This window comes from Peromyscus eremicus, chromosome 7 (genome assembly GCF_949786415.1).
Source record: "Peromyscus eremicus chromosome 7, PerEre_H2_v1, whole genome shotgun sequence".
Taxonomy (NCBI): Eukaryota; Metazoa; Chordata; class Mammalia; order Rodentia; family Cricetidae; genus Peromyscus; species Peromyscus eremicus.
The window spans coordinates 28,366,849-28,511,027 of record NC_081422.1 but is presented as its reverse complement, the minus strand read 5'-3'; the positions used below and the strand labels follow the sequence as shown (position 1 = coordinate 28,511,027).

The window sequence follows — 144,179 nt, the reverse complement described above, 5'->3', positions numbered from 1 at the left end:
TTTTAAAAGTTAGATCAAGAAAATGTGATGTGTATTTAATGGAATACTATACAGCCAGAAAATACATGGAATTCTGGCATTTGCAGCAACACAGATGGAAATGGACATTATGTTAAACATAAAGGCAAGATATAAAGACAAATACAGCATGTTCTTACTTATATGTGAAAGTTTAATATTTCATCTTCAAGAAGGAAATAGAATAATGGTTATCAGAGTCTTCAAAGGGAGAGATAAAGAGATGAACTTTACTAATACAGGGGTACAATGGGATATGAGAAATAATTTCTAGTATTTTACACCATAAAATAACTGTGGTAGGTAATAGTTAATTATTTAAAACAGCTCATAGAGAGGAGTTTTGAGAGTTCACAGTACAATGATAGATCTCTGAACTGATGGGCCAGTTACCCTGATCTGATTCTCATATGCTGCTCACATGTATTATTGAACCACTTCATCATACTTCATAAACTGTATATTTTATATTTAAAATAGATGAGGTCTTTTAAAATAAAAAAGCCTCTTCCTAATTGGTTTAGAGATAATAACTATTTACATAAATCAAATATTTCACAGAATTTAGAATATTTTACTAGAAAATTAAAAGACTAGAGCTAATATTTTTAATATATTTATAAGTGAATAAAGAGTCCTATTTGTCACAACTGCCATCATAGAAGAATTTTTATGTTAAAGTTCAAGTTTACATAATTAAAGTGAGTCTTTAAGTAGGTCAAACTGATTTAGTTATTTTGCTTGAAGATAACCTATAAAATTCCCCTTATTTTAATACTACCAAGAAGAGTTCAAGGATGTATCTTATTTTCATAAGATCTTAGTATGTCCTGAATTTATTCTATTGACTTACTCATCAAATCAGCTAATATTACTCCCATGAAATCACTAAGTGTAAAAAACTTTAAAAGTGGATTTGATTAAGTATAAATTTAACAAAATTTTAATATAAATATATTAATTATAAATATAATGTTTCAGGCCAAGATCCATACTTAACATGAGAGTAACCTAATTAATTAATTAGTAGTCTTAAGATGTCTGTATAATACTAAAACAATGATCACAATACGTGTGTGTGTGTGTGTGTGTGTGTGTGTGTGTGTGTGTTCTTTTGTTTCATATTTTACATGCCATGAAATAAATAATACTTCCAAGTCAGGTGAATAAACGTGTTTGTTCTTCCCAGATTAGAAAGATATAAGAGGGTTTGTGCTGACTAGTTTTATTTCACTTTGACCCAACATGGAATCACTTGGGAAGAGGGATCCTTAATTGACAAAATACCCCTACCAGACTGGCCTGTGGGCAAGCCTATGGTGAATTTTCTTGATTGATGATTGATATAGGAGGGCCCAGCTCATTGTGGATGGAGCCATCCCTGGACTGGTGGTCCTGGGTTCAGTAAGCAAGCAGGCTAAGCAAGGCATAAGAAGCAAGCCAGTATGCAACACAGTCCCTCATGGCCTCCATAACTAAGACAGTGTTGTGTTATTATAGTAGGCAGTGGTGTGTGTGTGTGTGTGTGTGTGTGTGTGTGATGTCCTTGCAAGTTTATTAAAATGTTATGCATGAGCAATTATCAATTAGTTCCCAGTTTGTCCTATGAATGTCAAAGTTGGTTAATTTTGTCGCTAATTATAGTTGCTATGGATGATTAATGCTATACTGGCACACACAGTGACTAGTTTCTGAAATATGCTGTGTTTAGTTCAATGTTTTACCATCAGTCTGAATAATAGGCTGTCAAGGTATTTGAATATGCAAGAATTCTCCAAAGAATCAACAGGATATGGTATGTATATCTACATATACATACAAATTTGTTTTATGTTTTCTTATCATACAAACATCAGAATGGACTCAGTATATGGCTCAGTGGGTAGAACTGCTTGTTGTGCAAGCATGAAGATCTGAGACCAAATCCCCAAAACCCACATAAAAATCCAGATGCATAGTGTGGGCATCTGCAACCTCAGCTCTCCCATGGAGAGATGAAAGATAGAGACAAAAGAATTCCTGGAAGCCTGAAGGCCAGCTACCCCAACCTATGTATCAGATAGGAGGGAAAATCCCTCTCTCAAACAAAGTATGAGTGAGGGACAAATTTGCCTTCTGAGTTCCACATGCAGACCACAGTATACAATATGTGTGTGTGCCCCCATTCATGTGCATGAATGCACACACACACACACAACCAAAATCCATGAAAATTTTTTTTCTAAGCTAAGTTCACTTGCTTTTCCAGAATATGACAGAGGATAGTGAAAGGAAACCCTAGAAGTATAATAGGAACTGATATACTGACAAAGTTGTAAAGAATTCTAAAAAGTTAATTTTGTGAATCTTGTTTTAAAATATTGCAAATTTCAATCTGACAAATGTATAAAATATTTTAAAACTTTAATGAAGTTTGCCATGTTGCTAGGTATGTTCATAAAACAATTGTTAAAGGCTGAATGTATCAAATATTGGGCCACAGAAAAACTAGACTTTGGCTTTTACCATTAAATCGTGATTGATTTTGAAGGACTATGTAGCTGGAAGTTTTCCTATGTCCTGCCTGGTCTTGCAGCTGCTCAAACCCAAGTAAACACACAGAGGCTTATATAAATTATGAACTGGATGGCCTATGGCTCAAGCTTCTTGCAAGCTAGCTCTTATATCTTAAATTAACCCATTTCTATTAATCTATGTATCACCACATGTTCCATAGTTTTACCTTAGTCCCATTACATGTTGTTCCTTGGGCACCTTGGCTCACCTCTTCCCTTCTGCCTTTCTTCTTCCTGTCTATCTGCTTGTATTCCCTGCCTGCCTCTAAGTTGCCTTGCCATAGGCCAATATAGCTTTATTTATCAACCAATCAGAGCAACACATACTCACAGCATACAGAAAGACATCCCACAGCAGGACTTAGTTGCCTCTTAACAGTGGTTAGCAAATATTTGTTTGGTTGTTTGGTTGTTTGTTTGTTTGTTTGGTTGGTTGATTGGTTGATTGGTTTTTAACCACCTAAGAAATCTACTCAGAGAGCAGGAACACAATAGTCCTTATAATTGTTCCTTCCTCTATGTTTATTAAAAACTTTACCATTATGGCCAAGCCTGAGCCGGTAGAGGACACATATGGCTCCCCCCATACCTCATGGTCTGGGGAGGGGAGCACAATAAACCAGGAGCCACTCAGCACTTTCTAGGGCTGAGCTGGCAGTTGAACACCATCATGCTATGCACTGCCAGTGGTTTCTAGGCCTGGCATATGAGAAAAGAAAAGCAATATCTCTGTGCCATGCCTTGTAACTGGGGCAGAGAAGACTCAGCCAAGTGCCACCTGTGACTCAACCAGGAATCCTGGCACCAAGTGGTTGGGCACCATTATGGTGAGCAAGTACAGGGTGGGGAAATGGAAGAGAGAGAGAACAGTTTATGAGCTGGGGATAAAGGCAGATCTGGAGAGGTGAGGGTGGAGAGGAATGGCTGATGTGAATGGCCTGCTAGCCACCTGAGTCCAAGGTGAGATCCAGGTCTAGCCTATTGCCAAGGGCCAGGTCTTGGTCCAAGGGCCAGAAGAAGCCAAGGGCACCTGTGTTGATGTCTGTGGCTCCTGTCAACACTGAGAGTCCTGCTGAGGCCAGTAATATTGGTTGCCACCTGGGGCCATGTTGCTGTCCAAGGGTCACACTGTCTTGGGGACCATGCCGATCCAGGTGGCCTGCGCTACAACCTGGGGCTATTGTGACATCTGGGCCTGGGTCATGACCATGTCTAGGTCCTTGGTCCTGCCACAACTGGGGGCTGTGTTGATGTCTTTGGCCTATTATGCCACCAAAGGCCACATGATACCTAGGGTCTGGGTGACCATGTTGGTGTCTGAGGGCTGTACTGCCACCAGAATTAAGTTAATTTGAGTGGCCAACACTGTCTTCTGAGGTCATGATATCATTTGGGCCAGGGCTGCTGCCAAGAGCCATGTCTGGGTCCATGACCCTATCATAGCCAGGGTCTATGTATGTAGCTCCTGATACCATCTAAAGACACACTGATGCTGATGCTAGGGGTCTGGGCTGGCACCTGGGGCCATTTTGGTGTCCAAGTGCCACACTGCCACAAGGGCCATGCCAACCTATGGCCACGAGGGAAAGCTAGCAGGCCGACCAGACTAGCTACCACCCAGGCACAGAACCAAGGCTATGTGTGCTGATACTTTATTTGTGCTGAAATGTGATATTTTATTTGTATGTTAATAAATAAAGTTTACCTGGAGATCAGAGGTCAGCAAGCCATAAACAGAAGTCAGGCAGTGGTAGCTCATGCCCTTAATCTGATCACATGGCAGACAGAGTCTCTATGTGGTCAAGGACACAGCCAAGCGTGGTGACATGAGCCTTTAATCCCAGTACCAACCATAGAGACCTGGAGGTCTGTATAGACAGGCAGTGACGAGGAAGTCATGTGGCTGGGTTTAGAGCCAATGAGAAGGCAGAACAGGAAGTCAACAAAAGCACAGGTCAGACAGGAAGAAACTCTCTTTGTGGAAGCTACTGCTGGTGGCTATTGCTCTGATATCTTCGGCTATTAACTCTGTATTTGGCTCTGTGTTTCTTATTTAATAAGACTGTTTAGAAATTCATCTACAACTATGAGTTGGTCCACCCCAACATCCCCCTCATCTATGAACTGTTGGAGTACATGAAGGGGACTAACCTACAAGTCCAAAACTGCAGGATCTCCATAGCACAGGATAACAACAGGCTTGCCAAGGGGAGCCCCAGTGAGAGCCCATTACCAGGGGTGTAGCAGAAGCCCGAAGCCTTGAGGCAGACCAGTGACTGTGGCAATGGTCACTTGCAAGCAAAGATGGATGGACTAAAGAGTAAATTGTGTGACTCAACAGGCCACACTACAGCTTCCATGACAAGATTCTTCTTCCTTTTTTTTATTTATTTGTTTTGGTTTTGTTTTTTCTTTTAAATTTTGTTTCATTTGGGGGAGGTTGCAAGGGCAGAGGGCATATGTGAGGAGTCGGGGAGAAAACTGGGGTTGGAATACATGATATGAAATCCATAAAGAATCAATAAAAATTATTTTAAAAAACTTTATCATTATGCTGAATGATAAGCAGTCAGGTTAAAAAGCAACAGAGGGTGTATGCAGAGAACACTTCACATTCCACAATTTTCCATGTGATCCTGGAGGCTGCAATCTCCACTTGGCAGGCTAGGCAGGCAATCTGGAGACTCAGGAAGAACTCAATCTTTTGGTCAGACTTTCCCTGAGTGGATGTGACCCTGGCTCATTGTGGTGAGCAACTGATTTATGCAAAAAGTCCTCATCCAAAACACCCTCAAAAATGTCCAGGATTATGCTTGACCAAATATCTACGTAGTGTGAGCCAGACAATTGATCTGTGTATTCAGCCATTCGTTGCTTTAGGGCATTTATGGACTTGATCTACTCCGAAGATTTTGAATTTGTTTTCTGATATCATACCCCAAATTTGAGAGGGCTAAAAGTTATACCAAAACTATGTGAGATTTCCCAAAAAGCTGTAGGCAATTTCGAAGACTTTTCTTTCACTTTATAAAAATTAAAAAATATTAGAAGTTAATGAGTGTGTTTGTTATTGGCTGTGCTTAATTAGTGGTATTTTGAGAGCTGCATGTAAGGAGCTGTGAAATAAAATGGTAATTGTACATAGGGGAAATGTCATTAAAATAAGTGTTGAAGTTGGATGTGGTGGTACACACCTATAATCCCAGCATTAGGAAAGCGGAGACAGGAGGACCAGGAGCTTGAAGCCAGCCTGGCATACACAGCTAGATGCTGTCTCAAAACAAACCAATAAATACATACTCAGAGACTTTTATGGTCCTTTTATGGACAAGAGATTCCTGGAGATGTCCAGGTATCTTAACTTTCAGCTATACATTCTTGCCTCAGCAGAAATTCCAGGCAGACCCTCAGAAAATTGTTATGTATTATCCCCAATAGAGAATTTTATCTCCTCTGTTTGATGTCATTGGTAACTTTAATAAATTAGCTGCACAGTCTACAGCTAATTCAGTCTTGTCTGCAAATGTTTTCCTCTTTCCAGGGCTGCTTACTAGAAAGCTTGGAGCCCTTCTTGTCCTTAAGAAAGGGCTGTCTCAGGAGTTTCAGGTAAGGACTGAAGCAGCACTTTTAACTGTTGATATGGGAAGTAGACACCCAGAAACGCTGGCTTTACAACACAGCAATCACAAAACTTAGTTGTGAGCCTACCATGGGGCTGGGTGGGGATTTCCAGGAATTGCCTTAGTTCCAAAGCAGATAATTTCATGAGCACAGACTTTATATCCAACAGTACAGGAAGTGATTACATGGACAGAATGAACTGGTACAGACGATTTTCTTGTGACTATTTCATATGCAACTTAACTTTTAATAGTCAATATTTTGCTGAAAGTAAGAGGAAGACCTTTTTACTCTTCTTTTTACTCCAAGTTTCAATTTAGTAAACTATGTTTCTGCAAGCTGAAATTGAACATATAAATGGTAGCAGAATCACAGTGACCACTCAGAAATGTCTCTCAGGCTTGGCAGACCACTTGGTCTCTGTCAAAAGCTTGGTCAGCTCTGATAAATGAACACCCAGGCTGAGCATCTCCAAGTTCAAAACAACAAAATCTGAAATTTTTGAATCTAGAATTTGGGGGAGGTATGGCTTGTACGTGACACCATAAATAGAAAATTGAACACTTTTAAATGTTGTTGAGTGCCCTCAGTTATTCTAAATATTGTGTAAAATCATCTTCAGGTAAGTATATATGGTGTTCATGGAACATAATTAATTTTGTGTTTAGATTTGAGGCCCATCCTCAAGACATTTTATTAAGCATAATCTAAATCTGAAAAGTATGAAATCTGAAATACTTTCAAGTATTTTAGATGGCTGATACCAAACCTGTGGCTAAGTAAATGTACTGGTGAGTATATCAAACTGTGAAAGTAGCTATAGATCATATGCCAATGGATGGCCATGGCTTTGTTTCAATAAAACTTCATTTATAAAAAGAAGTGACAAGCCCGATTTGACCTAGTTGGTCAGTTTGTCAACACCTAACCCAAAGCATCCTGAAGTTTCTCTAACTATTGCCCTGGGATCTTAATTATTCTAGAAGCAACTTTATCTCCAAGCCTAATTGATATCAGGCATACACTTTTTAAAATAATATTTAAGGATCTTTCAAGAGGTGCAGCATTTCTTCTTTCTGTCTAATTGGATGTTTTATCTCCAGCAAACACCAGCCATCTTCCACCCAAGTTAGAATTAATTACCAGAGAACATAGGAGCCAGACAGGTGGGATCAAAATGTCAGTGTTATTACAGATAGACTCTTCTGTGGGGAGGGAGTGCAGCTGTTTGTAGCCAAGCGGGCTTGCTAATACTTCATTTTGAATTAGGCAGGCCTGCTCATCCAGTCACAGGCACATCTGGACACAGGCTTCACCATGTGGAGCTCTGTCTACAAAAGACAGAGTGCAAGGTACAAGAATATGTGTGTTCTGTGGGACTGTCTCGGGAAAGGAGGAAGGAGGAGCTGACTCATGAACAGCCAGGCCTGTTTCCCAAGTTATCAATCAGAGAAAAAGCATTCCTCTTTCCCTTGGGAGTTTTGAGGTGGGCAACAAAGGGACCGAGAGTGTTTCTGCGTTCAATATTTGTCCATGATGAAATAGAAACCAGGAAAAATAGGAAAGGTTTTCCCTCCACATCGACATCCCTCTGGTCTTACAACCTTCTGATCAAAATGGTCAGTGATCTCTCATCCCTCAAAAGGCCGATTCTGATATCTCAGTCCAGCATGAAGAATGCTTTCCTGTTCTGTCTGGATCTAACCTGCTTCTCCCTCTGCCAATTCTTCCTCCATGGCCAAGAGAGTCACTCAAGTTGCTGCCTCCTTGTCTTTTTGCCCCTGCCGTTACTTCCACGTAAAAGGCGCTTCTTAGTTTTCTTGTTTAATTCATATCTACCATTTAGGGTGTGGTCCCATCCCTGGTAAAACTCTGATCACTCTGGTTCTCAAGATCTTTGTTCTTAGACTCCCAAGACATTTAGGGTCTGACCCTCTTACTAGGCATTTACAGTTTGTGTTGCTAATTAATTTTCACAATTATATTCTACCCACAGATTTAGAAAATTGTTTTGTTAATTCTGTGAGGCTTAGAAATATTTACTATTATTCTCTTTTTTAATATTTTTATTTTATAATTAACTTAATTTCACACAGCAGCCACAGATTCCCCCGTCCTCCCTCCTCCCATCCCCCAGCGCTCCCCCCCAATCCACCCCCCATTCCCACCTCCTCCAAGGTCTCCCCTGGGGAGTCAGCCCAGCCTGGTAGACTCAGCCAAGGCAGGTCCAGTCCCCTCCTCCCTACACCAAGGCTGAGCGAAGTGTCCCAGCATAGGCCCCAGGCTCCAAAAAGCCAGCCCATGCACCAAGGACAGGTCCCGGCTCCACTGCCTGGGGGCCTCCCAAACAGTTCAAGCTAATCAACTGTCTCACTTATCCACAGGGCCTGGTCTAGTTCCATGGGGGCTCCTCAGCTATTGGTTCACAGTTCATGCATTTCTACTAGTTTGGCTATTTGTCCCTGTGCTTTTTGCAATCATGGTCTCAATATCTCTCTCTCATACAATCCCTCCTCTCTCTCGCCAACTGGACTCCCAGAGCTCCACCTGGGGCTCAGCTGTGGATCTCTGCATCCACTTCCATCAGACACTGGATGAGAGTTCTATCTTGACAGCCAGGGTGTTCAGCCATCTGATTACCAGAGCAGGTCAGCTCAGGCACTCTCTTGACCATTGCCAGTAGTCTACAGTGGAGGTATCTTTGTGGATTTCTGGGGACCTCTCTAGCACTCTGCTTCTTCCTATTCCTCTGGGGTCTTCATTCATCATGGTATCTTCCTCCCCATTCTCCCACTCTGCTCCTGATCCAGCTGGGACCTCCCGCTCCCCTAAGCTCTCTTTCCCCCAACCCTTGCCCTCCATTACTCCCCAATCCCCAGTTTGCTCATGTAGATCTCATTCATTTCTCTGTCATTGGGCGATCCCTGTGTCTTCCTTAGGGTCCTCTTTACTAGGTAGCCTCCTTGGAGTTGAGTTACAGTCTGGTTATCCTTTGCTTTACATCTAGTGTCCACTTGTGAGTGAGTATATACCATGTTTGTCTTTCTGAGTCTGGGTTACCTCACTCAGTATGATTTTTTTTTTCTAGTTCCATCTATTTGCCTGCAAACCTCATGATGTCATTGTTTTTTTCTGCTGAGTAGTACTCCATTGTGTATATGTACCACATTTTCTTTATCCATTCTTCAGCTGAAGGGCATCTAGGTTGTTTCCAGGTTCTGGCTATTACAAATAATGCTGCTATGAACATAGTTGAGCGTGTGTCTTTGTGGTATGATTGAGCATTCCTTGGGTATATGCCCAAGAGTGGTATAGCTAGGTCTTGAGGGAGGTTGATTCCCAATTTTCTAAGAAAGCGCCATATTGATTTCCAAAGTGGCTGTACAAGTTTGCATTCCCACCAACAGTGTAGGAGTATTCCCCTTGCTCCACATCCTCTCTAACATATTACTCATAACATAAGTGCTCAAACATTTGCCCTTCCATTATTCTTGAAAATAAAGCTACTAATTGCAAATGTGAAGCAATAAGGATTTCTCATTAGTACAGACTATGTCCATCAGTGAAAATTAACAAGGGTTGGCTCCATTCAGAACTGCTCTCCTGGAAATGTCACGAAATTGGATTTTAGATGGGTTATTCCTCATCCTGTTGAAATGCAGGTGTGCTGGCTTTCCCTTCACATCTTCTTGTAGCAGCTCTAACTTCCAGGTTACTCACTTGCAGAAATAGAGTTGCAGTGCTCAGAGGGCCTGCCTCCCATCCGCCAGTCTACTGACTCTTCGTTTAGAATGCCAACGGCATCCAGAAGTGTTAGAACTCCTTTGCAGACAGCATAGATCACCTCAAATTATGTGACTCCATAAAAGGCTAATGTCAGTTACTCAGAACTATTTTTTATTTTTCTCTTTACATCAGGAGTTGGGTGCAGATGTGACACCACTCTGGCAAAAGAGCTTTGTGAATTTGAGAAGAATCTGACATTGTCACAGTATGAAGCTGCATCTACTGTCATTTCTGTAATGGCCAAGAATGTTGAGTGCCCTGTCATGCACAGGAGGATCCCAGGCAATGAGGCATTACCTTCCTCAGCAAGTGCTTATGCATGTTTGTCCAGACATTCTTGTGGATAAAAACTTAAATTATTTGACCTCCAGACTTAATTCCATTTACATAAAAACACCTAGAACATGATTTTTGTATGTTGTACAGTTTTGGGCAGTTGGAATTTTCTAAGTATGACTGCTAGGTAAATTATGGGAAGGGTATATTTGCCTTGAATGGAAATTTCAGTACTGCATTAATCATCCTGAAAAATTATACTGTCAATGGCAGTACCATTTTAATAGCCATTGCAACATATCCATTGGCTGTGGACTTGTAACCTCAAGTGATTCTTCTGTGAAGCATGTTCAAGGAACTTCTTTCCTTTAGCTGGGTTGAAGTCAATCTTCCTCCCTATTCTTGTAAACAGGAGGACAATCCAGTCACACTTGTCATTTTTTCAATTATGTGCATCTACAATTTTAGATTATATGTCCATTTCTCAGCTTTTAAACTGTGAACAACTTCTGAACTAGGATTGTACCTTGCTCAAGTTATACTTTAAGAATCTTGAGAGTCTATTGGACAACCCTTATCAACAACTCCAAAGAGGGCTTCTCACACCTGATATTGGAGGCTTTGTTACATGGTCTATGGCTCTTGTGGGGAGCATTGTGAACCTAGATGGGAAAATGTCACTTAAATTCTAAGTTCACAAGGACTCAACTCTACACAAGAGCACTACTGGCAAGTAAGGAAGGTTGAGAGTGGGCAAAACAGTCCTCCTCAGGGAGTAATCCATCAATTGGTTGTCCAATACCAAATGGTCAGCTCTGAAAACATACTTTTGAGAAACCTGTAGTTCTGGCAAGAAAAAAAAAGCTGGAGCCATGAAGATGACAGGATCAGAATTACCAAAATCTCATCCGGTGCTTCCAATGCACAACCAAAGTTGAAACCCTGTCATAAGACAGACGCAAAACCAAGGACATTGTTCTCCTGTTGTTCCCTCGAGAGAAGGCAATAGATTGGATTAGTGTACATGTGCATGAATGGTGTGAATGAATGGATTCATGAATAAAGGAGTGCATTAGAGAAAGAATGGGTAAAAATAGACCTCAAGTAAAGGCTTAGGACCTATGGCGAGACCACCTTATACCTGATGACAGTTCCACCACTTACTTACTAGATGGGTGGCTGATGACATTATGTCATCTCGTTGAGCCTCGGACTCTCTTCATTTGCAAAACAGAGCTAAGCAAAACCCGCCCAGCCGTGTGCTAGAGGAACTAACGTGGTAACTGCCCTGAGCATTTAGTGTCAGGCTGGGCAACTGAAAGATACTTGGTAAATATCAAATGCTGGTCTTATGGTTGAAAGGATCATGCCCTGGGCACTGCACTATCTCTTGTACTATGTTATTATTCCCCTTATTATCCCAGAAGCAAGCTCCATTTTAATCCCAGCCCTGTTCTGTGGCCAGGACTGTGCTCATGTGGTAGCGATTAAGCCAAAGCTCAAGCTGGGACCAGATACCGTTCATTTTTTTTCTTGGCTTGCCATCGATCCTCCTCAGGTCTGCCTGATGCTGTCATCTTGGCTTCAGCTCATCTGGGGGAGGACAGGGAGAGGCCAGACAGCCGTGAATCTTGCTGTCTGCTCACACATGTTCACAGTCTAGGGAAGACTAGGCAGAGCTCTCGTGGGGGTGGAGAATGTATGCTCAGTAGCCCAGCCTGGTGTACTCAGGCTCTCCCTCTGCAGACAGTAAAGCCTGGGCTTTTCCGGCAGAATCCTGTGAAACTTCTAGGTGAGAACACAAAGGAAAAGGAGGGTGTTGAAGCCAAGGCCAGGGCTGTGTATGTCCTGGAAAGCAAGGGAGAGTGCAGTTCTCAAGCGGGAAATGACCTTGTGTTGTGATTGGGGGTGGGGGACATATTGTCTAAATTGAATTCTATATTTTAAGAATGTCTATAAAGAGGACAGAATAGTAACGTGCCTGAGTGGTGATAGGGCTTGTCCTTGAGTGGTGAAATGAGAACGTCACGTGTATCAGGAGATTCTCCCACATTCATAATGAATCAGTGAGCTGCTCACTGCTCTCTAGAACGCTACACTCCAGTTCTAGAGAACCGATCCCAATTTACTCCACTTAGAAACACACACACACTACATGTCCCTAACAACTTCCTGAACTTGCCCTCTTGCCTTTTTTGTTTCTGTCAGCTCTTGCCCATTGAGATTCCCCACACCTACGCCTTCGGACATTCTTCCTGTGATATAAGAGATGAGTTGAATCTTAAGAAAATCACTCAGCAGCGCAGCCTCTGCCATGCCATTTAGCTCAAGTTCATCATCAGTACAGTGAAGAAGAAGGTGGGGTAGCAGAGCCCCTTATTGGGGCTCTATTCAAAGACTGAAAATGTGTGCCTAAAACCACAGGTAGTACTGAAACCCACATGCAAGCCCTACAATACTTTGAGAGTCTGATAACCATGATGGCTAGTCAGTAACAGGCTAGTAGCATATACAGCATGGATACACTGACCAAAGGAAAATTTATGACCCAGGGCAGGAGGCAAATAGGGAGGGGTAATGCTACTTAGAATGGTGTGCTCTCTAAATTTTATTTGTTTCAGGAATTGTCCACTTAATATTTTTGGATCATAGGTAACTGAAACTGTGGAAAACAGAACATTGGATGGAAGGGCCTCCTGAATGTCTAGCATAGATGTGTTGTAACAATTAAGTGAGATACTACATGCAAAGTACTTAGCACACCTCTAAACACAAGGGCTATTTGAAAAACTGTTCTGATTCTGGTGTGTCCAGTCACCATGCACTTGGTGTTAACTGAAATCCCTGAACTCTGGGTTTTGCCTGATGAAAAATAAAAAGATGAAATGAAAATTGAGCTAAATATTAAAACAGACGCAGCTGGTCTTGTTGGATTTGCCTTGGTGCCATGGGCATGTCAGGACTCTAATTGAACTGCTGATGGCTGTAAGCAGGGCTCTGATGCCAGCCATCAGCCTGCCCTTCTCGCCTATGTGCAGCTGTGTGACTAGAGGAGGATCCTCGCTGAGGGCTTCTCATCTGTCACTGGGTGGCAACATAGGACATACACAGCTGACATGCAGATAGATAGCAATCCACAAATCACACAACACATGCCCAAGAACAGTCATGGGATCCACTCCCCACTCTTCCCAGGGGCCAACTAGACACAACCTCTGGCCATTCTGTGTAAAGCAGAAGCTCTTCTCCACCCCTCAGACAAGCACACCTGCTCTCTCTGACCTCCCTGTCCACCTCTGGCCATTCTATGTAAGGCAGAAGCTCTTCTCCACCCCTCAGACAAGCACACCTGCTCTCTCTGACCTCCATGTCCACTTTTCTCCATCTTCCTCATGTGCCGGGAGTAGCACTGGTGCTTTCAGTGTTTTGCCTGTCCTCAGGACTGACACCCCAGAAAAGACAGGTGGGTTGCGGGTATTCTCACTGCTCTGTTCACACCTGACATGCACAGGCACCCCAAAGACTTGGATATGAACAAATAAAAAACAACTGGATTCATTAATTAGCATTTCAAGGGAAACATAGTTATTGGGAGACACGAATAGATTGATGCTACAGTTACACACAGAGAGATGATCTAAGGCTGGTCTCTGTCAATTCCTCCCGAATATAACATCAGCTGATAATTTTCTTTCTGAGCTGGTTTTTCTGTCTCTAAAATGGAAAGAAAATCCTCTACCAAGTTTCCCTGAAATCGCTACTTGATGGGCAGCTTTTAAACTCGAAGCATATTTGCTTCCAGGATTATAAATCACTGTGCAAAGATGAAATGTTGCCATTGCCTTTTAAATAACAGTGTTTTATTACCTGGGTCACACCCTGAGAGGAAAAAACGTGCACACGAAAGCAGGGTATTTCTTTGGGGATCAACAGCTGGGTTTAAAACTTGCTGTTTTGTCCTGCCCTGCCCAGCAGAGCTCTCAAAGCTACCCAGGATGCTGAGTGTGGCTCTAACTTCCCAGTCCACCCTCTCAAGCAGGACATCCTGGCATAACCAGCCTGGACCTAGCCCAGACTGAGTAATGAGATACAGAGCCTGTCGCCGGGTGAAGCAGCATTTGCGTCAGGAGTTGTCACTTTCTGGCTGTTGCCTGGTGACCCTCATGGAAAATGAGCTGTGGCAGACCATACCACAGAAACCACTCCCTCAGCTGGCCAGCTTGTTGGAAAGCCAAGTGCCATGGGAGGAAGGGATGCCCCTAGAAAAGATGTCCCCGAGGCACCCTTTAGTATGTAGGTGGGGGAAGGGAGGGGAAGGAAGAGAAGTGTGGGGAACATGGGCTGTTCACGAAGGCAGGGTGGGCCCAGCTCCATAATTAATGCTTACCCCCAGCCTCAGTCTTAGGAAACACAGCACACACTCCACCAGTAGATTGTAACCCATAGCTCCAAACACACATGAGGATGTGTCAAAAATTGTTTGACTTGCTGTCCCAGGCTGCTTCCAGTAACGGCAGTTGTCACAGAGAGGAAAGGCAGGGGTGAAAACACTTGCCCAGTGGAAGGAGACATGCCTGAGACTGGAAGATTTTTCTGGCAGTGTGGCTGTAGGAAAGAACACTAGCAAACAGTGTGACCGTGGTGGATTGGGAAAATGGATAGAAAGCCTTGTCAATGGAAAAACAAACCATGCCGTGTATTTCAAAGAAATGCAGCAGCAGGCACAAGCTGAAATGTTAGATGATCAAAAGTGTGAAGAGGCGCCGTGGGCTAGACAAGCTGTTATGGCTCTCCCATCCTGTCTCACTTAATCCCAAGATCATTAGAATAATGGCGGCAGGTTGTCAATGCACTTCCTCCAGAGATGAAGGCATTCATACTCAGAGAGACTAAACAACTTGTCTGAAATCACACAGCTACCCCGAGTCAAGACTAAATGCTAGTCTTGTGGTTTTGGGTCCAAGGACCCTTCCACTCACATCCTTGGAGGAAGACTTGTCCACCACCACACACACCTTCTGTCTCTCTTCTGCTCTTCACCTACACCACACACATTGTCTTCCACTTTACATACCTTCCTTCTCTATTCTACTGCTTACCTGTACTGCACATAGTGTAGGCTTCCTACAACTCTGATGAGTCCGGAGCTAATTTCACTGACTGATTTGTGTGAGTATTTATTCATCCAGTGCCCACTTTCTGAGTACCTACAGAATCCCCACCATCAAGCTAGGTGCTGAAGAAAATGAACAGGGAGATTTACCCCACTCTTCAAGGAAGGTGGGACTATTTAATTCTGGAAAAGAAATCTGTGGACTTATGTAACTGCATAGCAAATAAGGTATCCCAAATACCTACCCTTTAAAGAGAGTCTCCATTAAGGCTCCTGCTGTACTTAGAAGAAACATGGCCTCCTTGTTCTTCCTTTCTGCTCCATTCAAATGCCTGCCTGAGTAGTATGTCAGTAATCTTTCCAATCCCATCAGTGATGAGGGTCTGTCCAAGTAAATTATGAGGTTACAAAAATTAATGAAGTAACACTGTGCTAATTTGTATGTAGATGTGGCTAATATAAACTTCTGATGCCAATATTTCAGTGGGATTGTAACTAGCACTTACGTAAAGACCCACAAGCACTGACGAGGTGGAGATCACAACTGAGGTGGATAATATTCAGGGGAGGGGCAGAGAGGGTCTGGCAGAGCTTAGCCTTCCCTGTCTACCTCCAGGCCCCAGATCTGGAGCAGCCTTCGGGCTTCTGGGTGCTTCGTTTCACTTGTACTTGGCTGAAGCCAGTTTCCTGTTTCTAAGAAAAGACTGCTTGGATGTCTCAGGAGGTCCCTTGGACAGCAGATCCTGCTGGCCTCAGAGAAGCCTGATTTGGGGGAAGGGCAAGTAGCCATCTGGGGAGGATTTGTCCTCATTAACCCTCTCCAGCCCAAAGAGTTCCTGAGGCTCACACTATGAAGCGTTTACAAATATTTGTGAGGTTGGATGAAAAATGAAGTTTACATCTGGACCGAAGAGGCCTGAGCTATTTGAAGAACATCTGGATTTGCTAAGCCTAAGTAAAAGGCTGATAGGCTAAGGAGCACAGAAAGGGACCCCCGTGTACAGTCCCCTGGACCCTGCACAGAGACTCAGCCAGGGTGCTACACGCAGCTCTCTCCAGCTCTGCCTTCCTGCTTCCAGTCCTAATTCTCACCAACCGTTTTTCCAGTGGTATCACAGGGTGTTGCCATGGAGACAGCTGTTGTGGCAAACAGAACTGTCCCATCTTTGCCCTATGGCTTGCAAACTGTGGCAGAATGTGGACAGAAGCCATGGCAAGGCCACAGGCCTCAGTGAGACACTCTGGGGAGACACTCGATGGGAATGGAAAACCCCAAAGAAGAGTGGAACACAGCCTCCTGAGGCAGCCAGCCCCAGCCAGGACTTCAAGCCTAGGGCAAGGACCAGCTGCCTAGCACCCGCTGGCTGGAAACCAGGCTCCACCCGTGGTGGAGTCCTCTGTGGCCCCACTCACTGGTGAACCGCCATTACCAGCATTCCTTGCCGTGGCTTACAACAGTTTGGGGTGGAAAGAACACAAGTTCTGTGAGCTGAACTCCAGCTTTGGAATCTCAGCCCGCGTTCAAACGCTGGTTCCTACCTCACCGCATTCTGATTTTGCATAAAAGCCCTCAGACTCCCTAAAATCCCAGTGTCCTCATTAAGAACTCCTCTTGTTTTATCCTATGAGCTATTGTAGGTAGGATCTCATCTCTACTCCTGCCTGACTCAATTTTTCTCCACCAGTGGCCAAAGTGTCATTTTTTAAAGAGAAATCCATCACTACTTCCTGGTTGAAGCCCCCCAGTGACTCTCCACTCACCGGGAATGAGATCTACCCACACCATCTGGTGGCCCTGGCACCCTCAGCCATTCACAGATCTCCCCTACTAGTCCACCAAGGCCTTTGTGACCTTACCTTTCCACCTTGTCACCCCTACAGGAGTTGTGACCTCTTCTATGTCATAAAAATGACCTTCTCAGAAGAGAGCCCTCCAGCTGAAGCTTCTCCCTTCCCCTCACAATGCCCGATTCTGTCTTTCTGTGTATTTATTGACGTCTGAAGGCATCTTCGTTATTTTCACGCTTTTTCTCTTTCTCCCCTGGAGGAAGTAGGCCCATGTTTGTTTATAGAGAGTTCCTACAGCAGCTTCCGACACACAGTAGGCACTGTGTTTATGTATTTATATTGATACAGCTGTATGCTTTATTAAGGTATTTAATTCATGTACCTGTTAAATAAATATTAGTTGTTATATTATTAAATAAACACGTACTGCATTTGTTTGACCATAATAATCCTCATCTTTTATCTTAGAATACTTCACTGCATTTCACATGCATCGACATGTATGACCTTACTTGAGTCTTATAGCTGGTATATAAAATGGCAAGCACTATTTTTTTTTTAAGATTTATTTATTATGTATACAGAAGAGGGTGCTAGATCTCATTACAGATGGTTGTGAGCCACCATGTGGTTGCTGGGAATTGAACTCAGGACCTCTGGAAGAGCAGTCAGTGCTCTTAACCTCTGAGCCATCTCTCCAGCCCGAAAGCACTATTTTTTTAAGTGCGTGTGTGTGTGTGTGTGTGTGTGTGTGTGTGTGTGTGTGTGTATGTGTGTGTGTGTTTCCATGTGTGCACATTGAGAAGGGGTATATGTAGCAGACAGAGGGCCATGCTGTGTGTCTTCCTCCTTCCTTCTCTACCTTATTATTTTTTTGAGGCAGAGTCTCTCTTTGGACCAAGAGCTCAGCATCTGGCTAGGATGGCTGGCCGACATGTTCCGTCAAGCTGCCTGTCTCTGCTTCCACAGTGCTGGAATTACAAGTGAACCACAGTGCCTAGCTTTGGCACTCTTATTTTTGATTGGGACGTGAGGGTCTTGGCAACTTGCTGAACTATGAACCAGGCCTTTGAACGAGACCAGTGCTCTGTATGACTCTACTTCAGGGCACATGGAGTTTCCAAGCGGAAAACAAACATTCCTGTCCACTTTAGGAACCCCTTGAAGAGTATAGTAAGTGGGGTCCTACCCAAGCGTTGTGGCCCACAGGGGAAGCAGAGCCACTCAGTCCCTCGGGAAGGCTCTGTAGCTTTGTGCAGTACTGTTTCTGCCTGCTGTCGTCTTGGCTGAGGCATCTTCCAGTACTGTAGGAGGCACAGATTCCCTCCCCTAAGCTGCTACCCCTCATACATACAGGTTCCCCATCCCCTGGCCAGAATTTTGCTGGAAGTTGTAAAGAAGATATGCAAACCACATCTTTCCCTGAAATTCAGAGCTTGCCTAATGCCCACCGCTGTGGTGAGAGGGTTCAGAATGTACTCACACACTCATGTTCCTGTCTTCCTTCCCAAGATTCAACGAGGACTCTTCCTGCAAAGGTGGAGCGTGGTATATGGCCCAGATGGGTCACTTCTGCAGCCCTGAAGCAACTTTCCATGTCCACAGCACACAGTTCAAATACAATGGAGAATGTCAGGCCCCTGAAAATGGGTTGTCCCCTAGGAGTCATCTTGTCGGGTTCTCAGCATATGGGGACAGGATCCAGACCCCTCTAGCTGAGTGGTATAGTTCTAGCATATACTCTTCAATTGCCTTGGAGAATTTACCACTGTCCTCAGCCATGCTTACCTTGATGATCTCTCCGTCATATGTGTCCAAGTGGGTGGGACAGTGGAAGAGATGGAATCGGCAGTCCTCTCCTCTCCCTGCTCTCGATTTGCTCAGAGGTCATATCCTGACAATCTTGAGAATATTCGTTCTCTTTCAGACATTTCTGCTGGGCAACAGTATTCAGGTTCACCCTTTTCTTCTCCAACCCACATCCAGCCACAGACATGGGATTAACATGCTGTTACCAGTAGCCTTTCTTGGGATGATGAAAGAAAGTTACAAAGTGCCCAGTTCCTGGAGAACTGCCCACTCTGGACTCCAAGCAGCAACTGTGCTTCCTAGTTCTAGTAGCAAGGAGGTACCAAGTGTTACTCCAAGGAGACCGGAGGCTGTGTTAACTTACATCTTAAGGATGTCTCTAGAGAAGCAAGAAACGCATGGGATGAGAATAGACTGCAGTCAGTCAGTCTAGATACGAGTAAACTCAGCCACAGTGGTGTGGATTTGAACAGGTTGTTTAGCTGGCTCCCTTGCCTCACATGCAAAGTGGGGGTAATAAAAGCACATCCCTCTTCGAAGAGTCTCTTGAGAATTAAATGACACAGTTAGTCCAGGCCATCAGGGCAGTGCCTAGCACACAGCAAGTCTTCCACATTAGATATTATTAGATATTATTGTTACTGTTATTTTCATTGTTATCCCTCAGTCGATTTGATAATAGAACTGGATCCAAAGGTTGTGCATCTCTGTTGAATCCATGATCAATATCATCCCAAAATTCAATTTGCATTGGATCTCTGGAGTGCTTGATACAACTCTCCTAAAGAAAACTACTGCCAGGTACAATAAGTTGTCCTAATAACAAAGTTTTACTTCATAAAAAGCTTAGGGGAAATTCTTTGACATTATCATAATTTGAATCAATTCCCTCTTAACAGAAATCTTAACTTTTGTCCATAGCAAGGAGGATGGAGGCTGTCTGTTCCATTCTGCTTGGACACACAGCTGTCTTTATACCTCCTTCAGACTCTGCCATCAAGCATTGCCCTCTACATCTGACTCTGTCAGTATATATCCAAAGCATTCTCACAGTTTTTGCACAGACAAATTTATTCTTCAGGTTAAATGGAAGTTTGAGGAGGCTGGCAAGATGGTTCAGCAAGTAAAGGTACTTGCCACCAAACCTGTTGACTTGAATTGAATGCCCAGAATCCACACGGTAGAAGGAGAGAATGGACTCCCACAAATTGACCTCTGACTTCCACATATGCCACCTGGCATCACCTTGGTGTGTGTGTGTGTGTGTGTGTGTGTGTGTGTGTGTGTGTGTGTGTGTGTCTCAAATGCAGGCCCCCCCACACACACACATGCACAAATATTTTAAATGGACGATTTAGAATAAACACAGAGAGGAGGAGGTCCTGCCTCAGAATCCAGAGACATGTAGAGAAGACACTTGCAAAATGGGAAGCTGGAATCCTGGCTTGTCAAGATGGGTCTCCATTTCAAATAATCTGCTATTCTCATAAACTTCCACCATTTTCTGAAAACCACATTTCCCAGGATGTTGGACATGACACAGAAATCCTTTCCATATCATGTGAGTCTCAAAGTTGATCTGTTAAATTGTGCAAAGGATTCATGGAAATATCCCTAGACTCAAAATCAGTTCTGCTCTCATAGTAGGACTTAAATGGGCCAAGAAACACAGCTCATACTCAAAGCCAAGCCCTACACCTCAAAGGCTTACCCAACATGATTCCAACTGCCCAGAAAAACCAGCAAGTTCCAGTAAAAGAAACTCTCCCAAGAACGATCAAGTCCACGAGAGTCACTATTTCCCCTAACAACTGTCACCATAAAGTCCACTGAATCCCAGCACAGTGTCCCTTGAGTTATAAAGTCTGGTGATACAAGAGCTGAGTGCTAAGCAAGCTATGAAAGGCTGTGGCATCTGTGAGCTCAGGCTCTCTGCTAACTCTACCAATGCTAACAGATTCATGTGTAGTTTCCGCTGCCTATGGACCCACACCTCTTACTCTGGCTGTCCCTGAATGCAGGACACCAAAGTAGCATGGTTAAATAGAAAGCGGCTTACACAAAAGGAGACATTGTTACTGAAAGAAATCAGTTTTACCACTAACCCCACCAGAGCCATCTAAAAGATGGCATTTCCTAACACTTAATTTTTATGGTCTTACAGCCTCCCTCGCCTAGCACAGCTCCAGTGTGGCCACAACTGCCAAGTCTTTTGGGCGTCTGCTCCCAGACCCTGTTTACTTTCATGTGAGGTCTGTGGGTGGCAAGTGCAGAGGAGGAGCCTTGGGCCTGATCTGGGCTCTGCACAGACTTTCTCATGGAGGGACTGTCTTTAGTGGGCCTGGACAGAGGAACATGGAGAGATCTGCCAAGCTCAGACACTTGACTTCTATCAAGAGCCACGGGGAAGGCTCTGAGCCAGCACCTTGGCACAGAGGGATGAACACACACACACACACACACACACACACACACGCACGCACGCACGCACGCACGCACACACGCACACGCACATGCACATACTTATTCCCCCACACCCTCATCCCCGCCAGCTCCCCACACATTACATAGAGCTATCCCAAGCTGGGCTTGCCTTCTTAGCCCTCACTAGCCTCTGCTAGACTTGGCTTTCCCAGTGAAAAATGAGCCCTAAAGCCCTAGAGCCTTCCCCGTGATTTACTGAGAACGTTGTTTCCACATGGTTTTCCTGCTGCAGCCAGCCCCAAGAGTCAGAGGGAGGAAGAAGAAGAAAATCATAAATGGATTGTCAGATGGGAAACAGATGTTCCGAGCCTCCGCTGGAAGGGAACTCTCTCCATGAGATTAGATGCCGGGGGCCCCAAGGAGCAGTCCCTGGCCCTACCTGCATTCCACCACCCCCAACTCTTACTCCACCTGTGTCCTCCTGGCACCTTGCCATGTAGGTGTCTACCTGGCTGGCTCTTTTGTTTCCGATTTTACCAAGATACATGAATGCTAGGTACTCTCCCACAGGCACGTTAGACACAGCTACCCCTGTCTAGGTGGAGGAAAGAAAGACCTAAGTGGCACGAAGACATGTCTATTCAAGGACTGAAGTCGGGTGCTTTGGCCTATAGCAGCCCCAAAGGTCAGGAGCACGTGATGGAATAAAGCTTCTTTCCATAATCAGGAACAAAAGAGAGAGGAAGAAGCCCCGATGCACGATGCCTTTGAGGGCACACCTGTAACGCCCGAAGACCTTCTTCTGCCTGCCCAGCTCCTAAGGATCACACAACCTTTGTGTAGTGTATACTTGGGGGTTATCATCATTAATAATACGTGGGCCTCTAGGACATTCAAAATTTGAACTATGACAATGTGTTTTCTAAAAGGCATTAAAAGCTAGGCATAGTGGCTCACCACATAATCCCAACACTCAAGAAGCTGAGGCAGGAGGATCACTGAAAGTTTAAGACCAGCCTAGGCAATAAGAGGGAGAAAGACCTTATCTCAAAAAAATTTTTTTAATAATTAAATAAGTTTTTTGTTTGTTTTTGTTTTTGTTTTTTGTTTTTTGCTTAATGCGTATTAAACAAAGTTTAGGACTCTCTGGGTACTCAAACACTATTTTTTATCAAAATTTATAACCACTGTGGTTAGCAATGATTCTCAAAATACAGTGTCTTAGGTGTTAAAGCAGGCATATGGACCACAGGGCACTTCATCTTTTCCATACTTTCAGATGCCCAAACTGTAATCTTAGACTCCACGTGGGCCCTCCAACCTCGCTTGTTCCTTGCCTCCACACCGAACACTACATCTTACAAGTTTGACTGCTCTAGGATCCAGTGGGCCTCTCTATTTGTGCCTCAACCGGTCACTTCTCACATAGACTAACCACAGCCTACACTGGGCCTCCAACTTCCCCACGCTCCAAAAGCCAGCTTCTTACTGCTCGCTACATCACTTATTTGGCACTCAATTTTTGAAAAGTTTCAGTTCATTGTACTGTGGAAAAGTAAAAATTCTTAACATCACAGAGCTTTCAGTGTTCTGATTCTTATTTGCCTGTCCAGTTCCAGTTCCAGGTTTTCTCAGAGAAGACATAATCTAAGAAAATCACATACTCCATCTGCTAGGCCAGGGACAGTTCCTCTGCGCTGCCCACTAGCACACTTCTATTTCTTTACTAACAGTGTGTGTGTGTGTGTGTGTGTGTGTGTGTGTGTGTGTGTGTGTTGTTTTATTTTTCAAACAGAGACTCTTGTATCTCTGGCGGGTCTCAAACTACTCACCATATATCTGAGAATGACCCTCGTCTTCAGGTCCTCTGCCTCTACCTCCTGAGTGCTAGGATTCTAGTTGGGTGACACTACACATGGCTGGTTTGGTGCTGGGAATCAAACTCGGGGCTTTGTCCTTCCCAGGCAAGCACTGTACCAAATCAGCTAGATCCTGAACCTCTACTAAGAGCACTCATATTGCCTTTTCTGTGAATCTTCTCAGTCTCCCCCTTTCAGTCATTAGACTACTTCACCTATCACCGTGGAGAACAGGAAAAAGGTTTCCAGGAACCACACCTTAGTACCACCTCTTCCCACCTGACCTCTTAAAAGCAGACCAAAAATTAAAGCAGATGGGAATATCAAAACATTAACCTTAGAACAGATAAAAACTTGTCTACTCACAATGAGTTTAGACTGATGTGGACCCAGACAAGGGAACTCCCTCATGGTGGCACAGAATTAGGCTAGCATCCTTGTCAGGCAGAATCAGATAGACAGTATCATATCCCCGACTCGGGGCTCTGCACCAACGTGTAATTCAGAGTGTGGACAGAAAGGATCATGAATCCATCTCAGCAGGACTCATCTCCTCCTGCAACACTCGCTGCTGTTATTCCTTAGAGCATAGCCAAAAGGTAGCAGAGAGCGGCTGGGGGTGTTCCACCACTGGAGCCCTTCCTCCTTAACACCGAGAGGAAAGAAAATCACCTCTTCTTTCCCCTAGGGTCACGTCCATACTATCACTTTTAGTTCTGCTATATAGCCTTTTCCTTGATGTTCATGAGAATAAAAGCATCCTACAAGTAAAAGTGATACTTTTTCATTCTGTCTTATCATCCAACCCAAGTATAGCCAAATAATGTACATGTGATACAAGGCAGGGATTCATGCTCTTTGCTCAGGGATGAAGAGCGAAGAACTGAGGTCTGTTTGCTTGGTAAGGAACTAATACATCAAAAGTAGTAAAAGAAAAGGAAAAATCTAGGTAAAGGAATATACAGGAAAAGGTATGCTTGAGCCAGGTGTTAGCACAGGAACAGACTCTGACCGTACAGTAGACCCTGGCTCCGCCATGCTCACACACATGAGAAGGAGACTATGTCTATAGTTTAGGCCGGTGGTGACAGCAGTTTCAGAAACCGGGAGGCCTGAGACTGTGCAGCAAGTCCCTGGATAAAGGGACTTCTTCATGAAAGGAATACACCACGTGAGGGAAGAGACAGAATGAGCCCAGTGCCTTTTTTCTACCCAGAATACTTAATAAAAATATCAGAAAGTCAGTCAGCCCAAAGAGGGACTCTCCTTGAGTTTGATGTTTTCCTTGAGTTTACTGTATTAGTGCTGTAGGGATGATATTCCAAGCTATCAGGAAGCCTCTTGAGGCCCATGTGCTCACTCTTCACAGCCCTAAAACAGTTATCATGAAGAACATTCAAACTCATATCAGGAGAGACACTAGGAGCTGCTGTCACTAAGGCAACAGGGACCTGGAGTCCAAAAGCCTGGACATCAGGGGAATCCCAAGCTGCCTGCCTGGATGGTGGAGAATTAGATTCTGGGGAGGCAGCACAATTTTCCATTCAGAGGCAAGTCGAGAAAGTGGAACACTTCCTTTCTCATCTGTTATATTTTCATTTTCAGCTTTTTTTATATTAAAGTAAAATGAAAAGTTCAACACAAAATGATGCCTTATTTCCCAAGAAAAATCTTGGTTAAATCTAACGTTCACCAAAAAGTACTAAATCCATTCCAAATACTGATTCTTAGTAACATTTGTGTTTCTTTCTGTGATGTTTTGGTTGCTTGTGTCAGGGCCAGGGACAGAATTTTTCTCCTAAAACCTCGTTTTTTTTTTGTTTTTTTTTTTTTAGAACAACACTATCCATACAGAGGAGCCCGTAGCTATTCATAGTTCCTATTTCTGCTTTGGTCATTCCTAAGTGGTCCAGAGAAGGAATCTGTCCCACTGAAACAATTTGGAATTAGAGATAAGAGGATGTTAGTGGAGTAAATATGAGATCTAAACTTGAGTTGTGGAACTCCCATCTGTTGTCTTCTTCTGGAACAAACAGCAGAAATAGACAGAGGACCAAGAGGGGGAATGGATACCTATGGACAAGACGGAAAACCTCCAGAAGGGATCAGAGCAAGCAAGGGAGGGGAGCATCCAAGATGGTGTCTCAACATTCGGGCTATAATCATCGTAAGAACTGTGCTTCTGAGACTGAAGAGTTCACAGGCCCTAGTGGAGAACCTATGACTACTGCCATTTTCCTAAACCAATGTAATTTCTAACTGTATTTTGAATACTTATACCCACAGAAAATTGATATCTCATCCCTCATCAAAGAAGCTTCCTTTTGCCACCGATGGAGACTATTACAGAGATCCATGACTGTTCAAAACGTCAAAATGACAATGGGATGCCTAACTCCAATTGGTATGTCTACAATACAATCCCTACACCCAAGTTCAGAGATCATGATGGAAGTGGGGGTAGGAAGAAAGATGGTAAGAGCCAGAGGGCCAGTATAACTGGTTCAAGGTAGTATCTTCTAGACATGACGGGAGAGTCACATCCATGAAATCTCAACAATGCGGTTGCCCAAACAAGATCTACACAATGACAAGGCCAGCTGACATGCAAACACAGATGATAGAAACTTCACAAGGTTCTACTGCTAGATGAAGAGCTACAGACTATCAATGGCTGCTCAGAGAAGGAGAATAAGTTTTCTCTGAGGATGAGCTCCCCAAGCCATTCATTCCCAAGTGGTTAGCCCTAAATACATGTATACACAAGCAACACTAAATAGAGTCAGTAGGGTGTATGTGTGTGTGTTCATAACATTAGTAATTTAAAAATAAGTCATGAATGTGAAAGGGACTTGTTAGGGGACAGGATGACTTGGAATGGCAGAGGGGTAGAAACAATTGATATAAATACGTGTTCAGGCATGAAATTCTAACAAAAAGGAATTCTGCTACTGTCTTAGTTAGGGTCTATTGCTGTGATAAAACAACATGACCCATGCAACTTGCGGGGGGTGGGTATTTCACCTTTCAGCTTACAACAAGTCCATCACTGTGAGAACTCAGGGCAGGAACCTGGAGGCAGGAACTGGAGCAGAAGCCGTGGTGGAGGGATGTTACTGGCTTGTTCCCCATGGTTTGTTCAACCCGTTTCCTTATACAACTCAGGATCACCTACATCTATCACCCACCACCACTCCCTGCTCAGTGAGCTTTGCCCTCCCACATCAATCATCTCTCAAGACAATACCCCACAGGCTTACCCACAGCCTGGTCTGGGGGCAGGAGGAAGGGGAGATTTTCTCAATCAAGGTTTCCTTTTCCTGAATGACTCTAGCTTGGGTCAAGCTGACATGAAACTAGGCAGAACAGCCACTGACACACAGAAGTTAGGAAAGGGATACTAATTTGGGAAATTATTATTTAAAAAATTATTTTAAAAAATTATTATATAAAAAATATATATTAAAAAAATGCTTATGAAAGGGTTCTCAGCCTGAGAGGTGAGGGCAGCTGGTACAGTCTGAGGTCCCCAGAACTAGGACAAAGCAGTCACTCCTGTAAAAAGAGCAGGGTGGGGGAGGGGACAGAGTTAAGGATGTAGTGTTCTACTTTAGGAAGTAGAAGACACAACATTAATTCTCCTCCAATATTTTATTAACCTAAATTAAATATTACTCTAGAAAGACTTGGACCAAACAAAACAGGTTGGAATGAAGTTAGTTTATTTGGTAACATCTGCTCACATATACCCTGGGTGGAAATGGAGAACATTTGGGAATAAAGCACACACAGCAAGGAGCATTAAAAGTGTCATGTGCATGAACTTTGACCTAGTAGAGCAGTTAGTTCCGGGAGTTGCCTCTGCTCTGAACACTGCCTTCCCACTCAGGAGAGAAGCCTGCAGGCCTTGGGAGTGGATGTCTCTCTCACAGACACAGCTGCATGGTCTGGAGTAGGAACGGCGACCTTTCCTATGGGACTTTTAAACTGCCACCAAAGGAGGGAGAGTCATCCCCTTGCTATGCGGCTGTACCCATGATGCATGAATTGGGACTGCCCTGAGGCCACTTAGCCTGTCATCTGTAACAAGAACAACATTGGAAGTTTGCCTGCAGAGAGAAGGAAGAAGGTGACAGAGTCTCAGAGGGAGACACGAAAAGTGGAAAGGACGGTCCCATGGCTCTCCAGTCCCTAGGTCTAGAACTTTCACAGAGCAGCTGCCTTCTGGAACATTACAGGAGCCAGTTCCTCACCCCTGGAGCCCAAAACTCCTCTTTTACTCTAGAAGAATGCAAATTATTTCCTGCTATTTGCAGCTAAGTAAATCTCGATGTTAATCCCTCTTTTATGATTTAGCACCAGGAAGAAGATACTTGCAGACATTCACAGTTATGTATGTAAAGAAAATAGAACGTGGAATTGTGATAAGCAGCCAGCAGGTCAAATGAGAGCTACCAGTGTAAATTTAGTAAGGATAGACCCCGGCAGCACTAACAGGTTACTGCTAGCAAATTTTTACTTAATATTTAATTTGTACTGAGATGGTCTTACGCCTTACCCACTTTATTTGTATAACCCTCATGGACCCACACTATGGGTGCTATAACTTTAAAATGATCATGTCAGGGTTGGGCACAGTGCCTCTCAAATAGCAGAAACTAAAAACAAAAATCCTAACTATCACTATTTTGATTTTTTAATCAGAGCCATGTTTTACAGACAAAAATTTCAAGAGAGTTACTCAATGAGTGTAGTTTGAGACATCTAACGTTGGGAAACTGAGACAATCAGACCACTTACATACCCTTTCCTCATTGCTCTTCTTGACAAAAAAAAATCAGACAAGAACAGCTAGATCAGGTTTAGGAATTAATGGTTATTTATAACACAAGAACCTAAGGGAAAATAATTTTCAATGAATTCTGCTTAAGTTATAGCACAAATTAGGTACAGATAATCCACGGGCACAAGCATGCAAACTTATGTTTCCATAAATAACAGCACATGGCCACAGATAGCTTCAGCAGTTGCTACCAAGCTTCCCTTCTTGACCAATTCTGATCCCTTTCTTCCTCTGCTTCTGCTGTATCCCTGTCCAGTGATGATCATTACCAGCCAGCGTTAAGACGATCATTTCTCAGACTGAGTCCTTACTACTTGTAGGTTTTAGGCGAGGACCCAAAGGCAAGGTAGATTTTTTTATTCTCATAAGCTAGTGTGCAAATCTGAGTAAATGCTGGCACACAGTAACACTTCCCGCAGAACTAAGTACACAGCCTGTGACTGTGTATCTACTTTGTGAAAGCTGCAACTCAGTTAGAGGTGTGCGGGTTTTTTTTATTTTTCTAGACTCCAATAGTGTGTAAGGTATTCCTCATTTACCTCAAAATTGCTACTCAGTTCCTATTATTTATTATAAAACCTACATGGCCACCAGAAGCCAGATTTCTAAAACAGCATACTTATTGATTCCTTGGGACTTTTTGTTTCTTATTTTTCCACTTAAGAGGGTTACACAAAGATACTTTTGAACTCATAAAATAATATGCAAATGAGATGTTAATGCTCCATTATTTTAAGCAAGTAAAAGTCGTGTTTTTCTATTACCGCATTAAATACTTTCATTTCCTTTCATTACTAGGTGACTTTTGTCACTTTTTTTTTTAACGGTGTATTGAATCATGGTAAGATCATCACTAAGAGTCTACCTCAGTCTTAGTTATACAGGCCATATCCAAAAATGATCACGGCCTTATCTACAGTAAGGAAAGGAGAGAGAGAGAGTGGAGAAATAAGACATGGTTGTAGAGGTATAACAGTCTCTGTGAGTTCGAGGCTGGCCTGGCCTACAGAGCGAGTTCCAAGACAGCCAAGATGGTATGTATTTTATGACAAGAAACTCAGAGAATGTTCTTAGAACTAAGGAATTAGTTGGCTGTAGGATATCAGGTCTCCATCTAAAAATTAACTTTGTGCTTATATGCTATCTGTGAATAAAAAGCAAAATGTTCCAAACTTCTACTTACAGTGTTGTCACAAAATAGAAAGTACATAATAATAAAGACAGCAAAAGCCCAGGAATCCTACAACTGAAAGGAATAAAATATTCCTCAGAAAAATTCACAGTGAAGAATAAAGGGTAAGGTAAACCATGCTTGTGGGTAGAAAGACTAAATATCGTGATGATCATAACTCTATATACACAATGGAATACTACTCAGCAGAGAAAAACAATGACATCATGAAGTTTGCAGGCAAATGGATGGATCTAGAAAAAATCATCCTGAGTGAGGTAACCCAGACTCAGAAAGACAAACATGGTATGTACTCACTCATAGGAGGATACTAGATGTGGAACAAGGATGACTGGACTGCTACTCACAACTCCAGGGAGGCTACCTGGAAAACAGGACCCCAAGAAAGACACAGGGATCGCCCAATGACTGAGAAATATATGAGATCTACATGAACAGCCTGGGCATGAATGGGGGAAATGAAGGGCGAGGGTCGAGGGAAAGAGAGCTTGGGGGAGCGGGAGATCCCAGCTGGATCAAGAACAGAGAGGAAAAACAAGGAATAGGAGACCATGGTAAATGAAGACCACATGAGAATAGGAAGAAGCAAAGTGCTAGAGAGGCCCACAGAAATCCACAAAGATACCCCCACAATAGACTGCTGGCAATGGTCAAGAGACAGCCCGAACTGACCTACTCTGGTGATGGGATGGCCAACACCCTAATTGTCGTGCTAGAAACCCCATCCAATGACTGAGGGATCTGGATGCAGAGATCCACGACTAGGCCCCAGGTGGAGCTCTGGGAGTCCAATTAGCGAGAAAGAGGAGGGTTTATATGAGCAAGAATTGTTGAGACCAAGGTTGGATAAAGCACAGGGACAAATAGCCAAACGAATGGAAACACATGAACTATGAACCAATGGCTGAAGGGTCCCCAACTGGATCAGGCCCTCTGAATGGGTGAGACAGTTGATTGGCTTGATCTGTTTGGGAGGCATCCAGGCAGTGGGACCCGGTCCTGTGCTCATTGCATGAGTTGGCTGTTTGAAACCTGGGTCTTATGCAGGGTCGCTTGGCTTGGCCTGGGAGGAGGGGACTGGACCTGCCTGGACTGAGTCTACCAGGTTGATCTCAGTCCTCGGGGTAGGCTTTGCCCTGGAGGAGGTGGGAAGGGGAGGTAGGCTGGGGGGGGAAGGGGAGGGGAGCAGGAAGCGGGGAGAACAAGGGAATCTGTGGCTGATATGTAGAACTGAATTCTATTGTAAAATAACATAAAAAAATAGACTTATCTGTAGATCTAATGCAATGTTCATATAAATCCCACTGGGCTCTCCTATTAAAATTCCTACGCAATCTAAAGTTAGCACAAATGAAAAGGAATAAAGCAGTTTTCATTTTAAAAGAAACAGTGCACAGAAAGGTAAGGCTTATCCTGGCTATTTGCAAGGCATTCTTGAGGATAATGGTAAACAGTGTGTTTTGGAGCTGGCGACAAGTCTTTCAGAGGGTCATGTAGATAAACGGATTAGAGTAAAAGTGAGGATTCAGAAATAGAAACATGTTTTTCCAATTGTCATTTGACAAGTATGCTAAAATAATATTGTGAGGAATTCTTCTCAACAAATAATAGTACAACTATCAAACATAACTGTGCAAAAAGTAAAGTTTGGACAATGTCAGGCAAGACACGGAACTCAAAGTAATCACAGACCTGAATGGAAAATGGAACAGTATCAAATTTATGTTAGTAAACATAGGGTAAGATCTTTGGGGTAGGGAAGATTTCTAACACAACACCAAAAACCTAAGCCATATAAGGGAGAAAAGTAGTTACTCCCCATCAAAAGGAAAGATCTGTTCTTCAAAAGATACCATTGTGAAAATGAAAAGCAGCCTGGTACAGTACTGTATGTCTGCAGTTCCCATTTGAGGCAAGAGGATATAGATTTTAAGGCCACCCTGGGTTACCATAGTGAAACTGATTGTGTATGCGTGTGTACGTGTGTGTGTGTGTGTGTGTGTGTGTGTGTGTGTGTGTGTGAGAGAGAGAGAGAGAGAGAGAGAGAGAGAGAATTCAGTTCAGACTATAAAGAATATATTCAAACTCATATATTTGACCAATATGATCAAACAAAAACTCAAACAACAACAAAACAACTCTTTTTATCCAAAATACCTCAAAGGCTTTAAAACAAGAGGAAGAGAAACACAGTAAGAAGATGGTGGAAGACTCGGGCACTGTGTTAGCCAGCCTTGTGTTACTACAATGAAATTCCTAAAGCATTTAACATGTGAAGAGAAAAGATTTGTTTAGCTCATGCTTCTGCGAGTCCAAGATTAGGCAATCCCACTGCTTCGGTCATCTGGTGAGGCAACACCTCCTAGCAGGAGCCTGGGATGGAGCTGTTTCTAAGTTGGGAAGCAGAATGGGATGAAAAGGAATTGGGAAACCACAGTGCCCTTTGACAGCATGCCTGCCTCCAGAGACCTCTCACAAGCTCCACCTCCTAGAAATTCCATCACCTCCCATTAGTACCACCCTGGGTACCAAGCCTTTAATACAGGGACCTTTTGAGGACACTCAATCCTAACCATAGCAGATTGAAGAATACTTACAAATCTCCCACCAGCTTCCAAAGAAATGTCAGCTAGCATTAGTCATTAGGGAAATGCAACTTAAAACCACAGGGCTGTCTCATTATATTCACTAGGGTGTCTACATGAAAGAAAGTCTTATCAGTGTTGGCAATGAGAAGGGACAACTGGAGCTCTCAAACACTGCTGATCACAAGGCAGCTTAGACTTCCCACAGAAAAGTGAATAATGCTTCTTAAAAGACAACTGCATGTTCCCAATAGTGTCTAACCAATGTGTTTGTGACAAAAATATCAGACAAATCTCAATAGAGAAACATCCTAGTCAAATGACGCCCCTCAAAAGAGTCACCGTCATCACAAACAAGAAAACCAGCTGGTTCCACAGGCAAAAGTGCTTGCTACCAAGCCTGATAACTTAAGATCGAGCCCCAAGAAGGAGAGAACCAACTGCTCCAAATTGTCCTTTGACCTCTATTCACCCACTGTGGTACACATACACACACACACACACACACACACACACACACACACACACACACAAATAAACTTGTAAGAATTTAAAAGGAGAAAACCTAAGCAATCACCACAGCTACAGGGAGCTAGGAAAACAGGCAATGAAATGACCTAGCTAGGAACCTGAAACAAAAAGGACATTGAATAAAAAGGCAATGTGAGGAAAATATCTCAGGTCCTAAGAATCAGTACTGGTTCACTAACTGTAGAACACATCATAAGATAGTAATAACTTTTAAAAAGAAAAAAACATGTCTGGGATGTTAGTACTATCTTTCAGCTTTCCTATAAAATTCAAAAATATTCCAAAAATGAAAACACAATGTGAAAATAAAAGCTGAACACCCATCCCCCTCACTACTTAGGCATTTTATTCCCATGTGTTAACCCCAGGGAAACAAACACACAGGTTTATAAAAAGACATTTTTGTGAGTTTTTAAAGCACCTTTCATTTGTAATGAGAAATTGGGGGCAAATTAGAAATAGCCCACAAAACTCACGGATTTAAAAATCATGGTACTGCCAGGCGGTGGTGGCACATGTCTTTAATCCCAGCACTCTGGAGGCAGAGCCAGGCAGATCTCTTTGATTTCGAGGCCAGCCTGGTCTCTAAAGCGAGTTCCAGGAAAGGCACAAAGCTACATAGAGAAACCCTGTCTCAAAAAAAAAAAAAAACAAACAAACAAAAAAAAAAAACAAAAAACAACAACAACAACAAAAAAAAAAATCATGGTATGACTTAGTAAAGAGGTGAAGATAGCTTGCTGCATAGGCCTGTGGACCTGAATTTAAATCCCCAGGAAGACAAAGTAAACACTCCACTGTAATCCAAGTGCTGTAGGGAGCTGGAGACAAGAGGGTCACTGAAGCTTGCTGCCTGCCAGCCTAGCTCCAGGCTCCTGTCTCAAAGGAGTAAGGTAGAAGGGTAGAGCAGGACACCCAGTGTCCCCCTCGGGACTCGGCATACTTGTGCTTAGGTGCACATACCTGTATATACACATGCACATAAACCGCTCTCATACTTACACAAAAATAAGTAAGTAAACGTGAACAATCGCCATGTAGCCACACAGTAGAATGTCTTGTTAATAAATAAAAAGAACAGATTGTTGACAGGATAGAAAGAGTTATTCTAACACAAGTGCACCTCAGATCATTACTCGAAGGGAAAAGATCCAAACAGAATACTATGAGTTTCAAGGTTCGCTCATACAAATTCCTAGAACACTCAAGGCGACCCCCTGTCGGAAGCTGATGAGAACAGGTGATGAGGAGAATCTGGGGCATGGGATGGGAAGTGTCTACTTACATAAGGTTTGAGCAAACGTTGGGGTTGTGTATTCCTCAGCTTTGGTATAGTTTCATAGTTTACATGGTGTCAGACCCTCTCGAAGGGTAATTGTATTTTGTAGAAGGGTAATTGTAATTTGTATAGTGGATTACATGTTAATTATACTTCAGTGCAATGCTTTGATTTTTATTTAAAAGGAACAAAAGGAAAAAGAGCTATCTAGATGCAAAAGATGACATGAAGATGTGAGTGCTTGCTTGCGTGACAGCGATCCATTCTTATTCTTCATATGTCATTAGTAAGTCTAGACCAGTGAAAGACAAAGTGAAATTCAGAATTAAGTAGGATCATTTAGAAACCATTTTTTAAACAAGGTGGGGAAATTCGTGCTCTCCGTTGTAAAGCGAGGATCTGCTAAGATCCGCTGTGTGTAAACAGTTTACTTTAAGCAATTACTTTTTCCTTGTAGTGGTTATGGGTTTCCTGGCCATTCACATTCTAATTCCAGGACCTCAAAACCCAGGAATACAGGGCTGTGTTTTGTTGCTACTGGAAACAGAGAAGTTTGTGGCCTAGGAATGACTCAGGCTCATGGTCTCGACCTTGTTAGCACGGGACATCAACCAATTGAGCTCATCTGCCACTGGAAATGTGATGAAGGAGCTGTACCGAGGCCCAGCTCAGGTACACTCAGCTGCACCCATGTGAAATGCACAAGTGGACCAGCTTTCGTGAATGTATAGGGCTAACCCTTCGCCACCAAGACAAACATTTAGTCAACTGCAAAAGCTTCCTCGTGCCCCTTTGTCACCCTTACCTCCTTCGTGGTCTTTAAAATTTTTATTTATTATTATTGTGTTGTGCATGGGAAGAGGGTGAAAGGGATACTTGCCATGACACAGGTGTGGAGGTCAGATGACAACTTCATGGAGTCATCACTCTCCTTCCGCCCGTACATGGGTTGGAGGGACTGAACTCAGGCCTCCGCCTGTACATGGGTCGGACGGACTGAACTCAGGCCTCCGCCCGTACATGGGTCGGACGGACTGAACTCAGGCCTCCGCCCGTACATGGGTCGGAGGGACTGAACTCAGGCCTCCGCCCGTACATGGGTCGGAGGGACTGAACTCAGGCCTCCGCCCGTACATGGGTCGGAGGGACTGAACTCAGGCCTCCGCCCGTACATGGGTCGGAGGGACTGAACTCAGGCCTCCGCCCGTACATGGGTTGGAGGGACTGAACTCAGGCCGTCCGTCTCGTCCTGCGTGCGTTTCACCCACTAAGCCGTCTTGCTATTGAGTTTTTATTTTTAAGCAATCTACTATCATTCACTTTGGTTTGAGGAGTTGAAATCACTTTGTGTTTAATGTGGTCCTGTATGTAGCCGGTTTTTAAAGGTCTTCTGTTTGTTCCATCTGTTATTTGTTCCCCATCCTGTCTCTTTGTGTTTCCTTTTTAATCACAGTTTTCATAAAGTCATACCACTGGCACATGCTATCAAACCGGACATCAGCCTCCACCTGGTCGTGACACTTGAACTTTGTCCTCCTGTTTCCATACACTTTATTCGGCCCGTGTAATAAGCCTGTAGTACCTGCTCTCCTGTTTCCATACACTTTATTCGGCCCGTGTAATAAGCCTGTAGTACCTGCTCTCCTGTTTCCGTACACTTTATTCAGCCCATGTAATAAGCCTGTAGTACCTGCCCTCCTGTTCCCGTATACTTTATTCGGCCCGTGTAATAAGCCTGTAGTACCTGCTCTCCTGTTCCCATACACTTTATTTGGCCCGTGTAATAAGCCTGTAGTACCTGCTCTCCTGTTTCCATATACTTTATTCGGCCCGTGTAATAAGCCTGTAGTACCTGCTCTCCTGTTTCCATACACTTTATTCGGCCCATGTAATAAATCTGTAGTACCTGCCCTCCTGTTCCCATACACTTTATTCGGCCCGTGTAATAAGCCTGTAGTACCTGCCCTCCTGTTTCCATACACTTTATTCGGCCCGTGTAATAAGTCTGTAGTACCTACTCTCCTGTTTCCATACACTTTATTCGGCCCGTGTAATAAGTCTGTAGTACCTGCCCTCCTGTTTCCATACACTTTATTCGGCCCGTGTAATAAGCCTGTAGTACCTGCTCTCCTGTTTCCATACACTTTATTCGGCCCGTGTAATAAGTCTGTAGTACCTGCTCTCCTGTTCCCATACACTTTATTCGGCCCGTGTAATAAGCCTGTAGTACCTGCCCTCCTGTTTCCATACACTTTATTCGGCCCGTGTAATAAGCCTGTAGTACCTGCTCTCCTGTTCCCATATACTTTATTCGGCCTGTGTAATAAGCCTGTAGTACCTGCCCTCCTGTTTCCATACACTTTATTCGGCCCGTGTAATAAGCCTGTAGTACCTGCCCTCCTGTTTCCATACACTTTATTCGGCCCGTGTAATAAGCCTGTAGTACCTGCCCTCCTGTTCCCATACACTTTATTCGGCCCGTGTAATAAGCCTGTAGTACCTGCTCTCCTGTTCCCATACACTTTATTCGGCCCGTGTAATAAGCCTGTAGTACCTGCTGTCCTGTTCCCATACACTTTATTCGGCCCATGTAATAAGTCTGTAGTACCTGCCCTCCTGTTTCCATACACTTTATTCGGCCCGTGTAATAAGCCTGTAGTACCTGCCCTCCTGTTTCCATACACTTTATTCGGCCCGTGTAATAAGTCTGTAGTACCTGCTCTCCTGTTCCCATATACTTTATTCGGCCTGTGTAATAAGCCTGTAGTACCTGCCCTCCTGTTTCCATACACTTTATTCGGCCCGTGTAATAAGCCTGTAGTACCTGCTCTCCTGTTCCCATACACTTTATTCGGCCCGTGTAATAAGCCTGTAGTACCTGCTGTCCTGTTCCCATACACTTTATTCGGCCCGTGTAATAAGTCTGTAGTACCTGCCCTCCTGTTTCCATACACTTTATTCGGCCCGTGTAATAAGCCTGTAGTACCTGCTCTCCTGTTTCCATACACTTTATTCGGCCCGTGTAATAAGCCTGTAGTACCTGCTCTCCTGTTCCCATATACTTTATTCGGCCTGTGTAATAAGCCTGTAGTACCTGCCCTCCTGTTTCCATACACTTTATTCGGCCCGTGTAATAAGCCTGTAGTACCTGCCCTCCTGTTTCCATACACTTTATTCGGCCCGTGTAATAAGCCTGTAGTACCTGCCCTCCTGTTTCCATACACTTTATTCGGCCCATGTAATAAGCCTGTAGTACCTGCTCTCCTGTTCCCATACACTTTATTCGGCCCGTGTAATAAGCCTGTATGTAGTACCTGCTCTCCTGTTCCCATACACTTCATTCGGCCCGTGTAATAAGCCTGTAGTACCTGCCCTCCTGTTTCCATACACTTTATTCGGCCCGTGTAATAAGCCTGTAGTACCTGCCCTCCTGTTTCCATACACTTTATTCGGCCCGTGTAATAAGCCTGTATGTAGTACCTGCTCTCCTGTTCCCATACACTTCATTCGGCCCGTGTAATAAGCCTGTAGTACCTGCTCTCCTGTTTCCATACACTTTATTCGGCCCGTGTAATAAGTCTGTAGTACCTGCTCTCCTGTTCCCATACACTTTATTCGGCCCGTGTAATAAGCCTGTAGTACCTGCTCTCCTGTTTGCTTTAAACCGTCAGTTGTCTTTTAAAGGGATTTAAATGAAAAGAAAAATGTTTACTTATGTAATCACTGTTTCCAAGGCTCTTAATTATATCATGTACATCCTTATTTCCATCTGCTGTCGCTCTTTGGCTAAAGGACAGCCTTTACCATTTCCTATTGTGCCGGGCTACCAATGCCAAGATCTTTCAATAAACGCCACCTGAAGGAGCCTTTTCTTTGAAAGATATTTTTCACAGGATACAGAACTCCAGGTTGAATGTTTTTTTCGTTATTTTTGTGCACTATTTTCCTAGTGCCTTGTTTCTGGTGAGAAATTGTTTTCTTACCCTCTGTATGGGATGTACCCTCTTCTCTGGCTACGTGTCTTCTCACGCAGGCCCGCCGCAGTGCCTCTGCGGAGTTCAGAGTTTTGCTTTGTAAGGCTGGTTCTCTCCACTCTCCCGTGGATCCTGAGGATCAAGCTTAGGCTCTCAGGCTTACAGAGCAAGTGCCTGTACCCTCTGAGCCAGTGGTTCTCCACCTTCCTAAGGCTGCAACCTTTAATACAGTTCCTCATGCTGTGGTGACCCCCCCAACCATAAAATTATTTTCCTTGCTCCTTTATAACTGTAGTTTTGCAACTGAGTGGTATTTCAGTTCCTAAGACCATAGGACATACCTGGTTTTCTGATGGTCATGACCCACAGGCTAAGAACCGGTGTAGTCTGAGCCATCTCAATGGCCCCTCTAGATACTTGTTTTAAGAGTTATTTATTCTGGGGGGTGGGAGGCGGCGTACAAGTGCTTCAGTATACATGCAGGCGTCAGAGGACAGCCTGTAGCTGCTTTTTTCTTCCTTCTACCGCGAGTCCTGGGACTCAAACTCGACTTGTTCGTCTTGAGAGGAAGCACCCTCGTCCGCTGAGCCATCCTGCTGGCCTCTCTCTGGCTACTTGTGAGAGCTGTGTTTTCCTTTCAGTGTGGAGCCATTTGATTTCCATGCTCCTTGGTATAATTATCTCAAGCTTCTTACGCTTCAGATTTACTGGACCTGTGGGCTGACAGTTTTAAACAAATTTGAGTAATTGAAGCCATTAGCAATTCTTCAATTTTTTTTTGAGTCACACTCCCTACTATTTCACAAACTCCATTTTCATATCTCCAAACACTTCAACTTGCCCTACAGATCCAAGACACTCCATACTTCTGGTTCTGCTTCGCAGTCTCTCTTCTATATATGATTATTCAGGGCATTTTCTGTTGCTACATCTTCAAATTCACTAATTTTTTCCAGTATAGAGCCTGTCGTCAGCAATCCCACTTACTGCCTTTCATCTCGTATACAGTGCTCTCTCTCTAGAGTTTTTACTTAGATTCCTTCTGCTTCTCACACATTCAGTCTTCCCCTGGCTTCTTAAACACGTGAAGCTACTGTTTCAGCACCTATATTGTTAATGCTTCATCTGTGGCATTTCTCAGAAACTTCTGGGTAAATGATTTTTCTTCTCTAGTGTGGCTCATATTTTCCTGCTTCTGTGTATGCCTGGTATTTTCTTTATTGGAGGTCACACCATGTAGGCTTTCTGGATATTTTTGTACTCCTAAAAATATTCTTGAGCTCACTCAGGGATAGTGTGGCTTTTCTGGATCCTGTTTTGAAGCTTTAGGGCAAGGGTGGACCAACAGTGGTCGAGGGCTAATTGGATCCATTACTGATGCAGAACCTTTCCCACACTTTCTCCAGTGATGTGTGACTTCGGCAGTTCATACACAGGCAAAACAAACCTTGGAGAACAGCACTCACAGCACTGTCGGACTGTAGGAGGTAGATATGGGGACTCTCTGGAGTGTACCTTATATAAACATATTCGTCAAAACACATCAAGTTGGTGGACCTGCTGCTTTTAGGTCTCTTTGATGGTAAAGAGATCTCATCTTGGTAGACATCATGTGAAAGCAGAGCCACTCACCTTCTGGCTGGCAAGCAAGGTGAAGAGATAGGATGAAACCAAGGTCCCACAATCCCTCTTGGTGGTCTACCCCAGTGTCCTAAAGACTCCTCACTGAGAGCCACCCACTAGTGGGTATACCACCTTCCAGTGGTGCCATATGGGAATGTGGGCCTTTGGGAAATACTTATGATCCAAACTGTAGTAACTCTTTCCTTAATTGCACATATATTTAATGAAACGACTTTGGGATGCTCTATCTGATAGACTGGATGTAAAAAATAGAACTAATATTTAATGATCATTTGCCATGATCCAGACCCTTAAAGGTTACTTTATTACTTATCTCATTTGGCAATATTTGCTCTGTGAAGTTAAGTATGACCTCCTCATTTGCAAGGTGAAAATGGTAGGCACTATGTGTCCAAGCTTCCCAGGTTGGTCTTAGGTCTGAGCCTTCTAAAGTCATTTTCTTGATTTTAAAGAGACCTAAGCCCCCAAGGATGGAGTTTTTTTTTGGACTCAGAAGCTAAAGAATGCTTGGCAGGATGGCAGAGACATTGGTACTATTGAACTGGATATTGGATTCTTCAAACAGCAGAGCAAATGGTCCTAACACCCATGCCACACACCACACAGAGTTCATCTGAGCTTCAAGGAAGTCTCAGATGAGACAAGCAAAGTGGTTCAGATCAAATGAAAAAACCCTGCATGGCAACTGTAATAAGAGGAAGGAATGTGTCACTACTTGCTTGTGCCCTGTAGGTAGGTTGTAAAAACAAGGGCCACTTTGTCCTCAAACACGGGAACAACCAGGGAGGCCAGGGTCAAGACTGTCAGGTTACGGAATGGAGTGTCTTACCTCTATCAGCAAATCCAGTTCGGGCAAGCCTGACTCACAGGTTGGTCACCTGTCTGGTATAGACTGTGAAGAACACAACAGTGAGGTCATCCAGAGAGCAATGGGCCAGTACTGTTTCCCTGAATTGTGCTCAGATCATATCCTCTAGCCACAACAGCTCACAGTCACCTTTGCTGGAGGCTGCTCCTGTGTGAGTGAATCTTCTGTAATTATCCATAACATGCTCCTCATGCAGTAACAGCCCCACTTACCTTCTCTCGCCTCACCGGGTGCAGAACTGGAAGTGAAACATTCGCTATCCAGTAACTTGGAAAGTTTCTCTGGACCCCAAAGAGCAACCTAAGGACTATCCAAAAGGGGAGAGTGGCACTAAGATTAAGACTTCAGGCTAAGGCTGTGTTTAAAATGAAGGGATTAGAGAGTAAACTCTTGCCCTACCCTACCCTACCCTACCCTGCCCTACCCAACCCCTAGGTGCAAACTGGTCCTGGTTAGTACATGACTTTCATCAGCTAATATAAATCGTTGCTTGAGCAACAATGTGGACAAGAGGTGGTAGGAATGGAGGTTGTGTTTCTTGTGCTTAGACAGGGTCATCATCCTCAACTCGTATCACTGTGTGTGGAATAAAGGCCAGAGGAAAAATATCAGACGAATTGAAGTCTACGCTACTTGACCCCCAGCCCCATATACATAATGCCTTTCTTTTTCTAAGAAGAAAGGGAGAGATGAAGGAAAAGAGTAGAGAAGTGGGGAGTAGAGGGAAGAGGAAGGGAGGAGAGAGTGACAAAAAGGGAAGGAAGGGAAGGAGAAAGACAGGAAGGGGAAATGGAAAGGGAGAAGAGAGGGAGGGGAAGGGAAGGCTGTCTGAACTGGGCTCTGGACTAAAACCAGGGTGTAACCATTTATTGCAGACTTGTTATGAAGTCTCCAAGAAGATCTACCCAACATGTTTTTTTTTTGCTTGTGTGAGCACACGCGCCCCCAACACACACACACACACACACACACACACACACACACACACACACACACACACTCCACCTTTCAACCTTTCATTGTAGGGCCAAGAACAGCCTAGCAATGTTGTGAATCAGCACAGGCTCACATTTCTCAGCCTAAGAGGCACAGCTGGATTTTGTAGGAAATGCACTCCCATCTCAAGCACATGATCATTCCCAGCATCTCCGCAGGAGCCTCTGATCCTCCTTGACAGACCTATGAGTTTTGTGTGTCATTGTCCTTTGGAGGAAATTGAGGCTCACAGAAGTTAGCTCTCAAAACCCACATATTAAACTGAGTATGCAAACTCTACTTGGGTAGAAGAGTTGGAATCGAGTTCTGATCTTTTCAGGGTTGGATGTGGTAGGCTGTTCCCAACACAACCAGAAATCTTCAGGGTCTCCAACAACTACTCAAATGTTTTTCCCAGCAACTGTAATTGCTTTCCATCACTATGACAACATATTTTGTGTGTATAAAGTATGAGTGTGTGGGAGGAAAGGTTTATTGGGACCCATGGTTTCGGAGTCCTCAGCCCATCAGGGTGGGAGAGCAAGGCAGATAGGACAGCTCCCATCACAGCAGCTAGAAGAGCAGGAAGGCAAGAAAGTGAAGAGAAGGAGGGAGGGAAAGGGGACATGCTCCTGTGCTCTAAGCTCCCTCCTTTATCCCCTTCTATTCCACCAGCGCCCCTGGCCTATGGGATGGTACCAACCACATTGAGAGCAACCCAGCCACCTCCCCCAGCCCCCCCCCCTTCACAGACATACCAAGAGCTGTGCTTACTAAACTTCTAGGCATCTGTCAACCCTATCAGGTTGGCAATTAAGACTGATCACCACAGCAGTCATCTCCAGATGTCTCTGACAATATTTTTCCTTTGGTAAATCTCTTTAAGTGCTATCTCCAATGCACATACATTATTATCTACTTACAATTTACATGTACCAATCAATGTCAAATAGCATTACCAACACACACCCTGGAGTATCAGTCATCAGTAATGATAATGGATATCGTGGTGGTAAGAACAAGAATGGCCCCCATAGGCTCATATCTTTGAATGTTTGGCCATCAAGGAGTAGCACTACTTGTGAGGGATTAGGTGTGGCTTTTTGGGAAGAATCGTGTCATGTTGGGGATTTCAAAAGCCCAAGCCAGTCCCAGTGTCTTCCTCTTCCTGTGACTGCAGATCTGGATGTAGAACTCTCAGCTACTTCTCCAGCACCATGTCTGCCTGTGTGCTGCCGTGCACCCTGTAGTGCTGACAATGGGCTGGACCTCTGAAACTGTAAGCCAGTCCCAATTAAATGTTTTCCTTTATAAACATTGCCGTGGTCATGATGTCTCTTCACAGAAATAAAACACTGGCTGAGACAGCCAAGAATCACAGATAGGGAAGTTCTGACAATTTGGAAAAGTTTGGGGCTAAATCTTGTCAATGTAATTAAATCATTGTTAATTGACTTACAATACATTGATGATAATTTGCTTGAGGGCAGAAAAGGCACTAGAACTCTTTCCTCATCTTATTGTGTCTGAATTGTATGTAGTGTCTACACTCTATGCTTTCATTTGCTGGAGGCATGTAAGCCCTGTGTCCATTTCCTGAAGATTATCTGGGTAAAGTTACCTCATCTGGTTTGTAAATCGCCTATAGAAACCTAAGAACATTGTAATATGCTGAGAAGAGAAACAAGGGTACCGGTGTGGGCCCCCACCCACACACTCATGATTCCCACTTTCCCTCAGGACACTTTGTATATATGCAAATGACCCAGAAAGCCAGACTAAGGGAGAAGTGATATGTGTTTTCAATATGAGTAAAGAAAGGGTCTTTTCTGGTATTACATTAGAATTGAATTTAAATAGAGGTTCTACTGGTTTCCTCCATGATGGTTGGAGTGAACACTTCCCCCTTTGGTGACCCTTGCCCTGCAAGATGGTTGTGTTATTCCCAAAAGAGACCCTATCTGGACACAGGGCACCATGTGTAAAATGAGAAGAGCAAGCCAGCAAAGACTTGGAGGGGCAGCAGGCAAGCAGGTGAAGAAGACAGGAAGATACTCCCCCCACTGCCACCACTGCTGCCACTGCCACCCAGGAGGTCACAGTGTGCTCTCAGTCCTGGACAAGAAGCAAGACTTGACAGATCCAGACCACATCATGCGGGGACTGTGCAGTCTCTACAGGTCCCCAGCCTGGGTCTTGGGGCTTCAATCCTTTTCAGTCCTGGTCTTTCTGAGGCTGCCCTCCTAAATTCTTAAGTCCCAGGATAAATGAAAACACTCCCCAGACCACAAGGAGCCCTTACGGTTTGTTTTCCAAGATGTAAGAGAAAGGCATTTCAGCCCTTCCGCAGATAAAAATAACTTGTCGTTGATTTTGAAATCCCTTTCATTTGTCTCCCACAGCCCAATGTCATACAATGGCACTTTGTGTGTGAGCCTTCTGAGTGGGCCAGCTGCCCCCTTCCCTCCGCTTGCCAACGGCAGGAGGCCATCAGGGACCTTGGAGCCCTGTGCCATAGTGGGAGAGGACTTTGGGCTGCCCAACGTTGCTGTTGGACAAAATTCAGAAGGCCTGGCTGGGCGGGGGAGCCTAGAGAAGAAAACAGAGGAGGGAGTAGTGGAAAATGCTGAGTCCCAGAGTTGGCAAGCGCAGTGTTGGGAGCTGCCCACCTGCAGCTGCAATGACCTGCTGAAGGTCTGGGTGCTTGTGGCCACGCCCAAGGGCTGGAAGGAGGGGCAGAACCTCCTCTCTCTGCAGAGAGACCTTCTAGAGTCCCCATCCCGTTAGTTCAGAGAAAACAGGGCTCCCCGAAGGGAGGGAAGGCTTCCTAATAGCTTCTGCTACACCGAGCCACTTCCTTGTAGATAGCTCTCACTCCATGTCCAGAGCCGACACGGACCAGCTGGCAACCACTATATCACTCCTGTGAGGTCATTATCATCAGTCCTGTTTCAGAGATGAAGAAACAGAGGCACAGAGAACATAAGCAGCTTGTCTGGTCTCACAGCTCACAAAGGACATGGCCTAGAGTTAAAACCATGGGGTCCAGCTTCAGAGTACATAGCCTTCCATGTGACTGTCTCCTTTTTTTTTTTGGACTTCTCAAACTTTCTCTCTAGAAATGCAAGGTGTAAGACACGAGGAGAGAAAAAGCAAGATGGAGAATAACAGAATGGATTTAAAAGAGAGAGTGAAAATTACCAAAGACTAGAATACTACAGTCTCTAAAAGCAGGAGGATGTTAGCACAGAGGAAGGACTGTGAGAGGAAGTACAAAGATGGCAAACATTCTGGTTTTGAGGGGACTCAGAGACACCTGACCTGGCCTCAGTGCTGCTCAGAGACACCTGCTCTTCCTCATGTCCCCAGTAGGATTCTGGGAATATGCTCGGGTTCACTTGCCAAACATGGCTGGGCAGCTCCCTGTGTGGCTGGAGGAGCAGAAGTTGAAGCTGAGAAGTGAATCTCCACCTTCTCCTGTTCTTCCAATTGCAGCCTGGGTGGAGGAGGCACCAGGGCTGGGGCAGGGTGGTAGCACCCTTATGAGAAGAAACAGCCCATTCTGAGAGGAGGAAAGAAGGGAGTCGGTTCTTTGTTGGGTACAATTGAATGGACAAGTTTCCAACCTTTGCTAAATCCACAGGATGACTTTGGAACCAGCTCTTTGGCCAGCCACCAGTAAGCAATATGACTAAAGTCTCCTAGACTTTTAGACTGATTTCTATGGATTGGTCATTTACCCCTAATGTTCTTTCCAGATCTAAAATCCTTATTCTGATGATAGTGGGACCCAAGGAGAGGGATGGCATTGCCATCTTTACATGCCTCTCGTGGCCAGAGTTCTACCACAGTGCTCACCATCTCCACACCAACCCATCACCAGGGCATGCACCTCCACCTCAGTGGCATTCTGGCGTGCCCACCTCTCTTCTGATGAGCCAGCTAGGTTTCCAGCCCAACTCCCTCCTGCAGCCTGTCCCCTCTGATCTGCCGTTTAGAGTCAGAGTGACTTTTCTAGGCACAGGGCAGGACATGTGGCTAAGGCAGCAGGAAGAGAGCCAACACTCTACCTTGTGCTTCACTGGGTCCATCACACAAGATCAGCTCCTGCCTGTCTCTTCTGAACTCAAACCTCTGCCTCTGCAATATCTGTTATGTCCTTCTAACTTCTGGTTTCTCTCTCAGGTTGTCTGTTTTCTCTCTGCTTCAATCTCTTCCACGCCCACCGACCTGGATTCTTCTTTACACCCATTCAGACCATTCAGGTTCCTTTTCTTGGTGTCAAACCATAATGCTAATCTCATTGGAGAGAAATTCTTCCTTGTGCCTAACCCTTAATTTACAAAAATAGACTAAATGAATAAGGCATGTTTACTTTCTTCTTATGGCCTCCCCAAGCACAAGCCAATGTCAGCCACAGAGCAGACAATCAATGAGTTTTGACTGTAGGAATACATAGTCACATTATTGCAAAGGATGGCTTCTAGCTGCAACATCTGACAGACCCATGAACTGAGACCTCAGAGTCCCTGCAGCTTTACTTTCTGCACACAGAGATATAGACGGTCTTCCCTCCACCCAGAGATCCACCTCTCTCAGTTTCTCATTCCTTAGGTAAACCTCAGCATTTAGCAGAGTATTGAATCCAACAGATTTAATACAAATAATTAACAGGATTGACACTAAATCCTCTAGGGATGAGCTTAAGCCAGGATACATTACCTGGAAATTGGATGAGAGTCAACAATTGTGAGAATAAGGACATGGGAGAAATCGGCTTTGCATTCTAGTACAGTTCCGTCACTAATGGGGTGATTGTTGGGGGACACAAGTCATGTGTCCTCCCTGCACTCTTAAATCATGCATGCCTTATTGAAGAGATTGTGTAATGTCAGTTTAAGGTCCCTTTGAACTCTAAACTGTAGAATCTTAGAAGCAATTGCTTCTCAACCCATCATCCCTCTAGGAGTGTCAAACTTGGGGACTGTGATCTGCGTGTACCCTAGAATAACTATGAATGTGCCCTATTCCAAAAATCATTAGTTTAAAACATTCTGAAATTTGGGGGGATTTTTTTGTAAATTGATTTTTCTTTTTTGTAACTTGATTGACCATGAGCTTTGTATATAACAAGGTTGTGATTTAAAAAAAAAAAAAAGTCAGAAGGCTGGACACACCTACACGGCTTAACCATTGCTGAGTTTACCAAGGAGACCTTGCAAATTACTGTGGAAGAGAAAGGAGCTGCCAGAAGCAGCCACCCAGGATGATGCCAGGACACTGGGATGATCCCACATTTCCTAAATCATGTAATAGTCCTTTGGTTTTAATTTTGTCCTTGTTGGCTAGGCTTCAGAACTTGGGTCATCACTTACAGTAACAAAGAGAAGACTATTTGGAATCCGTAGTCAGAGTTCTGATGTGGGATTTCAAGGAGGCTACACACACTGGTTCCTAGAGCAATGAACATGTGCCACCATCATCACGTAGTTGACACACTTGAATTCTCCAGTGCTCTATGATAAAAAAACAAAACAAAAGCTCTTTCACTTCCCCTTCCCCCTCCCCAATAAACCTCTTGTGCTAACTGGGTTTGCACGTGGCATGTTTGCTTAGTACCCACTTCACCTTTTATCATTACGGGTGGTGGTGGTGGTGGTGGTGGTCATGGTGGTGTTCTTCTGGTGGGGTTGTGTGGTGGTTTGAATAAAAATGGCCTCCATGAGCCCATAGGGAGTGGCACTATTGGGAGGTGTGGCCTTATTGGAGTGGGTGTGGTTTTGTTGGAGGAGGTATGTCACTAGCAGGTAGGCTTTGAGGTCTCAGAAGCTCAAAGCAATTCTCTTCCTGCTGTCTGCCAATCCAGATGTAGAACTCTCAGCTCCTTCTCCAGCACCATGTTTGTCTACACACCGCCATGCTTCCTGCCATGACGATAATAGACTAAACCTCTGAAACTGTAAGCCAGGCCCCCAGTGAAATGTTTTCCTTTATAAGAACTGCCATGGTCATGGTGTCTCTTCACAGCAATAGAAACCCTAACCAAGTCAGCCTGTAATGCCAGAATTCAGAAGCCATAGAGTCAGTCACCTGTACCAAACCAGCCTGGCTACCTAGTAAAATCTTTCTTAAAATATTTAAAAAATACACAAAAGGCACACGAGATCAGAAGGCAGGGGTGGAGGGTGCTTGAAATTCCCCTCACAGGCTGCAGGAGCAGGTAGGATGTTCAGAGGCCAGAATGAAGGAGACCTACTTTAAATCCCTTGGGCACCAGGGCACAGATATACATCACTGTCTTGAAAATTTGGCTATAAAGCAGATATCTGCATAAATATCTATTGCTCCAAACACCAGTCATTGTCTATCATCTTATCTACCTAAGATGCATATATACTAGTATACAAAATATATACAGATGTGTCTATACGTCCCCAATTGAAGAACTGTCTTCATTTGTGTATTGTGCACTGGATTTTTGAACCTTCTATTTCCATGGAAGTCAGAAAACTTGGAACAAGACTGATCTAAATGACAGCTTGGAAGACAGATGGGATCTCAACTCAGTCATTGTTAGGAACAGGTTTGGGGTTGGACTGTACAGTTTCCTTTCTTCCTTCCTCCCTTTCTTCACTTAGTCTGGACCTTGTACATGGTAGACAAGTGCTCTATCACTGAGCTACATCCCCGGCCCTGTGTTGACCTTGCAGTCTCAGAGATCTGGGAGGCCAGCTGCCCCTTCTTAGGAATACTGCACAAGTTCCCACCAAAGTATATAGAAAGTTCCAGTGCCATCTATCCTCTGTAGTTTGGAGGAGTCTTGCCTCAACAAGGCAATCTCAGAGGAAGCCAATAGGTGCCATTGGTGTCGTGGGCCTGTGAATTCTGGTCCCACTTCAAGTATCTCTGCTCTCTTGTCATATCCAGATATATCTTGGGAACAGATCCTCAAGAGTCGGCTGCAGTTTCCCATTTGCTTATACAAAGGTCACAGGGGTCTGCACTGGCTCAGATCCAACGGCTCAAGCTGATAGTGTCAAGCAGGGGACACAGAAGAGACACTGGCCATCTCTTGACCTTAGTAATTGCCACAAGTGGCTGCTGAAAATTCCCTTGCCTCTCAACGCCGTATCACAGGGAGTGACCAGAGCCAACTCAACTTCAAAGTTCTGTGAAATGCTGTGGCCAAGAGTATCAGAGCCTGAAGGACAGTGATGAGAGATTAGAGACAGGTCTGTAAACTCCCTGCAGGCTTTGGGAATTGGGAAACATGTCACAAGACCTGGCCATTGTAGGTTTCCTCTTGTTGCTGTGGGCAGATGGTCATGGCTATCATTACTTTGGACGTCAGCACATAGAGATAGGCCAGGCGATTGAAAAGAGTGGTTCTCCCAGGACAGATGGATTTGCCAGGAAAATGGAAACAAAGGAGGGGACTGGGACATTCAGTAAAACAGGAAATGACATTGACCCAAAGTCAGAGGCCTGGTCCACTTTATCCCCTAACCTGGGTTCTGAGCTCTCAATCAATGGGTGTGACTCCCAGTTTAGCCTTGTGATTTCTCACCAGTCGCTCAAAAAGTGCTGTGATTAGACCCCTGGAGTAACTGTCTCATTACAACAGGCCCCAATAAAGTAGTCTTTATCGTGTTATTCATTGCTTTGAGGACCATGTGGATTCTTATAACAAGGAGGGATCCCTTTGGGAGGTTAGCAACCAACAGTAAGCTCAGCCAAAATGGGACCAAGGAGCTAGGGCTGGTCCTAGAGCCAGCTTCCAGGTGAGTCAAGTATCCTCTCCATCTGAAACAGAGAAGAGACTGTACAAGCAGACCACATTGCAAACCACCTCCAGGGCGGACTCTGCAGAAAGGGAGAGGTCAGGGAGGATGCTGAAGGGTGAGAATCAACCTTACTGAAAGGAGACTTTGTCCTCTTCCATGGTTAGAGGATGAAGTGTACCTCTTAGTTCCAGGACTATGGCTCCCACAGATGGTGAGCCGTCACCCCGTGTCCTCAAAAGAAGCCTTTCAAGTTCTATGGCAACCACATGGCATAATGGAAAGAAGCACTTAGAGGTCAGACGGCTCTCTGATGACCCGAATGACCTTCTGCACTCTCTTCCACTAGTTTCTTGAATTCAATAAGTTTCGTGTCAGATAAACACAGACTGAGGATAGAAACATAAGAGCCATAAATTCACATTCTACCGGGAATAGGCAAGCATGTAGATGCAGAGGGCTGGCCCACTGGGGATAAAATAGGAGATTCCCATTCATCCAAAGGAGATGGCTTATTCAGTGCCCATGCCGAGCTCCTCCTACCTACGTCAGGAGGATACTCACTTGGGTTGTGCGAGTGGGTTCCACACTTTGAAGGACAAATGAACCATCTCAGTCATGGGATGCTGTTACGGCATCACTAGCTTATAAATTCTCCCTTATTTTGCCCCAAACACAAATCACAATCTCTTTTCAGGTGAAAACAGTTATACTGCGCTGGAAAACTCTTGTTATGGCTTGGATATAGTTTGAATCTGTCTGAAAAAGACTCATGGGCTAGAGGTTTAATCCTCAGTGTGGTGGTGGAACTTTAAGAGATGAGGTCTAGTGGAAAGTGGTTAGGTCCGGAGGGCATGGCCCTCAGAAGGGATTCATGCTGGTCGTGAAAAATTAGTTAGTTCTGATGATTTATTGTGAAAATAGCAATCCTGCCTCTGGATCCTTGTGACACTCTATATCATCAGATACGGTCTCCCTGCCTATGCCGTCCCAACATGATGCCACCCACCATCAGGTCCTCCCCAGAGGTCAAATACAGAAGGCCACTAATCTTGGACTTTGCTTTCTAAAACTATGAACTAAAGAAAACTTGTTTCTCTACCTCTTACCTCAGTTATTCTGTTAGACTACAGAAAACAGATTAACTGATATCTGTTGATCAATTCAGAAAAAGGAAGCATGTTCAGAGCTTTGTTTTGGTAATTTGCTATACTGCCGAGACAATAAGGCTTCAAAACACTTGGCACATTATTTCTGGCCACCTTCTGAGAGCATGTCAAGTCTGTGTCTTGCCACCTTCTTTGAAATGACTCCTCTTCCTCCATTTCCCTTTACCTTACCTGGTCCCATCCCTCACAATCCTGCCATTGTGACTGTCTTGTTGCCATTTCCATGCACAATGGCTTCAATACAGAGTCTCACTGGTGGCATTAAGAGAACACCAGGGTTCAATTGCCTGAGAATTCCCCTTTGGAAATGTGACTTCTAGCTGTAGAGAGAAAGGATTAAGCTGACTTCATTCACGTGTGCCTTATACTGTTCACTGTGGTCAGCATGTAGTCAGATACGCTGAGAAATAATGTCAACTTGGAACACTTTTCGCCCAAAGCCTTGACTGAAGCTGGAATCCGTTCTCTGTGAACTATTTATTCAGGGACAGAAGATCTCAGATGTGGCTTCAGGTTGGCTTGGAAGTAGTGCCTTTGCCCAGGTTTGCAGCTTTTCAGCACAAAATTTGAGGACCTCAAAACCCCCTCCAAAAAAAAAAAAAATCCATCCATTTGTGGTAGCTTCACCAGGCTCGCAAGACCAAAGCCATTCTCCTGGCCAGCTGGGCTCCCTGACCACTAGACCACACAGTCCGTGTTTAACGTGTGCTCAGCAAACCTCAAGTTCCAGGACTGAAGAAACAGATTTTCCAAAAACAGAGTTCTCTTTGTGAACAATTCAGCAAAAATTCTCCTTCCAGCTGTGAGTTTGGATTCATGTTGCAAATGTTGGTGTTAATTAAAAACATCCACCTTCTTCAGTTTCAACAAGAAAGAGCAGCATGTAGAATGCAGCCCTAAGCATTCTTCTCCCAGAAACACTTGCAAGTACATATTCTACTCAAAGTATAGCTTGGAGGGGTCCTAAGAGACATTATAATTCTTGATTCCCAGCTCCAGTGGAAGGGTTCAGGCCAAAGAGATGGATAAGATAAGTCTAAATTGCCAAGGAGCACAGCTACCATCAGAAGGAACCAAAACATTGCTGTCTGTCTATATTAACGTCAGGAACTGTATCTAGCTGGACTCCAAAGGCTACCTGTTAAAACACTGTTGTCTGTCTATATTAACATCAGGAACTGTATCTAGCTGGACTCCAAAGGCTACCTGTTGAAACACTGTCGTCTGTCTATATTAACATCAGGAACTGTATCTAGCTAGACTCCAAAGGCTACCTGCTAAGTCATTACAATTTTTCTTCACACGGCTCTTAGTCCTTCAGAAATGAATAAATGAGGTTTGACTAAGCAGAGTGCATCTACAAAGGATGAAATAAACAATAAAGGTAATCACTGAGATGCTAAGACTGTGTCCCTATATCTCTAACCTTTTATTAGTCAGTCTTTATCTAAAATGATTCCAAGCTACAGGATCTGAGGAACTAAACTGTATTTCTTTCGTGTTTTTCTCTGTTTGGTTAATTTATCCTAATTTTCCCATGATGTAGACAGGAAAGAATCAAGCCAGAGCCACCTCATTATGAATGAATTTCTTTGTTTCTTTAATTTCACACAGTTTAAAATACAATATGAAATCAGGCTACAGTATATAAAAAACTTTCCAGCAAAATGATGTGCCAGCATCAGCTACTAAAAGAAACAAACAAAAAATTCCCCCATAAGAATTTTTTTTTTGCATTTGTTTAAAAAAAAAACCATATAAGACACTCACACCACTACATCTCTAAGCTACCTCAGTTCTGATTGTTAAAAAGCACCTGCTTTTCCTTTTTAAATCTTGCTTTTAAATTTTCAGCATTTAAAAAATATAAATTATATGAAAATACAAGTTGGAAAATAGTCAAACACAATATAACATCTTTTTCACCCCAATAATTCTCATCTTAAAAAAAAGTATTCTTAAAAAAATTCAATAACTGAGGCAGTATTCCTGATAGAGATAATTTCATTTTAACATATATACTTCATATATGTATTTGTATACATATATTTGTGGTTCCTTGAAACTTCTTTGGAATGTACGTAAGAGTTCAACAAATTTATATAGACCCCAACAGAGAAAGCAGCATGCACAGCATGACTAGAAGAGAGAAGGTATGATTTCACCATGAAGGTTAATGCTTTAAAACCCAGAGTGTTGGTCTCCAAAGTGAGGAAGAGCACCTCTGATCTGGAAATGCTTCCACCAGTCTCCATAGCCACAAAACCAGAGCTCCATGGACAGAGTCCCCTCCTCCTGGACTCTGAGCCAAAAAGCCACACGCAGGTTAAAGCATCTCTCTGGGAACACAAGAGTGTCACCCAGCTAGATCAGATTTGTTCATCCTTCCTCTGAAGTTAACGTGTTTTTAAAGAGCATCAATGCAACAATGCTGCTACATTTCCAGTGTATAAACCACCCATCACTCTTCCTGGATGGTCTCTGGCCTTTGGACAAAAGGACAAAAAGCATCTGGCCAGATGGATAACAAAGCTGTCTGACTAATATACTATCTACAATCCTGAAAATGGTGGACCTAGGGAGAAGAGACATCTTGGCAAGTAAGTCAGCAAGCTGAGGAGTGCAAGGAGGCACTTTCTCACATCTCATCTGCCATAGGGACTGCAGGCATCAGACTCACAGAAGGAGAGTTCTCAGCATGAACTGAATAGGAGAGGAAGATTATTTGGGAAAACGACTGTTTAAAGCCCTGTTGCAAACAGCAAGCAATGATATCAGCCCTGGCTGTACTCTTTCACCATGACAGAAATGTGGACAGACTTAAGTAGAAAATTCAGTATTATTTCAGCTGCAGTTTTACACAAGTGCATACACACACACACACACACACACACACACACACACACACACACACACACACACTGCCAGTGCCCAACAAAGATCACATAATATAAAACAACATAATCCAAATGATCCCACCTAATACTCCCTGAGCAGCTCCTAAATATTTTGAGAGCTTCATTAAGGCACCTGCATCTGTAAAATCAAAATATATAGCTGGGATGTTTTGCCTTTGCTTCCCTGTGTGGAGGATGCTCCAGTCAATCAGTACAGAACATCCACGGACAAGAGTTATGTTCTTAATAATTCAGAGTCTGCAAGAGAATCTGGGAGTCAGCCATCAACTCTCAGGAAGATGATACAAGGTAGTTACAACGTTCATTTTCATAGCGGAATCCCCCAAAGAGCCAGCCTGGAGATGCCCATCTCAATCAATTACCTCTTTTCTCTCACGGACATCCACTATCATTGTCTTAATCAGGCAAGTGTACAGTGGAAGGGATTCTAATGCTACCAGGCATGTTTCCGTGTTTGTTTTTTTACCCCCAACACCTTCTTTTCAGGTCTCCCCTCCCAAGGGGAGGAAGATGGTTGCCTCAATTGACTCTTTGTATTTAAGCTTTGAGGGAACTAAAAACATATTTAAACATCATGGACCACTTTCTTTTCCTCACCAAGCTCCTTCCCTTGTATCTTCTCCTTTAAGTCACTCTTCTTATCTGCAGTTAACCTTCCCTTGTCTTCTGCCAAGGCACCAGGTCAAGCTCCAGCTTCCAGCACTCTCTACCACTTCCTTTACATGCAGCCTCACCTGAAGTCCTACCTGACAAGCTCCCACTCTTCAAAGGAAAGCCTCTTCCCAAAGGAGGCCAAGTCACGTGCCACTGAAATACTCTCTGAATTTCCATGGCTTCTGAACCTAGCAAGTCTGTACTCTTGGATTCATGTCGTGATGTCTGAAATTACACTTTTACTCACCTATCAGAAAGCATTGCATTCCACTCTACTGACCAATGAGGTTGGGGGCGGGAGGGGGTAACAATGTGGGATACCAGGAAAATAAGACGTAGAGGAGAAACTGTAGAGTGTTCATTTGAAATGGCATGCATTCGGGCCTTACTTAAGACCTGACGGGTAATGCCCATTTGAACAGCTTTTATTCTGAGTCATCTATGTTTCAGGTAGAGATTTAATCAAAAACCAGGTTAATCTTCCTCCTTCAATTTCCTTTCCAAGACTTTAACAGTGTTCCTATGTTGACAACAGTCCCCAATCAGAGCTGCAAAATACATTCAGTGCAAAGACTTAATGCCCCTTAACTACACTAAGTCCAAAGCCTGACAGTCCTCTAAATGACAAGGGACGTGAAAATTTTGTACAAACTGCAGGTATAATTCACATGCACGGTTCCCCTGCTCCCAAATCAGCATTCATTTCCTTCAGCTAAGTCAGGTGAGTCTGGGGTCTCTGATCTCAGTACAGAGCTTTGATTTTCCGATGGGGTCTATATAAATGGTTGCCTTTCACTGTGACAGAATCCTCAGCCGCCAAAAAAGAACAAACTCACAATACTGCAATACTGAGACCATCTTAGAGCTTAAGACATTTTTTTTAAGAAAAAAAAATACTGGCACAAAATTTAATAAAATAAACTTTAACATAAAAACAGTTTTGGACCCCCTCCATTGAAGTCCATCTTTGTTTCAAAAAGTAGAAAGGTTAATAATTCTTGTTTTTAGTAATCCCCTGAAGAAAATGTTTTTATCCCACCCTCCAAATGTATTGACTTTAGTCAATCCCATTACTCATGATGTGACAAGTCCTCCTGCTATTAAATCCATAACTGAAGATGGACTTTTTTTCTTAGACTTGTTTTAATGATTGGACACATTAGTCTCTTCCTCCTGCAAACCAGGTCCATCAAACTTCTAAGAAGACCTTTTTCTCTCTCCTGAAAAATCTGCTCAGGAGCTTCTTGCCCCACCCACCCCAGAGGTCCTGACTTTCTCTTTCCAGCCTCACCAATGGCCAATGGAATACAGCTGCAGCTCCCTTAGCTCCCACCCCTGAATGTGAAAATGAGTTCTGGAAAATAAAACATAGAATAACAACTAAAAATTAAGAGTCCAGCCAACGCGGTTGTTTTCTGAAATGTCTCAGCAGGGTTCCCCCAGTCCCTTCTGTGTCCATCACTCGTCAGCATCTGGCTTCACATCCAGCATGGCGTGCAGTTCCTCGGGAGTGTATCCCAGCAGACTCTGCAGGTCACAGACGAAGCGGTACACGTAGCGCTTACCCGCCGTCTTGTGGATGATATTTTTGTCGTAGTAGTAGCGAAGGCCACGGCTCAGTTTCTCGTAATTCATCTTAGGTTTGTTTTTCCTCTTTCCCCATCTCCTGGCCACCTGAAATAAAATTAAATAGAAGTAAGTAAAAGTCTGTAGGGTAATACTAGAATACAGTGAATACACCTCTACACATCCATCATGACTCATGACTGTCAAATAAAAATGCTCAGAAATTTGTGTGTGTACACAGTTCTGAGCTAGTCCCTCTGAATTCCATTTTTATTCTTAAGAATATTTTTGCATTCTTCACAGTAACTGTACGTCACTGTGAATGTACACTACGAAGCCATGGAAATTCAGAGAATATTTCAGCAAAATGTGGACATTAAAACGCCACCTTTTAATATGCCTATGCATTGTGTAACGATCAGATCGGGTTACATGGCATGCCTTTAACCTCAAGACATGTACTATTACTTTCCGGGGACCATTCAAAATAACTCCCATGTGCTCCCTTGAAATAGCTGATGACTGTTCCACAGCCACCCAACAATACCACAGAAGCTCTAAAGTTCTCTCTTCCCGTAACAGCATCCTTGGTTCAGCAGCCTCTGTCCCCTTCCCCTCCTCTCGCTCATGCTCTGATAATCATTATTTTATTCCCTACTTCTATGGGACCCGTGATTCAGTTTCTAAACCTAAGTGAGAATATGTGCTGCCTCTCTGAGCCCAGCATATTCCTCTTAATAGAATGCTGGCCCCTTCCATACACATTGCTGCAACAGAATTTCTAAGTTCTAGTTTCCAAGTGTTGCACTCGATTTAATTATTTAAACTGATGAAATCATTAAACTATTGATTTTGAAGGAAAAAGAAGAGCCACAGGACAGACATCCCTCTAGCCCACAGCATAAACAGGTGTCCTTAATTTGAAAGCACAAAACTGGACAGGACAGTGTGGAAGGGGTGGGAGAGCTGCCAGTCCTGCATTCACCACCAGGAAGCATCCTTTCTGTCCCAGGGTGCAAACACTTTCTCATGTCTGCCAGAAGAAAGATCTCCTCTCTCCTATCCATTCATCTCTGGCACTGGAATCAGGTGCAGCACAGATGAATCACTTAGTAAGCACTCTGAGACAAAAGGATGGAAAAGTGAATGAAGTACATTCACCTTGCAAGGCCTCTCAAATTCACAGAGCCAGCCACTAGGAAGAGGGTGAGTCACAGAAGGTGTGTCTACTGACGAAGGGCCAACTGTGTACCAGGAATTTATATATGTATCAGTTCGTCCCAGAAAGCCAATAGACAGTGTACCCACTCTCTGTTCTGCCAACAAGGGAACTGAAGCCCAGGCAGGCTGCATCGGCAGTTCTTGGGTACACAATCAGCGAGGCGGTGCAGAGCTTGCAATCCAGGCCCACAGGATCACAATCCCAGGGTTTTCTCTCACCCTTCCTCAGCCTGGGACTCCCAAGTCACTCTTTTCTTACCTCATCGGGGTCAGAAAGCTTGAATTCCCAGCCATCTCCTGTCCAGCTGATGAAAGACTGGCAAGACTTATCAGTGAGTAATTCCAGAAGAAACTGCCACAGCTGGATCGGGCCGCTGCCTGGAAGCACAAGGCACGGTGGATCATTAACAACGTGTATTCAAGGCTCACAGCGGCCAGCCCCACTGTGCAGCAGCCCCACTGTGCAGGAGCCCCACATCCCTCCTCTCAGCCTGTCTAGACAGGAGAAAACTGAGTGAGGTCCGCCTCAGCACAAACACTGGAGCAAGTACTCTGAGCTCAAAGAAAGTGAAGAGCTTCCTTCCAGAAGAAACAAGAAAAGTCACAGGACATACTCTATCACTTGCTTGTTCTTTATTAATTTCAGGGTCACCTCTTTTAATTGCTATGCAAACTCTGGAAAAAAATACAGTCCGTCTTTGGAGATGTTCTAAGGAAGTATCCTCTTTGCTGCTTGTTTATTTGGTTTGAGAGAAGTACTCACTATGTAGCCCTGGCTGGCCTAGAACTTGTTATATAGACCAGGCTGGCCTCAAATTCAGAGATCCACCTGCCTCTGCCTCCTTAGTGCTGGGATTAAAGACGTGTGCCACCACATTCGGCAGTGAGTATTTTATGTGCCTTTAAACACTAAGTCATTACATTTGCCTTAGAAGAAAGGAAAGTCTTTGCCAGGTCCAGGCAGAACTCAAAGTCCAGAAGCATTTTCCACAGCAGGGGCTTCCGGCCCTGACCTGTGATGAAGAAGGCTCTGTCTCTGTTCTCGCATCCTCTCATGAGGAACAGGCACTTGATGCCCTTCAGTTGCAATGGTTTTCTCTACCATGGCTCCACTCCCGGCACGTTTGTGGGAGCCCATTTTCAGGTTTCCTCGTGGCTTTACCCAGCAGGTCTACATAGAGAAGATGACCTCTCTATGGACCATGGGCCCGAGTGCAGGTGTCTGAGATGGTCTGCACTTGGCTGTGCTGGGGGGAGGTCTTTTGCTCCACCCCTTGGCATTTCTACAAAAACCCTGGGGTAGAGACAGTCAGGGCCCGTTGGAATAGGTTCTAGGCCCTCTTGAGGCTATCCTGTATTTTCTATCTTTATCTTCCCCCTCTAATTCTTCTATCTAATATTTCCTGCTGCTCCTACTCAAGAGCACTCTGGGGAAATGTGGGGGTGGTGGGTAGTCCCCTACACAAATGTTCAAGCCAGAACTAAGAAAGGAACACATTGCCACTATGTGAGGAATCAGCTTGCTACCCAAGGGATCCTCAGAGGTCAGATGAGGACTGCCCTGCATTGTATTCACAGGGTTAGATTCACAGGGTTAGTTCTCATTATACCTACCCCCTCTGTCTCTGTCTCGTGTGTGTGTGTGTGTGTGTGTGTGTGTGTGTGTGTGTGTGTGTGCACGTGCATTCCTGTCTCTCCTCCTATCTATATGTACAAGAACGTAACTCTAGAAAGTCTAGTGTGCCCCAACAGCCAAATCTCCAATTCTAAAGGATTTAATCTACAAGTCTTCCTTGCAGGTTATCTTCCTTTTATGAAATGACCAGAAATCAATCCTATCTAATCTATGGGTGTGGGTAGATAGAAAGTTATCGGTTCACCTGTCAGCACCTCTTGCTAAATGTCTACACTGCACCTTATGACATTAATATTCTCATACCTAAACGTAAAATTTTTAAATGTGTCTGCTCCAAAGTAAACTCAGAATCAACAGCAAACAGGTTTTAGAATTGTCTCCATCAAAAGGGATGTTCTTTATGCACACCTCTCACTCTATCTTACACCCCTTCAAGGTATGCTAAGAGTGGGACTCAGGCAGCCCTATTCTTTCTAAGCTACTGGTACTCAGAAAAGTAAAGTGACTTTGCTCCAAAGTCAGACTTAAAATACCAGGGAAGCCTTTCTCAACACCACAGGAGAAAGCATGTAGGGCCAGATACCACTCTGTGCAGCTGAAGGAGCTCAGTCTCTCCTTGGCACACACATGCTGCATATGGTAAATGAACGAGCTCTTCCTCACCACACTGAGAATGTACCTTTGGCTCTGTGGAGCCATCTTGCAAGATATATAGCTAAGAATAAAAGCAAATGCCTTCCAAGCCAATGAATAAACTGAAGAAACAACCCAGAGCACCGTAAAGCCTTCACTCACTCCATATATATCTGTTTGTAAGAAACCACTTAGTATACAACTCAGATACATGTTCAGAGTTCTTTGGAGTCGAATTAAGTCTGCAGCCACAGGAAGCTAAACATGGCAAATTAGAGAACCACTGAGAAGTCTTTCTCAGTGACCTAGGAGCTAAGAAAGCAAACTGCCCTTGAGAAATGAACTGCGATAGCCCCAATATCAATTATAAGTTTCCCAGTGATGCTCAGAAATCTTATACAACCAGCAGTATCCCCGAAACAGATACAGAAAAGCTGACATCAGAGTTCTTTGATTACTCTGTATCAATACTGCAGACCTCATAAATAAGAAAACCCCTAAGAAAATGGGAGCCACAGTTCACTGAGGCCTTTACAACATGAGACACATCTATGCCTTACTGTCTGCTTCTGAATTCTCAGTGACCCTATGGGATAGATAATCTATTGGTTTCTACCGTTTCTCAGCAGAAAGAAAACGTAATGCACAGGATGGGTATCTAACTTGGGTAGAGCCATTCAGATGAGAAATAGAATACCTAGGTCAATACCTCAGATTCTTCAATACATTGTTCAAACCAAAAGCCATGGACCTAACTAAACTGACTGCCTGGTTTCAGTGACCCAAGTGCTAAATGGATCTAGCTTTCAGGAGTCACCTTCCTTGTCTCTTCCAGGACTCTTGAGAGACATATCACCTACTAATTTAGGTACCCATCCCAACAAGGGACACTGCCAGCCTAGTCAGGCCCCTGCAGTGGCTAAGTTTTACAGTAGTAGAACCTCTCTCAAACTGTCTTAAAAAATCTCTCTCAGAGAGAGACTGAATATCAAGCTGAGGAGAGGGATGGAAAGATGGTAAGACCCAGGCAGGTCCTAGTCAGTGATCAGTATAGCAAGCATACTGGCAGGTCCTAGAAAGGAAGGCTCAAGAGGATAGCACAGCCCCTCCCCTTGAGGCTGGGACAGAAAGAGGGACTTCAAATCATATCATCAGTACCAGCTCTGGGGACAGAAGTGATTTTCCTACAATGTTACCTAAGTTTCAATACCAAAGAACTCCCTAATACAGCCTATGAGCATCTGCCCACTGATGTCTGAATACAACTGGGGACAGGTGAATCCTTGCTGGAGACGATTTTTTTCCTCACTGTGAGTTTTATTATGTTCAGAGGGAACATAAAAAAAAAAAATGTCAATTCTGGGCACTGGTAACCCAAGTCCTAGGATCATCTACTCTTGAAGTCTTTTATTCCACATCCACTAAAAAGAAGAAAGGATGTAAACAGGGAGAGCAGGTGCCCAAGGAGAGGCACTTGAATGGGAAGAAATGTCTCTGATTCGATTTCCAAGACAGTTGAGAGAGGAGCCATGTCAGCGCAAGCCTCTTCCTGGGATTCTTACAGAAGACGCAGGTTAGCTGATGCATGCCTTCGGACAGCCCACAGGCATTCGGGTGTGCTAGCATACACCTGTGTGTGATCCCAGCACTCGGGAGGCAGAATCAGGAGAAGTGAGAGTCCAAGGCCAGCCTGGTCTACCTAGCTGGACTCCTCCTCTACCCTCCAAAAAGAGGAGGATAAGACCCTACACTGTTGTACCCAATGAGACAATTCCATGGTTCCTCTTAAAAGTCACTTCCCCGCTGATGCCGTTTCACTGACTTGTACACATTTCCCTCCTGCTGGAGAGAGCAACAGCAAGAGGAAGGGTACAGAACTGTGGCTTCCAGGTTATCTCATTCCTCAATGGTGTCACAAGGACCTTGTTCCCACAGCAACCTATCAGCCACACTCACTCACTTCCGGAGGGAAAACTGGGTCCACATGGAGGCAAAGCGTAGAGGCAGCCCTGGGGCTGCAATGCTTACCGGCTTTGCCTATCCGCCAGCCGCATCCAAGTCCACGCCCCAGACGCATGAAGGAGACTTGCAGTCCCTGTTGCAGGTCTCCTGAGGACATTTCTGGACTGCTTAGCATAGATCTGTTCACACCCTCAGGCTCCAGCCTCCTTCCTTTGCCCTTGCTCCAACATGCTCTGACATTTCAAAGCTTCCTCCACTCTCCCTCCACCTTCCCCTCTCCGATCCTACCTCCCCCATCCACCTACCCAAATGGGTTTATAGTCCCAGAAAACCTCTGTTCCCCCCCCCCCCCCCCCGAGCAGAAACTGGTACTAAGAATAGTGCCAGTCATGGGAAAGGGGAGCTCACATGTTAAATGTGACTCACAATGGCAGGCCTGTCTGGGGCCCCAAGGCAGTCAACGGCACCCTTCACCATGCTGCCTTGCGGTGTCACACATCAGGAATCCAGTGGCATCACTGGGAAAGTATGCTGCTCCAGTGGAGCTCGGAGCCACAACAACAGAGGGGTCCCTGTTAGAAGGAGGTTCCAAGGCGGGGCATGAAGGAGCACAGCGCACACACCCCCACAGCCCTGCTCCCATCTTGCTGCCATCGCCTGAGTCAACTTCATATCCCCTGCTCTGCCCTCTTCCAGCCACCCAAGTTAGGGAATTTCCTCTGCCTGCTTTTCCTTCTCAGCCTCTAGATGAGAGGAAAGTTCTTATACAATGCAGGCAGGCCTAGTGTGCAAAGCGTGATCCAGACTTGGAAGAAGCACATGGAGGGGCCTGGGCAAGTGGACAAAGAACACCAAGCACACTGTCCTCCAGGGAACCCCAGAGAGACCACAAAGCAGAGGCAGCCTCACATACATTCTTGTTGACTCTGGTCCCTCGTCTTTTATCTAGAAAGGGCAAGGCCTACCACCGATGTCAATGAGGACTGGTTACTGATGTCTCCTGCTTTTTGGTCACTGACTCTGAGACTAAAAATCGCAGTAAGCTAGAAATATAGAAATATACTTTTACTAAAGCGTGTGCCTGTGCATGTGTGTGTGCCATGTGTCTAGCTCGTTTGGCTAAGATTTGCTGTTTGTCTTCAGTTATTGTTGTTTACGGAATCGGAGACTAAACCTAGGATCCTGCACATGCCAGGCAAGTGTTCTAAGACTGAGCCACCACGCCCTCCGCTATGTACTTACTCATCTGTTTATGTATGTATGCACGGATTTTGAGACAGGCTCTCACTGAAGTTGCTCAGGCTGGCCTAAAAACTTGCAATCTTCTTGTCTCATCCCCCTAGTAGTTGAGTGTCACCGACATTCCTTTTGTTCTCTAGGTCTGCAGACCACCTGCCCATGGCAGTGACCTCACAGCTGGCCAAGGGGAGCGAGGATTAGACTTCAGGTTCCGCCACTCCGTCCTCATTTCCCCTCAACCATAGTTCCCATCTATCACCTGTGCCCTAGTAAGAGGCTAACACAAGACAGCTGAGTTCATACAGATGGAGTCAACATTAGACAGCTGTTGTCCTGGCAGACTGCTCATATTTTCACTATGGTTTCCTTTTAAACACTGTGTATGTGTGTGTGAAGGGTACTGCACATGTGTGTGTGCACACATATGTGGAGTATAGGCAACAACCTCAGGTATCACACTTAGAAAATCCGCCCACCCTCTTTGAGACAGGGTCTGCACTGGTCTAGAGCTCACCAATTAGGCTAGACTAGCTGGCCAGAGAGCTCCATGGGTCTTCCTGTCTTCTCCCCAGCCCTGGGATGTCAGATGTGCGTCACCATGGCATGCTTTTTAAGTAGGTGTTAGAGATCTGGAGATCAAACTCAGTTTCTCATGTTTAGGAAGCGAGCACCACCTGAGGCATCTGCCCATCTCCCCAGCCTCTTTCACTATGGTTTCTAACACCAAGTCTTTGTGGTTTGCTCAAAGTCCATCTCTCTCTCATCATGGGACTATATGCTCCCAGGAAAGTCCCTGTTCTCATTCCTGAAGTCTAAGACAACACCTCACCAGCACACATCTCCCAGCCATCAACTCTAGCAATGTGCTTTGTTGAATGCTTCTGGTTTTGTCTCCTTATGTCTGTGGTACCTGGCATGGTACTTCAACATTTAATGGATGGTTTTACCAAAACCATCATCCTAAAAAAAAAGAAAGAAAGAAAGAAACAGAGAGAGAGAGAGAGAGAGAGAGAGAGAGAGAACCCACACAGGTTTGAAAGGTAACTAAAGGCCTCTCTCTATTAAATTATATTTGGGACCAAAATATGGGTGACACCCAGGCTATGTTGCATCAACACACTCCCAAAATAAAACAACCGCACCTCTTGTCCTTAGGGGGTTCATGCTGCTCTAAGAAGTTGAAGTCCTTTAGTTCTACTCTGAAATTCAAATTGAATACCTCAGTGTGGGTAGGACAGCATATTTATTTTAACCTATGAAACTCTCATGGTTGATCAGCCTTGCAATGGGGCTGACTCTGTCCTGAGAGCACACATCTGGCAGGTGGCCCTAAAACAGCGAATAAGCCTGGCTGGCCCCTCCCTTCCAGCCAGGTGTCTCTGCCCACAGCCAACGGTGACAGCAAAAACAGAACACCGGAGTCCGGAAATGACCCGTCTGCTCGGCGTACCCTCCCTTTTTATACCCCCCAAGGAGCACCTGTCTCCGAGGTGGGGTGGGTGACTTCAGAGTCTCATACACCCTTCTAAGTCACAGACAGCTCCAGAATCTTACTGTTTCCATTAAGTCATGGTGTTGAGGGGCCAATTAAATAGAAATCATCCAACAGTTTCTCGCCGAGAGTCGGACGGAAGCTGCACAAGACTGTTTCAGGACGGCATTGCTCTGGGGTTTGGCACTCTAGGCCTGGGAAGAACTTTGAAAGGAAAGAGCAAAGATGATTTGATATGCCAACTCTGTTTTACGCCTAGAGCTGTCACCTGTTCCTTCTGAGTTACCCTACACTTTTCTGGTGCCATTCTTCTGTCCCATCTCACCTCTAACAAGACCCAAATATGGTGTGTTCTACAGCCTACCCCAAATGCCTTGGTTAATTAAGTCCCTGCTATCGTATGCTCTATAAATATGTTCCTGTGTTGATGCCTAGGAACTCAAGAGTAGTGAACAGAATATGAGGTCTACCAAGAGACCATTAAAGCTGTATTTGATAAGCACAATGATGAAAAAATAATCCAGAAACCTGCATCCATTTATTGCTGAGATAACCAGCATCTAACAATGGAAAGGAGTTGGAAAACAGATCTCAAATAGATTAAAAACAGCTTCTGAGTGTCCAGTTCAGGTCCATCGTATGTCTGCCCCCCCTCCCCCTGCCATACACACACACTGCCACTCCAATAGGGGGAGTAATTCAAAACACTTAAAAAAAATGTTATATGGCAGGCAGGCAATGAAGGACCGAGAAGTGACAGCATCCTAGAAAATCTCACACACACACACACACACACACACACACACACACACACACACACACACCACCCATAAGGAAGCCTCCACAGGGAGTGACCCCTACAGATCTTTGATTTTACTTCTTCCTAGTTCAAATGAAATATGATGCAACTCCAACTCCCTGGGCTTTGTTTAGCCCTGTTCTTAAAATGGAAATAGTAATTCCTGCTTGTCTTTCATTTGCAGATGTATAAATTAGGCGTTTATTAGAGAAACCCTGGGAAGTAAGGAAGAGAGCGAACACTACAGAATCAACCCTCAGAGTGGAGCCAACTGGGCACAACAATAAACAGCACTGGAATCATACAGAAAAGTGTCAGACGGCAGGAAAAGTAACTGCAAAAACAGAATTTTCAAAGAAATAACTGTAAACTCCCTAGATAAAATGTAATAATGCTTCCAAGAATGAAATGAACCTTTCAAATGGCAACTTTGAAAAAGCAGAAACTCCAAGATTTTTTTAAGCCAATCATAGAAATATAATTTTAAAAAATATTTTAACAGAATAACCCCTGAAGTTTTTTTTTTTAAGTTCAGGATGAGAATGAAACCCTTCCTCTAATTAAAAATTGGTAGACACCAGAAGAGGCAGCAGAGCGAACCGCTTTGCAAGTGAAAGCATCACAAACCATGCTGGCTTGGGGAAACCTGGGTCACAGACAGAATAAGGTCCTCTTTCCCACACTGCTTTTTCCCTAATCATTCATGCTCTGTCCCAAGCCTCTGCCACCTTACCCAATGTCCCCACAAACATGGTCCACCAACACTAACTGAGAAGTGGAGTGCCCTGTCTAGCCACCAAGGCCTAGGCAAGCTGGCCACCAAGTGCAGAGGGCAGCAACTGACCAGCAGGGCCACCCCACCTGGCACAGATTTCAGTGAGACTCGCTGGGCTAGTCTGACTTGGGTTGGAGAAGGCAGTTACACATTTTTAATGGGTGATGAAAGACCTTTGTTGTTGTTGTTTTTTTTTTTTCTGAGGCTCTGCACACCTGCAGGTGTGCAAGTGTCCACACGTGGGGGCATCAGGGGGCGAAACGAGACTGCTCCGTTCTCTTAAAGGAGCTGCCTCCATTTAGATCAGTGGTTCTCAACCTTGCTAATGTTGTTTAATACATTTAAACAGCCTAATACGGTTCCTCGTGTTGTGGTGACCCCGAAACCATAAAATTATTCCATTGCTACTTCATAGCTGTAAATGTGTTACTGCTGTGAATCATAAGGTGGATAGATACCTGATATGCGACCCCTGTGGGGGTCACGTCCCACTGGCTGAAAACTGCAGATTTCCAGGCAGCCACCTCTTTCCTCTAAGCCCACCCCAGACGGCGTCACACCACGTGCAGCCTAACTTGCATGTGAACTTGAGCAGTCAGACAGTGAGCCTCAAGTCAGGAAGTGGGTTTTTTACAGACTTTTCCTCCTGGTGTTTTCTAGGGAACAGACCTTTGAAGAAGTTACCAGAGAGGGCTCAGGCTGGGGTCAGGGCTAGGGAGAGAATTGTTCTAAAACAACCGACTATTGTTTTTCTAACCGGTGTAAATACCTTAAAGGGAACACCTTGCTCTGGTACCTAAGCAAGCAAAGGAAGAAAGATGGTTGACTGCTTAGAGAGATGAGCCTAGGCCTCCAGACTCAGAAAAGTAAGTCTGGAAGTCCATCTCTAGGACTGATTTAACTTTGGAGGAGAGGTTGCCTGGCATCTTACAAATGAAGAACATTGCTAGTCTGGCCCACTGTAACTCTTGGGAAGGCATTCTGTTCTATGTGAGCATTAGTGTGTGCTAGCTCTTACAAGCCCTTAGGCAGCAACTGATTTCTGAACATCCTTCAAGTGTAGGGCATTGTAGCTAGGTTGGGTTGGAACATGAAACAGAATATTAAAGGCTGCATGGAGCTGCAGGAAAAAAAAAAAAAAAAAAAAAAAAAAAAAAAACTCTTAGTTCACCATAATGCAGTGAGCTGAAAGTGTCCTGCCTACGCCTTTGAAGAACTGGGGCCAGAGAAGGAGCCTGGAGAGGCCTTCACAAGAAACTGCTCCACCCAGCCTGAATGTCAAACTCCTCCACATAACTTGTGTCCTGCCACCCTCTCAAACACCTTGGGTACCACCCTCCTCTCAGAGTCTAAACTTTCGAATTCAGTCATCCTAGGAGAACTTTCACTCTCTTTATCTATCAGGGAGATGTGAGTCACACCACTGGGTTAATTACAGCCAACATTATACACAGAACCCCAAAGCCCATCGTGGGCCACTATGAACATAGAGACACATGATCACGAGTTGTGCCTTACATTAGGCCAGACAGAAAAGCTATGCTAGCTTATTGAGATGTCACCTTGTAGGTCAGGTCCAATGTGGCTATCATACTAACTGCTGCTCAGGTGTCCTACTGCAGGGGATATAATAGACCTCCTCTACCATGTCCATACAGGGGTCAGGTTTTCTGAGGACTGTTACAACCATGGACAGAACATAGCAAGGGACATACAGGCCCAGACCTGGAACACACAGAGGTCTTTCCACTGGGCAGCTGTGACCAAAAGACTCCCTACCAGCTTGGCTGAACCATCCAGAGGCTGAGACACAGAGCAGAGCAGAGCCACTTCCTACCCAAACCTCCTTCTGTCCAGGCCCACAGCTTGTTCTGGAGGCTTCCCTGACTCCTCCCCTGCTCCTTCTGTGTCTTTGGAGATGCTCCCACACACATTGCTTGCATAGCTAACCATCTCTTTCTATCAGCTTCTCACATTTTGGATACTTTCTTAATTGCTAGCTAGACAATGTGAAAACTTTGAGAAGCATCTTATGTGCTCTGTGGCTTTGGTCTAGACATTCCCCTCCCCCTCCAAATCAATCCCACACTTGTACAATGAGAAAAACAGAAGCTTCCGTGTATGCCTTTTGTGAAAAGTTAACAAATGTTACTATATGAAAGAGTCCAGGACATAACAGGTACTTAACACAGGCAGCAGCCTGGGCTACATGTCAGATGGGCCTAACTGACATCAAAGGTCTTGCTTTGTCTTGTGATGCTGTCACTAATTGCTGGAATTCCATAAACAAAATGTATCTCCTGACCTCAAAGAACTAAAATTATACTGCAAAGAAGAAAGGGTAAGATAAGAGATTAATACGGAGTAGGAATGAGCTATCATTTGGGGTGTTCTTCCTGGGTACCCATCACTGTTCTGCGTGATTCCATGAACTCACTAATTCTCACCTATCTATGAGATGGGAACCATTATTACTACCATTTTTTAGACAAAGAAAATGGGGCACAGAGTTGTGAAATTTCCCAATATCCTACAGCTGGGCAGTAGCAGAGCCCAAGTCCATGCTCACAATCCCTACAGGTTATAGCCTCATGGGGAAGCAGCCCAAGAGGCCAGCCTCTCACTTGTCTAAACTGGACTTCATTGTGAAGGCATTTTGGAATGGCAGATGGGATGCTGATCTCACTGAAGCCATGGCATCAAGTAAATCTCACTTTGGGTGTGAGTGCATGCAGGAGCAGGGGTGCTTTTCTGGACTCAAGCCTCTGTGCTGAAGAGCAAAGCAGTTTCTCTACAGCCGGGACAGAAGGGCACCGCAGGGAAAAGCAGACCCTACAGGGCAGAGCTGGAGAATCTGGAACACGTCAGAGGTGATGGGGACTTTCCAGGACCATTGCGCAAAGGCAGCCAGGGCTTGTGCTGATGTCTCACAGCATGCTGGCTACCTTTTGCTCAATGGAAACATCCTGCTTCAAAGGCAAAAAGGTGGAGTTTCACACTGGAGTCAGCGTGGAATTCCCAAGCAGACACCACCCAATTCCATCATGCGTAGTGAGAGTTTGTTAAAGAAACAGTGATCCCCAAATAGCGAGACTCGGAGGAGACTTCTCTGAATCAGACAGAGGAGCTGCTCCCGACACGGAAGGGTCAACCTGTTATCCGGAATGCAGACAGGTCTCGGAGAGGTGCAAATAGGCCTCGGGTTCAGACAGACTAGAAAGCCACCCCAAGGGCAGCTGGTACAGTTTTAGCCCAAGGCTTTGAGGGAACTCAGCCAATCTTGGCCTTCAAAACTATGAGCAAACATAAGGAACCCCTCTTCCCACAAAATTTTAAGAGATTCAGAAAGAAAAAGTTAACCACCGTGTGGCCAAACTCTCCAACCATAGGAATTCTTCTACTGGTGGAGAATGATTAACTGTCACCACACTAATCAGTGAAGAGGCAGACGCTGTGAAACGGCCCTGCAGGCTGCAGAGACCTGCTCCCCTCCCAGCCACTTCAGTTTTGTTTCTGGGAATTTTCCTTCTTGGTACTCCAAAGTAATTCTCCATTGACCTACAACTGAACAGCAGGCTAACTAACCCAGGTCTCTACTGAGACTCACATCCAGCCCACATGAACCCCCACAATCTGCACAAGGACTAAGAGTCCCGCAGGCCTCAGGGCTGCTGTTGAGCAGGAAGATTCCTCTCCCTTTCCTGTGACCTGAGACCCCGAGGGAAGACAGTCCCTGCCCTTCTTGTTCCTAGCCTCCTCCCTCCCAGTGGAGATACTGCCCAGGGACACTCCACACTCAGACTGTGCTGGCTTTGGCAAACCCCTGAGCTGGCTCCAGCCTTGCCAGGTTCAGGGAGCTCAGAGAAGTCACTACCGAGTGCCTCTGGCTTCTGGAAATGTGGCTAATGCTCAAAGTGAGCAACTAGGGTCTCTTCCCACTCTGACAAGTTGGCCTATTTCAACGCTAGCCACCTCTCACTGTCTTATTCCAGAAGTATTTGCATGGAGAGACTCCACCAAGACCCTAGTACAGGGTAACATGTTTGAAAGCTCCACCTTGGCTAACCTGTGTTTGGAATAGCTGAGCTCTGCACAGATGCATGCTACATTATGAACTCAGCAACCCATCTCCCTTTTTCTTACTGCTAACTTGGGCTTTCCCAAGACTCAAGTCACCATTTCGTGTCCTAGTAAGTACAGATTATTTTTCCACTCAGTTTTCTTCAGAAGACTGTGAGTGCAGGTACAAACGCACAGGCCATGCCCTGAACGGAGGGGCTTGACAGGCCTCCCTTCTGTAATCACGTTGTTTATTTTCTCAAATGTGTTTTATCAGCAGCTTTGGGCTACTGCACCCTAAAACTCAACTGCAACGAGACCTCAGGGGTTCTGAGCTTGACCCAGGGATTTTCTTACTGTGTGAATTTAGACTGACTCTCCTGTCATCTATGACATGGACAGAATAGAATTCATTCCAACCAAGGAAATTTGAGGGGACATACAGGAGGACAGACATATGGGGCTGCTTTTCCTCTAGGTCTGATTCCTTTTGGTGTGATATCACACACACACACACACACACACACACACACACACACACACACACACACAATGAGAGAGAGAGAGAGAGAGAGAGAGAGAGAGAGAGAGAGAGAGAGAGAGAAAGAGAATACAAAACATACTTTTATGATCATTAATGAATGGTTTGGGGCATAGTCTTTTCCAGGCTCTGGGTGAAAAAGACCTACTTCCTTAGTGAGTGATGATATACCCAGACATAGATTGCCAGCAAATCAACTGAATGTCACCTGTAGCAGGGATAGGAATGGGCCCTTATCTGTGGCTGTGACTAGGAATATGGAATGAAGCTCAATAACGATGATTCACAGGCCAGGAACTCTGTACTGAAGTAAAGCCATCTCTACCTCTCTACCCCTCCCCCATATCTTCAGCCACATGTATGAAGTGTTAATTAGTGATAAGAGGCCACCTGGGACATTAATCCTTCTGTGAAGGACATGGAGATACCCAGGGAGTGTTCCCATTCCTTAACATGAAGAACAGATGGTGCATTCAAGCAAGACATGCAGCACTGATTCATTTAGGAGCTACTTTCTTACAGAGCAAAATGGCCTGACCTTGGATAAAGCATGTTCTTTGTGCTCAGTTTCACCATCTCTAAAATGGGGCTGGAAGAACCCAGAGGGAAGGCGACTACTACTTAACAATCCAGCATATTACCTTAACCCTACATTGAAACTGAAATCAAGATGCCTACACCCAAATCAATTAACTAAACAAATGAATGCTAGACATCGTACTAGACATAGGAGGGAAGGACCCATCATCATAACAAATGATTCCAGCATGCAAGCACAGACTGAGGGCTCAGCATTTTTCTGAGGTCTATGGGGTATAGAGACAACAGTGGCCTGGTTGCTCCCTCACTGTGTTGTAATTAGAAAGGGTTCAGAATGTATCTATGAAGGAGAGAAAATGGAGCTTTCTGATGGTATCAGTTTGATAACCGTAAGCAGCAAGGTAAGGAGGTACATTCTGGCGGAAGCCAATATTGCATTTGATGTATTCTTCACTCAGCTAACAGGCAGGCTTTCAAGCCGTGTTATCTGCCCCCACATCTCGACCTAATTTAACAAGTTGCCATGGGAGCCCAGTAAAGGCTGATGCAATTTTCTTATCTTTGAAGGAAGAATGTAACTGTGCAAGAGAATGTGAAAATTCAGTTTCTAACTGATTTCCACACTTACAGTGCAGTAACTAAGATATCACAGGAAGAAGGAGAAGAATGTACTCCTGTGGAGATGATACAGGCAGAAACCTCAGCCCCTAGTCTAGGACAGGAGGCTACACCCTCTTCTCAGCTAGGTGCATCTGAGCACATGCATGTAGTGCGGGCCAGGCAGTCACGATGGTCATGGTGCAGAAGTGCGAGCGTCCCTAGTGGAGGTCACACACAAGCAGCAGCAATTGGGTTTTAGGACAGAAAAGGGAAGACCGGAGACAGAAAACGATTTTTATAAATGTGACAGAAGTACTGCCAATAGTTACACAGTGATCTCCACTTTCCAAAGGACTTTTCAAATGTCAGCTCATCCTCCCACACCGTCACAAAGCCAGACACCAATTTGTAGACACTCTAGCCATCACCTCAGGTAAGAGCCAAGGCACGATGGGTGTATGCCATCCGTTTCTGAAATGAGAAGGGCCCATAAGGCCACAGGATCAGAGAACCTGTGTGGAGGCAGGAAGTGTTCTGCAAAGGCAGGGCCCATGGGAAAAGACACCGAAATGTGGTCTGCTCACACACACCTAACAAACCCCAACCTTTATTTGGACCACAGCAACAAGAGAGTCCAGTCCAAGTCTAAGGGCTTTTAGAATAAATTGGACAAGACAGGAAGAAGGCCCTGGGCGGTCTGATCCACACCCAGTTGGGGCTCATTTGCTGAAATAATCAATTTGTTACAAGTAGGGGTCTCTTCTCACCATGTCTAGCACAATGTCTAGCACTCATTTAATTAATTGATTTGGTTCAATTGCATTTTCACACATCCCTACTGTCAAGATAAGGGTGAACAGTTCTACTTCACTAAAGTAGAAAAAGGTACAAGGTAAATTTGCCTAAAATCACACAGTGTGTTAGGGCTGGGAGGTGGCTCAGAGGACTTCTGTTTTCTGGGCTATTGTTCTCACCACCGTTTGAGTCTGAAAAACTTAAATCCACAACTGTAAAGAAACAGAAACTAAACGTGGAGAGGCTTTAAAAATATTTTTTCAATTTGAAGAGTTTAGTCTTTGAGAAAGCTAAGTGATAATCACTTTCCTATCTCCTCTACTTATTGAATGTTTTAATCCCTTATCCCATTGGAGAGGGAGGGAGGGAGGGAGGGAAGGAGGGAAGGAGGGAGGGAGGGAGGGAGGGAGGGAGGGAGGGAGGGAGGGAGGGGAAGAGTCCACTAAACAATATCCAAACAAGAACACTGCCAATCATTTGAGCTCTACCCAGCTTGTCTTTCTCTTCCCTTCTAAGCATCCCTTCCCCCTACCCACTCTACCACTACATCTGGAGATTCTGGTCCCAATTCCAGGGTCTGCCATTCTTGTACACCTTGAAAGATTTCCTGGAATTTTTCTAATCTCAAATATCTTCAATAAAAATGATTAAAAACCTCCCAATAATCTACTCTCCAGAGATAGAAAAAGATCCCCTTGAAATGTAGCAAGTTTCTCACCTATTAGTAGCTCCAAAAGAGACTTGGAAGTATTTCAAAAGAACACGGATCTTCAAGTGTGTCTGTGGCTCCTGACTCTACATATGGTCCTTGCTGCCACTCCAATCACAGACATATTTCCTGAACATTGTTGATGCAGTGACTACCCTAGGGGTCTTTGCGGAATGCAATATACAGAATATATTCTTGATCTTCGAAGGAGTAATTTTTCTAAGTATATGAATTTTGTTCTTCAAGATCAGTTAATTTTTCAGAAAAATCTCAAGACTACCCTAGCACATTTTTAGCATCAGACAGGTATGTCAACAGAAATAGCACATCTGCTGTTTGTCTTCAGTCACACAGGGCCCTCAGCTGCCCGGGTGAAGAGCAGTGTAAGAGGACAGCTGCTAAAGCACACCTGAATAGCCGAGTGTAACCAAGGCTCTTCTGTGACACACGCTGTAAGCCTTGGTAGCACTGCAGTCTTACAGAAAGGACCTGATGCTTAGCACATCACTTAGTGCTCCTTGGATTTTTCTCAGACAAGCTATTCCAAGGCTCCTGGGTTGAGTAACGTACGTACTGCTGCCTAGATGAACAGTGAACTGCCTGGCTGTACTATCGGATTCTCCATCAAAGTCCATTCTCTGGGCTGTTTCTGAAATCACCACTATTCTAATTAGAGCTTTCACACCTGGAAGAAAACCAACCATAAAGCTAAGTTGTTGCTGTCCTTGTTGTTTTTTAAGTGGTTTGCTATGGAAATTCAGAAGGGATCTGGACAGGGCTTTGAACCGTGTTCCTGCATTCAAACAGCAAGCTGCCATGATAACCATACTGTGAAACTTTCCAGCGTGCAGGCCATTGAACTCTGTCTTTAAGAAAGCCAGCTTCTGGTTTTATATTTGGAGTGGTCTCCCCAGAGCAAGCCAGCAAAAGTCCCTCAAGAGCAGCCGTGAGGCAGTTTCCAGAAACTCCAGATATGGAAGAAGTTCGAAAGTTAAATTTTCTACCACCCTTAAAAATGAACCCTTGAGATAGAGCGATAGGACTGGCTTCCAAAACTCAGTAGTTTTTCACAAGCAGACTGGCTTGAGACAGAAGCCCCTTCAGAGACATCAACTTCACAAAAAGAAAGAAGGACGCCCGTGGGTCTCTGTGCCATATATCTGACTTGGCCCACAGAAACATGCAAAGAGCCCCCTGGACAGGGGCTGGGTGCCTACCTGTGTAGCCAGCCAGGGCAGCAGCAGGGATGACAGGCTTGTCCTTGTTGAGGTCAGCACGGTCACGCACATAGTCCTTGAAGGTGCCCTTGGGCTTGTGGCTGGGCAGGGCAGCGGGATAGTCCTCGGAGTCGAAGCTGTCATAGGAAGGGACACGCTGCAGGCTGTTGAAAGATGACTGGCTGCCCCAGGACTGGGTGAGGCGGTCACAACTCTCGTAGCTCTCTATGCTCTCAAAGGAGTCCTGGCCCCCGAGTTTACCTGGAGGTAGAGGAGGAGGTGGGAGGAAGGCGGGGAGGAGGGGTTGGGAAAAAACAACTGTGAAAACCCTCTTATGGAGGACAGATTGCTAATCAGACCTGTAGAGGGATGAAGGGAGAGAGGGCCCAGGGATACAGGCCCCAGGAGTCAGGAGTCTACACTAGGGGGCAGGGGATTGGCCTGGCCACAACCTCAGGATGCTGCCACAGCCTGGTTCCTAGTTCCTAGCAGAGAGACCTGAAATCAGGTTCTACTCCTCTGATCTGTCCTGGGGATACAACAGTATTGGAACCTCGAGAATACTAAAGCCAGAAATGTAGAAGCCTGGAATGTTACTTGTCATGAGAGTCCTAGTTAATATATTAGAGTTCATGGATTAATGAAAAACAAACAGAACACTGTCAGATTTTTTTTTTCAGTTCCAGCCAATGAAATGATAAGACTCCATTAGACTAAGAGCAGATTGGCCTCCCTTGACCTTAGAACTGAAGTATTACTTTTAAAGCATTTTTTTCCCAAATACTAAGTGATTCCTTTGTGCCCTCTCAAACAGAGAAAGAAATTATGGGATGCCTTCAAGGAGAGAAAAAAAAAAAAAAAAAACCACCACCCCAACAAAGCTCGCTATCATTCTTCTAGATAGAAAACCATACTGTCTACATACTGTCTATCCTCTCGAGCACAGTTTAGTACTTGGAGTTCATGCTCCATGGGCAGCAAAAGGGAAGGAAGAGGAGCTAAGGGCCCACAGCAGGGTCAGAAACCCTCCACTCCATGAGCTGCTTAAGGCATTCTTAACTGACCACAAGATCATGCAAGTTCATTCATTTCCCAGACCAGGTTCTAAACAGCTGCGTGGTTGTGCAATCATTCTTGGAGAAATTTCCATTGGCAAAAATGCCATTAAAAGAGGGGCTTATAAGAAAAGCTTAAGAGGAAAATAAATACACTGAAGATCTAAAAGGATTCCCGGGAATATTTTTCTTATGTTCCATGTTCAGCGACTGTTCAGGCAACTGGAGGCAGATCTCAGGAAACAGGCTGGCCACTTCTATCCAGCACAAGCCAAAAGATGGAAAGATGTGACCAATGCATCCACAGAAATACCCCCAAATCAATTCCCACTGTACAAAGCTGGATAAATCCTGAAGTAAACACGCCTCATACAACCACATATTAGCGTGCTTCTGGCATACCTCCTTCTTCCTGATAGTGAGGATTGGTTAAGAAAATAAAGTTCAAGCATAAGCAGCTATCCAAATCAAAGTTAAATACATGGGAAAGACACAGTTTTCCAAAGAAGAAAAAAATTTAAGCCCAAATCAAACAAGTGCTTCTGGTTTACACCACCGCTGTGGACACTACCTGTAATGCTGAAGGCAGAAAGTTCATATATCACTACCGTCTGCTCATTTGTTCACAGGAAGGAAACCTCCAGAAGGCAAACCAGAGCCTGAGGAGTGATCAGCCCAGCCTGCCCAGCCAGTACCACACTAGACCCTTCCCATTACTACTTCTTTAAGTCACATTAAATGCTTCAGGAAAGCAGCTTATGAGCAGAATGCCACAGGCTTTTTTAGCAGGACAGAAATCTCTCTAGTATCTCATAAAAAGGCGCTTTCTCATACTAGCTATGGATGTTAACTGTCATTTGATTACTCTGGCACAAATAGAGCAAAAGCCTAAGAACGAAAACGTGGTCTTTTCATGAAGGATGCCCTGCCCACGGAGTCACCAGAATGTAGGTTGCTCTGTGCTTGAGCCCCCTGCAATTCCTCTTGTCAGCCATTTTGGAGGGCCAGGAGCCAAAAGAGCTGCATTTAGCAAAAGTGCTAAAGTAGGCGTCACTCTCTCGCGGCCTCACCAGATGCCACTCAGCTCCGACTGTGGTTTAGAGCAGAGTGCAGCTTTCGCTTCAGTTCTATTTCACAACCCTAGAGCTGGAAGCCTTCATTAATGGGTATTTTCTCCAAAACATCGGCCGAATCCAACAGGATTAGCTACTCAGTTCTGCTTCTGTGTTCAACCAGGGAGGCGAGCACGCCCCAAGACAAGCACTGACCGTCTTTTCTGAGAAATGCCTCAGCAAGGTCCTTCCTCAGCTAATTGATTCCACTCCACAGCACTCTGAACAGTTAGACGGGCAGCCTCATAGCCACCCACTGAAAAGACTCACACAAAGACTGGCCTTAGAGCCCAAATAAGTGGACAGAGAAGTACTTTGTATACGATCACACAGTTCTGAATACTGCGTTTATTAATAGTCAGCTAACAGTAATGTCTTTAGTCTAGACCAATCACAACACTCAGAATCAAGGGCCCTTTGGCCAGCCACGTTACAGCACATCCTCCATGCAGCAAGCAGGCCTGCACAAGCTGCTCTTCCCCTTAAGGCTATGGCCTGAGCATGAAGGAGATGAGTGACAGAGGAGCCACAAAGGAACACCTGACGTCCTTTAGTAAGTATAAGTTTGGGTTTTCAATCGCCAGTTAGGGTTTGAAGGGGTAGTGAGGACCCAAGAACCAAGAAAAGGGAAGGGAGAGAAGGACATTTACACAAACGCAAAACCAGCCACAATTGTAAAACAATATGATTGCAGATCTACCCAGATTGACAACATAGCTGAACCCCAAACCCACAGCTCAGTCTCCTGAAACACACACAGAGCCCGCCCCCTAAGGAAGAAAATGGTTCTAGGGCCTCAAGCTGCGTGACAAGAAGTGCGCAGATGCGTACATACAGTTGTGAGTGTGTATTTAAATAGACACAGACCCAAAAATACAAGACAGACAGAAAGGGGAAGCCAGACGTGGTCCCACCCATTCCCCTTGGTTTGAAACACAAACAGCCTGGGAGTCTACGAAGGACGATTCGGGTTCTGGTTTTGCGGGGACTTTCCCTGTTGCAAGGCCAGTTAGCGATCCTGAGCCTTGCCCGGAGGAAGGGTGAGCCTGAACACTTGAAGGGTATGACAGCAGGTATGACTTACAATGGCCACAGGCTAACTCCCTTTGGCTCTCATCCTTTTGGAGAGCTCTGACAGTAGCACGGGGGGTCATTCAGGGAGCAGGAATCACTACCCTCCTCCTGCTTATAATACTTTCCCATTTACCCACCTGGAAAGGCATCTTTAGCTTTTCAGAAACTAGTGGGCTCTTCCTGGATGAAGAAGGCCCTCCTAACAGACTACACTTTTTCTCAACAACAAAGCAATCTGAACACACTGCTCCTAGTGGTCAAATGTTGGTGTGGCCTCATCGTAAATATCAGGTATAGTCTCCCTTTGGGGCATCAGGTCAGTCAGACCTATTTTGAAACACTGACTTCCCTGCCCGCGAATGTTTTATCATTATTACAATAGCCTTGTCAACCAGAGCACCTTCGTTTGGAAGCCTGTTGACCCTCTATTCCCTGGTTCCTTAGCTAAATACACACTTCCACCACACTGTTGATGACCAGCTCCAAATAAACCAGTGGTTAACCATCTTGTATCTTCCCAAACCAAAGAAGTCACAAGTGGCTAAGTTCTTAGGATAAACAACAAGGGTTATCCCAGGTACCAAGTCAGGTTCTACAGTGTGGCCCTGAGAGGGACACCAAGGCACACGTCAACTTTCAAGAAGATTATGATCTCCAACAAAATTCCCTTAATAAAACTGCAGCCTGCTTTTCAAAATCCACCTAGAAGTATTATACAGGCCAACATTTTACCCCAATACCACAATGGATTGTTATTCTGCCGTACTTAGTTCCAGCAGGACCGCCAAGCTCTCTGCCACCTGTCGTGGGATATTTGTGTACTGTGTGAAGACGTGTTGCTGTGATTGGTGTAGTAAAAAGCTGAATGGCCAATAGCTAGGCAGGAGAGCTAGGCAGGACTTCTGGGAAAAAAGAGAGGAACTCGGGATGATTCTAGGTGCTTGAGAGAAACACCAATGAGACAGGGAGGGAGTCAGACATACCGAATGAAACAAAGGTAAAAAGCCACTGGGCAAAGTGTAGATTAATGTAAATGGGTAATGTATGTTATAAGAGCTAGTGGGACAAGCCTAAGCTAAGGCCGAGCTTTCAGAGTTAATAATAAGTCTCCGTGTCGTTTCCTGGGGCTGGTGGCAGAAAAGAAAGTCTAACTACAGCCAGCATGTTGTATAAGGCTAAAATGCCATGGTAAAAAGGTCTTATTATCTACACACTCAAAAACAGAAAGGCTGAGAGTAATGAATACTGGACTGATAAGTGAGTAAAATAGGACCTGAAAAACTCATAAAGTGAGGTCATTCTTGTACACCCAAGGAATTTGAAAGTAAATTTGACCTACCACGACTGGCCCTCCCCATGCACATGTTGTCTGGAGTTAACACTTCTTGCTTGATGGTAAAGTAGTCTGTCTGCAAGGTGTCTGTCTGGAGAGGGTCCCGGAGAATGACAGAAGGGTAGTCGTTCTCATACTTGAGGGACAGGAGTTCCTCTGAGCTGATGGGATGCAGCGTCTGATAGGACTCTGTGATAAAGCTGGGCTCTGAGAACTCTGAGGGAGGAACACACTGAGCATGCTCGATACCATAGCCTAGAAAAGGAGAATGTTTACAATTGGAGAGATTGATACCTAAAGGAAGCAATTCTTACTACATATCAAGGCCCCATCACGTGACATGAGCTGCCTCTCTTAAAGAACAAAAGGAGAGTAAGTCAGAAGGACTTGATTTCAACCTGGATCCTCAACTTACTATCTGCAGCCCTTGATAAGATACCTTCCTCTTTGGTCTTAATTTACTTGTCTGTAAAATAAGGTTGATTAAGTCTTCCTTGGAGCAATGTGATGAAGAGTAAATCAGACTGTGTATGCACAATGTCTGCAACATTTGTGACACTCTTGATAAGCTCTTGATATCTAGTGAATGTAGTGCTATCACTGGAATAAGAACTATAATAAATAAAAACATAAAAATGACATCACATCTGTTTAACACTACCTTTAAAGGCAGAAGCACCAGAGAAACGCAATGGTATTCCTTTTCTCTGGCCACCTCCATGGTGTTCTAAAAAAAACAGAAGGCTTTACTCTCTGTACTAGAGTGTGATACTACATGGGCCACTCTTCCAGACAGATTCCATATCAAATGCTGTCATCCTCAATAACAGACAAGGAGAGCATGTGGGACAAAATCAAATCCCTAACACAACCCTCTCCAAGCCACTATCACATATGGGATTAAATAAGATCAAAATCTAGCCAGGGTGAACTCCTTCCCAGTTGCAGGAACTTTGTAGACCGGTAAACACACATACAAGCTGAATGCTTTTACTTTGTGAAAAGTCATACGATAATTTTAAAAAAGCAGAATATGATTAAGAAAATCTTACTTTCTATGGAATTATTATTAAAGCATGTGAGACTGACTAAGCCTTTCCAAGCTCCCTACCATAAAGAGCCAAGAGACGGAAGGAGAGTGGAAGATGGCACTTACTAATGAAGTAATCCGAGGTATAACGGGATTCTGGATAGGTAGGGTTGACTCCATTAACCTGATATGGCTTCACATCCTCTGTAAGAAACACATCAGGGAATGAAATAAAAGTAACATGCAAGCAACACTTGGCCTAAAGGATCTTGGACACACGAGGACCCCAATGACCTCAACCTTTTTTTTTCTAAGACATCTTCAAGCACATTAGAGGAGTTGGTGTCTTAGTTGCCTGACTGGGGCCTTGTCTCAGGATGAGATCACAAAAGCAGGCTGAGTTTATCATTTCAGTGGCTGTGAAATGAGATTTACTGTCTTGGAAGGAGACCCAGCGGATAATGACTAAGGGTTGGGGAAATGGGCAGCCCTCATTTGTGATGTCTTGGTATTTCCCTTCAGAGACCTGCATCTTCAGGCCTGTCTGGGGACGGCTCAAGGACCTTGATCAGTGCTTACCACTCAAACTGATAAATTAAAAAACATTTCAGAAACACAGCCAGTCTTTAGGCAAGTAGATTTTTGTATCCTCCACTTTTTGCCGATGTCTGGGTTTTTATTTTTCTGTGTTTCCCTCATTGTTCTTGGAATTCAAGTTCAGGCCCAGACAAGAAGCAGGACACTGGTAAGGTGACTCCACTCAGTGAGCCATGAAGACTTGTGTAAAGTAAGAGAAGTAACACATCTCAGCCGCCTAGATGCCAACTTCCTTGGGCCTCAGAAAGGAATGGAGAGCAAGCATGGTGGAGAACAGAACTGTCATGGTGGGCTCAGGATCCCCTGGCTACTCTAGACTCAAATGCAGTAGCTGTTGACACTTTACAGAGCCTGGCTGCATTTCACTGCAAAAATCAATTGTAAAGGGAGACAACTGATAGGGGGTTTTCCTCAGGTATCTGCTAGCCTGCTCAGAGCAAAGACTGATGGGAAAACAAGTTTATGCCTGCACTCAAAAAAAAAGTTCCCAGTTGAGATAAAATGATTAAACTCTGCTTGCAAAGCTTATCAGATTGAAACATCCCCTCCACCTTTGGCCTCCAACTCCACCCCAAACAGCTATGTTCTCTGGCGGCCATGCTGCTCAGATTTGATCACAGACTGGATACTGTCCTGAGCACAAGTATTCTGAATAGCTCTTCAGATATACGAATCCACAGAAAGACAGTTTTGCTGCCTTGAGCAATGGGACACCGGCTGGGATGACAAGACTTGCCTTCTCAAATACACTCAATTCCACCCAGCTTTGCTTCAATTCCCTAACATTACTCCACAGCATAAACGTAGCCTACAGTCTAATCCTATCCCAGAGATGGAAGCCCTCAGTCCCACAGCAAAAAAAAAAAAAAAAAAAAAAAAAAAAGGGATGGGAAGTGAAATTTAAAAAGATTCAGAAGTAAGTAAAGTTTAAAGTGCTGATCACAAATTGGGGATAATTCCAAGAGAAAATATAGTTTACGGCACTTTAGAACCAAGGATATGAATATACTATGACCAGTGGCAGACTGAGACTACCCCAAGCTCCTGGTACATCCACTGTGGGAATTCATTTACGTTCAGAGAAGCATTGTACTAACAGACTATGTTTGGTTTCACGGTCTGGTGCAACCTGTGTTGTGTTCCAAAGCCAGCAGATAAACCAGCTCTGCGAGGAGCCCACCACATCTTCCTCTTCCTCTTAGGAACAGGTCACTCATGTCAGTGCCTAGGGGTCAGCACCAGTGTGTCACTAAGGCTGTTGTCCACTCCTCAGTAGCAGCAGCCACAGGAGGAACCACCACATCCCTGACCGTTCATCCACTGCTCATTTTCAACAAGAAGCTGAGGAGAAGGAACGCACATCACACTTCTATGCCTAGAGGAATGGGACCTGGGTCTCTCCTCTGCTCTGAGAGGAGGGCATACTCCTACACAAAGGAAGGTATTATATGGAAGGAGCTGTGCGCCCTGCCCCCAGTGGCTGTGCCTAGAGCTGGGGCCTGGTGACCACAGGGAAAGGGTGGGCCTGGTTACAGAGGGCAGCAGGCTTCTAGGCTTACAGTCAGCTCCAGGGCACTGCTGACTGCTGGTAACTATAATTTATTTTAAGAAGAAATTTAGAAAAATAAGTGCAGAAACACCCAAGTTTGCCGCCTGCTGCTGTTTCTATACTCAGCCAGAGCTACGGGACATGAGTCACTTGGTCCAAAAAGGTTAGAAGAGGCCGGTAGAGGAGGCTGTGTCATTACAAGGTTGCAACACCACGTCCTGATATAACCCCAGCTTTGGCTCCGAGTGTAAAAGGTATTCTACACTGCCATAATCCCAAGCCAGTAAGTGGCAGAGAAACCTGTCTTGCTAATAAGATTGGAGAAGCTGTACTCTCCTGCTACCAGAGAGTACACACCATAGATCAAGGGAGTATATATTAAGGTTACTGGGGGGGGGGGGATATCTTTATTTTTTGTAAATCCAGGTTTTGGCTGTGGGAACTACTTCAAAAATAACTTGGATCATATTTTGCATATAAGAAGCAGAAGTACAACCTCGCTAAAAATTAAAATACGAACTCCCAATGCACAGAAGAAAAATAAACCAGCATGTATTGAGCTCTCACTTTGTGCCAGGCTCTATGACAAACACATCCCCAAGGACCATCCATGCCATGGCTGAATACCTACATACAAAGGCTGGAGCCTCTCACTGTTGGACAAGCTTTTTCTTCTACTCTTAGAGGAACCCCACACAACCCCCTCCTCCCTGTTTTCACACATTTACCTTTCTGCAGGATCTCTAGATGCTCCCACAGGATGTCCCCCACAAAGTCTGGAGCCAGCTCCAGGAAGCACTCTTTACCCAGGGCACACAATGCCGCTCCATCCATACAGAACTTCTGGAAGTCCACACCTTTCAGGCTGAACTCATTGACAGCCCACATCACCCAATCTCGAACATGGGTTTCTGTCCACTGCCGGGGGTCTGAGAAGAGAGATCAAATGAGGATGATGCGGTAGGTCAGGCTGGGGAGAAGACAGTGAAGGGATGGAACAAGGCGGGGGATGCTAGCGACCCTCAGACCCAGCGAGCAGCATCCTGTGATGACCAACTTTCCAGCACCTCTCATATACGACTCCCCACACTCAGCATCCCACCTGCCCTATTTTGCCAGGGAGGAGGAGCTGTGGTCAGCCAACAATGATTCCCTGCTTTCATTCAGGCCAAGCTTTCCATTGATCTCCTCTCTCATCTTTATTTCCTTTAAAAATTTTAAAAGTCCAAAATAAGGGAACGTGCCTTCTTTAATAGCGATGGTAACAGTGTAAAGTGTTTTCCACAAACTGCACATGCCTCTGTCTGCTCTCAACTCTTCCGTACACTTGAGGTTTTCATACTGGATTATTTTTTATCTTAGCCACTTAGGTTTTACAATAATCACCACAATTAGTAATGGTAAGTCACTCAAGTGTCATGATTAGTGACGACATCAGAAAATTGCCCCGCCAAGTTTGCACAGGCCCTCCTTTGAATAGCAGTGATGACATATACTCTGTATACATGACCTAAGGTATGACAGAGCTGTGCCACCAGGGACACCAAAGGGACTCGGTGTATGACAGCAGGCTCCAGTGGCCATGTAACTGAATCCAAAAGGTAACTTCAGGAGATGCTAGAACACTCAGGGGTCAAGTTATTCTGCTCTGCCTCTGGTCCTCAAAAAATGCTTGGGATTGTTCTCCACCCAGGTTTGGGGGGAAAATTACAAACAGAAGAAAAAATGTACCTATACACTCTAAAAATCTAACCGAAGCTCCAGTCTGGCTGTGCTGGAAATCTTTTAACCAGTAGTGGAAGAGGCATGATTCACAGACAGCCTTCCTTCAACTTTCTTAACAACAAAAGCCTTCCTGCTCTTGACTATCCAAGACATGTTCCTAGGTGAACCTGACAATTCTCAGCTCTCTTCTTTCGGACAACTCCAGACCCTTTCCATTCTCAGTAAACCCAAAGCACAAGCATACTCTACCCAAGTACATTGAAGAGAACAGAGCATACAAATAAAGCAACACAGCACCTGGGATTCATCCATGGCAGCCCAGATTGACCCTAAAATACAATTTCCCAAACTTGTCTGCAAGTTGGGATTTTTTGAGGAGTTTACAAAATAAAGATGTCAGGAGCTGTTCAGGCTGAACTGGGCTAGTCTGGGGCCTACCTGGACGTTCTCAAAGGTCCAGAGAGTCTGATGTACAGACAGGTCAGGAAACACTGTCCTAAGACCAAGATGGGGATGACAAGCTGGGAAAGGGTGGACCTTCAGTCCCTGTGTCTCATGAATATCTGCAATAGCCCATCACTTCTGATTCCAGTGTTGCTAATCTAAGCCAGCCTCATTACAGGAGAGCCAATGAGTCTTCCCTGAGGATCTGCCCCGATTGACCGGCTTTCCCACTGTAAAAAGTGTACCTTTTGGGATTCCCAGTCGCTGCTGCTCTTTCGTGAAGCCACTGAAAGTAGCTTTCAATGCTTGGGACATCATTTCTTTGCTGCTTGGAGTTAACAGGGGGACATCTGCGCATTCCATATCTGTAAGGAAAAACAAAAACGGCATATGAAACACAAAAACCACACAGGTAATTAACGACTCACAAAGGATGAGAGGGTGTGAATGAATCAGAGAATGCAAGCTGAGAAAGAACCATGTTAACGTCCTCATCACAGCAGGTAAAATGGAAGGGGTTTTCCACAATATGCTAGGCCCCTTTGAGGAAAAAAAAAAAAAAAAAAAAAAACAAACCTGTGTCTTGCTTACAATGCTCTGTACCCTGATGAACAAAATATGCTTATTCTTTCTTCTGATCTCTACTATCCATGGCCCCCATTTATCCTTCTTATTCATTGAAACCATTTGTGTTACTACATATTTTCAGTTACCTCTAAAAAGAAGAAACAATATTATTCATGCAACCAAGAATTACTTGGTGCTTGAAATATGCAAGGGATGGGAACAGCACAGAACAAAACATACCAGGGGACATAGAAACAGCTTACCAAGACAGATTATTGCAGTGGATTCGGGTAATAAAAATCTATAGACACAAATGTTTAAAGACAATGTCACTATGGGCCCCAAAGGAGACAATGCATGCTAGCCTAGAACAGGAACTGCTGCAAGTCCAGAGCATCAGGAAAAACTTGCCACAGGCAGAGATAGTTGACGTGAGTTCTGAGGGACTCTCGGAAATTAAGGAAGAAAAGTATTCTCTAGCCTAGCTGTCCTCAGTGTGATGCCCCAAGCAGACATATCAGCCTCGCCTGGAAATGATCAGATACAAATTTTCAGTTTCACTAAAAGCCTGACAGCTTGTCCGCTTTCCAACACAAAATCCAGTGGTAAACACTGAACTTAAGCAACACAATCTTAGGCACAGCATAAAGGAAGGGCATAAGAGGTGTCAAAAAGATGGAAGCAGAGGTTCTTTGCCTCCTTGGTTAGGTTTATACCAATATTTTGTTTTTAATTTTTATTTTTTATGCTAATGTGAATGGGATTAGTTCCCTGAATTATTATTTATTATTTTCTCGGTGCTTAGACAGGCTGGTTTTTTTTTTTGTTTTGTTTTTGGTATAGTTATTTTGTATTCTGTCACTTTGCGGGAAAGCTAATTGGTTAGGAATTTTCTGTTTATGTACAGTATCATATCACCTACAAACAGGGACACTTTGACTTCTTTTCCTATTTCTATCCCTTTTATTTCCTTTCGTGTGGTCTAATAAGATGTTGGGCACTATACTAAATATTAGTAGAGATTGAGGACAGTCCTGTCACCACACCTCTTGGTTGAGCAATATAGAGATATCAAGCTAAAACAGAGCTAGAAGCTTTCTCCCCTCCAGCTAGTCTTCACAGTCCTCAAAAGTGCTGTGCAGACTGCTGCAGAAAAGGCAGCAATGGTCTTACACAGCTGTGGTCCCTACAAGCTACAAGATCAAGTTTGTTCTCCTGTGCAACAGTGGCACTACTGTTATGGGGTAACCAACTCTTCTCTGATTTTGATGATGCGCCACAGGACAGCATCCAGGCCCGGTACAGTAAGCCCTACAAAAACCCATGGATGGGAGGTCTTAGGCTGTCCTGGGTAACTGGATACTGCTGTTTAGCTAAATTGGTATAGTATCAAACTGCCTTCTAAATATTTATGTTTATGCTCATCAACAAATGCTACTCCCATCCTTAATCAGAGAAGTCTCTTCTGCAGAAAACGGTAATGAATGAAAAGACTCATAGCTACACAAGGTGCTGAGAGTAAGTGACAAATGAATGTCAGCCCTAAACAACACGTTTATACCGTCCCCTCTTAGGTACTGGGAACAAAGTAGGAGAGGGGACAGAAGCAGAGTAAGAGCTGGAGGACACAGAGAAGTGTTACAAAGTATCTTCTGAGGAAGGCAAGGTCATTGTGATCTCAAACACACAGCAGCTGTGCAGGCCTATGCTGGGTCTTCCTAAGAATAGTTCCTCAACAGGCTCGCATGGACGAGAGCGAGGCTTAGGGAGCCCTACCCTTCACTGTGAATGATTTGCTGGATAGATTCAGGCAGATGGGTGTCACTGTTTTAGTTGTGTACCCAGTGGTGACCCCACCAGGTTCCAATGGATAGTTCCAAACCAAAGGTCGCACAGATGGCCCTGGTTAAACTAATTGAGTCACAAAACAAAAGTGAAAGTCATAGCTAGGAAAGAGACTGTGGAGAGGATTTCCAGGAATGGTAGGGAGATAAGAGGGGAGTGATCAGAAGACAGAGGAGGGGAGGGAGGTGGAGAGAGGAAATTTTCAAAGAACAAACTTAATTTTTAAAGTGACAGAAAAGGAGAGAGAACAACTTGTAACATAAAAAGATGAACGACTGTCGAATCGGAGCGATCAGGAGGGCAGCTGGCTGACATGAAGTTGAAGAGCTAAGTGAAGACAACGTTAAAGACTTTTAGGTCACCTTATCCTGAGGAAAAGAGAAAGCTGCCGAAGTTTAGCCAGAGCAAAGGCCTCCCTGCACTGTTAGTCTGTAAAGAGTGGGTTGGGTGCACCTGAGCGCACGTGAGGGGACTAGGAAGAAAGTGGTAGTATTTGTTCTGCTGAGAGACGGTAGTGGCTTTGACTAGGAAAGCAGTATTGCTGATAAGACAGGCAGGCAAGCCTGAAGTGTGTACAGGAAGTCCCAATTTAGGATTGATGTAGGAGGGAACGGGCAGTGGGGTATCCAATCCTGCAGACCTGCCAGGATCATCAGTTGCCAGGCCGCACACAGTTTTACACTCCCACACGTGGAGGCCCTGTTCCCAATATGAGTACACGCACACGGCCAACATCAAGCATCTTCTAAACGCATCTTGGGTCAATTTCTCCCCAGAGCTAACCCTCCTAGCTTTCCTGTGACGTTTGCAGTGACTACCTTCACTGTCATGATTTTTAGCAGCCTGAACTGCCAGGGTGCCCACATGCAGAAACTGCTGTCATATGGCTGAGTCCAGAAGGGGACACTCCGGAAGTTCCTCAGCTAGCTTGTTCTAGAAGTTCCTTGGCTAGTGGGAATGAAGGAGGAGAGGGAGGGGAGGGAGGGAGGGAGGGAGGGAGGGAAGGAGGGAGGGAGGGAGAGGCACCACCGCATGACTATGGACAGCTTCCAGCCATGCTGTCAGGGAGCAGCCCAGTGACTGGGCCCTCCTAAGAAGAAAACAGTTCACTTTAGCTACGCTCCCGAGCCCTGCCAGTGACAAGGAATCTCAAGTCCCAGGGAGTGTTTGAATTGCCTTGGAACATTCCAAAAAAATTCTAAGGGAAGAATCAGCATGCCTCCAGGAAGGTTGACAAAACAATGGAAAATCCCAGATTTGGGAATTAAAAAAAAAAAAAGGCTCAGGGAAGGGATAATTGTTGATTACATAATATCCAGCCCTTCAAACAATGGAAAAATCATCAAATAAGTCATTAAGAAACACATCAATGTTCCCCATTCGTCCTTATTTCACCAATCTGAGAACAGCTAAGTGACATACAGTATCTCCCCTTCGGAGCACAAGTCAATTTTACTCCAGAGAAAGAGGAGTTAAGCAGGGAGCATATCTTGGGAGTAGGGAAAACTCAGACATCCCAGGATGCTAGCACAAAGCTAAACACATAAGTCAATCAACACATACTTTGTGAATTCAGCATTTCTCAATTGAATCAACTTTGTTCCCTTCGCTCCCATCCGATCTAAATTTGGGAACTTGAATGGGGTGGGCTTTGCTCTCTGTCTTTGTTCCCTCCATCAGAGTAAAAACTTTCAAGAGAAGGACTTCACTGATAGTGGAAACTGGCTGGAGCCACATGTAGAAAATGTAGGCCAAGGCTAACAGAGTGTCTGTGGGGCTACCATAAACTGAACCAAAATGACTCTGGCAGGATGGCTCCACATTATCTTCTAAACATGAAAGCTGGGGCAATGTGATGTCCTCCTGAGAAGACAGTCAAGAGCAAGGACCACAGCAGAGAGCCTGAGAAGGAAGATGCCCTGCGGCTGCATCCTCTACCTACAGCACTCTGGCAGTCTGCTCTGACCAGGAGTGTTAAGTGGATGCTTTTTCCATGCAGGTTTCTGCTTCCTGTTGGGGTAGCAAGCATTTCCATATTCTCACTTCTTTTTCTCTAATGGAAGCGTCTGGAACCACTTTGGCTTGTCCACCTCAATGTCACCTCTAAAAGTCTAGTCCACATGCAGCCACCTGGCTCTGTCCCTCTTGTAGTGAGATCTAAGCTCTGGGTCTCCTAGGAGGATCTCCCAAGCCTATTAGAGAAAACGATCCCCACATCTGAGACACTTGCATTGGGATGTGAGCCCCAGCAGGCACCACTGTCATTGTTCTTGGAACCAAAGGCTGTAAAAAAGAAAGCTAGAACTTTTCTGTATTTGTAAAGTTCAAGATTCAAACTTCAAAAAAACCAGATCCTTTCTTCACATAAGTGAACAGCTGGCTGGGTTGTCTTTCCAGTGGTGTGGACACTGCATTTAAAAAATGACCAATAGCTGGGCATGGTGGTGCATACCTTTAATCCCAGCACTTGGGAGGCAGAGGCAGATGGATCTCTGTGAGTTCGAGGCCAGCCTGGTCTACATAGTGAGTTCTGGGACAACCAAGGCTGTTGCCTGTCTCGAAGGGGGAAAAAAAGGATATGTTAAGCTTGTTACTTAAAAGACCAATACAAAAGGTCCCTCAATATTATCTGTGATTGTGTAAGTTCTGGTAATTACTCATATCAATGATGATAATGATGAAATCATTAGGTAGGTGGAGAACCTGACATGGTTTAGGAAAGCAGACATTACTATTGTTCCTAATTTATCTCATTACTGTAATACTCTGCATTATTACAGATACTTTCTAATCTTAGAAGCAGCATCTGGACATTAATCAGTACCTCTATGAACACTAACTGCATTTCCTAGAAAAATACTGAGATTACCTTTGTGGTTAATAATTACAGTATCTTAAATTCAAATAACAGTGTCTCAAAATGCAGAGAACTTGACTTGAAGATAGAGTATGCCAATCCCCTGGAGCACAATGCATGGAAACTAGAGTCATATAAGGCTTGTCTACTGATTGTTCCTCAAGACCCTACCTCTGCAATAACATTTATAGGACCTACCCTGTATTTCTGAGAAGACAGTGGTACAGAAGCCAGTGAGTAGAAACCCATGCCAAGATGCACAATGTGAAGACAAAGGCAGGCAGGACAGCTCTCCTGGAATCTACAGGCATACTGAGCCAGCAGCATTCTGAATACAGGGAAACACCAGCCTGTGTTTCAATGTGGCCCACCCCTGACAACCTTAGACCATTTCAAGTGAAATGCAAAACAAGCATTTCTATTGCATTTGTGTGTTAGTCAAAGTTAAGGGCTGCTCAGTTTCCAAGAACCCTTCAAAGGTGTCTCATGTCTTTTTCTACCATTCTTTGGAGTTCTCTAAAACAGAATTGCTCATACCAACTATTTTACAAAGAACTTAACTTGAGGTAGCTTTTCCTCAGCAAGATGTTGAAGGCTTGAGGGCCTTAGAGAACTACAAGTTCTTTCTCCTGGTGTTCTCAACAAATGATGTAAAAATGACAGCATCTGGAATGCACCAGTAAGATGGTGAGGGACAGAACCAAAGACAAGAAATCCCAGATGAGCACCCAGTGTTGTATGAATGCTATGCTGGGACAAACTCTAGCGCTTGACAATGATCCCAGCCCTGTGCTGGCTCCTGCCATAAACAGAGCAGCAGGAGAGGGGGAAGGGAAAACTACCTCATGATTTGCTAAGACTTCGTTCATATACCTTTCCACCACATCCCCGCAGTGTGACAGTCCTGGGGGTGGCTGGAAAGGTGCTGCAGGGTTCCCATTTTGTAAATGTGGAAGACAAGACTCCAGAGGGGCACAGCATATAGTCAGAGCACAGGACGGACCAACTAGGGCCAAAAGACAGCCTTCCACTCTTGAAAATCCAGGGTCTTCCTGCTCAGTTCCACTACCAGTGCAAACAGGTTGCATAAATATAATCAAGAGAAGTAAAAATTTAGAAGCTGAAAGAGGCCAGATTTATTTTTGTTTGAAAATTAGATAAATTTGAGGTATTTAAGCAATTAAAACTATCCCAAGACTCTGCATTTCGTACAGATAACCACAATTATGGAAACCTGTTTGCATCATCTACCGCTTCTCTTCCCCTTTCCTGGGACTAAGGGAAGGCTTCCTTCCTTCCTCATGAAGCACACAGGCTAAACAGCAACCTGGCTCCTCCCCGTCTGTTCACCTCTGAGTCGCCCTAATGGGTTGCTAGACATCTAACAGAAGACTAATTAGTTACACAAAGATTTGCTGAATTTTTCTCAGAGTAAACAGAAATGGAGAAGAAGCCTTTTGGCTTACATGGAGATGGAGGAAACAAACAAACAAACAAACAAACAAAAAGAATGCCCAAATGCAAAGATGGTGTTCTAAAGACGAGGGGGAAAAGAGAGCGCGAGACACGCACATGGCTGACTTGCCTTCTTGATCAAAATCTGTGGATTCTGCTGTCACCTTCTCCATTAGGCAACTCACACTAGGTAAGGTACTTACTCAATTTATCTCTAAAAGGAGTTCCATCTAGAGGCAGCCCCCATGACTGGGTTTTACAATTTTGATCTGATCATTTGCAGACGTAATAGTGTAATGAACCCTTACTTCATATCTCTGTCTCCCTCCCACACACACATACACAACAAAGATAATCCAAGCAACAAGTCATTTCACCTACTAATATTCTATTGTCTTGAGGATTTGAGATAAATAAGTATTATAGTATGAAAGTTTAAGAGACAGATATACCCGAAGCCAAAGAAAATGGGGCTTGAAATTATCTTGCCTGGTACTTACATCAGGTCTACATTTCATTTATTGGCCCACTTGAACCACAGAACTACTGTTAAGGCAACAACATCATGACCTAGAAATTGGCACAGGGGAGCAGAGAGAAATGCCTTCAGATCAGGATAGAAAGCCAACCTGAAACTCAAGTTATCACTCCGAACGCCCCACGGCCTTGTGAACTTTCAACTGTAAAGAAGAGCGCACAAAGAAACGTTGATGTTTTGACAAACACCAAAAGGGCAATTTCCAAGAGTCAGAGTCAAGTTGCCTAGAACAAAGCCCAATGTAGGAGAAAAGCACAAGGAGAGAATGTCTGTGGCCGGAGGAGCTGAAAACTCTGGTGGCCTCTAAAAGGACATACCCAATAAAGGGGCCAACCATCCCAGAATGGGACTCTCAAACCAGTGAGTATTGCCCGGTCTCTTTCACACACAATAGAATAGAAGCAGAGTTAAAGGGAGCAATGCCTTCTGTTTTTCTCTTGGGTCCACTCATAGGCACTAGAACCTGGGCAGACATGACTTCAATCCTAGGGGCAGGTTAATGCAAAGATGGAAAGTAAGAGTTCTGCAGTCCCTGGCTCAGGTTTCATTAATGAAGTGATGTGCCAAAGCAAGAAATGGGCATCCACCTGGGGATCCACACGGGGTCCACCCATGCTAACCATGCTGTGCATCTTTGTTCCAAACAATGGAACAGCACGAGAAATGGAATGGATTCTCATCAGGTAGAAAAACAAACAACTGAGTGTGTGTCCTTCTCCTCTACCCAAACCTCCAGCAGGCATCAGCCAGTAAAAACTAATCCAAAGAAGGTAGAAAGAAGCTGTACAGAAAATCCCCAATTCACCCTCCAGTGACCTGGCTGCCCAAAAAATGTAAGCCAGTCTCAGATTACAGCATCTCTCTGTGCCAATGCACACAGGCACCAGGGAACACACACTGGGTACAACGTGCCAACTCAAAGGTAGATGCCTCTTCTCAGAGAAAAACTGCCCTAGGACAGAAGAGAGGGTCTCCTAAAGGACAGAGAGTTCTCCAAGCTGCTCTGAGCCTGAGAAAGCAGTGTGCAGGGTCCCCCAGGCACAGTGAACATCTGTAGGAAATGACCTCAGACTCCCTGCCCCCTTTCCTTCACCCATTCCCTACCCTATCCCCCAAAAGGAGTTTTAACACATTATTACCACCGAAGTCCTGAGGATCTGGTGAGTCACCAGGCTCACACATGGTTCCAATGAGCCCTTGACCATTACATGGTAGGAAAGCAGGAAAAACAAATGAAAGCAGTTGTAATTCGGCAGCGCCGGAGTTCAGACCTGCCAGACAAAAGGGATTGCAGGCATGTTCCCAAATGCGTTCAGGCACCTGACATGCAAAAGCTATTTTTAATCACTGGATTTATTTCTTTCCAACCCCTCCGCCATCCTCCACCTCAGCATATGTATAGGAAGGCACAGCAGGACCCAAATCAATTCCAGGTGTTCAGGGAAACCCAGAGAGGCCCTTCCGTTCCAGCATAGAAGGCAGAAAGTAGACCCGGCCCCTGAGCCCTGCAGATCAGTGCTCTTACTCTGTTCCCTAGGCCAGCTCAAGTCTCCCCACCAAAACCCCCAAGGAGGAAACATGAATGAAAACAGCCTGCTAGAAGGCCTTTGAAACACATGTCTTCTCTAGCAGCCCCGGCAAGTGAAGGCCCAAGAAGTGGTCTCAAGACGGAGATCTGATTCTTCATTTTTTTTTCTCATTTTCATAGTTGTGTACATCTGGGATGTTGTCAGATTCCTGAAACGTGCTGTCCTTTTAAGCACTGTAAATAGAATCTCATGCATTATCTGCTGTCACAGGTTGCTCCAGTGCAACTAAGACACCACACTCTATTGATCGTCTCTCATGTCCCACCAGGTGCTGGCATTTTCACATGCCTGTCCCGTAATCTTCATTGCAAAGCACACCCCAGAGGGAAAGCAAGCTCGGGGAAAACTGTTTTCACCTGAATCTGTCTCTCTCCACCTCGCTGAAGGGACAGAGCAATGTCTTATTTATTCTGCATCTTGTAATCCAACCTGCGAGGGGAGAATCCTTTTGGTAGCCATCATCTAAAATATGTTTGCCATGACAACACTTCAGAGCTACACAAATCCTATGGCTCTTTAGTTTTTAAAAGCGTCCCATGAGTACCACTGTAGAATCAATAGGACACAAAGAAAACGTATAGTTCTGTACTCAAAGCTCTTTCCTATATATAAAGACTTTCTAAAACCCCAAATAATCTATACTAGTCATTTATGGGCCTTTAATTCAATGATTCCCCCATGGTTTAAAGGAACACCGGGCAGGTAAAAGGTGTAGCTCAATGGCAGAAGGCATATACCAAGGCCTGGATTCTAGTCCTACCACCCTGTGGCAGAGTTCTGCACAAGGACCACCTGGACAGAACGTGGAAGTCCTTAGATAATCACTTTCAGCTATTTACAAGGTGTTCACATACTTCAATGCATTTCCATCCCAGATGACACTGTGGCTCACCACACAATATGCCTGTGTACTTCCATAAAGTCCCAGGACAGTGTGAACCCTTTGTCCTGATAAACACAGAACCAGGCCCTAGTCTCCGCGGAAGTCATAAGTGGACGCGCCCGAATGTGCACACAGCCATGCTGCACACCGATGACTCTTTACCTTATGGCTTCTGGCTTTGCAGCATTAGGACTGGAACCCAGGCATCGCTCAAGCTAGGCAGGCGCTCTACCACCAAGCCCCAGCCCTACTCCTTATGCTTCTGATATTACTGGTCTAACCTTTAGCTAAAATACTCATGACAGGGTCATAAGGCTCTTAGTAATAGCATGACATAGAATAACGCCGCTCAAAATGATGGAAATTCTCTGACTTTCTACATCTTGCTATTATCCCAGCAAGGGATACTACTTCCGGTTTGTTGCCTAGGGTTTACTTCTGAGCCTTTATGGCCTCCTCATCTACCATCCCAAGAGGGTTCCTAGGATAATCAACTTATTTGAATTTCACTGCTTCCCACCTATAATTACCATCACTGCTTTTTAAGCAGAATTTCACATTTTTGCAAGTGTTTTCTCAAATGCTTTAGTATTCTTTCCCCCACTCCTCAGGTGAGGAGACTGAGGCTCACAAAGGCTACTTCACTTATTTCACCACCATGGCCAACAGGAAAGTGACAGAACCAGAAACTCAAGTCCAGATCCTTAGACACGAAAGGTAGGTATTTCTCCTCTGTGTCTATTTGTAAAATTACAAGCAGGGGAGGCAGAAGAGGACCGGCTAGCCACAAGGCTGGAGGGTGCTTCTGTTCATGTGTGTAGAGTTCTTTCTGGAGAAGGGTGGACCTCACTCCCCAAGATGGCAGGCCACAGTTGCAACACATGGTTCCAGGTGCCACTGTGCCACTACACCACTGCCCAACCCTCCCAGGACTGACCTGCTCTCACTCCTGGCTCAGAACCTCCGTGGTACTTCACTGGGAGGGGGGGGGGGAGGAGAGAACATCTATGAAGAAAAGGGGGCCCGAGGACCTCTCCACCCCCAGGAAAGCAGATCCAAGAGAGGTAGAGGATGAAGCATTTTCTCCATGGGCAAAGAAAAATCTGGGCAAACAAATGGAGCAAAGCCCGTTTATTTAGGCTGGAAGAGGTAAAGTTTTTCTGCACTTTTGAACTGTTTTCTCAAGGCCTGCCTCTCCCTCCCACGCAGGAAACAAACACAGAGCCAGGCCTCTTCCACTGAACGCTCAGTGGCACAGAGCTAGCTGGGCACGATGTTCTGAGAGAGAGGAGCTGGGGGCTAGCCTGGGAGGAGACAGCAGGAGAGGAGGCGGAGGAGACAGCAAGGAGGACCCGGGCAGGAGAGAGAGAGGCAGAAGGCCAAGAGGAAGGGGCTTTAGAGATGCAGTGACTCACCCCAATTAATGATGTTCAGAAAGGAACGTTTTCCATGAAGCTTGAAAGGAAATTCTCTCCCCGTTTTCTTATTTATTTAGAGATTATATAAATACATTTTAAACCCCCTCCCCCTAAAAAGGACAGTTTTCCAGTGGGGGGCGGGGAAGCCTTGTTTGAGATGAAAGCCAGTCTTCAAAATCCCTCAGAGGAAGCCAAAACCCGGCATGTCTTGGTGCTACAGAAAGAAAAACAAAGTAGACATTCTTCCTGTGTTCTGAGGCTTTTTTATGCAGATGTGTTTTTCTTTTAATAAATAAATCTGGACAGAGAAGGAAAATGCATATTCACACACATTCACACAGTACAACTGTCTGTATTCAAACCAGAAGAACTGTGACCAAAGGAATGAGTCCGTAAGTGCATTTTCCCAGTACAGGAGACAGAGCCGCTCAACATGGCGCCATGATCATTGAGTGCAGCAGACTGTCCACATGTTCGGGAACTAAGCTTCTCAGACTGACAAAAGCCTGATGATCACAGGAAAGGCAGGACCTGGGCAAAACTCCTCCGCATGCTGACTCGGTTGTGTCCTACATTGTGAGCCTTCCAATTTCATTACTAAGCTATGATGGTTATGAAAAGAGTGATCATACCCATTGTGTTAAAAGACGCCTGCTGAGGAGTTGTGTCTTTCAGATTGCGGTACTAGCCGTTTTTCAACTGTTATCTTTCCCCATTGCTAACCCCTCTGTCCAGTTTTTTTTTCAACTTATTTATTTATTTATTTATTTATTTATTTATTTATTTATTTATTTGAGTAAAACCAAAACTTATTCTAAGCCACAGTCATCCTAGGGTCCCCCCTGCCATATAGCCTCCCTGGTTCTGTGGGTTGCAGTCTGATTGTTCTTTGCTTTATATCTAGAATCCACTTATGAGTGAGTACATACCATGTTTGTCCTTCCATCCAGTTTTAAAACGCCCTTTTTACTTGACTCATTCACGGTGGCCTTGTTGTCCACCTCAAAGCAATCATGCATGCCTGTACCCTGGTTCCCTAAAGAGTATCATAAACCTCCACAGAGAATGCTCTGCTTTTTATGGTAAACTGAGACCAGTGAGATGATTGTCTAAAAGCAAGAACATTGGCAACTGTCCTGCAAAAGCCAAGCTGTACTGCCAGCTCCATATGAACTCATATGGAGCCAATCCCACACCTAGGGCCTGACACTTATTGGCTTCAAAGTAGGACTTCACATGTATCTACATCAAACTTCACTGTTTTGATCCATAATTCCCCATGTAAAAGTCTTTATAGCATGAATTTGTACACACCTTATTAGCTATCTATCCCATCCTTTGCACCATCTGCAGCTTACTAAGAATGCTTTCTGCATCTTTCTCTATCCTAAGCCCCGATGGAAAAAAAAAAAAAAAAAAGCAATGGCCAAGTACTGAGCGCTATAATGTAACAGCACAGACCATGCATTACTCTGACACAGGCACATTAATCAAACCCCTATGGGGACAGTTGTTCAACCCCTTACAAATCTTCCTGATTCCACTACCAACACTTCCACATATCTTTGTCTTGACCACAAATATATCAAGGAAAGACTCAGACAAAAAGCACTTGCTGGCGTCAAAATAGGAGGCTTAGAATTCAGCTGCTCTACACTGTAGGGTGATTCTCCCCTAGCACCGGACAAGTGCAATGAAAACAGCCAGGCTGAAATTCAGACTTCTGCACACTAAGAGAGAGGTGGGGGCAGGAGCAATGGGGGGGGGGGGGTAGGCTTCAGCACCAGAAACAATGGGCAGTCAGAGAACAATGGTTGCAGACAAAGTCTTGGTCTATTTATATCTGCCCCTGTGAGTCCCAGACAGGAGGAACTGGAAGTCTGCCCTGTATGCATAGCTCCAACTGGACCAGAGCTGGGAGGAAGATGAGGTCACCACGAAGGCTGCCTGCTGAGGAATGAGCTATTCTTTTGCTCATACTGTCCCTTCTCAATCTAATAGGTCTGTAGCCAAGTGGAGAACTTGCATGCCCTCTCTAGTCCCCTCTGAGATGGGTAGACCTGAAAGGCAATTAAGGCCTCTGTCTACACTGTTCAAGCAAGGTGAGGATGCCAAGGACAAATCAACCAGACCACAGAGGTCGAAGCTATGGCTCCTGGGGCAACAGTCTTATCAGGTCTGTTCATTCCACATGGCTAGCAATAGTACAAAAGAGCTTTTCTGCGGGAAAGTTCCATAGTTTACTTCTTTGGAGCTGAATAAAGGGGCCAACAGACAGGCCTAAGAGTGTATCTCAAGGCTGGAACACTTGTCCAGCATGTGTTCTGTCTGGGATCAGCCCAGCACCACTGCCAAGGAGAGAACAAGAGGCCAAGAGCTGAAACACACAGACACAAAGAAGGTAAAGATCTTCCCTTCCCTTTTATTGCTTTGTCTTCTTTTTGGAAGTTCATCTTTTGTTCTAACCTGACTTCATATTGTGATAATTCATTTTAACCCCCTCCCTATTAAGTTTCTTATATTTCTCCCACCAGCTTACTGAAATGGCCACCAGTGATCAGATTGGCCCGCAATAGAAACAACCTGAAAATAAATACAGGCTCAGAAGAGCAGTAAGATGGAAAGAGCCCCCCACCCCGACCTGCAGTGAGTCCCTGAGAGCTGTCACTCTGCTGCCTATCCATTTCACGCATGTCACCTATAGCTTTGAGGACTAACAGGCAACCAACAGTCAGCAACTGGACCCACTGGATTCAGCCCTACCAATCCTAAGCACAGAGCTAGATTTCCCCTAAAGGCAAGAGATTTGGGAACCAACACAAAGATCCCCAGGCAATGTCAGCTTTCCACTTTCACTCCTGCCTCTGAGTTTCCAGTAGTAACTTCCTTCCTTGCTCCTGGAAAACCAGCATTTAGATAAGCAAAAAGAAGTCAGAGTAAGGTAATTCTCCTCCGCATGCCTTTAATCCCAGCACTCGGGAGGCAGAGGCAGGCGGATCTTTGTGAGTTCAAGGCCAGCCTGGTCTACAGAGCGAGATCCAGGAAAGGCGCTAAGCTACACAGAGAAACCCTGTCTCGAAAAAAAAAAAAAAAAAAAAAAAAAAAAAAAAAAAAAAAAAAAAAGAAAGAAAGAAAGAAAGGAAGAAAATGAATATTAGGCACAGAGCAGACGAGGCATGGCATTGCTGGAGCCAACCAACCCAGTGGGTAGTAAAGGCTCTACTATGTTCCTTCCCAGCCTCTTCATTCACAAGGGCATGAGGTAAGATGCTCCCAGTTCATGGTACCCGGAGGGCACACTAATAAACCTGAGCTACCAAGATAACTGAGATACCATGTACAAGGCCACAACTAGCAAGCAATTGGGTCAGTCAGTACAGATGGTAAAGACAACAACCCAGACGAAGACCACCTTAAAATACACCAGACAGTGGATGTTGAAGTGGGAGCATGGAGCATGTGATCTGATCCCATATTTCAAACCCTGCTTCCTTCATTTCTCTCCACCCATCTTCCCTACAGGCAAAACACCCCCTTCTTTCCAAAGGCCCTGCTGACTCATCCCAGTGTAATTCAAAAGAGCCACATGGGAGCCACATGGTAGGAGTGGGGAGAAGGCTGAGAAATACGCATTCACAGTATTCATCCCTGAAGCAAGGCTGACATCAGAGAAGATGTGAAAATTCCCACCCATTGCTTGTTTGGTAAGTACGTGAGACGGCCCCTCCCCTCAGCCTTCAAAATTCCCTGCACACCAGCAAAAGGCACCAGCAACCAGTGGCCTTGCCCCCAACTGGAACATCTGGAGCTTACAGCCTCAGGCTTTGAATGTTCAACAATTCACAGAATAAAGGCCCTACTCAGTCCTGTAAATCCCAATGTATGTCTCTAATGAGCCCGACCCCAAGGACTTGAGGCATTTCAGTAATAATTTTAGAGTCAGTCCCTGCTAAAGTCTCCTGAGTTGCTAAGGAGTTAAAGACCCAGAGATAAGCTTTGAAGAGAGTGTAGTTATTCCCCCTATACCATTAGGTTCCCAGCTAACCCTGTCATCTGGCCTTCTCCACGGTTGGTGCAGATCTACTCAATCTATAATTTGGGCCCCTGTATCTCTTCAGCTTTGGCTGAAGAATCACCCCGTGCATTCGGCCTGAGCTTTTACCCCTCCCTAGTCTTGTTCCTCTATATGCCCTCGCTCTGGCTATGTGAAGCCTCAGCTGCAGCCAAGAAGCAGAAAAGAATTTACAGAATTTGCTATAAAACCTTAACAACTCCTTGGAGGGAGGTTTTCCCTCCTGGCGACCAGACATAATTATAAGATGAATGAAAGGGAAGCTGCCACTGGAGGAGGAGCCGCAGACCTGTCCCTGGCCAAGGGTCCCACACTAGTCCTAGAAGAATCAGAAGGACCTTTAGATGTCATCTACTTCAAACTTTTTCCTTTCCTAATGGGGAAAGGAAGCCCAGGAGGTGACCTACACTTCATCTAGTCATGTGGTTACTAATTCGAGACCTTTTGACCCCCTGCCCAGTATTTTTCCCATCTACATCACCATTGTTTACTCACTGCCATAGACTGGGAGAAGAGGGTCTCCTCCACGCCTTTCCTGCCATCAAGTCCTGGAGCATCATTCTGGATTAACATTATTCCTCCCCAAGTTCTTCAGACTCCCCAGGGGACAACTATCCAACATGCCAACATTTATGCAAAAGGTACAACACACTGTGGAGTCCTGTGTTACCTGCTACGACTATAGCTTACAAGGGTTGAGTGGCAGCCAGCAAACTGTAGATATTCCCATCGAGAGAGTGATCTCTATTGATATCAGCCATCATTAAGCAAGCAGCCTTTGGTGGCATGACACTAGAACATGCCCCAGCTCTGAAAACCGAGGGTGCCGTTCTTATCAAACCAGAGGCAGTGAAAATATCAGTTAATGTTTGATCTGCAGATCTGCATCTAAAAACCACTGAAAGGAGAGCCAAGAGTCACTGTGCCATTTGATGCCTCTACAACATTACCGTTTCACTTCTTCTGGGTACCCAAACACTGACCACGGTACAGAGAATATCAAGGAGATAGAACACTATCCAGGACACGAAGTCAGAGTATAGGTTTGTGAAGTGAACCTCCAGCTAATGAATGCAGCTGTCTGTCTCAGTCCAAAGGTCCTGAAGCCTTGGAGCAATTCTAGTACCTCTCTTCCTAAAAGCAAACACATTTGGAGTACTGGACCTACAGTTCTAAGGAATGTTACATCTCTCCGAGTTGGCACCTTGAGCTACACGGGTTTCTTCCCTCTGGATCTCTCATAACAGCCCTATGCACCCAGACTTCAGCATAATGACAATCACCCTTCTGCCTCAAAGTCTTGCCCACACAGGCCCAGAGCAGACAGCTATGGGCGCCTCTAATATCAAACCCCAGAGGCTGGCCCCGTCGCCAGGCAGACCCAATCTTCAGATCAATGGGCTAGACAGACCAATAGGTGGGGAGCGGAGAAGAACTGATCAATGATAAGGGGCCGCAGCTGAAGCCGCTCTCTCCCCATCTGCCTGAGTCAGGTGGGAAAGAGAGGCCTGGATGCACGGCCCTCATCCGATGTTAATAACTGCCTCTGCCTCATCAGGAAGCCATTAGGAAATTGCAGTCACCACAACCCAAGCTCCCAGGGCCTGTGTCTGTATGCAGCTGGTGAAAGCGCTCATTACCTCCGCCCAGCAGTACCGGGCGGGTGTACTCTACAGAGGAGCCTAAGCAAGCCAGGCTGCAGGGAAGAGCAGGGCTTGAGTGCTGGGGAGAGGCAATTGGAAAGTAGGTCCCTGGAGATCAGAAGACGCGAGAACTCAGGCAAGCGTGTGCTTTGAGAACTCCTTGGGAAGCTGTCCATACTGGATGACATGGGCATCCACTGTAGGCTGTGGGTGTGCATGAAGCTTGTTTGGGGACACCAAAAGCATTTTGAAACGAGGTACTTGTGATGATTACACAACTCTGTGGATGTATTAAAATCCACTGAGCTTCTGTTATATTAATTCTATCTGAAGAAATAAGATAGGTACTGGACCTAGAGGGCAATGGGAATACCTTGATCACTGACAACCACAGACCCTCCACTTGGAGTTCCCCTTCTAGTGAGACAAACCTATGCCGTTAAACACACAAAGAGCAGTACACACAACTCCAGAGAGCCCAGACTTTGCAGAGAGACCAATGTGGATGGATTCCAGAAGCTTTGGGAAGGGAGATAAGGAGAGGCCTGCAGATGTCCTGGGATGGGAGGGAATGAAGGTGACAAGTGTGATACCAATTACTGAGAAGGGAAGACAGAGAGAGGCCGCCGGGGCTTCCCACACCCACCTCTGACACATGGAAATGCTTCAGATGGCAGCCAGACTGTGTGTGCCTCCCTGAGACTCTGTGGGAGAAGCTGGGCAAGGTTCATTTCCAGAACAGTCACCTGGTGTCAGCGACTTCTGGAAACACTTATGTAGAGGCCTCAGACTCCACGGGGAAAAAAAACTCTTGACTCCCTAGTCCAGTGGTTCTCAACCTGTGGGTCACAAACCCTTTGGCAAACCTCTCTCCGAAAATATTTACATTACAATTCTTATCAGTAGCAAAATTACAGTTATGAAGTATCAATGAAATAATTTTATGGTTGGGGGTCATTACAACATGAGGAACTGTGTTAAATGGACGCAGCATTAGGAAGGTTGAGAACCACTGTGCTAATCCAAAGTCACACCCTGCCCTCACTTAAAGACCCTCAGAAGGAAGTATACCTTACACTGTGGTCCCCGCCCCTGGTTGAAGGTTTCTCTCCCAGCCTCTAGGAGGTAACAGAAGAGGGGCAGAGAGGATGGATCCCAGGAAAACAGACATCAAGAGAGCACAGCACCCAGATGGGCCACCAAGGAAGGCCAGTCACAACTCAGTGACAGCAAGATCATTTGAGAACGCTTTCTAGCTGGATAATGAGTTCTGTTCCCTGGAATGTCCCAAGACAACACTGATTGGTTCCCTGGCCCTTACTCAGATGGCACAGGGCCCCCACCCTTGATGAGTAAAGCAGGGGATAGAGACAGGATAGGGAAGAGGAATGAAGACCTGAGGGGCAGGAATCAAGAGGACAGGGAAGGGGGAAGGGCTAGGGAGGGAGGGAGGGAGAGAGAGAGAGAGAGAGAGAGAGAGAGAGAGAGAGAGAGAGAGAGAGCGCTTAAGAAATAATTCTCTGAGCCCTACACACCCTCCAGTTGGGATAGAGCCCTGCGCTGGCCGCGGGCTCATTGCTGCTTTATAATATACTGAATTAGTCACTGGATTAGCAGGCACATTTACACACACTGGCGCACAGCTGTTTAAAGGCACATGATCCCTTTTCTTGGTGCCAGATTCTGGCTGTAAATCATCTGCTGCAATCATCAACTAGTGCAGTCTAGAGGTGCATGGGTTTTAGGGAAAGTCTGGATGAACTAGGACAGTCCAACAGGTGCCTGTTTGGGAAGAGGAGGGAGAACCCTGAGGAAAGACAGCCAGGGGGCTGCTTCTGTGTCTTGAAAAGTTGGCCAGGTAGATTCATTGCCTACACCTTCACACATGCACCTATGATGAGGGATAACCTGGCTCAGCAAGTGACCCAGACCTTCAATTGCTTTGCTGGGGTATCTGGTAATAGTTTTTCTCCTTAAACCTCACGGTCTAGGTCACCTCCCCGCAAAAAAAGGGCAGGAGTTGCAGAGCAAAGAGGAGTGCTTCAATGATAAAAATCATCTGAGCTTTGATAACAAGCATTCTAAGAAGCGTCCTTGTTGAAGTCCGAAGGACTGTGCCTGAAAAAAAAAAATGCTTTGGAGCTGGAAACCTGGCCAGAGCCTCAACTCAAATATGGTAAGCATGTGAAGAGAGGGACTGGAAAATGATGTAGCCAGCCACAGGACCGCTCAGGCTCACTTGGTTAAAGGGGTGTCAAGTGGAAAATTTTCTGTAACCAGGTTAACAGCAACCACAATTTTAACAACCGCTGAAGTAAGAACAGTGTCAGCAGCCAAGTATGATTGGTACAGAGTTTGGTGGGCCGAGACGATGGCAATACCATTTCCTGAGACCCTGTGGTGTGGTTTGGGGTGGGGTGGGGGGTTCTAGAGGAATTATCTCTAATCCTCGCCATAGCCATGGAAGTGCTTTATTCTTATCTTCCTTGTGCGGATCAGAAAAGCATGGGTTGGGGAAGCTAAATCATTTGCCTTAGGACAAATTAGTAACAAACCAGAATGCAAAGCAGGGCTCTCTCTCCTGCCTTTAGTGAGGAATATGTTCCACCCAAGGGCAGAGATCATTAGTGCTGGAAACCTAACTATAAGCCTTTCCTTTTGACTAGTTCTCATCTGCCAACTGGGAAAGGAGAATGGTCTGTAACATACGATTATGACAAGCAACCCACAGCGCAACTAAATCCACCTGACAAACTTAGGACCCAGCACTAATGACTAAATGAGATGAATCACATTTAGACTCTGTTGGAACAGGAATTGGGGGGAGCTCCACAAATACTATGAGTAGCTTGTGTGGGAGGAGACAAGTGCGTACCCTGCGCCAGCCTTCGCTAACTCCAATTCCACTTCCTTGGAATTGGTTGAGTTGTAAAAGCACTGGAAATATTACTTTCCTCCAAGGCAAGGCAGCTGGGAGCAACCAGAGCCTTGCTCCATCCTTGCTCACTCACTGAATGAGCCACGCCAGGAGCAGTGCCTGCCGACCACAGAGTCCTGGGAAGCCAAGGCAACTCACCAGGGCCCAATCTCCCTGAAACACCGCTGTTGTTTTCTTCAGTCAGGACCCAAAATCTGCTGGGAGTCTCTGAAATTTCTAAATTATTCTATCAGGCCACCCAGTGCAGAAGATTGTGGGTAAGGGCCAAAGACCTGTCACTAGAATCCCCTAAGAGAGGCCTTAAGTAAAGTGTCATTTTTAAAAAGAGAGGAGAAGGACTCCAACTCCTTTTGCTCTGCCTCCTGCTTAAAGAGGTTAACTCCGGGTCCAGCATGTAGATGTTGATTCATTCCATGTGCGTGTTTATTTTTCTACAAACATTCCTGTTGCATCAAGTGGCCTCAAGGCCTAAGCTTCTGTCCCCTCCCTGGAAAATTCTCAGGCCTGGGAGAGCTCTCACTTCATTCCTCAGTTTCCCAGTCGGCAACATGGGGGCCCAAACATGAATGCTGTATGCAAGTTTAGCAAATTTGCTAGGTAACTTTCATTGAACTTGAAAATACATAGTGGTGGAAATTTTTCAAATCCATGCCTATGGTAAATATTTATAAATAATGGATGATTTTTTTCCCCTAACTCTGATCATGAGGATCCTACAAGAAAACATAACACACAGAATAAAATCCCAGGAATCAATGATTCTCTTAAGAGTCTTGGCAAGATTTCCCTCCAAATGGGTGTGTTTATGTAAGTTAGGATTTTTGATAAAGCTCTAAATGCAGACCTGTGACTTTGAGCCTCTATGGCCCTGAGCAAATCATTTGAAAATTTCTGAGATTCAGTTTCTTATCTGAGAGGAATGGGGAGAGACATATACCTCACAGAGGTGATTAAAGGATGTGACTGTTTGTATAAAGCTCCTTGTAAAGTACCTGACACATAGTAGGTACTCTAGAAACATTACTTTCATGTCTCTCATCCCTTAGGCCTCAAGTACAGCTATGTGTAGAAAACAATAACACTCAAACATTTTGTAGAACATTTTATTTCTATCGGGACACAGGGAAGGTGTATGATTGAACTCTTGATCTATATGCAATCAAGGATACGCTTCCTGTACACATACATATGACTCACCACCTTGGAGAGTTCACATGTATTGAGCATTACCACTCCATATCACATCTCCCACTAATATAACAACTCTCCATGCATCATCAGTGACTCTGGCACTTTCTAACTCATTAGCTCTACTACTCTCTCTTCCAAAGAATGGCAGCTCACTCAAAGCAGCATCCTCCAAGGAGAATACAAAGACTATGAACAGGTAACAATTACCTGGAGGCCTGGAAGGAAAACAGACTCAGCATCCTGAGTCTCACATCAGGCCACAGAAGGACTTGGGAGGATGACCTCTTCAAGGTAGGTCAGTCCACAGCAAAGGAACTGTTCAAGCTAGGCAAGATAAGATCAAAGACTGATCCTTCAGGTCTGCCTTGAGCTACTCTACTCATAAGTGGAGAGTGGGGGTGTGGGGGGGAGTTTCTAAGTCAGATACTGATTCAGGTTTGAGGAGGAGACTCACCTTATGGATGCATTAAGATCTACTTTATACGAGTTCTAAAATTTTCCTACAAGAATTGAATGCCCAGACTAAAAAATACCAAACTTAAAACCCTCTGTTTCAGCGATAATCCATTGTACCACCCCTCTCTTCCAGCTCCACTTCCCTGTGCTCAGTCATCCAGAGAAACCCAGGTACTGGTGGCTGCTTAGGATTTCTATCCACTTACAAGGGAACAGTAGCAAGCCCAGAATACTTCTCAGACCAAGGGTTTGTCATTTGCCTTGGGAATGCACTGGCTTCCAGCAAGACCGGGGATGCGAGGATGCTGATTTTTCCTAAGAAGAATAGTATGTTATATTAGGGATCTGATCCAGTCTAACTAATCTGCGTAGACACACACACACACACACACACACACACACACACACACACACACACACCTGGTACCATAGCAAACACCCTCTGTTTTAAATGGAAAGAATAAATTCCTCATCTAGGATGTCATTAATTCTTGTGTGCCTCTTGGGTACAATTCTTTTATATAACATGTACTGTGACATTCAAATTTTTCTACTCTTTTGTTTTGTTTTGTTGCCAGAAGCATACCTCCAGCTGTCTGACTTTCCTTCTACTCATCAAAATGGACCTCACTTGACATAAGCTAAGGCATAGAAAACCAAAGCAAAGCACATTTTAGTTTAATATAGGAAAACGGGGTTGGGGGATTCTTTAAAAAAAAAAAAAATTACTTCTTAAGGCCCAAGGTGAACCTCTCCCAGAGGAAAAGTGCACGCTTGTCCAGTAGTCCTTAGAATAACCCACATTTCTTTTTGCTCCTTGACAACTGCCATGCTATTTAGTTTGCCCAGTAGCCTGGTATCCTGAATATCTGTGCCACCCTCCTAGATGTGACAGCACAAGGGTCTGGGCAACCTGTCCAAAGCTCTGTAGTAAGCAACAATGTGGGACTCATTAAAGATGTATAAAATATGCAGAGGAAGGGTACTTTCAGAAACAGAGAAGGGGGTGGATGCCATGTTGACATTTCAATCTCATGCTAGTGTTTATTATGGCTATTATGTAAATATTCATAAAACAAAAGAAATATTTAAGGCAAGTGGCTAAATGGAAATGCCAGGACATCTGACCAAGCCCAGCCCTGGTTCCGTCACTTCTTTGCATGTAGCACTGAGAGAACAACTTGGCATCCCTGCTGTACACTCCCCTCATTCACAAAACATTGCCAACTCCAAAGATCACCGGGATCTCTAAGGGGTAAAGTCGTGTGCCCAACTTTAACACATTACCAAACTATGAGGCGGTACTTCAGCAGACTGCTAAATATGCATAGCAGCCCTCCGCTTTCCCTCCAAATTCAACACTTAAGGACCTCAGAAAACTGTACGGATAGCATATATGTAATTGCAGAGTTGGCTGCGGCTGAGTTTGAATGTAAACAGTGCTTAGCACCTTTATGACAAGGTTTAACATCTAACTTCATCATCTGTGAAATGGGAATACACGTTTGACTAGCACAGAATAAGCTAAAACAATGTGGGTCTTTGGCATAAACCTAGCATCCAAAACCTAAAAAATAAATAAATAAATAAATAAATAAATAAATAAATAAATAAATAAATAAATAAATAAATTTAAAAATTAACAAAACACTCACTAACAAAATAAAGATAGGTAGGAATTAGATGTGCCCACGGATAAGAATTCAATGGCAATCTTCTTGTTTTCCTCCCAGATAGACAAGTTGAACTTAGGCCCTTGTTTCCCAAAGAAGGGTAACTGTGACAGATCTTTCTCAAAATGTAGAAATAACATCAATAAAATGAGATCACAGATAACAAATGTGCGTAGGCGACTCCACAGCCGCAGAGGCAGCCTTTGAGAAGCGAGAGGGTCGGTGTTTACCACACCCAGTGCACAGTTATAGCTTCCTGGAGGGCTGGGAAGCCAAAGCAGGTGGCATCTTGTCTGTCCCCAACCCCACCAGGCAGGCCAGGCCCATGGAGGGGTCAGCTGGTTGGCTGCCCAGGAACCACCTGTGAGTCCCACAAGCAGGCATGGGCCCTTCCCTCTGTGCAAACAGGCAGTAAGGACCTTGACTCACTGGGCTTGTCAGGAATTGGTGCTGAGGTGGCTCACAGCAGAGTACATTCCTGCTGCAGGAGGGGACTGTTTCTCAACAGAACAGAACAACAAGAAGGGGCAGCGTCCATGAACGAAGTCATTACTCAGACCACATGGGCAGCTACGAGGATACAGCTGGGTTGGTGCTCCACTTACCAGACTCCTAACCTACACCTCTCCTCCTCCAATTCAGACCCCTCACTGGAGCTGCCTTCAGCTGGTCCCGTGGCCAAAGCATATGCAGAAAGGAAGTTGTTATGTATTAGAGACCAAGAGAAGACATGACTCTTAGCCCAGCACGACCCTGAGAGGACAAACTCAGAAATGACCACAAATAACTTTGAGCCAGGGCTTAGGAGTGGAGCATCAGTTAACATGTGGTACTCATGATTGCTCTGGGCAATGTCCACACCAATTCCTAATACCTTTCTGTGACATGCTCTTTTCAGAGGTACCCCAAATTCCCCAGTGACTAATCAACAGAATTTGGGGCTTTGTCTACCTCTTAAATAGCAGGGCTGTGTTCTTTACCAGCCTTTACCTCTGCCTAAAATCACAAGACATCAGTGTTAAGAGCAACCTTACAGCCGTCTTCTCTAGCTAACTTACTTGACTAATTAAGAAAATGCAACTCAGAATAAATGAAGTTATTTTTCCCAAAGTCATACACACAGGTACCCAGAATCCTCCTGACTCTGACTTTGTCTCTCTGTCTCTCTTTCTGGTGCTGAGCCTACAAAGTGAACTGCATATTACATACATGGTACTCAATTCTACTCTGCCAACAGGTCGTGTTCATCAGTTGTGATCATTCTCCACTGCATTCTGAACATCAGTAATATCTGGATGATGTAAGACAACCTATGCGCAATTTACAGAATTAATCTAAAACTTAGGCAAAGTATCAAGAAAAATAAGAGTCAGTATACAGTCAGTCACATGGAAGTTTTTCCACTGTAAACTCTCTGTAATGAATTTTCAAAAATATACTTTAAAATCAGACCTATCATACATTATTATTTTCAATGTGAATGATGACAATGAATGGCCTTAGGAAAATATGAGTTTCACTCAACACACACAAATACACACACACACACACACACACACACACACACACACACACACACACCATCAATTGAAGAACAGATATAAGGCCTGGCACATAGTGGGAGCACCTAAAGCCTTAAAAAAAAAAAATTCATCTACAAACACAAGTGCCTGACTAAGTTATTTTCCATTCTTACCTTAAAAATATGTACCTGAGTGATTCTGTCATGTTCTTTGAGGTTTAACGCCTATTCTGATAAACTGATACAGAGGTTTTAGCAACTAACAGTATGAGTGGGAGGGAAAGTAATGCAGAGAAAAAGCTCAGCCCTCTCTCAGAAGCCTACTCAGTAACACTGCTCGGTCCTTGAAACTGCCATACTTTTTAAGTGTTGAATTTTTTTTATTATTTTCAATTTTGTGTACATGAAAGAGTGTGCACAGAACTGCAGGTGTCTACTGAGGCCAGAGCTGTTGGGGCCCCTTGGAGTTGGAGCTATAGACAGCTGTGAGCCACACAATCAGGGTTCTGGGTACCTAGAACTCAGGTCCTCTGCAAAAGAAGTAGATTCTCTAAGCACAGACCATCTCTCCAGCCCACCTCCCCTTTCTGGAAGGCAAAGGTCTTTCTGAGATTCTCTGTGTCTCCAAGGTCCTGGCATCTAACCCACTTCTCTTCACTCTCTGTGATCAATACTTTTCCTTCAAGTCTTTCTTTCATTCCAAACTTGCAACATTGCCATGCTTTTTTATATTAAAAATAATCCTCCCCTTGTTCTTATGGCTCCTTCAAGTGCCTCCAAGTGGCCCATGGTCTCCAGAAAGCTGGCCCATGAAAGCATTCTACCCAAGAACTATTGAAAAAAGACACTCATCAGGCTCAGAAAACACAAGGAGCCCTGGCCCCCAGCACATCCTCGTATCTGGAACATGGGAAAGATAGCATCTGAACTGTCCTGACAGCTACAGATGCAGGAGTTTAACATGTTTGGAAATGTATCACAAAGAGCAAGAACAGGCCCAAGGCTGTCCATCACGCCATCTGAGACAAGAAGTCCTGGTCCCGTACAATGCTTGGTCCAGAGGAGGATGTTTGTAAGTCTATGAAATGCCATTTAAATTCCTTTTATTCTTTCATTCTTTTATTAGTTCTTTTGTACTCTTCCTGTCCTCCTTCCTTCCTTCTCGGTTTTTTTAGCCAAAAGGGATGTTGCAATTGAACTCACCGTTCCTCCCCCACCAACAGATGAAGGTTTGTGTTGTATTGTTTTGTTTTCATCCACTTTAAAGACACAAAAAGAAAACCCACTTTTTTGCCTCTTTTTTTTTTTAACCTCAACATTATAAAAACTCATCTTGGACAAACCCTAAAGCAAAACAAAGTTCTAATTATCTTCACTAATATAATAATATTTCCTGACCCCCAATTCAAAAGTTTATTTTTCTCACTCACACACTTACTCCCCACCTCACCCCCACTACCTGCAAAAAGTATACAGTTCCTGTGCAGAACTCTGCAAAACACACTTAATGGCTGATCACAGACAGCTACCCATAGCTTCTAAAAAGTTTAAAGCACTCAGTGTGAATTAATATGAGGTGGTGTCTCAGATGCTAAGGAACATTATGCTTTGCATCAAAGACAAATTTAAAAGTATTAGTCTTCACAGTTGAGGGAAAACATGAAACTCTTGATCTAGTCCAGTTTGCCTCTTTTGGAGAGTGTAAACCTTAAAATGAGCAATTGACAGAGAATATTCTAGAGAACAGTCTGGTCTAAATTTAGTGCCTAAGTTTGGAGAGCCTCTTCTGATGGGAAGGCCCTACTTGGAGTTTTATCGTCTTTTGTGAGTATTACTGAGACACACACCTTCAAAAGGGTCATTTGGGTGGTTAGTTATATGGTCCTCCTGTCTACACTGCTCCAGGATCTCAAATCCAACTGCCTAAAGATCCCCAGTGCTAACTAGATCTAATAACACTGTGACTGCGAGGGCCAATTTACCTCTCCCTGAAACAGAACAGAAAGCTCCAAAAAGAGGCGGTGTGGAATAGTATACAGAGAAAAAAACAAAACGAACAAACAAAAGCCCACAACATCTGGGGTATCCAGTGATAGGCTTGAACACCAACAGGAGCAGCTGGGAAGGACCTGGCAACAAGATGGTCAAGATGGTCAGAAAATACTTCAGACTTGTACTGCAGCGTGTTAACTGTATCATGGGTCTCTGCATGCCCTTGATGTCGGGCCTACTACAACCCTATATACAGATCAGTTCCCTTCTGCATAAGGACCACAGACTAGTTGGGTACAAGAAAAGGTAACTCAGACAGACACAGGCTTCAGAAACATAGTCAGGTGGAAACAGCTTATTGGTGCAATTCAGGAAACATTTACTGGAGCTTTGTAAACAGGTACCCTCAGTCCATCTAGAGAAGTAGCTACAGAAGACCGTGAGTTAAAGCAACAGATTTGAAACTGCTCTGGCCTTTCTAATCCTGAATTAAGCACAGTATAACAGCTATAAGCAAAAGGCAGATCTAAAATTCTGCAGAGGCAAATGCTACTTGGGATTCCATCTGAGCAGAGAAATACATCATTATGAAACTAATAAATAAAGCAAGGATCTGTCTACTTACATACAAGCTCCTCTTTATGACGGCTGCATGGCCTAAGGATGCTAAGTATTTGGAGAAACACTCCCCGTAACGCAATGGTAAAGGAATCAATAACTTGACCAGGGATGAGGAACTAGTCTGTCTCTCAATGAGCTCCGTGCTGATGGGGCTGACCTGTCTTCCCCCATAGCTACTCTGAACAGTATGCCCTGACACAGAAACTAGTCAAAAATAAATAACTTTTAAGGGGAAGGATAGAAGTTACTTGCTGTATAGAGAACGAAGGGAATTATCCCCACCCTCCTTACAAAGTAGAAAATTCAACTTCCACTGCCTTCCATCTGCCAGTCAACACCTTTCATCATCCAGACTGAAAACAATGGAATTCACGGCAGCACCAGTGATGAAGGAGATAAAATGGCAGAAGCCAGAGGGTCAGGGGCTTGATGGTCCCATCAGAAACCAAGGTTAGACTGCCTGAAAATCACTGAAACACAGAATCCTGGTTCTCCTTCACCTTCTGAGGTCAAAGTAACTGGAACCTGCAAGCTTCTTCCATAGGATACACATCTGGATGGCCATGCCTGGGGACGCCCTTTCGCCAAGCTGTCCAGGGCACTCAGGTGACATTTCAACTCAGAGGGGTCTTTCAGGGATGGCAAGGAACCCCTGTACTCCCTGAACCTCCAAAGCATCAACCAGCCCTGCCTTCTATGGTTTAATTTCCAGAGTTGACGAAAATAACACAATGTTTTATTGCTTCAGGTACAAAAAGCCCGCCACATCTCACCAGTGTCTAAGTTTCTAAAGTGTGGCCTTAGAAAAGGCATGGGCTTCTCTGAATATCACTTTCTCCATCTGAAAAATAATGGAATAAATAATATTTCCCCTGGAGTGAGTGTGACTCAAGTGCTTCAGTGTGTGAGTGCTGTAGACATACAAAGCACACTGGATACACATTTCACAAACTCCCTACAACAGTTAGCTAACAAGAATCTACCATCAGCATAAGCTCCTGGAATGCCGTCACAGCTACAGTTTTTCACCCCGTCTATAATTACGCTGTCACGTGCGCCAATGGGAATTAGCCACCATATTCTGAAACAGGGAGATCCTTTCCTGGAAAATCCTGGCAGCCACCAACCCGCTCTTGCTTTTGCAGAAACTGTGGCGGGGCCCTGAGCAAGCTGGGTTTGAGGAAGTTGACCACGGCTGCTTTGTCTCTTAGAGAGAGAAGATGTCCCTACAGGGTGGTCTGGCCTCTTTAAGAGGAGGGAAAATGCTACATGGACAAAAAAAAAAAAAAAAAAAAAAAAAAAAAAAAAAAAAAAAAAAAAAAAAAAAAAAAAAATACAGCAACACAAACCAAGCAAAAATGCCAGGAATGTAAGCTCTGCCAACCAAGTAAATAAATAAAATGTGAGATGCTTTATAATAACTGGACAAGACACATTTCTCAACCCAGCAAGATGTAAAAAACTTTTACTTTTCCTCCAACTCTGCAATGTCCCCAATGTCCTTGAACTTGGTAGGTTTCCCGCTCTGAGGTATCACTGACAGGCTCCATGACCCAAAGGAATATACCACCCTTTAGACCTTGCACAGTGACAATCAGGCCTCCCAGACACTCTGAAAGTGAACTGCTCACCAACCTTGCTGTCTAGAATTCAGAATACAGCCCACGCATATGAGATTTCAGGCCAGGAGATCTTTTTCTCTGCTCTACTTTCTTCCCCAAGTGGTAGATTTGGGGCACATATATAAACCAGCCTCCAGATTCCCTACCAAACCTTCCAAGGTCTTCTGAAAGTTCTACACGAATCCAGGTCTTTGTTGACTTGCTTTTTCATTAACTGCTCAACAGACTCCATTACCGGTTCGGCACTGAGTTAAGATTTTTCACATATTTGGGTTTCATCTTCATCCAAGGATTATTACACCCATTTCACACACACAGGAGCTGGAGCACAGGGAGATTAAGTAGTCTGCCCAGAGTCACACAGCTCCTAACTGGGGATTCACACCCAGACAAGCTGGCTCCATAGTCCCTGCCTAAACCACTGGGCTATTTAGTCACTACCAGAGTGTGGTAAGAGGGGATCTAGAAACACGGTGAGCAAGGGATCCTCGCAGCCCGGCAGCTCTCCCCTTTCTTCTCGCTTACAGGGACACAAAGACTGTCCAAACTAAGAAAGGACAGTGCTTCCTCCTGTCTTGAAGGACAACAACAGTCCCCGGGAGATGACATCCTCTGTCAATGTGAAATGGAAGTAAGGGCTGAACCTTTTAAGTCTTATAAACGGGCAAACGGCCAGGACGAAAACTGTTCCTCTACGGCCGCTGTCTTCACCTCACCATGGAGGTGGAGTGAATGGGAGGGAGGCGAATAATGGAGTAGCATTTGCTCCCACACCCTGCCTGCACAGCCTCATCCCCCGCTCAGAAAGGAACCGGGAACAAGTCAATGCTACCTTTGGTTTAAACCTACACATAGCCTGAGAGAATTGTACAATGAAATAGTATGCCCCACTTGACACTTACAGGGGAGACTGAATGCCAGTGTTATTTGAAAGTATATTAATTTGCCACTTGATGCAGTCCAAATCCTGTCAGCCCTCAATAAAAACCGAAGTGAATAAAGGTTCTCGGTCAAGTCCTGACCACAGACTGGCTGACAAATGTTCCAGTTCTTCTGGCTCCGATTTAGACCCTCAGACTTCCCACTGTGTCTCTTAGAACCTAGGAATCTGTGGAGGGGGCAGAAAGGAAGTTCTGGTTTAATCTCTGAGGTAACATCACACTCCACACCAGTTGTCTCCGCACACACGAAACTGAGCAATACAATGGGAAAAACAAACAAACAAAACCCATGGTAAACACTAAAGTCACAAAGCCATGCAGCTTAGACACGGGCGTCCTATAGAGTTTGATGGTCCAGGTGAAACTGTACCTAACATCTTATCCTTCCGTTGGTGAGAGCCGGCAGTCCTGGCCAGGGTTTCTTCCATCTTTCCACCTGAAAATGTAAGTCTCCATTGGTGTTTCTCTGCTGAGCTTCCAAAGGTAACTTGGAGTATTACTGTATGAACACCGACAAGTTAGAAAAAGGGAATCATCTCTCGTCAGCCACTGGCTCTGTGGAGAATTTTGCCTAAGTGTCTTAACTTTTCTGTGCCTCTAGTTCCCCATCTGAGGTATGGACATAATATTTACATAAATGTAAATACAACCCAGAAAAAAAATACTTGCTTAAAAAATAGTTATAATGATCAACAAATCCTTGTTCTTCATTTTCTCTAAGAAAGTACCAGGAAAAAAAAAAAAATCTCATCATAGTAAATGGCAGAAGACTCCTCATTTCGCAGACCAAATGAAATTTTGTTGCTTTGTTGCACTGAAGGTCATTTATAAAACCTGGTCATTGGCTTGGAAGCTTTTTTTTTTTTTTATTTTGAGAACGAATTCCACTATATTGCTCAAACTGGTCTTAAATGCACTGTGTAGGCCAGGTTCACTTCCAACTTGCATCCCTGGAACACCTTTTCTGGTCAAAAAAGCCAGCGTAAAGGTACTTCGTCTCATGAATACTGACTGCAACATCAGGCCTGCCCAGTTCCATTTTACTGGCAGGACAGCTCAATAAAGTTACTTGCCTACATTTTATTTTTATCAATAACTGAAGTAATAGCATCAAATGCTTTAAAACATCAAATATTTAATATTAAATTACAAAAAAAAAAAAAACATGCTCCAGCTGTTTGCTATGATCTGAAACATGTGTTGCATGGGGCCCCTATTCACTGCCCGCAGGGAAGTCCCACTGTAGGTATGTGAGCTGACATAATACACATGATGTTTCCCAGATGCCCACATCTGTCTCTCCCCCATAAACACACACAGCACATATAAACAAGCCATTCTTAAGGAAAGGACCTATTAGTTGAGTTTATCTCTTCGCTGGGAACTATCCTTTCTCTTCTGCTATATGTGGTTTCAATCAATCGTAACACTGAGAACTTCTGGCTCCCTTGAACACTCAAACACAGCCTTCACAGCGTCGTTTCTACCTGTAGCCCTAAGTGCCTGAGAAGTCTCCACAGCTCGAGGAGAGGCCTCAGCATGGCTCTGACTGTCATCACACTGTGACAAGACACAAGCCCAGCTTTTGTACAGCGCACTGAATGTCAGAAGACTCTCTGGAGGGGATGGGACCCAAACCTCCTTATTAACATTTGGAAGCATGTCAGAATGTCAAAACCTCATCCTGGCTTGTATTGAAAGTTTAAAGAAAGGGTTAACATATGCCGTTCATTATGGCAGAGACAAAGGTTGGAGGCAGCAACTAAACCTCCCGATAATTAGACCCAATAGAGGTGTGTGTTGTAACAGCTGATTAGTTCCCAAAATGCATCACCTTCTCCCTGTATCCATCTCTACCCTTTTGCCTCCGAAGTCACTCTTCTCTGAGGCCAGCTGCAGGCTCCCTAGCCTAAAAGCAGGCACACTCCCTCTCAAACTGTGCTAGCTTCAGGAATCCTGAAGAGTTGACTCCATCTGTTGAGCGCCAAAATTTCCTTCTAAGACAAAATTTGGTGTCTTTACTATCCCTCTCTTCTTTAAATCCTTTAAGCCTGCTAAATGAAACCATGAACCAACGACACTAAGTCACATCTGGTGTTGGGATGCTTTCCTTCTCCAAGGACCTTTGGTACCAGAGAACAAAACATGGCAGAATAGGAAGCCAGTAAAGTTAGTAACCTACACGAACAGGAGGGAATCGGACTTTCTCAGAGTTAAACAGATGAATTTCATTTCTCCTCCCACGACCTCCTCAACCTAGAAAAGAGGAGACTCTAAGGGCCGTGTGACTGGGGAGCTCAGGATGCAAGAGTGCTGGAAATGTGCTCCAGGGCCAGATACCCTTTCAGCACTCCGCAGGGCCCTCCCATCAAGCTCCAATTCTGGGGAGACACAGAGTTAGGGGTGACATGAGAGGCAGTGTCAGGCCCCCTTGCTAACGTGAAGGAACACTACCAGAAGGTTCTCACTTACGTGGGAAAATTGAAACACCGGAATTAGGGCGCTGGAAATTCTATAAGCTTTTTCCCATTAGTCACAAAAAAAGCAGCTGTGAAAATAAACACACACACACACACACACACACACACACGCACACACAAGGGTCTCAGGCCACCAACAGTCCTCCTGGCCTCCGCATCCTTGGCTCCTAAGGGAGCAGCGTACCCCAGAGTGGAAGTGGAGGGGACCCAGAGCTGGGGTGGGGGCCACGCTGTCGCCACTCACCCGGGGAGGGGAAAAGCTCCAGATCCACTTTTTCTGTCTTGATGATGGTGAGAGTCGGCTTGAGATCGACGGCCGCCTTCATGGTGCCGGGAGTTGTGGGGGCCCGGCGGGATGAGAGCAAGTTTGTTGTAACTGTTGTTTTGCTTTTTAATGGGGATTCTGAACCCGGGGGAAGGGGACAGGGCGAAGCCGACTTTCTTCCCTAAAAATCTCAAATTCCCGCGGACTGCCCTGCGGGAAGGTGCGCACCCAGCCGGTCCGCGCGAAGTTGGCACTTGGCGGAGCAGAGAGCGCGCTCGGGTCCCAGCCTCGCCCGCGCCTCGCCCGCTTGCTCCTCGGTCCCGGGCGCTTGCACGGCTGGCCGGCGCTGGCGCTGTGCAGCTCGCCTCCGCTTTAGGGCGTTCCTCACCCGAGCCCAGGCCCAGGGTCCCAGCGTCTGCACTGCCCACTCCGCGGGCCGGCGGGGGCGGGCCGGCGGGGGCGGGGCCTCTCGCCCGCAGCCAATCACCGCCCGTCTTCCAAAAGCGAAAGGAAGGGCGGGCGCGCCGGGCCCCGCAGCGCACCCCCAGCTCCTCCGCACGCAGGGCGAGGGCCTCGGGCCACCGCTGGTGAGGAAGGCTGGCCCGGGTCGCTGGCGTGCAGGGGCTGCTGCCACGGTCTCGGGGAAAGTCCGTCTGATTCTGCACGCATTCTTGAGGGCTTGGTCACCGCTGCGGCCCGCTCCGGTAGCAGCATAGTTTTCCAAGTGCGTGTAACATCATTCATTCACAAAGCTTGAATGACACACAGGACGTGAGGCTTGCTTGGGTGCGCACCGAGGGGCGCGTGCGGGGGATTCCACAGCGGGTGTTCTGGGAGGGCTCCAGTCGCGACATGACTCAGAATCCCACCCTTGGAATGGTTAAGTGACAAGGGCAGCGTTGGTGAACAGAAACCTTAATCAGTTTCACTAACTCAGAACCAAACCTATCAGAGACCCACCTCAAAACTCAAGCCCCCAAACTCCTGGATTATCCAGGGAGTCCAGAACCCATAACTGAGGTCCTAATCATTCTATTTCTCTAACTGTGTCACCATTGGCCAATGCTTTGTCTTTCAAACTCTGCTCTAATTAGAAAAATTCAACATCCTTTTCTACATCACGACATCCACCAGCACTTTGGTGTGAATCTCTAGGGTTCATCACTAGCCCACAGCATCTCACAGTGCACATCCTTGTCATATTTGGGAACTCCCAACACTCCAGATAAAAAGACAAGCCAGGATAATCCATAATTTGCTACTGATAATTAGCTATCATACATCAAGATAGGTGGTACTCATTACCAAATCATCCAGGACATGGTAGTGCATGTTTAGCTGGAGCAAGGCATTGACATCTACCTTTGATTAAAAGACAACATAAATCTCCCTGAGCAACCTCAGGGAAAGCTATTCTTAGTACTGTTTCCTGATTTCTAAGCATGTGATGAACTCCCACCACTTGCCTGCAACTGTGACTTCTGATCTTGGAAACTTCACACCTGCTAACTTTCATCTAAGCATGTTTTTTGTTTTGTTTTGTTTTGTTGTTTGTTTGGGGTATTTTTGCCCCCTTTGGGCTTCAGCAGTATACAGGGTTCCCAAAGCAAATCAGGGGGAAAAATAGCAATAGAGTGTCAATCTCTGGGTCCTGGTCCAACCTCCAGGCTCCACCCTTCTTTGGTCACCAGAGAAAAATATGTGTATGTGATAATCCTCATGTTTTTTTTTTTTTTTTTGAAAGAACAAAGACTGTTGCAGTCCAGCTGTGTTTCTGCAAGGTATGAGAAAACAATACTGGCCGCCAGATGACAAGAACAGACCCTTCGGATCCTGGGAAAAGCTGAGGGAGCCAGCTGATGAATGAATTGTACATTCACACGCCCAAATAAGCAGCAAGGCAAAGAATCTTGAACTGATCCTGCCTTACTATGACATCTGCAGAACTGAACACATGAACAGTTCCTCTGGGGAATTTCATTTGTTGCTTCAATCTTAATGAAAATGCCGGAGAGTTTTACTCTGTTTGCAAAAGCAGCTTTCTCGGAATCACTCCTTTCTCTCCCCTCCCCTAGGTCTCTTCCTTCACTAAACTAGTGTCTAGTTACACTACTGCTTACACACATGCATGTCGGACACTTAAGCCCACCGAGATGCAGCTGTAAACAGTTTCTCCCCTGGCGGCAGTGAGGGGGTGTGTTCCTTGTAACCCTTCCACAGAGCCCATCAGTTTGTTGATCTTCCTGTTCCTAACCCTGGCCCCAAGTGCAGAGGCATAAGTGTCCACATCAGAAAGTGGGTTGGGGATGATACTGAGGGCAAATGCTGGCAACATCAGAGGTCCTGTGAAGAGCCCTGGATCGGGTTGAAACTTCCCGGAGGGAAGCCTGAGAGGGAGCCAGTTAAGATATTTTTACATCTTTGGGACAGTAGTAATCCAACCAGGACAGTAGCTCGCTTAATTAATGTTTGACAAATGGAATTTGTATTCTCCTTATAACACAGGTAGATTTTCCAAAACATTCTTCGGGAGTTTAAAAAACATTACTGTAGTTTACTTATCAAAAAACATATGCTTTGCCCCAAGCCTAGAGCATCACAGACATTCAGAAAATACTTGTTGAGTGAAGAACTATCAGCGTTCTGGTCACTCTGGGCTTCTGCTTTACCACTGCTTGTGAAAATGACCTAGAAGGTGTCAGTAACTGCCCTGGGAGCTGCCCTTTGTTCACTATGGTAAAATAGAACTCTACCCCTGACTTTGCCCACTTCGGTTCACAAGTGTTTCAGTTTACCTACCAGCCAAATACAAGTTCTGCTTTCTTATACCTGAGCACACTATTTCAAGACTGATAGTTTTTAAGGCACTTGGGGGGCCGGTAAGTAATGTCTTTTTTTAAGGTTGGCTTCCCACTGGGGAGAAAACAGATTTGTATCTTTAAAAATCCTTAGACCCTAGATAATTACATCTGATCAAGGACTGGAACTCTGGAGAATAGGGATATCAAGTCCAAAAAGACATGAATGGCATCAAGACAGAAGTCACCTTTATACAGGAATCTCCTCACCACAGGAGCATATAACAAAAAAATAGTAATTTCCCCTTGTTCTTCCCTCAATCCTGCTCCAAACTCAGTAAGTATATAAAAATGCATTTAATTTCAAAGAATTTTGGAAGCTATAACCTTCCTCTGCAGAAGTCTGCTAGAATTCTCTGCGTTCTGAACCTTTAAAAATAGGCCTCACTGAAGGGAGCACAAAAAACGTTCAGACCACTAACGACTGATCCCAAGCGAGTTCATGACTCACAGATGCTGACTTACTGGTATAAATGGAAGATTTTTTTTTTTTTTAAACAAGCTCTCAGGCTCTCAGTTAGCAACCTGTCTAAGCTGCACTTGTGGTCTCCTCTCAGTCTGAGAAAAGCCAACAGGCCCTGTCATACCCTGAAAAACACGTCAGAAACTTCGCTCTGTACCAGTCAGTTTCTATTTAGTGCAAAGCACAGGCGTAAGGAGAAAAAAAGAAAAAGAAAGGCCCAGGGCTTCAATATCTACTATTAAGCAGCAATAAAATGGAGAATTGGAGATAGGGAGGAAATTAAAATAACTGTTAATTAAACTGTAATTCCAAAAGGCCTTAGGGTCAGTTTAGGAACTAAGCCAGAGACTCAGAAGGTGGTGTGGCTGACTGCAGGCTGGCTCTGTGACCTTACCAAAGCCACTTAACCTTTTGTAGTGTCACAACCTCATCGATGCTTCAGGGAATAAAACCACCCCTGGATCTTCCTAGCATGTAATACGGACTCATTAGCTATTGTTCGAGGAGTACAATTAACAATGGACCATAAGAGAGCTGCAGTTGCTCAGGGGGAAGGGGGAGGAGGGTGGGGAAGACTTGAGGGCCTATTCGGCCCAGAAAACTCTGTAATAAACAGAGATAGTGAGCAGTATGGATTCAGAAGTGAGATTCAGATTTTTAACTCAACCAACTTAATCTGCTAAATTATCACAGGTAAATCACTTAATCCTGAAACTCAGGTTCTGGATGTTTGAAGCAGGGAAAATAATAGCACCCACATTTTAAGACTGTCTGTATGATTAAATAAGGCCACATGTGCAAAGCTTTAGCAGAATATCTAGAGTAGGAAAGTGTTCAATTAGCTTAAAAGAATTATCATCGTCTTCAGGGTCTGGAGTAAGGGAGAATATGTGAGAAATCACTTTAAATCTTTCTCTTTGGACATCTCTGTGGAGTACATTAGACCCTCAGTCAACTGAACTGTTGCCAGAGAGAGTTCAGACAACTATCATGTTGAATTTTAAAATCTAATCCCCTTCCACGGTTCTTGAACAGAGAACTACCTGGCCTTGCTTGAGAATTTCCAGCACTGAGTGAGGAAGAAAAACTGTGTATTTGGATTTGTTCTGCCAGTGAGTGGAAAGGTACTCTTCTAGATCATACTGGAGGCAAAACCTTAGACCTGCATCACCAAGTGGTCCGAGACAGAAGGCCGTTAGTGACTTCCAAGTGCAGCCCTCCTAGTCAGCGGGGGAGGAAAATGAGCTTACCCTTACCACACAAAGCCCAGTCCCATGTGCATCTGGACAGGTAGGTGACCAGGCACTGTTTCCAGAAATCCAGGAAGATGCTGTGCTGTATTGGGCACGTACATTGCAGAGTAAGCACCCTCATTCCCTGTGGGAGACAGCTTGGCATGGGCTATGAGGAGAAAGGGGGTCTGGCTTGGCTCTATTGCTGTCTGCAGTCTCTTAGGCTATAATTATGAGCCATTCAACTGCATCTGCAGCCCCAACAATGTGGGATGGATTGGCCTAATCCACAGACCAAGCGACATGTTAAAATCCATCAGTTTAGACATCACGTATTCTTCTCACAGCAAATCAGACTTGGCACAGACAGAAAAAGGAGAGGAGCTGCCAATCAAAACTATGGAGCTTGGGGGCCTTCTTCACACCCAGGGTCACTGTGTTTCTCCTTAATCTCACTGAATTTCTTTCTCAGGATTGCTGTTGTTTTCTGGACTAGGAGAATGTAGAATGTGACTGCCCTATAAACCTGCAGGGATCTTATAATTTGGATCTCAATTTAAGTTACTCTAAATTGAACTAGAAGAGATGGAGGGATGAGGGTATTGGCACAGACGACAGGAGAACCGCGTTCTTGAATAACATGGCGGAAGCCCCTAGCAACAGGTTTTTACCCCATGGCAACAGGATTCCATCCTATCCCTGGGGCTCCAGGTGCTTTCATTCTGGCAGAAAGTGCAACCTTTCCCTGATCTTACCCGGGTTTTCTTTTAGGTTATAAAGACAATGCCTAATGTCAAGACCGACTTTTCTGTAGGCATGGCTCGAATTTGACATTCAAATAATTCCACTGTAAAATCTTTCCCCCTCCCCCAGCTCACTTTCAGTTTTTAAACTCGAAGTCAGTCCACCGGAAGGACTTACATGTACCTCTCTGGAGATGAAGGAGCAGAGATGAAGTGATGGATTTATTTATCCGTTCTGTTTTTAGAGTTGGGAGTCAAACAAAGGAAGCAGATAGTGCTAGAAGAAACAGCCCTGCCGGGGGAGATAGGAAAGAAGTAGAAGGGGTCTCCTCTGGAAACAATGGAGGGCAGGAGGGAAGTCAGAGTCACAGTGCTTTTCTGTCCTCCTTTTTCTGGGTCTTGAGTCCCCAAGAATCTATGATGAAATTAGGACCTGATCATGAATCCAGGACGTTCAGGAAGCCAACTTAAGCATCTCCCATGGCCAACAGCCATGGAACTAGGAGAGGGAGCCCTGAGAGAGAGCCTTATGCCCAAAAAGCCACAAGGACTCAGGGTAGCATTCAGGCGGCAGGATCGTAGGGGGTCATGGATGATGGCAGGGCTGATCATGCTCATATGTATGGGATATTTCTCAGGGTTTCTTTTCTCTCAAGGATATTTGCTATAAGAAAGGATTTCCTTCTTAGAAGCTCTTTCTCCTCCCTAGCAGCCATCCTTTCTGCCTTCAGCAGCCTGAGTGCTTGTTTGGTACGTGTGGAAATATGCATGTCTGTCTCCTCTGTGTTTATTATACCCTATGTCATGGAGCTGAATACAGTTGGAGCTCAATAAATAACCATATTTCATTGAACAGGCAACTTCTTAATGTCTCAAATATTAATCCTTACAGAAAAAAAAAGTAAAACTCATTTACTAGTTTTGTTTTGCCTGAAAATGAGACAAAGTTGCCCAACGTTTACATTAAAGAACTAAACAACCCTTTTCGAGCCAAAAAGATCCTTCCGACATTTCATTCTAATTTATACGGCTTGCTCTGCTTATCCTTGCATCCAGCCAGCCACTTAAAATGTTGGCAAGATCAGTATATTCATTTGCTTTTTAGTCCATGTAGTCACACATGCAGTTGTTTGTGGAGAAGAGCCTTTGGCTCACCACATGGCAAGCTAAGTATTTTATTGTTGGTCTGAACAATTTTACACCGCACGCTGCTCATTTCTCAGACTCTGCTTAGAAGCCCTTTCTCAAACTGAATCTTCCATTTCACTGACCACCATAAAGGCCAGCGATACAGCGGCTGCTATCCATGTTGTTTGTGAGAAAAGAAAAATGCACGCAATGAACTTAAGTTGTTATGCCTTTAGGAGAAGAGAGTAATACACAGCTCACAGGGAGCATTGCATTCTCAAATGAATCTGTTTACTATACAGTATCCCTGCGATGAGGAATGAATGGGTGAGTGGGGAGGACAAATGGGAGGATGATGGTGGGGAGGGTGGAGCAGGACCGGAAGGGAAAAGACAGGGAAGCCACTGAGCACTGAGCTGCAGGTGCCTGCCAAGCACACGGAGACATGTAAAAGTGGCTAACGTCTCTTGCGGTAATAGAATCATACTTGCTGCATCTTTTGTATCTATGCGCGGGATAATCGAGATGTAATAACAGAAAATCTAGCCATGAAAACCAAGAAATCCATGGGCTGTGACTGGGATGGTAAACAAACGCTCACTAGTTTTCAGCTTTTTCCAGGACTGAAAAACTCACATGAGTCATACCGGGAACATGGTACTAAGCAGTAAACACATTTTGAGTACATTCCTACAGTCACCCACAGATATTTTGCTTACATTAAGCATCCTTCCTTAAGACCCATTATGGTTTCATAATGAATTAATAGGAATTCCAGCTTTATCGGTCTCAACACAAATAACAGAGGAATGAGAGCCCATAGCACTTGCTGAATTCTCATGCTGCTTCAAATCTAGGTGCTTTGTGTGGGTGTGTGTGGGTGTGTGTGTGCGCGCGCGCGCGCGCGTGTACATTTGTACATTCCTGGAAAGCATGACTAGAATCTAAGTCCCATGAACACACAGGGACATAATCTGGAAAAACAATTTTAGGGTGTCCAGTCTAACAACGTAAGTACTCATACTTGCCATCCCTCCCTGCAAGTATCACCAAATACGGCACCCCTGTAAGGCTGGCGGATGAAAGTCAGCCTCAAGAAGGCATCTGCCTGCTTCTCTGGGCTTGCAGTTCACACTCAGTGCTACATTCTGAAGGCTCAAAGAGAGATGTGAAGTCCGCTTTAATCTGCAAGGAATCAGCTGTGCTTCCTCCCCATGATGCCTCAACCTCGCGATGGAAGGAGGTGGAGAGCATTGGCAACGACGCACTAAAACTCCGCTCGCCTCGCGGGATCGGCTCCCACGCACTAAAACTCCTTCCTCTTTGGAGACAGCACAATGAAAGAAGGAAAGCCCACACGGATGACATGCAAGGATGCCTTGGACCCCTTCGGGCCTGTGAACCACACGTGTTCAAGAGCTTCTGGCTTGAAATGGTAACTCAGGAGAGGGGAGGTGGCGAATAGAGAAGAAACCTTCTAGAAGGCCTTTCTTAATGGAACCGCTTTTCGAAAAGCCTGTGATCTGAAACACGTGCTCTCCCAGATCGGGAAACCAGCCCGAAAGACTCCTTCACAAAGGGGCCTTGGGTGGGAAGCACCCCGAGGGACCCATTGGGAGGGGGAGGAGCACAGCTGGGTGGGGAGCTGGCAGCTGACTGGGAGGAAAGAACAAAAGGCAGGCAGCTCTCATGTGGCAGGTTCCCAGGAGAGATCCCTTTCCAGGAATTACAAATTCTAAATAATGTTGAGAATTTTTTGAAAAATATCAAAAAGAATGTAGACTTTTTTTTTTCCTCAGGGAATCCCACAGCTCTGAGAGATCAGATGCGTGGCAACAACTCTTCCACATCCAGGAAAGACCCAGAGCTCACGGAGATGCCTCTGTTTTAGAGTTAATAATGCTTCTCCCTTGGAGAACTTTCTTTGAACTGAGTTGTAGAGGTAAGGAGGCTATTCCAAAAGGTGCCCTTGCTTCCAAACACTAAGAACACGTGCAGCGTTTTGCCAAGCACAACTCTCAGGCTTTGTCCTCCCTGTGTGGAACATACCATTAAACTCCAAAAACAGGGCTGGAGAGATGGCTCAGAGGTTAAGAGCACTGGCTGTTCTTCCAGAGGTCCTGAGTTCAATTCCCAGCACCCACATGGTGGCTCCCAACCACCTGTAATGAGTTCTGGTGCCCTCTTCTGGCCTGCAGGGATACATGCTGTATACATAATAAATAAATACATCTTTAAAAAAAAAAAAAAAAAACTCCAAAAACACCGAGGAAGCAATGAAGTAAAGTGGTCAGTGACGAGCCTGAGCAGTGTATAGTTTAGAGCTGGGGTCTGAGCTCTGCCACTCACCACCCACTTGTCTTTTGGCCGCAGAAAGCCTCAATTCCTTCATCTGTCAATGGAGACAAGAAAAGTACTCCATTCAGAGTTGAGTAAGATACAAATGTGTCGAGTGCATTATTTATATTGTGTGTGATGGAGAATGAGTATTCAATGACTCTTAGCTGCTCTTACCACCTTTAGAAATCAGAATTGATCCTAGAGTGGCAGTATAAACCTGCTGACATTTGAAAGATGGAGGATGAAGGGTAGGGAAGTTCAAAGTCACCTTTGGTATAACGGTTCATGTTAATTGTTAACAAGACAGAATCTAGAATTACCAGGGAGATGGGCCTCTGGGCACGCCTTTGGGAAACCATCTAGATTTCATTCATAGGGATGGGAGAATCCATCCACTGTGGGCGGGAGGTGGTGCCATTCCCTGGCAGGGTTCCTGGACTGCATAGGAGCTGAGCTGCAGCACGCATTCTTCACCCCTGCTCCCTGAGCAGTGGGTGCCATGTGAGCCGCTGACTTAATTTCCCGCTGCCTTCCCTTGCCCAGCATGACAAACTATGCCTTGAACTATGGAAAAAAAAAAAAAAAAAAAAAGCAAACCTTTGCACCCTTAAGTTGCCTTTATCACACAAACAGGAAAAGAAACTAAGACACTTGTTATATAGCAAGTTTGAAGACTGCTTGAGCTACATGAGACCCTGTCTCACCCCACCCAACCCAACCCACTCGGCTCTACCCACACTAGATTTGTGACTTTTGATGTAGTGAGCACAAACTTTTCAAGAATGTTAATCCAAACCACTGAACATTGTTTTCTTCACAAGCAGATTAGACACTGGCGTCCCTCTTGGTGTGAGCCATTAACATCAGACACAGGGATAAAGATAGTGCTAAGCAAGTAAATCACACAAATCCTTGATACCGTTCCCTCATAGATGAAAGGGGATCGATTCCCATTATGGAGATGTGAGACACTGCCGAGGAAATTCTAGTCACATGCTCATGGCAGACCTACCAATCAAGAGCGAAAATGAGTTCATACCCTCCGAGCTTCCTCCAAAACTGGGTCCTCTTCTCTCGGGTAGAAGATTTGATGCTATGATTTTTGTACAGCTTGAAGGACACTGTATTTTCTTAAAGCAGCTGGACGCACCTTTTATTCAACTTCCCATTTGTGCGGGAATTTATCAAAACCCGTCTCTAACTCATGTCGGTGACAGAATTATGGGTGGATATAGCAACCCTAAAAGCTGGACTTGCCATCTGGATGCGAGATGACATTTTACTTGCTGGAGATGGTCACCTGTGTAGACTAGTTACCCCAAAGAATCTTAGAAAATGTTACGATGCTCTACTCTTTGGGCTGCCATTCTGAACCATCACTGCTCCAAGAACTCCCTCTAGCAACGCAGATTTTCTATTGAGGGGGCTTTAGCTACATAATTTGCATTTGGGCACTACCCTGCCTGGCGTCTTGCCAACAAGGCTGGCGGTACGGGATTGGCATCATCACCTAACTTGCCCACTCCATCTTGGCAAGACCAATGCCTTATTGTTGGGAAAGCAGAGTTAATTGGTATTTCTGGGGGTGTTTGGTTAACTCATCCCACCTTAGCTCCAAGTTGGTAAACGCGTAGCTTTGCCCTCTCCAAAAGCCACGGTAAATAAACGATGGGGAAGTACTCCAAAAGGCACATGGCGGGGTCCTCTGGCTTGCCTTTTCTTTCCTCTCTTTTTCTTTCCAATGACTTTGGGGAGGTTTGGGCACTGATCCTGCACACACAATACACTTCTTGTTCTTCTTTTCTCTGCAGAGCAGCCGTGAATAGCTCTGTCTAAAATTATAAGTAGGGGCAGCCCCAGGCTGCAAGAGATCAGAGCTCTCATGCTGGGCTTCAACAAAGACCCTGCTCTTTCCCAACAATTAGCCCCGCAAAAAAGGACATCTATCTCCCTCTATTAAACCCACCACGTGCCTTCAAGTCAGCCCATTGTAAAGCTAATTAAATAACACGCCTCTCTCCCCATGCAGGTCTCCTGATTAGCTTCTCTCAGCCAGAAACTTCTGCAAAGAGCCTAGAGATAGACAATCCAATCTTCTGCTTCTCAGAAGCCCCAACCCCCACATGACCAAGTAGCTATAGCCCTAGAAAAGCCACACTTATCAATACCAAAGAATTCATTCATTCCGCTCACAGCTCACACTCTAGCATTCCCAGCCTGACAGCATAGACCAAATGGGCATTCTTTTGAAAACAACCTATTCAGGAAGGCAAAAGTTTCTAGTGCATTGTGGTTTCGGGGGAGCATCTACCCACATCTCAGCCACCTGCGTGAAGCATTGGTGGAAGACTTTGACAGGGCCAAAGGGAGATGCACTCAAGGAGCCTTTAGCGGCTATGCCTCTGTACTGGGAGGCCTCGAACCTATGTAATAGGCAAGCACAGCCTTCCAGGGAAGGCCTCACATACACAGGAAAGCTGGGATACAAACGCATGTTCCCACCAGCTCTTGTTAAACATCGTGTAGAAATAACGAAGCACTCTGAAACTGCCTACAGCCAGGCAGGTCAGATCCAAGCGGAGGCCCAGTTTCTCATCTCTCCCTCTTTCCCATTTCCCATGCTCTCTAGCTAGCAACCCTGGACTTTTTGGAATCTAGGATTATACACTTTTATGCACTTTTTTGTTTCCTTTTCTGGGATCTCAGGACAGGCAGCCTTCAAATGTGTCCATGCAGGCTTCTGATGGAGCAATTGTTACCTTTACTGAAGATAATCTGAGCCCCTGCCCCTCCCAACTGAAGGAATCACGTTGGACACAAATTTTAATTTCCAGCTTAAAACACAATGACTTGGACATAGCAAACGCCTAATAAAGGTTGGGAAAATGCATAACTGAATAAGGAAAGAACTAAGGAATGAATGAAACTATTATATGTTGAATATGGTCTGAGGTGGCTATTTCACTTTACTACTGATTCAACATCACTACAGTTAGTCCTTATGCTGGGAAAAGAGAACTGGTATTTTATAGCATGGGTCTCCCTACTTTGTTAAGTTTCAAACCCAGGATAAATGGCTGAGGGGCACCTTATTTACATATCAAAGCCGACCTGGCCTCCAGGTTCTCCCAGCATCCCTCAGTCCTTGCCTGTTACAGGGTATGGCTGGCATTCCAGCCCTCTTCCCTGAACTCTCCAGCCCAAGGGCTGGGCTGCCCTTCCCCCAGACGCTCTTCTCTGTATAGTCCAGACATTTTGGTTACTCCTCGCCTCTTTGCCTTTTGGCCTCCTGGCTGCTGCACCTGGTTCCCCCATCTCCCCTCTCCGTTCCCCTCCCCCTCTCTCCACCTGGCCAGGCTCAGTCTGGTCATGTCCACTCTGGATTCTCCCAGATATTCCTGCCTCTGACTATGCTCTCCCACATATCTACAGTAAAATCTGTTCTCCACCATACCTAGGGTTGGTTATGTCCTTTCCTTTTTATTTCTTTTTTTCATTCATATTTGAAATTATCAGCACTCATTCTGTCTCTGTCTCTGTCTCTGTCTCTGTCTCTGTCTCTCTCTCTCTCTCTGTGTGTGTGTGTGTGTGTGTCTGTGTGTCTGTGTGTCTGACTGTCTCTGTGTCTCCCTTCCCCCATATTCAGTTTCTCAAATAAAAACAGGAAGGAGACCAGGCTCGCCATTTCCAGTCCTACCGAATGGCTCTATCACTGGATTTTCCCCGCCAGCTCCTGTGCTTAAAGCTTCTTTCTTGCTTTTGTGGACTCAAGAAAAAAATCTTTCCTTCCAACAGTTTCGAAGAAAAGCCACTCCAGGTGTAATGACAACACACGGGAGGCTGAGGTAAGGAGGGCTGCCCAGAGGTTAATGACAGAATCGGAGAGAGTCTCAGTAGCTGAGGGCACTTGCTGACAAGCCCCCTGACCTGAGTGGGATTCCGAGATCCCACACAGGGAAAAGACAGAACCAGCTTCTCCAAGTTGTCCTCTGGCCTCCACCCACTCACTGTGGCACATGTGTACCCTCCCACACACACATACTAAATAATGAGAGAGAGAGAGAGAGAGAGAGAGAGAGCAGCGTGAACTATGGAGTGAGACATCTCAAAACAGAAGAAAAAGAAGGAGGAGGAGAAGAGGAAGGAAGAGAGGAGAAGGGGAAGAGGAGGGGAGGAGGAGGAGGAGGACTACTCATTCATCCTCTTAGATGTCCCACACAAGTGACCAGATGACTACTTTATAAAGCAACCCATATACTATATAAGTCTCCCAAGAAATAGTAATGGGGCTCAAACTCAATAGAAGAGAAAGTAGCCAAACAGTGGTGGCACAAGCCTTTAATCCCAGCACTTAGGAGGCAGAGGTACTCGGATCTCTGTAAGTTCGAGGCCAGCCTATTCTACAGAGTGAGTTCCAGGACAGCCAGGGCTGTTACATAGAGAAACCCTGTCTTAAAAAAAAAAAAATAGAAGAGAAAGTAAAGATCTTTGTAAGATAGATTTCGAACTGTCAAATCCCTCAAATTCAAAAGAAGCCAAAATAATTAAAGGAGTCTCACCTCTAACGCATGAGCTTTGTAGCAGAAGCCACTGTCCGAGGGTCATCGGATGACTTTGGCTCTATGTATGATGCCATGTATAGTCATTTTCTTTGCTTGCTAGCTACAATCAGAGTCTGAGCTCCTGAAGATGCATGATTTCTAATATTTATGGATGTGTTCGTATAGAAAACCATGAACATGCACATAATAAATAATAATAGTAAAAGAGTTTGTAACCTCTGACCCTAGACTAAGGGAGGAGGCACTGCCATTTGCTTGGCAGTCCTTTGTTCCAGCAAGCTGCCTGTGCGCTAAAGCAGAATGCCCACTTTGTGATGAACGTAATGGACTGAACGCTTCAGAGCAGACTCTGGCTGGCAATGAGCTCTTTTATTACCATCCTCTACCACACCAGAGCACCTTCCATCCTCAGAGAGTGCCGTGAGGAAAACTAATCCAAGACCTCTTAGACATGCTGAAACTATGACAAGAAATACAGACAACGAGGTCTGCATTTTCCTATAGATTTGTCTCCTCAAGATAGGCTTGGTGTGAATATAAAACAGCCCCTGAGGATTGAGCCTAGAAAAGTCACACCTGCTAATTTATCAAGGCTGTATCAAAGAACCTGCACTACACAAGTGAACTGCTGTTAAAAAGGAACACCAGAGATCATGCTTAAATGAGAATTGTTATAAATGAATATAAATATGAGTGCCATTGTATTAATAAAAACAAAATAACATGTGCATGTAACCAATGAGTTTTAATCAAAGGGTCTGGAACTTCAGAAGAAATACATAGTGCAAAGGTGAGCTGTCAGAGTTATTGGATACAAGAATTAAGTACATCGGATAAACACAGTATCACATAAGGTGTTAGAGACTAGCATTTGCTATGTGAGCTAGAAATACCTGTTTTCTGAAAATAGCTAAAGTTTTGAGCAATGTTAAAAGGCATATCAGACAAATCAAGACACACAAGACACCTCTCATTAGGAGGAAGAAGTGCTCAGAATTTGCTAGAAAGAACAATGGGCTGACAGTTCTTGTCAGTACAATCTGGTTAGCAGGTTATTTAAGCAATGCTTCAGATTAAGCTGGCCGTATAATTCCACAAACAGGATCCCTAACTAGGAAATACTCATTTCGTGCTATGTTCAAAGTTTGGATAGTGCTAAAGACTTTATGGATCAAACCTCAATACTAAATATGAATAGGCATCTTGCCTTTCCTTTGATTGAAGTCACAGTGACGGAGCCTGGTCTAACACGGAAGTTCAGAGAGAATTTCCATCCACGTCACTGCACAGCATCTGTGAGATACCCAAGAGGAGGAGAAACATCCCGGGCGCTCCATATGTAGCATTTATCAGGGTGAGACACGCTTTCCTGTCTTTTGTATCAACTCTGATCCAAGACAGCTGTGCAAGACACATATTAGCTCAACTGTTTCAACTGTCCCTATGTCTCATCTACCCACTCCGAGACCTTTCACTGTGATTTTCTCCTGTCATGATTTGCCATCATTCTGTGGATTTCTGTTATACATTTTATCACTTTCCTGCCACAAACCAACTGATTCATCATCCTCCCACCAATAAAAAAATATATAGGGGAGGGAAGACGGCTTGGGGCAGCAGATGAGGAGCTTATTAACCCACAACTCCTACCCATCCTTTCCTAGGAATAAGTGGAGTTGTCCTTGGGAGGTGGAACCAGTGAAGTTCCAAGTGATGTATGTGCCTCAGCTCAAGAATGAAGCAGGGGAGGAACGAAATCCCAGCTGCAGATTAAGGGAAGCAGAGTGAGGACTCAGATCCCTTCCCATGGGAACTGGGGGGCGAGGGAAAATGACACGGGTTCAACCTCTGCATCCAGTGTTGGCCGTCTACTGTGCATCTCCTAAAGCTAGATAGAGCAAGAAAACACTGGCAAGCCTGGCACACAGGAGCAGCTGGCCACGAGACTTGTATTACTAGTTTTGTTTTGTTTTCTTTTACATGTTTTTGGGGACACAGTAGTTCATGTGTTCCAACAGAAATTTCAGAGTAACGGAAACTGGAGTTAAAAACACACAACCACGGTATCCTGGGAGATGCTTCACTGTTGTGATGCTACACATCCCAAATCTCCACCAAAGCCAGGTTATCTGCAAGGAAGAAAGAGGGTGGGGAAACAACATGGGAAAGGGACTTGGGGAGCATTTTCAAGTTTGCTTCATGTGGACAACTTCAATAAAAGAGACATTTCCACTTTCCTTAGACTCGGGGTTTATTCCTTCAAATGCCCAGATTAAATATACTAGCTGTATTCATCTTCTTGTCTATGATTAACTTGTAGGTCCAGGATGTTTATCAGATAACTGTTAGTGACTTTCTTTAAATTTTATCAAGGACAAACCAAGAAAATTAAAGAAATGTCAATACGTTTGTATAAACCATACGAAACTGCCTTCAATAAGATTTATTGACTGATTCATAGAAAAAATACAAAGAAATTATACTTCAACAGTCTACTGGCTTTGTTGACTTCAAAGAAACTGAGGAAGTTCTGAGATGAAATACTGTTTGTTTGGGTTTCACTGTAACACACAGGAGGTGAGCGGAGGGCACCAATTTAGAGATGTGGGAATGGATAACCATGTACATAGCCAGATTTGCACATTGTAACTTCCTCACAAATCCCTCCTAACATGTTCTTTATGATGCTTTTTCATTTACTGTGATTCTCCATCACTCACCACTAGGTTATGGAGAATGAGGCTGACCTGAGCCCCAGCTGAGAGTGTGACATTTAAAGTCAGGGTAATTTATGAAAAATTGCTTCAACTATGTAAAAATCAACTTACTCAGCTGTAAAATGGAATTAATTATAACTCACAGGATTTGGGGTAAAATTCAAATAGGGTAGTATATGTAAAATTTTAACTATGTCTGGTTTGATGTAAATAATAGATGATAGGTTGCTTTTTTTTTCTTTCAATCTACATAACAAACATACCTACACACACAGCTTTGAACTCAAGTATCCTGATATCCTAAAAATATTCATCTATCAGAAAGAGCAGTCTTTAGAGCCTCTCAATTCAAATAATAAAAATGTGTGCCCTAAATCAAGAAAACAGTTCATAAATGTAGGTGGGCTATGTATTTAAAATCTCTGTGCACAAGAATAGCCCAGTAATGGGGAAATGCTAGTATAAGATAAACAGATTAAGTGTATGCTTCCAAAAAAAATCCAATCATTTATTTCACATGGCACACTGCAACTAATTCAAAATATTAAGAGATTTAAATGGAGGAACTAAATCAGCACAACTCTGCAGGGACAATAGAAATAACCAACTAACCTCACAACTTTTCACAACACACATGAATAGATGGATTGGGTTATATCAAAACTAAAATTCTTTTTTGTTATGTGTCACAAGTTATAACATCAGGAAAGACAAAGGGTGATTGACATTATGGGAAGAGATACTTGCAAATTATGTTGCCAGTGAAAGACTTACATCTAGGTTACTACATCGAGAACTCCTAAAATTCAACATTCCAAAAGATAACCCAGTAGAAAAGTGGATCAAGGATTTGAATAGACAATTCTTCACAAAAGCTACACAAGTATCCAATAAGCACATTTAAATATGCTCAGTGTTATTAATCTTAAGGAAATACAAAGCAAACCCACAAGGAAATACTGCTTGTATTCACTAGGAAGGGTATAATCCAAAAGACAAATGAAAACAGATATTGTTGAGAATACAGGGAAGGTGGAATGCTCACATACACCCGATGGGAATGGAAAATGGGCAGCCAATATAGCTAATAGCTTGTCCACCCCATAAATAGTTAAACAGAGATGACTGAGAAATTCTTCCCCAGGTCTATACCCAAGAGAGATGAAAACATATTCATGCAAAAATTTGCACATGAATGTTCACAGTAGTATTATTTATGGTAGCCACAAAGTGGAAACTACCGAAATGTCCACCAAAGGATGGGCAAATAAAATGTAACACAGCCATTTAAAAGAAATGTTAATGATTAAAAAGGAATGGAATACTGATTGATCCTGTAACATGGATAAACTTTTAGACATTATGTTAAGGGAAAGAAGCCAGTCATGAAGGACCACATATTGTATGCCTACATTTATGAGTACTCAAGAATAGACTCACAAAGACAGATATCAAAGCAGTTACTACTGGCCAACAGTGAAAAAGATGAGGAACACTGGCTGTTAATGACCTAGAATGTTTTTTTAAAAGCACAAAAGTGTTCTAAAGTTCAATTATGAATGTCAGTTGCACACTACTATAGCTATACTAAAAAAAAAATACTCTTAAAACAGGCATTTTAGGGCTGGAAAGATGGCTCAGTGGTGGTTAAGAGCACTGGTTGCCCTTCAAAAGGACCCAGGTTCAATTCCCAGCACCCATATGGCAGCTTATAACTCCCTGCCACTCCAGTCAGGGGTTCTAACATCTTCACACAGTCATAATGCAGGCAAAACATGAATGCACATGAAATAAAAAATAATAAATAAATTATTTTTTAAAACATTCATTTTAAAGGAGTTAATTGTATAGTACATATCACTCAGTAAGCTTATTTCAACTGATTATTTGACAAATAAAACAACTTCAGTTTTCTAGAGGCAAAGGCAAGAGAAATAAAAAGAGAAAGAATTTTTCATCATCTATAAAAACCTTCCCAGTGGGGTCTATGAACATCATCTTAAGACCATTTACTTAACCAAAGTTCAGTGGAAAAAAAGTCTAACATTTCCATGACCTTCTTTTCTAAACTTCCTAAGTGGCTTAGAGAGAGGCTGCCTGGGGAACTCCAAATGGAACCTAAAAATATTATCTTCTGGCTTTGTAAACATAAGGAACACTAATGAAGTGAGGGGCAGCAGACCCAGGAATGGACTATCTCATTCAGGTTGGGAGGCAGGGTGTGGGGGTTGGGGAGGCTGAGCACATCCTTGAAGGCAGGCAAAAGGGCCGGGGGCGGGGCGGGGCGCAGACTAGGCCAGGGCAGTGAAAATCAACATAGGGTAGGAAGAAAAGAATAACAATGGTCTAGGATACATAAAGCAGAGCCCCGGTGACCACTATTCTAAACACCACTAAAACAAGCCCTTCAAGAGCCAGACTGTCCAAGTCTGGAGGGGTGACTGCTCCACAGACCCTCCCTGGACCCTCACTCACATTTCACTTAGGGGCTCCACTAAGAGCCATAGTGTGCTGGTCCTCCCTTCCACAGCATAAACATTGCTCTGTCATTCCCTCCTCTCTAGAGCTCATGAGACACTGCCCAGTGGGCTTACGTCTGCCTGAGCTCCCTATCAGGTCATATCAAAGACCCTGAAGTCTTTCAAGAGAATCACTTCACTCTGTAGCTCCCTCATCTTCGGATAAATCCATGCAAAAATGCATGGATGGAGAAGGGGTTCTCCCAGCTCCTCCTTCTACTGGACTCCCCACAAGGAAGTTGGTAAATTCCTTCTTTTTTTTTTTTTTTTTTTTTTTTTTTTTTGGTTTTTTTTGAGACAGGGTTTCTCTGTGTAGCTTTGCGCCTTTCCTGGGACTCACTTGGTAGTCCAAGCTGGCCTCGAACTCACAGAGATCCACCTGGCTCTGCCTCCCGAGTGCTGGGATTAAAGGCGTGCGCCACCACCGCCCGGCGGTAAATTCCTTCTTAAGCTTGAACCAGTTTTCTGCAACTAAGAAACAAAAAGAGCTGGAACTGACACACAGGTTTAAATAGGAAGGAGAGAGTCGGTACCTGCCCATTTTCTAATGGTGAATTCACCAAGAAAAAAACAGTGGATTAGAGATTAGAACATTGAGGCAGAGAACAAGCAACAAGACTGGCTGTGACCCAGGGGCCTGCGTGTAATCCAGGTGATTATTCACAGAAAAACACTCAGGAAAACACCTCCATGTGTTAAAACTCAGATGGATGACTAGATTACTTTTACTACTATTCTTGAATTTGTAAATCATCTTCCAAAAGATGCGTTGTTTTCTTTCTTTCTTTTAATTTAATTTAATTTTACATATCAGCCACAGATTCCCTTGTTCTCCCCCCTCCCGCCCACTCCCACCTTCCCCCCAGCCCACCCCCCATTCCCATCTCCTCCAGGGCAAAGACTCCCCTGAGGATTGAGTTCAACCTGGTAGATTCAGTCCAGGCAGGTCCAGTCCCCTCCTCCCAGGCTGAGCCAAGTGTCGCTGTATAAGCCCCAGGTTCCAAACAGCCAGCTCATGCACTGAGTACAGGACCCGGTCCCACTGCCTGGGGGCCTCCCAAACAGATCAAACTAATCAACTGTCTCACTTATCCAGAGGGCCGGATGCAGTTGGGGACTCCTCAGCTATTGGTTCATAGTTCATGTGTTTCCATTCATTTGGCTATTTGTCCCTGTGCTTTTTCCAACCTTGGTCTCAACAATTCTCGTTCATACAAAACCTCCTCTTTCTCGCCAGTTGGACTCCTGGAGCTCCATCTGGGGCCTAGTCATGGATCTCTGCATCCAGTTCCCTCAGTCATTGGATGAGGTTTCTAGCATGACAATTAGGGTGTTTGGCCATCCCATCACCAGATTAGGTCAGTTCAGGCTGTCTCTCAACCATTGCCAGCGGTCTATTGTGGGGGTATCTTTGTGGATTTCTGTGGACCTCTCTAACACTTTGCTTCTTCCTATTCTCATGCGGTCTTCATTTATCTTGGTCTCTTATTACTTGTTCTCCCTCTCTGTTCTTGATCCAGCTGGGATCTCCCGCTCCCCTAAGCTCTCTTTCCCTCGACCCTTGCCCTTCATTACCCCCACTCATGTCCAGGCTGTTCATGTAGATCTCATCCATTTCTCTGTCATTGGGCGAAACCTGTGTCTTTCTTGGGGTCCTGTTTTCTAGGTAGCCTCCCTGGAGTTGTGAGTAGCATTCTAGTCATCTTTGTTTTACATCTAGTATCGTCCTATGAGTAAGTACATACCATGTTTGTCTTTCTGAGTCTGGGTTACCTCACTCAGGATGATTTTTTCTAGATCCATCCATTTGCCTGCAAACCTCATGATGTCATTTTTCTCCGCTGAATAGTATTCCATTGTGTATATGTACCACATTTTATTTATCCATTCTTCAGTTGAAGGGCATCTAGGTTGTTTTCAGGTTCTGGCTATTACAAACAATGCTGATATGAACATAGTTGAGCAAGTGCCCTTGTGGTGTGATTGAGCATTCCTTGGGTATATGCCCAAGAGTGGTATAGCTGGATCTTGGCGTTGTTTTCATAGTGACTACTTTAAAAAGGAAACCATACATGGCACATGTGGGTGTGAAAACTAATAAGCCACAGCCAGGCAGAGGACAAACATGGTGTTAGAAACAACCAACGAGCATGGGCTCTCCCTACTCTTGCCTTTCAAACTTCTGCTTGGGTTATAGAGATGGGGAAAGTATTGCCCTCCATCTGCCCACTCTTCCGTGGAGACTGGACTTCCCATCTGGAAGGCCCACAAGGAGTAATTGACCAACGGTAGAAGAGGCACAGAACCCCATAGCAAGCCATTCTACTCTAGCTCCAGACTTACCAGGTCATTTCTATAATCAACACAACTAGCCCGTGTTTCCTTTTTACCTTGGAAGCAGAATAAAAAGAGCAATTTGGACTCATGGCTTTCCTTTGTACCTGACTTGTTCTTTGCACTTGAGTTTCCTAACACACCCCATCAAATTCCCTTTTAAAAGTTTACATCTTATGTAATAGAACCAGATAGATAATGCTAAAAACTTATTTCAACTCCTTCTGAAATATCCTTTTGAAAAAAAAAATGATATTCTTAAAAGATATTTGAGAGGAAGTAACTCATAAACTCCTTTAATAGGTAATTTCAAAATTCCACTTCCTCTGATCTAATGTAAATCTTTTCCCCCCTTTAATACTATCTTTTCCCAATGCTATTTTAAGAAGAATTAAACTTATACTCATAGTTAACCTTAATTGATTTTGCTCAGTTCCAACTCACTGACTACTTGAGCTCAATTTCTGGCAAAGGCAGTAAAAATTGTTAAACCTGGAAAGATAAACAAAGGAAGCTCTGTGAATATTTGGTATCTTATTCTGTTTGTGTTGTAACAAAATCCTGGAAGCTAGCTAAGTAGTAAAGGAAAGAGGTTTATACAGTAGACAGTACCAGAGCTGAAAGGGCGACCGCCAACCTTCACTCTGCTCTGCTAAGGTCCCCATAGAAAATGAGGTAACAGTGGGGGGCGGGGGGGGGGGGGAGACCTCGAGGGGCAGGGAGGAGGGTCATGTGGCAAGACAGGAAAAAGAGAATCCAGGGAGTTGTTCTCCATTGGGAGTCACAACAGTCTCCTGAGAACAAGATAATACCAACTAAGGATCAAATGACTACGCCCTAGAGCTCTCTCTCTGTCTCACAGAAGGGGTCCCTGGTGCCAGCCTGTGGAACTCCAGGAACATTCTCAAACCACATTCAAACCATAGCACCAGGTACAGCGTAGATGGCACAGGACACAGGCTGAACATAGCTGCATTGCGGAAAGCATATTAGATGTTAGAACGGCCTTTCTCCTTCCCTGTGTATTTTATAATTTAAGAAAAAAAACTTGGGGAAAATCCTTGAAATAAAAATAGAGAGCAAGGCAAAAATATTCCATCAAATTCATTAAAAACCTGTAAGATCAGAAAGGAATCCTGAAAGAGCAGATGGGAAAGCGATTGTTTACTGAGAAAAAAACAAAACGGAATTTCCCTCCTCCATCACCCACTCAGGATGGCTGAGAGCCGCTGGCAGCCCTGGGGAATGAGGCAAGTATGCTGAATCCGGAGCCCAGCCCTCCTCCCTGCCTGCTTCCCCCAGCTCCGCTCAGATGTGGCAATTCTATTCTTTGCCAGGCGCTCCCGCTCCCTCCAGCTCCCAGCTCCAGAGCTGCAGCCCTCCACCACATTGAGTTTAAAATAAAGAAATGCTTTTCCTAAAGAATTCACACACAAATAATCTCATTACCCCAGTGTTTGCATTTATACAGCAGACATCTTCTGCCAGGAGGGGAGAGGGGAAAAAAAAAATCACTCTACGCTCACTCACACGGAACAGCTGCAAGGAGAGAAATGGTATTTAATTCATTGTGAAATATTCAACAATGGCTACACTGCACTTTTAAAAGCCTTTTGATAGTAAAACCCACAGGGAACAGCCCATCCTGTGTGCTGAAAAGCAGCTTCCCCACAATTAGTCTCTTTATTCAGGTCTGAACATTCTGTGTAAACTTGAGCACGTGCTATGGACACTGTGGATAGCTTCAAGGGTATAACCTTTCAGAAACTTGGAATACTTCAGTCTTATTCGGGGTCTCCTTCCTCGGCTCACAGAGCTGACTCAAGGTGCGGTGCGGTGGGGCGAGGAGTCCAGGGTGAGAAGCAAAAGGGGACGGGATATTTAGGTGAAGAAGAAAAAGAAAATCCTCCCAGTCCCAGCTGAATCCCAACAAAGGGAAACCCACTCTCCACACAAGCCTTGCAAATTACCGGGTTTATTCATGCCCTCAAATAATCAATGTTGGAGCAAAAGAAACCCAAGTGGAGATCCAAAAATAATCAGGACAGTGGCTCATTTTTTCCCTGTCCTGTCTCTGAGATTGTCATGGGTCTCTGATTTGTAGGAAAGCTTACATTGTCTTATCTGGGTAGGACAGCGACCTGAGTCACCAAGCAGGAGGTGACAAAGAAGAGTGAAAACAGAAACTATCTGGGCAGACAACATTTATACAGTGATTGAGAGACTGGATCATAGAGCGCATTCAGCTTAATTTTCCTATCTCTCCCTCCTTTATCTCCTTCTTCCTCCTAGAATTACAGCTCAGTTTTCCATTCTGTTCAATGGGAATAATACCATCCTGCCAGGAACGTGGCAAAAGGGAAAGACCCAGATGCATGAGCCTGAACACACTGAAGGCATAAAGAACAGCAACTCCCTCTCACACCACTCTAGGAAAGGCATTCGCTGGAACATTCTAGAATTAGATTATTTAGACTCTCCTTTCATCAGAGAAGCAGGAAGTCTCAGCATATCTGATACTTTTCTTCAAGAAAAAAGTAACATAGAAGCAAATATGCCCGGAAAACTCAATAAGCTCTGCAACTGTGTCAAAAAACAAGAGTCAAAAATTTAAAAACAAACAACAACAACAACCAAAAAAAAAAAACACAAGGTTTCTGTCATGATCTACTGGTTTTACTGTTCAGGAAATTTAAACTCAGAATTTTCAGTTAAGAAATAATGATGAAATGCCTCCATGTTCCAGGTCTGTTTGAAATGAATGAAGTATCTTTTTGGTTCTCCCTTATCTCCGCTGGGCTTTCCAGGACAGTCCTCGGGCATATCTGATTCCAGAGGAAGCTGGCCATGTTCATTATAAAAACCCAATACTTGAGGCTGGAGAGATGGCTCCGCAGTTAAGAGCACTGGTGGTTCTTCCAGAGGATCCAGGTTCAATCCCCAGCACCCACATGGCAGCTCATAACGTCTATCACTCCTGCTCCAGGGGATCTGACACCCTCACACAGACAAGCATGCAGGCAAAACACCAGCGCATAAGATAAAAATTAATTAATTCATTAAAAGAAACAACACTTGGCCAAGGATCCTCAACCAGCCCTAAGTCTTGTTCCACTTGGAATGTTCATCAAACATACAGATGAGTGTTGGAAATACTAGGATGGGACCAGGAAGGCTAAAGTAGCAGGGCCCATGTAGGGAAATCTGGACCCCATCTCTCTCTAGATTGGAGAGATCTGAAAATTATGAGTTGTCTAAATGATTTTGTAGCAATAGACCCCAGTCGGCAGCTTCAAGAGCAGTGAGAGATCAGACGTGAAGGGTTAAGACTCCAGAGGACGATGCCTAGTCAGGGGCAGTTGCCTGAGACTGTGCAACACTGGGCAGTTCACCTGCCACTGTTGCCTCTATACACTCTGACTCAATGGGGAGACTGTACCAGGCACTGCTACCACCACTCTTTCTCCCGCTGTAGGAGGTGAAGGTGGTGGGCACAAGCTAGGGCCCACCAGAGAGTTTTCAAGAGGCAGATTCCAGAAGTTCGCAGAGGTATCCTGAGTAGCACAAAATAAAGCAGAGAGATGTATCTGGACATTGGGCAAGGCCATGATTCTTATCTCCAAGACAATGGGATGGAAACAACTTCCAGATTTAAATACAATCTCTGGGGAATCTACAAGAGCAGTGGAAAGGGATTTGTAGGAAGGAAGTTGACACCAGTGAATTCATTGCTGTGAAGCAAGATAGAGAGCCATTTGTGCTCTTTATCTGCTGCAGGAGGACCTCTCCCCTGGCTGCAGACGATCTTAACTTCTCTGGAGTCTCAGACCATAGGGAGAAGCGGGGCACAGAAAAATCCTTGCATGTAATATTTTTAGCAAGATTATGCTTTCCTAAAACTCAGTTCTAACAAAAAACCCCATTCTGTGACCATCAGCAGGCCTAATACTTGGCAGAATGTTGTCCGGGTTGATGGTGTACAAACAGGACATCGAGTCAAAGACCCAGGCACTTAGGACCTGCTTCTGTACATGCTTAAATCATGGATGTTTCTACTTTCAAGCACTACTTGACAAAGTCGACAAGGGAGGGGTCCTGACTTGCAAATGAAGTAGCTTTGGAGGTTGGGGTTTAAATCCCACCTGAAAGGATGAATAGAGGGTGTAGAAATCTGTTTTATTAATAAGCAAGTCTTCAAAGGATGTAAGTCTCAATAGGATGTTCAGGAATAGGAAGAGCAGATCCCTATAAAAACACACAGTGATGCAGAGAAGAGGCCCAACCCTCCAGACAGTGAGATAGGGCAGTGGCTGAACTAAAAAGGCAGAGGCCGTGCACAGGGGCAAGCTCTGAGGGCCAAAGGCTGCCCACACATCAGGGGAGAGGTGATCTCTCCCATAGTGCAATTAGGCCTTCTGTTTGACCCCTGACTTCTGCCCCATGGGATATTTATGTTCTCTGGACAGACAGCAAGGTGACACATGAAGGAACAGAGACTCTGAAGGCCTTTAGTAGGGGAAGAACTAGATGAAGGGAAAGGGCGAGAGGAATGGAGAGAAGGTAGGAGATGGGAGAAAGGAAGGAACGGGTGGCTGGCCGGCCTTGCATGCACAGACGTCTGTAAAATCTTGAATTAGCTTTCTGTGCATCCCTGCCTGGCCCTTGGTCATTCCCACATTCAATCTGCTTGTTTGTTGTTTGTCTTCTCCTGTCTCGCAGTAATTCTGCAGGGTTGATACTCTGATATTAGAAATTAGGAAAATCAAGTTCAGAAAGGCTCCACGGTTTGCCCATGGGCCCTGGAAGTCAGGCTCGGTTTCTTTCTAAACTGCAAGGACTCTGGGCAGGGAGTGGTGACCCTGTTTCCTCTCCCACCTATCTAAAACTTCCACTAGCCTCTTGCAAACAAATCTAAGTCCAAAATCTCATCTGTTCCAACCGTTTATTTCTTAAGCAGATGTGCCACCACAAACCAAGGGGACAGCAGGCAGGCCAGGCTGTCCACGCCTCTCCCCTCCCAGACTGAGCGTTGCAGCTGCCAAGCCTAGGCCTGGACTCCCCACTTCGGGGCGGGCGGCTGGGGCGCTGCCTGGCTGGCAGTGCCGGGGTTAACCCGGCAGCCCTGCGCAGCAAAGATTTCTGTTTTATTTCAGCGGGGGAAGTGTGTGCTGCCTGATTAGCTGGATGGTTTCCTCTTTTCCCATAACCTCCAGACCCCCACGGCCCAAGTGTTTACTCTCTGAAATAAAAAATCTGCTGGTGTTTTTCTTTTTGTGTGCTCGTGTATTTTGGGAGGATTGCAGAGGAGGAAGGCGGGGTCGGGGTGAGGGACCAGCCTGGGGGAAGGGAGGGCGCAGCCTCCAGCTGCAGAAGCTGCAGCTCAGGAAAGCAACTTCTTAACGAGGGAGCTGGTCTCTTGCTCTGGCAGCTATAAACACACCGAACATCTGGAGACAGAGTCTCTCCCGGCCAGACGTGAGCACCACAGGCTGTCCCTGCCCGGCCATCCCCACCCCCTCGGCTCTCACACCCCTTCTCTGCTCAGCTCAGCTCCAGCCCTCTCACATCATCCACCCACCCGACCACTTCCATTCACAGAGATCCACCCGCTAGCAGCCGGCCCTCGGGAACAGTGAGGAGACGAGCAGGCGACGCCAGCCAGCAGTGGCCACCCCGCCCCCGGCCCTGTTCCAGAAGAGGGGTCAAACTGCTAGAATCCAATAAGGACTCAGTGCCCCGGGGACCTTTTCCCAACTCGGACTAAACATTTGCGGTTTGCAAAAGTTAAGAGAACTTCTCCCCCACCCCTCCAGAGCCCCCTGGGAGTTCCAGTGCAATGCTGTTACTTCCTTGGCTTTTTTGAGAAACAAGGAATGTATCTATCAGGTGGTCAGGCCAAAGGCATGCGTGTGTGCTAATTGTCACTCTACTAAACCCTGCCAAGATGAGAGGGACTCTTTCTGCACCTGGGTCTCCTTCCTTTGCCAGCATCTGTAGAAGGGATTCACACACACACACACACACACACACACACACACACACACACACACAGCCAACCCCCCCCCCCATCTCTTCTTGCATCATTCCAGTGAGCACCAATCCCTAACTGCTCTGGGTTCTTCTTCCCAGGTGTCCCTCCCTTTCTGCTGGTGAAATGAGTTATAGTGAAGGGTAATGTTGGCAGATGTAATATAGGTGATATATGATATAGAAGGAGAGAGGAGGGAGGGAGAGAAGAGGGAGGGAAGGAGGGGAACAGAGAAAGAGGAGGAAGGAGGGAGCTCAAGAGCAGGGTGTGCCTTGGACAATGAGAAAGTAGTAAGACTCATTAGTTCAGAGTCAGGAGCCTTCTTTCTCTGGCTCCTTTAAATCCACACTATGCTGGAGGGGCAAGGGTGCCATTTATTGGCTATAGGCCATGGCTTTTATGTCTTGCACTATGAAGCCAGCATGAGAACTCAAAAATAAGGGTAGGGACCCATCTATTAAAGATTGGAGACCCAACTCCGGGACATGAGGCTGTGTTCTTGCTCTCTCTACCACACCAGGCTGAACACTCTGCCTGGACGACACAGTCTGATTTAGATTCAAACCCTTACACAACATGGTCAAGGAATCTGAGCATGAAATAGCACAGACTCAGACTCGAAGGTGTCAAGGAAGCAGGAGGTGGGACTCTAAGCTGGGCAGTAGAGCCCCGGTCAACAGGGCAGCAGCAGGTACCCACAGCTGGCCAGAGGACCACCTTCACTTGCAGAGAAAAGGCACAGGCACACACAGATGCCTTGATATGAGAAGCAGAAGGCGATGGTGAGCATGGAGGTGACTGTGGTAAGTGGACTGGGGGCTAGGCTCACCTGCTTCCTCTTATTGCAGTATATCCTTAAAACCCATCAGAGATGTGATGGGGTAGGTCACGTGACAAGACTGTGCAGCCTCAAGCTTCCCTGGGTGCCATCCTCTGCAGTAACCTACTCAGGGCGGTGAGGCCCCAAGTATGGTCTTCTGTGGAGGATGGAAGTTGTGACAGCACTATAGCCAGTTCCTTCCCAGACAGCAGAGCTGTCAAGCCAGAATCAGGGAAACCAAGCCGTCCGTGCCCCTTAGTGGTCAGACCCCATTTGCTGAAAAGAGGAAGAAAGACTCTCTAGTGTTAGGCTACCTAGCCTGTTCCAGGCCAGCCAGGGCTACATAGAGACTGTGTCTCAAAAAATAAGTGGATAAATATTTTAAAATAGTAATAATAATAAAACAAACTAGTTGCAAAGAAATACCTTTTGAAAGTTTAGACTGTTCCCCATTGAGTGGGAAAATCAAGAAAATTCAATAAAATGTTGAGGATGAGGGCCT

General features: G+C 44.8%; 1 protein-coding gene across 1 annotated transcript; it reads right to left on the bottom strand.

Moving 5' to 3' along the window:
• Positions 1–53,680: 53,680 nt before the first annotated feature.
• Ets1 (ETS proto-oncogene 1, transcription factor) lies at positions 53,681–116,249 on the bottom strand. Its single transcript, XM_059267580.1, has 8 exons — positions 115,913–116,249; positions 83,611–83,730; positions 81,925–82,125; positions 79,177–79,254; positions 78,027–78,275; positions 73,447–73,707; positions 56,709–56,827; positions 53,681–55,336 (listed from the first exon to the last, which is right to left on the bottom strand). The coding sequence occupies exons 1-8, from the start codon at positions 115,992–115,994 to the stop codon at positions 55,121–55,123; spliced, it is 1,326 nt and encodes a 441-aa protein (XP_059123563.1). The 5' UTR covers positions 115,995–116,249; the 3' UTR covers positions 53,681–55,120.
• Positions 116,250–144,179: the final 27,930 nt, after the last annotated feature.

What these genes read in the sequence shown, in the direction of transcription:
- Ets1 (XM_059267580.1), bottom strand. Translation starts at nt 115,994, where the DNA reads ATGAAGGCGGCCGTCGATCTCAAGCCGACTCTCACCATCATCAAGACA. An exon ending in TCTAGAGATCCTGCAGAAAG is followed by an intron (nt 79,255 to 81,924) that starts GTAAATGTGTGA and finishes TGTTTCTTACAG; the next exon opens with AGGATGTGAAGCCATATCAG. An exon ending in TGCCCTGGCTGGCTACACAG is followed by an intron (nt 56,828 to 73,446) that starts GTAGGCACCCAG and finishes TTGTGCTTCCAG; the next exon opens with GCAGCGGCCCGATCCAGCTG.